Source organism: Salvelinus alpinus, chromosome 4 (assembly GCF_045679555.1).
Source record: "Salvelinus alpinus chromosome 4, SLU_Salpinus.1, whole genome shotgun sequence".
In the NCBI taxonomy this organism is placed as follows: domain Eukaryota; kingdom Metazoa; phylum Chordata; class Actinopteri; order Salmoniformes; family Salmonidae; genus Salvelinus; species Salvelinus alpinus.
In genome coordinates this window covers 84,232,688-84,376,155 of record NC_092089.1, presented here as the reverse complement: position 1 = coordinate 84,376,155, position 143,468 = coordinate 84,232,688, and the positions used below count along the sequence as shown (strand labels likewise).

The window sequence follows — 143,468 nt, the reverse complement described above, 5'->3', positions numbered from 1 at the left end:
CAGGAAGACCGACCGAGAGACAGGCAGACCAACAGGCAGGCCGACACACAGAGACAGACATATCGACAGAGAGACAGACAGACAGGTAAGCAGATACTGACAGACACACAGAGAGAAAACCAGACAGAGACAGACAGGCAAGAGAGACAGACAGACAGAGAGACATGCAGAGAGACAGAAAATCGTCCAAACATGTACATAGGTTTGGGAAATGCCATACATATAATGATTAGAAGAGAATCTCTGATAGTGAATTTTGTGCAATGTGTATAGTCAGAGTACATAGTGCTTTACCCTGTGTATGTGTATGTGTGTGTGTGTGTGTGTGTGTGTGTGTATGTGTGTGTGCCTGCGTAGGTAAGTCAGTGAGTGTGTATAGACTTTAAGTACAGAGCACTTGCCTGGTCTCTCAGCTGCTGGTCTTTCAGCATGCTCTGCAGCAGTGTGTTCAGGGCTGCTGTCACCGCCTCCCTGTTGTACCTCAACACATCCTCCAGGTGGAGCTCTAACAGCTCCTCGCTGGCTGCAGGAAGACATGAAACTTTCAGCCAAACCACTGTGATGAGATGAGAGACAATGTAAATTGATATTTCAATGTCACCCTGGAGTGAACCACAATTGCTTCGAATGTCAGAATGCACAATTAAAATAACAATGAGGTCACTGAATTGGTCTTCTAAAGAAAGGGTGCTGACAGGTAAGCATGTGGTTTATGGGTAATCACAAATATGCCACTTCAACGGTTTTGTTCTTTTGATTACTTATAACATCAGAACACTATAATGCAACATTGGGTTTTAAATTTAAACTCCACTCCAATCATTTAAACTAAGAGACAAACAGGAGTTTGACTGTGGTCTGCTTTCTACCTCCTGAGCACAGTGAGCTGTAACTTTAACTGTCTGTTAAATCATATTGAGTTGACACTGAGTGAAACAAGCCTGTGGTAAGACATAAACTAATTTTCTCCTTGAGTGAACCACAGCTTTATCAGTCAGGGTACTTAAAGCAGCGCTTTTGTTTGTTGAGGTTATTTCCTCACCCATGAAGTCAGAGAGCTGGGAGTGGAAGGGGTCACTGTGCTGGAGGAACAGGAACAGAGAGAGGTTCTGATCCACAGCGGGGATCCCTTCTTGCTCAGTTTCCTGACACTGTGCTCTGTCTATAGTGTACACAGTGTCACTGCAGAGTGAATCTGTTGAGAGGTGGTAGCAAAGTAATGTTAATGTAAGACAGTGTTGAAAGAATGGCTGTTTGGAATTAGCAGATGGATTGTTAGCGTCATCACACAGTAAATGAGTTTGTCAGCAAGGCCCTAGTCTGAACATAATAATGCATACATAACAAGCTGTGTTCAGTGGACTGGATGTCATTTCTAAATATTTAGGTCATGCTGATGATAATAATAGGCAACATGCACTGAACACATCTTTGCATAGTCACGCCTATTCAATGCTAAATTATGGAAATGTAGTTCATGCCCCATATAGTCATTGGTGAATACAAATACTGAACAGTATTAGCAAAACAATTGTCCAAACCTGACTCAATCCCTCACTGCAAGGAGTAGGTATTTAACCTGTGTATCAGGACATGTTTTACATTGTTTCTATGTTATAACAATATGCTTAGATAAAATATATATTTATATAAAACACTTTATCATCACTAGATAAACAAATCAAATGTGATATATTATTTAATATTTTGCTCATCGCAGTACCTGAGGTGGTGGAGTGTGTTGGGGTACAGGTAAGCCCAGAGAGACCCAGCCCCTCCAGGGCCAGACAGGCAGGCAGCTGCTGTAGGAAGGCTGAGGGCCCCAGCAGGGGAAGGTTACTGGGGCTGTACAGCAGCACGTACCACTGGGGTTAAAGACTGATGGTTCAGTAGGAATAAGGGTCTACTGTCACTACTCAGACATCTTTCAAACGGCCTTATCTAAACAACTAGCCCCCAAGGCAAGGGGATATGAATATATAACACACAAGACATAACACAGGAATGAGAGTGAAGGTGTGTGTGTGTGTGTGTGATAGATAAAGGATATCTGTATGTGTGTGACTCTGGTTGCCAGGTTAGGGTACTGCAGCACACAGGGGGTGAGAACAGTGACTGGTAGGAGGTGCAGCTCCCCATACAGGCCTCTCTCCATGGCCTCAGGTGGGATAAGTAGAGGTAACCCACCTCCTAATACAGGGTGGACTCGCTGGCACCACAGGCCTGCTCCTACTGACATGGGAGGCCTGCAGGACCAACACACAGACACACACACCACACGCACATAATTACAATATGATGTACTGTGAATAAAAGAGGTCAACTGTTTCTCCAACCTATACGATGACAAGAGACATGGGAGTAATGCTGACTGCGTGATAGAAGAAGCAACGTCCATGATCACAGTCTGGTCCTTCAGGGTGAGTCTCTCTGCCTTCCCACTAAGAAAAACCAGAGTAAAACACATGAATAACATAATATTATTCCACAATACACACACATGAAATATATTCAGTGGCAGTAATAATAGAATGAGAATATACCTAAAAATTCTCTGGTATGTTTCTCCTTCCAATTTCAATTTGAGGTGAATTTTCACCCCTGCGTTAGTCAGGCTCAGTTTGTGCAAGAAGCCCTCTGTGTGTGACCACACCTTACACCTGTCCAGTTTCACCTCACTGATCTGGAGAATAAAGGACACATACCCCACTCAAGTGTTACACCTTTCCATTGAGTTACTTTAGTTTGCCCACTGTGCTCTGTGTGGTGGCTAAAATTAAAATTGTGCAGTACACTATTTTGTGGAGATACTCTCTTGTCTATTCTCAACTGACTTGCTGACCAACAGGGTGTACGTGTGGCTAAGCCTGGTGGGTACTGTAGTTCACCCACCTGGAAGGACAGAAGGAAGTGGAGAGGGCCGTAGATTTCGGTAAAGGCACACAGTTCCTCTGGGTCAGGGGCAGGGCAGGGGGAGGCAGAGGGGCCCAGTCTCTGCCAGAACTCTAACACAATCCATTAGAGAGGAACATAAACACAGGAACTCAGTTGGGAAAAAGACAGAAAGCCAAGACACATTAAAGGGCATGACTTCGCACATATACTAAAGAGCCTATGCACAAAGCTGTGGGCACAGTTGTGAGTTGATTGTGTGTGTGTGTGTGTGTGTGTGTGTGTGTGTGTGTGTGTGTGTGTGTGTGTGTGTGTGTGTGTGTGTGTGTGTGTGTGACCCTAAGTCAACACAAAACAGGACCAACTTACCTCAACCTTCTGTGTACTACAAGTACTACCATGTGTCTAAATTATTCCTACCCTTCGTAGTTCAGAACCCACCTTGTTGGATTTCTTCCACTGTGACTCCTGAGCACCAGGGTCCTGCAACTGCAACTGTACAAATAACACATTAGCTAGACCCACGGCTAGTCTAACCTCATGTTTTTTTCATGATTTATAAAAGTTTCTAGGTAATTCAGACCTGTCCATACCTGTGCAGTTGACCACCTGGCCGCTGGGTGGCAGGCCGGGCGCGGCCCACAACAGGACCAGTAGTCCCCCTCCATCTACGACTAAGGACTTTTCTAGCCGTTCTCTCCCCCAACGGGCAAGTAACATCAGTGATCGTAAAACCTAACACAAAACAAACTATTATTTGGGATAAGTAAACTCAAAAACACATTGTGATAGCTGAAGAAAATAACACATCTTCCCGTACTAGAGGTTGGTTGTGTGGCGGTAGCTAGCTAGCTAGCCGCATGGAAGTGAAAACTGTGGCTAGCTAGCTAGACAAGAGAAAGCTGTCAATTTCGGTTTATCTTTATATTTAAAAAAATTCACCTGTTGTATATGTTTCATCATCTTCACTGAGAGTTCCCGTCCCTAGCAGAGATGAGACAGGTGTGGTCAAATGTGTCAAAGAGGTTCGGTGAATGCGGCTTGACAGACTTCAAAACATTTGCACCGCGCCTTTGATCCTTTCGGATTGAAATCTCGCGCCACAAATGGATGCGCTTCGGTTTGAGGCACGTGCAAGGCACATCTTGCTGTCCCGCAGCCGGTTATCTCATACTGCAATATTTTCAAATGACAAATCCCGAGTTTATTTAAAACAAGAATAGTTTAATTCAGTATATGACACATTGTGTTCAGGGGTGGTTTCATCCATTTTAAAAATCAGCCCTATCATTTGTGTGGGTCATCAAAGGGTCAAGGGACAATAACATGCTTTTAAATTAGTATATGAAAATGCACGCTTACTCCGTGACAACCATGGACACCTACATGACTCACTGCCAGACATTTGGGTAAAACTTAATATACTACCGAAGGGTGATTTGCTTTCAATATAGGCCAACTCTTGCAACTATGGTCTGTCCATGTGTATTGTGTAGTCTAATTACTCCTCTCTCTTTTCCATCCTTAACTGCTTCTCTCCTTTACTCCCTGCAGAATACCTCTGTGGGTGGCACCACTGCTCCGTGCTGCTTCACGCCCTAGGAGTGACCACGCACGGCGAAAAAAGGCCTACAAATGTATTCAGCGGAAACTGGTGAGGGAGATGCTGATCGTATCAGCATTAATTGTGTGTATTTGTATTTATTATGGAGTGTGCCCTCAGGCCACTACTCTACTACCACACATCTATAACCCAAAATCTATGTGTACATGTGTGACCACGCACAACGAATTGCTACCACTGTATAATTAAAGGTATTATCTAAGTGAATTTCAGTAAAGTTTTCTGAGATTCTTGATTGTTTTTGTTGTTTTACTTGGAAGTTTATAAGACGTAGACATGCCAGTGATATTGATGTTTGAGCTGATAGCACAGGGTGAGCTGCACACAGTGGACTTCCTACAAGGGCAAACCACCTCAGTGCTAACAGTATGACTCAAGTTCAGGTTCACTGGCACATGATTACTGCATACAATAGCTGTAGCCTACAGCGTCATTGTATAAAATGGTATGCAGCATCATCTGGATATGTGTGCAACAAAAGTTCAACATTCACCTTCTGCTACCATTTCTGTCAAGCTGTCTACACATACAGTTTGACGCATACGTTCGATAAATCAAACCTATGTACCACACAGAACGCACTGTAACTGCCTCTGCAACGCAATGCTGCAAGGCAAACGCAGCATTCCATTGAACATGAATGTGTTTCTGGTGTACCAAAATGTAATGACACTGTCGGTGTGATCGAGGTGTCAGGCTCTACAGGACTGGGTGTCTCAGGCACTGCACACTCTTGGATTGCATCATACCTGGCAGGCTGCTCCTACTAGGTGACATGGAAAGGATCTGTGTCTGCACCACGTACTCACACTATTGGTGTCCACCAGGGCTCGGTTCTAGGCCCTCTCCTCTTCTCTCTATATGTAACAGTTGTTAAAGTACTATGTGAATTTCACCAGGTTCATATATTAATATGTCATGTTGATTTGTTATTATGCATGCCTGCATCCTGGGAGTAGGGGAGTGTGTACTTACGTTTTGCCCTGCGTGTATCCTGGGAGTAGGGGAGTGTGTACTTACATTTTGCCCTGCATGCATCCTGGGAGTAGGGGAGTGTGTACTTACGTTTTGCCCTGCGTGCATCCTGGGAGTAGGGGAGTGTGTACTTACGTTTTGCCCTGCGTGCTCGTGCTCAAATCATTTTGATGCACTATGAGAGGTAGGCACGCTTTTTCTGCCGTCTTCAGAAAAGTTTCATTATTTTAAGCACAAAGTCATACACACAGTGTTTTGTTCATGAATGTATATTTAGAGGTTACTCATAAGTGGATGGTATTGTTAAGATGCACTTGTAATTGTACTTTGTAGGATGATATCAACATTCTGAATTCAACATGTGGTTAATAGCTAGCTAAGGTATTAGCAGACTATTGTATGTGTGAACGATGGCTAGCTCCTCGAATGATACCAGTCCCTTGTATTGTGCATCTGTTGTAGAAAGAGGCGACGATTCGCAGAACATATGTGCTCTACAAATGTTTGATTTTCTTTTGGTTGCAGGCATGTGGTTTTATCTATGTCAAATATGATATGTGTTGATGCATAATAAGAAGAGGCTGTACTCATTTTTGTATTCGAAAATCATTTTGATGCACTATGAGAGAAAGAGGCGACGATTCGCAGAACATATGTGCTCTACAAATGTTTTATTTTCTTTTGGATGCAGATGCAGGATGCAGAGAGTGAATTCTGCTTAATTAAAACTACCTGATCTCCAAACTCCTCGTCTATAGTCTCAATCAACCACACACAACGCAGAGTTACAGCGGTGCAGTACAGCACCGGTTACATATACACCAAGTCACTCGGCTTGATTATAAATTGAATGGTCTCTCCTATCATTGCTACAGTGCATTTGGAAAGTATTCAGACCCCTTGACGTTTTCCACATTTTGTTACGTTACAGTCTTATTCTAAAATGGATTAAATTGTTATTTTTCCTCGTCAATCTACACACAATACCCCATAATGACAAAGTAAAAATAAGTTTGTCGAAATTTGTGCAAATTTATAATAAAAAAGGAAATAACATTTATTACTTAAAACCCCCAGAAATATGACATTTACATAAGTATTCAGACCCTTTACTCAGTATTTTGTTGAAGCACCTTTGGCAGCGATTACAGGCTCAAGTCTTCTTGGGTATGACGCTACAAGCTTGGCACAGCTGTATTTGGGGAGTTTCTCCCATTATTTCTCTGCATTGCTATTTTCAAGTCTCCAGAGATGTTCGATCGGGTTCAAGTCCGGGCTCTGGCTAGGCCACTCAAGGATATTCAGATACTTGTCCAGAAGCCACACCTGCATTGTCTTGGCTGTGTGCTTAGGGTCATTGTCCTGTTGGAAGGTGAACCTTCTCCCCAGTCTGAGGTCCTAAGCGCTCTGGAGCAGGTTTTCATCAAGGATCTTTTCCTCTATCCTGGCTAGTCTCCCAGTCCCTGCCGCTGAAAAACATCCCCACAGCATGATGGTGCCACCACCATGCTTCACCGTAGGGATTGTGCCAGGTTTCCTCCAGACGTGACGCTTGGCATTCAGGCCAAAATTCCATCTTGGTTTCATCAGACCATAGAATCTTGTTTCTCATGGTCTGAGAGTCCTTTTGGCAAACTCCAAGCGGGCTGTCTTGTGCCTTTTACTGAGGAGTGGCTTCCGTCAGGCCACTCTACCATAAAGACCTGATTGGTGGAGTGCTGCAGAGATGGTTGTTCTTTTGGAATGTTCTTCTATCTCCACAGAGGGACTCTGGAGGTCTGTCAGAGTGACCATCAGGTTCTTGGTGACCTCCCTGACCAAGGCCCTTCTCCCCCGATTGCTCAGTTTGTCCGGGCGGCTAGCTCTAGGAAAAGTCTTGGTGGTGCCAAACTTCTTCCATTTAAGATTAATGGAGGCTACTCTGTTCTTGAGGACATTCAATGCTGCAGAAATGTTTTGGTACCCTTCCCCAGATCTGTGCCTCAAAACAATCCTGTCTCGGAGCTCTATGGACAACTGTGGGACCTCTGTCAACTGTGGGACCTTATATAGACAGGTGTGTGCCTTTCCAAATCATGTCCAATCAATTGAATTTACCACAGGTGGACTCCAATCAAGTTGTAGAAACCTCTCAGGATGATCAATGGAAACAGGCTGCACCTGAGCTCAATTACGAGTCTCATAGACGCTTCTACTAGCCCCGGGCTACTAACTTGAAACGCTGTGTCGCCCGCATGCTAGCGTATTAGCGACTACTCTGCGGCTTCCCTGTTACATCTATTGCTGCCCCCTGGTCCCTATGATCACTTGGCTACATAGCTGATGCCTGCTGGACTGTCCATTAATCACGGTACTCCATTCTGTTTATCTTTTGTTTATCTGTCGGCCCCAGCCGCGAACTCAGGCTCTGTGTGTAGTTAACCGACCCTCTCTGCCCATTCATCGCCATTTTACCTGTTGTTGTTGTTTTAGCTGATTAGCTGTTGTTGTCTTACCCGTTGTTGTCTTAGCTAGCTCTCCCAATCAACACCTGTGATTACTTTATGCCTCGCTGTATGTCTCTCTCAAATGTCAATATGCCTTGTATAATGTTGTTTAGGTTAGTTATCATTGGTTTAGTTTACAATGGAGCCCCTAGTTCCACTCATCATACCTCTGATACCTCCTTTGTCCCACCTCCCACACACGCGGTGACCTCACCCATTATAACCAGCATGTAAACACAGGCCCTGCGTGTCCCCAGGCACCCTCATTTGTTGACTTCTGTGATCGAAAAAGCCTTGGCTTCATGCATGTTAACATCAGAAGCCTCCTCCCTCAGTTTGTTTTACTCACTGCTTTAGCACACTCCGCCAACCCTGATGTCCTTGCCGTGTCTGAATCCTGGCTTAGGAAGGCCACCAAAAATTCGGAGATTTCCATACCCAACTACAACATTTTCCGTCAAGATAGAACTGCCAAAGGGGGAGGAGTTGTAATCTACTGCAGAGATAGCCGGCAAAGTTCTGTCATACTTTCCAGGTCAATACCCAAACAGTTCGAACTTCTAATTTTAAAGATTAATCTCTCCAGAAATAAGTCTCTCACTGTTGCCGCCGGCAAACGACCCCCCTCCGTTCCCAGCTGTGCCCTGGACACCATTTGTGAATTGATGGCCCCCCATCTAGCTTCAGAGTTCGTTCTGTTAGGTGACCTAAACTGGGATATGCTTAACACCCCGGCAGTCCTACAATCGAAGCTAGATGCCCTCAATCTCACACAAATCATCAAGGAACCCACCAGGTACAACCCTAAATCCGTAAACATGGGCACCCTCATAGATATCATCCTGACCAACTTGCCCTCCAAATACACTTCCACTGTTTTCAATCAGGATCTCAGCGATCACTGCCTCATTGCCTGCATCCGCTATGGGTCCGCGGTCAAACGACCACCCCTCATCACTGTCAAATGCTCCCTAAAACACTTCTGCGAGCAGGCCTTTCTAATCAACCTGGCCCGGGTATCCTGGAAGGATATTGACCTCATCCCGTCAGTCGAGGATGCCTGGTCATTCTTTAAAAGTAATTTCCTCACCATCTTAAATAAGCATGCCCCGTTCAAAAAATGCAGAACTAAGAACAGATATAGCCCTTGGTTCACTCTAGACCTGACTGCCCTTGACCAGCACAAAAACATCCTGTGGCGGACTGCAATAGCATCGAATAGTTCCCGCGATATGCAACTGTTCAGAGAAGTCAGGAACCAATACACGCAGTCAGTCAGGAACGCAAAGGCTAGCTTTTTCAAGCAGAAATTTGCATCCTGTAGCTCTAACTCCAAAAAGTTTTGGGACACTGTAAAGTCCATGGAGAACAAGAGCACCTCCTCCTAGCTGCCCACTGCACTGAGGCTAGGTTACACGGTCACCACCGATAAATCCATGATAATCAAACATTTCAATAAGCATTTCTCAACGGCTGGCCATGTCTTCCTCTTGGCTACTCCAACCCCGGCCAACAGCTCCGCCCCCCCCCGCAGCTACTCGCCCAAGCCTCCCCAGCTTCTCCTTCACCCAAATCCAGATAGCAGATGTTCTGAAAGAGCTGCAAAACCTGGACCCGTACAAATCAGCTGGGCTAGACAATCTGGACCCTCTCTTTCTAAAACTATCCGCCGCCATTGTTGCAACCTCTATTACCAGCCTGTTCAACCTTTCTTTCGTATCGCCCGAGATCCCTAAAGATTGGAAAGCTGCCGTGGTCATCCCCCTCTTCAAAGGGGGTGACACCCTAGATCCAAACTGTTACAGACCTATATCCATCCTGCCCTGCCTATCTAAAGTCTTCGAAAGCCAAGTTAATAAACAGATCACTGACCATTTCGAATCCCACCGTACCTTCTCCGCTGTGCAATCCGGTTTCCGAGCCGGTCACGGGTGCACCTCAGCCACGCTCAAGGTACTAAACGATATCATAACCACCATAGATAAAAGACAGTACTGTGCAGCCGTCTTCATCGACCTGGCCAAGGCTTTCGACTCTGTCAATCACCGTATTCTTATCGGCAGACTCAATAGCCTTGGTTTTTATAATGACTGCCTCGCCTGGTTCACCAACTACTTTGCAGACAGAGTTCAGTGTGTCAAATCGGAGGGCATGTTGTCCGGACCTCTGGCAGTCTCTATGGGGGTACCACAGGGTTCAATTCCCGGGCCAACTCTTTTCTCTGTATATATCAATGATGTCGCTCTTGCTGCGGGCGATTCCCTGATCCACCTCTACGCAGACGACACCATTCTGTATACTTCTGGCCCTTCCTTGGACACTATGCTAACTAACCTCCAAACGAGCTTCAATGCCATACAACACTCCTTCTGTGGCCTCCAACTGCTCTTAAACGCTAGTAAAACCAAATGCATGCTTTTCAACCGTTCGCTGCCCGCACCCGCCCGCCCGACTAGCATCACCACCCTGGACGGTTCCGACTTAGAATATGTGGACAACTATAAATACCTAGGTGTCTGGTTAGACTGTAAACTCTCCTTCCAGACTCATATTAAACATCTCCAATCCAAAATCAAATCTAGAATCGGCTTTCTATTTCGCAACAAAGCCTCCTTCACTCACGCCGCCAAACTTACCCTCGTAAAACTGACTATCCTACCGATCCTCGACTTTGGCGATGTCATCTACAAAATAGCCTCCAATACTCTACTCAGCAAACTGGATGCAGTCTATCACAGTGCCATCCATTTTGTTCCCAAATCACCTTATACCACCCACCACTGCGACCTGTATGCTCTAGTCGGCTGGCCCTCGCTACATACTCGTCGCCAGACCCACTGGCTCCAGGTCATCTATAAGTCTATGCTAGGTAAAGCTCTGCCTTATCTTAGTTCACTGGTCACGATAACAACACCCACCCGTAGCACACGTTCCAGCATGTATATCTCACTGATCATCCCCAAAGCCAACACCTCATTTGGCCGCCTTTCCTTCCAGTTCTCTGCTGCCAGTGACTGGAACGAATTGCAAAAATCGCTGAAGTTGGAGACTTTTATTTCCCTCACCAACTTTAAACATCAGCTATCTGAGCAGCTAACCGATCGCTGCAGCTGTACATAGTCCATCTGTAAATAGCCCACCCAATCTACCTACCTCATCCCATACTGTTTTTATTTACTTTTCTGCTCTTTTGCACACCAGTATCTTTACTTGCACATCATCATCTGCTCATTTATCACTCGTGTTAATCTGCTAAATTGTAATTATTCGCTCCTATGGCCTATTTATTGCCTACCTCCTCATGCCTTTTGCACACACTGTATATAGACTTTCTTTCTTTTCTACTGTGTCATTGACTTGTTTATTGTGTTATTGGCTTGTTTATTGTTTATTCCATGTGTAACTCTGTGTTGTTGTCTGTGTCACACTGCTTTGCTTTATCTTGGCCTGGTCGTAGTTGTAAATGAGAACTTGTTCTCAACTAGGCTACCTGGTTAAATAAAGGTGAAATAAAAAAATAAAAAATTGTATCTCTCCCATACATCTCCCCTTTATCCCATACAGTATCACCATGGGGTGGGCTGCCAGAAGGGTGACGGTGGCCATCCCACTTATGTCTACCCATCAGAGCTGAAACAGTTGATGCGCGCTGTGTTCCCAGAGGACGTCTGTGACTACCCTGACCCATGCCACGCACAGGTCAGACACAGAGGTTGAAGGTCAAATATGTATTTGAAGCAAACACCTTTGCTATGGGTTCTGCTCTTGACTTGGGTTGATATTCACACAAGGTCTATAATGGGTTGTATCAGTATTGATTGCCTTTACTATTTAAATGTTATTATACATTATAGAATTCGGCTTCTGGCTTCTAAAAGTGCTCTGTTGTGTTCTGAGTATAAACACTCTTCTTCATGACCTATGTGTGTAGGTGGTGCAGGTGACTATGGAGGACCTTCAGGGAATTGAGTCCTCTTGACTGAAGAGGGCACTTACATAGTGACAGCATAGCTGCATAGCGACAGGCCTTGGTTTGTTTGTTAAGGGCCTTTAAAGTTGTTACCACAAGCACTGTTATTGAAGCATTTTATCCCTCATTTTCAGACATCCATGTACTATGTGTGTTTTCACTTTTGATGCATTTGATTCCAACAAAATAAAAAAATAGGAAGTACTGTGGTTTTTAAGCAAATATTTACATATTACACATTGATCCAACTAAATAAACCAGTTTTAATGACATTTAACAAGATGAATACGTTTTTGTCAGGTCAAACAGAGAGATTTGATCCATCCTGTGAGTGATAATGATGTTAGTAGAGGACAACACTGAACTGGAGAAATATGTATTCAGTTACAGCTTGATGTCATGTTGGGTCCTCCTTGCCTGTCACACAGAGAGCATACTACTGTTTCAACGTAGTGAAATCATGTTTAAATACAACATGCAAACACAACTAACCACACAGGCATTATTACTTTATCTTTGGATAAGTTTTATATTTACCAATAGAGCAGTCAGCATTAGGGACATAGTAGTAATGTTCAGAAGTCTGTAAACAACTTGGGAGATAAAAATGTAAAATCAAGATGTGTTCTTTCAATTTCTCTATTCTTTCAATTACATAAAATGCTTTTTGATAAAAAATAGTGACGATAGATAGCAGGCTTTTATGTTGGGATATACTTGACTTCCTGTCTTGAGCACATATGTTAGCGTCTGTGTGCAAATCAAAACCAAACCTCCATCACTGTATATAAGACAAGTATGAGGAACTTGCTGTGTGTTTGAGGCTATTCCTCTAGCTACAAAATCTAATGTACGTTAGTCAACATCATACTGACATTTCATATTTTTCAATTTCCAAGCCAATAGATGCAACGATCACTAAATTCCACTATGTTTACCAATCAGTCTCAGACGAGGATCTTTTACGGTGCCCCTTTACGCTAAATAATTGGAGAGGTTAATAATGGAGAATACCCACTCAGGGATTTGATAAAAGGCATTTCACCATCATGCAAAAACACACACTACATGATTTGGAAAGGCACACACCCGTCTACGGTACACAATATGTACGATAACGGACTCATTTCAACCATCAGGCAAACCCGGGGGTTTCCCCTCTATGTCTATGGGATGTAGATGTGTATCACCTGGATAAGCCCTATGTGCCACAGTACAGCGGTACGGGTTTGAGGAAACTCTTACTGAAGGTAATAAGCAGTGCAAGCCTACACGGTAGAGGTAGAAGATGAGAAAAGTGGAGCTCTATGGGGAAACACTGTTAAAAATTTTTTTTTAACACAAAACAAATTGTACAATCTTTATTTTAAAACATAGAACACATCTGTAATAACAAATAAAAGTTGCAATAAGGCAAGTGATGAAAAATGTAATAAAAAATACACTAGCAATTTCATGTTTCAGCAGAATGTGAGCATCATTAGTACATTTTTATGCTCTGCTTTCATAATGCAGGTTAATCGTGCGACTTATCTCCCCTCTTTCTCAGACCACTCCTGGTATCCTCCGGCATAGTTGACGGCCCTGAAACGAGATTAGGAAGATGTCATCATTTACACAAATTTCCCAAGGCATCAAACACAGTATACAGAGAAATATTGTCAAAATGTACACTCATACTTTTGGAATCCAAGGCCTCGTGCCTTGTCTGTGGCCACGCCTCCTCGCCGGCCCATCTGACAGTGAAACACCAGCTCAGAGGTATCCAGGGAGGGTTTGGGCACCCCGTATTTGGCCTGGAACTCAGCAGGGTCCAGCGCTAGGGCACTCTCCACTGTGTCAACTGGGAGAGAAGACACAGGAAGTTTGCAATTCGACTCCATTTAGAACGCAATAAATATACCAAAATAGCTGGCGCAATGACAACAGTAAATCAAACCTTTCTTGCTTATATTTGGCTGAATTACACCCATATAAAATTGGGGTTCATTATGCTTCCAAAGGTTTGGACTCTGGAGAGCAAATTCCAATTGAACCTGAGAGTGTAATTTTACTACAGGACTCCAACTGAAGCTCACCTGGAATATGGATTGATCCTGGAATGTGCCCTCTGTCTACCTCCTCTTTTGTCCGTACATCAACCACCAGAAGACCCTTGTTGCTCTTGGTCAGGAGGACCTTAAAGTCAGAGTAGGAGATATCCTTATCTGTGGAGAGGTGATTCACAGCTAACTTCATGTTGCTTCCTGGCACTGACCATAACCTCTCTTTGAGGAAACAAACTTGTAAGAAAATAACATTTATTCTACTACAGAGTCAGACAGTGAGAATGCAGAAGTTGCCCAAAACAATTACTAGAAAAGTGCTGAGTCACTGTACCATGCCCAGCCACTTTCAAACCCCACATAGCCTATCAAATCAGCCTGGCGTTACACTGACAAAAATCAATGATTGAAATTTGATCCAATGTATTGTCGTATTATGGTTCACAAAGACAGATGATCAGTAACGATCTAGCAGCACTGCGACCTACACAAAGAAGGTAAATGCAGAACACAATCGTGGCATTCGCACTTACCTGAGTTTGCCATCTTGTTTACTGGTGCGCATTTGAATGGAATAATGATTGTCATGTACCAGATTATTTCCTCATTCGTTCCAAGTTGATTGTTTGAGCGGTAACCATTGGACGAACTTCTTAAAAAGGAGGGACTTATGACAGTATTGTAGCTATAGCCAATCAAACCGATTCTTTATCTTCAACGGTTCATCTTACTCAAGTTTCAAAATAAAAGTTGTATTACTGTTATAGGACATCACTTTTATTGCTTCCAGCAATATTCATTAAGTTTCATCAACCAATTATGTTCCTTCCATTAAAAACAATTAGTAACACAAACTCAGGCAACATTATGTAAACACTTTTATTCTAAAAACAATTGCTTTTGTTATTCATAAGTCAGTTTAATTTATTCTACACATGAATCCGACTGCCATAACTCTTCCCTGTCATGATCGAATGGTACACAAGCAGTGGCTACCCGTCATTCAGGGCAGGAGCTCCACCTGTTTTGAACCCCACATTTTTAGCAAAATAATTGACTTTCCTGTTTTGCATGTTATTTTAATTAATTAATACGTGTCACATATCAGTCTGCAAACAAGGTAAAAAAAAAAGATCTAGGATTGAGTTAATAAACTTGCATACAAACATGGTCTCTTTTTTGTTTTCTTGAGTAAGGCAGCTCCAAAATGCAGGTGTTTCAGTCTAGCTCAGTGCTTTCTGTGGTGGTGGGGCAAGCCAGCAGAAAATACGGAGCGTTGAGCCGTGATTGGCTCAGTGTTCTGTCACTCATGGGGAAACTACGTCACTGCCAAGTCTAAAGGTAGAGCTAGAAAATTCTAGCTCCTTGGGTGCTGCCATAGAGCTACATTAGAAGTGCCCATCCAAGAAGGCTCAAGGTCATTGGCCACAGTCATTGGCCAAAGTCATCCCCTTAAAATTAAGTCAAATCACGTTATATGTACAGTAGCTTTGATTGGACTGATCATGTCAACATCATACTTTCAAAATCTTAGGTAGCAGTCATCATCATGAATCAAGTTGATAATCTACTCAACGGCCATTGACAATTGGACATAAACATTACACAACAAGTTGGAAATCACAAATTCAACTATGAGTGGTTTGGAAGGAATCAGTGACAGTGGCTAACTACAAGCATTACAAAGCAATCACTAGCCTGCTATTCAGTAGTGTGGCTGTGATAAAATGATAAACATTCAACATTGGCCATGCTGTCAATGAAATCTGGGATTAAGGGGCTCTTTTCCAAGTTTAAAATGATAAACATTCAACATTGGCCATGCTGTCAATGAAGCATAATTTGTGCCACGCTCAAAACGTCTGTTAACTCGGATCTGCGAAAACTTGACTTCAGTGAAATCAAGACAACTGGGAAATCGGGAATAAACAAGCATCCGACTGGGAAAATACGTTTTGAACGGTCATCCAACTCAGAATTGTAAATCCGTCATCTTTCATGAACTTGAAAATCAATGACGTCATCATGATTCAACCTTATTTTTTTCAGAGTTGCCAGTAGTTTTGAAAGCATCATAAATCCAGAGAATGCCAGACTTTGATAGCAAAATTTGCCCACGAAGGACCGCCGCACCACCTTCCTGTTCAATTGGGCACAGTATACAAAAATGTATTGTATGCTGCTGGATAAATTATGTAATATGCCAGGGAGATATGTATACTGTAGCTAAGAAGGTAATACTAAGTGTATGTTTTGTAGTAAGTTGTTAGTAGCCCATGTGCCTCACCCTAATAATTTGGTCCATTTACACCTCTTAATTTCGCCTACTGTTCTGGTGATGCACATGTAGCCTATAACCTATTTTAGAGAAATGTAATCATTGAATATTGTAAGAGCTTTCACTGTCTGCTTATACGCCCCCTATATTTATACTATGGTTCTGACTTGGTGTACAGGGAGAACACTGTCAGAACAGCCTATGTTCTGAATTCTGTCGCTGTACATTTCAAAAGTGCTAAACAAAGAGTTATATTAACTACGTCTGTCCCTAGCTCGCTCATTAATGTCTTAATCGAAATTACGGATTGCCTCTTATCCTCTTGTCATCCCCTTATGCCATAGTTTGTACATCTCAATTGTCATTAGAAACCACATTTGTTTAAGCAAGTCAGCCATATCAGCTATGTTTTTTTTAAGTCAGTAAATGAGGCTGAATTAACTGTTTTGCTGCCAGACAAGGCTTCGCTGATAGCCAGGTGTAGCAGTGATGAGATGTTGGGACAGATTTATGTAGGCCCTAACAGTTTGTGGCACCGTTTGTCACCGTTATAGTGCAATTAATGTATTGTTCAGTGTTGTGTAGTGTAATGGCTTTGCTGGCATGCACATCCCATTTTTTTGCCCCACCAAGATTTACATGTTAAAATCACCACTGTACACAAGTTAATTTGCCAGCAAACAACCTGCAGTCTCTTTAGTCACAAAGCTTCTTAAGCTTTTGTTAGGGTTATTTAGTTCACAAAAGTCAAAAGTTATTATTTAATTTCCATATTCCTAAGTGCAGGATTCTGAACAACCTGAGCACTGTGCTGGTGAGTCACTGGTGAGGGAAGCCATTTTGTCGCTGTCCCATCCCAGTTACTTTACTCTTACATTCTCTGCTACACAGAATTGCATCACAGCGTTCCCTCCGTGCTGTAGGAGGGGTTCCCCAGCCCCTCTGCAGAGTTTTCCCCTGTTTTACACGTCTGTCGCCTCCAGAGGACCAGGGCGACCAAGGAGAGGAGCAGGAGAAATCCCAGACCCCCTCCGATGACCCCCGCCCTTAGGGCCAGGTTGGTGGCCTCAGGGGGGTCGTAGCGCAGGCAGGAGAGCTCAGAGGGGGCGCTGGTTCCCGCTATGTTCACTGCCTCCACACACACCTTGACACCTGCCTCTAGTTCCCCCAGCACCCCGCTCCGAGAATCACCCCGGAACTGGAGAGGCGCTCCCTTTCGATCTTCGATCACGACCCGGTATCCAGATACCACAGAGGCTGGAGCGCACCACCGTACCTCTGCCCCTCCATCAGTGCCTGGCACTAGCTTCTGGAGGTGTGGAGCGTGAGGGGGCTCGTCTACCCCGCTTAGCCCAGGGCAGAGGCACCCGGTCTGGGCAGAGAGCTGGGAGCAGGGCATCTGGTTGTCCTGGCAGGGGTGGTAGTCACAGGGCTTGGGCTGCATCGGAACCAGAGTAGAAGCTGATGAGGTTTTGCTGTAATTGGGAGGGGAATGGGAAGCTTTCTCTTCAGTGTAGTCATCTTCGTCGTAGTCAAAGCCCACGCCGGTAACATATTGGATCTTGGGGTGTGTGACCGTCCGGGAGGTGGGGATGGCCTGTGTGAGGAGGGGTCGGGTGTTGATGAGGTGGGTGGGAAGCAGGTCAGAGGTCAGTACTAGTAGAAGGAGCAGAGCTGCCCAATTCCAGCAGAATGACATCATCTCTGTGGGACAAAAATGGAAAGATTATAACCACAAGTAGGAATTAACTACCACATTATTACTGTGTGAACCCGTACAGGAGGAGACAACAGACAGAAAGATACAGAACAATAGTTTACTGTAGGACAACTGGTTCACAGAGAGATAATGTACTGTAGGAGAACCGGTTTACAGAGAGATAATGTACTGTGAAGACAACTGGTTCACGGAGAGTTAATGTACTGTAGGAAAATCGGTTCACAGAGAGATAATGTACTGTGAAGACAACTGGTTCACAGAGAGATAATATACTATGAAGACAACTGGTTCACAGAGATAAACTAATAAGGCTGATTCTCAAGGAGTAAAAAAAAAGTATCCACCAGCTAGTGCTCTCTTCTCAGTTGGCAGGGTGCCAGACAAATCTGTTGGAACCCAAGCTGAACTCTCAACACATGCTAGTCCTCCTTTTAGCTTCCACATACTTTCATCCATAGAATAACACATCATCAATCTAAATTATTAAAGTTGTGTATGGCTTTATCTGAGTTGATGTTGACTATGTTAATCAATCATTCATCATATTGTCTCATTGTTGTGAGAAAGTGAGAAAGATTAGAACAGTCATGCTCTCAAATTGATCACCATAGCAACCAATTGAAAGAAAACTAAAACAAACCAATGCGAGTAGTGATCTTCTACTATACCTGAATGGAAGAATAATAGGATATCTAATGTCTCTTTCCACTCTTCACTCTTCTTTGTTCTTCTCTTAACTCACATTCTCTCTCTCTTTCTCTCCACATCAGCGTCTTCTTTTATTCTCACCAAACTTTCCCCTCCTTTTTAACACACCCTCATTTTCTCCCCTCTGTGCCCCTTTCTCTCTCTCTCTCTCTCTCTCTCTCTCTTTAGGTCTCCTTGGCTCTTTCAGGAGGGGGGAGGGTGTACTGTTCGTTTGTGTCCCTCCTTTCATACCAATTTACTCATCAGTAGCAGTAGGTAAGCTTGAGCTGGCTTGTTTGTGTGTATGTTTTTGTAGGTATATTGTGTGTTGGCTGTTCATGACATCATTGTATGACAAAGTGCCCATGTATTTCTATGTGTAATGTATGTGAATAGAACACGAGTTTGGCATCAGATCATATTAAAGCATGTGACCCACATACTCACATTCAGGTGTGTATGAGAGTGTCAGCGTGTGTGAGGGTGAATGCTTGTGTGTGTGTGTGTGTGTGTGTGTGTGAGAGAGAGAGAGAGAGAGAGAGAGAGAGAGAGAGAGAGAGAGGGAGTGAATGTTTGAGCATGCGTGTTTATTTTCACAATCCCCATGGTGTGCATTGTTGCAGACCTGAAGGAGAGGAGGAGGAGGACAGAGATTTGACTCCAGTCCTTATACGGAGGAGAGCTGGCAAGGTGGACAAGCTGGGACATGATAGAAGTAATAGCATCTGATTGAGTAAGACAGAGAGCGAGACAGGAAACCAGAATCAGAGCAGGAATCACCTAGCTTCCCCTTTGTCTCGTCCTACACCCCAAAACACAATACTTCCCCTTTGTCTCGTCCTACACCCCAAAACACAATACTTCCCCTTTGTCTTGTCCTACACCCCAAAACACAATACTTCCCCTTTGTCTCGTCCTACACCCCAAAACACAATACTTCCCCTTTGTCTCGTCCTACACCCCAAAACACAATACTTCCCCTTTGTCTTGTCCTACACCTCAAAACACAATACTTCCCCTTTGTCTTGTACTACACCCCAAATACTACTGCCACACAACACTTCACCATACCCTGAAGTGCTATTGTTATCTAGTACTACTACAATCCACAACATGACACTTCATCTTGACTATAAGTTGTCGTTACCTAATACTACCCCCAACATGTTACCTTAAGCCCAAAATATTACAAGTTGTAACTTTATTAGTGGGCGTTATGCAGGGGCTTATCTGAAGTTCAAGTAAATAATTGATGTATGAAGAAATGGAATGTATCAGTGGAGGCTCCTCAGAGGAGGAAAGGGAGGACCACCCTCCTCAGTTAATTTCATAAAAATGTACATCTTAAAGCATTTAAAAAGTTATACTTTTTTGATAAAACTATACTAAATATAATCACATGTCACCAAAGAAGGTCTACAGTAGCCTGTACAGCACTCTGTAGGGTAGCACCATGGTGTAGCCGAAGGACTGCTAGCTTCGGTCCTCCTCTGGGTACATTGACTTCAATACAAAACCTAGGAGGCTCATGGTTCTCACCCCCTTCCAAAGACATACAAAGTAATTATGACAACTTCCAGAGGACGTCCTCCATCAGAGCTCTTGCAGCATGAAATTACATGTTGTCCACCCAATCAAAGGATCAGAGAATGAATTTAGTACTGAAAGCATAAGCTACAGCTAGCTAGCACTGCAGTGTATAAAATGTGGTGAGTTGTTGACTCAAAGAGATAGAAAGACAATAGTTGAACAGTTTTGAACAAATTATTTTCTTCCAAAATGAAGGAGAAGCAAGAGAGAAAGAGAGAGATTTAGTCTTTTTTTTTCACTTTCAGTTTCACTTGCTTAGCTAGCAAATGCAGCTATCTAGTTTAGCCTACTGAAACACCCTGCTCAAACAGAGGGATGCTATGTTAGCTAGCTGGCTTTGATTTTCCAAAACAGCACTGGAACTCTTCCAAGTCAAGGTAAGCTTTTGGTATTACTCACTTATTGCCACCGGGGCCCACCAGTGTAACTGCTTACTGACTCTACACTTATGTTACTGCATGATTATAGCGAGTTTATCTAACGCGTTAGTTCTATTAGCTATGCTGACTATGACGTTAAGCTAATATGGTGACAACGATGTAGGCTGTGTGTAGCGGTTTGGCTTGGAAAGTTTTTTTCACCTGTTCACATACAGCTGATGTGTTGTGCATTGAAGTCCACAAGTGAAGGGAAGAGAAGGAATACAACGTGGCTGTTATGAGAGTGAACTGTTTTTACGGTGATCAGGGCTATATTCATTCCCTGATTCTGTTGAAAAACGTTTCTTAAACGAAAGCAAATGGAACAAAATGGTGATAAACATACCTGAATTTGTTCAATAGAAACTCTTGTTTGCAACTGTTGAACTAATGATTACACCCCTTATCAGCTAGATGCAGGCAAGAGTGACGGTATTGAATGTCACTGTCTGTCACCTCAAATTTGTTTCTCAACCTGTATGCACCTATTTTGTAAACTTTCATTCATAGGCTAGGTTGTAGCAATCTCATGATGGGTATAGGAAAATTTGAGTATCATGTAGTAGCCTAAACCTATCGATGTTACATTGAACTGGGAGAATGGAATATGAATGAGTCATCCAATATGCTGTAATAGGAATAAGGTCATACTCATGAAAAAAAAATCTTAAACAGCACTGATCGCCAATGGAATGTATGTATCATGAAGTGACACTATAGGTACTAACATGACATCACATAAATCATACTAACATGACATCACATAAATAGATAGATATAGCAGGCCTTGAACACTTCCTTAAAAACATAAACACTTATTCAGTCCATTTGTTTTCACATTGATAAATAGCCAACAAGTACTTTTAAGTGGATAATTTATCATGTACATTTCAATGAGTCTAGACTGTCAGGGACAATCATTGCTAGATGCTGTCTGGTCACGTACCCTGAGATGAAACCATGCATGTCCCTTCAGGAGACTGTCTAGCACAGTGTGTCACACAAAATATTGTTTTGTCTGAAAGTATTTTCCCCACTGCGTCACCGTGTGCCAATGACTACAGGTATGAGGGTGAGGGTGTCACCTTTCGATAGAAGAAGTTTGCTTCCAATGCAAACCACACCAGGATCACAGACATCAGCTATGGAATACAGACAGGGATTATTGATTTGTTTTTGATCCACTGACAGGCATAAACCAGTGAATTGAATTACATAGAACAAACTGTAACTTTCAGAACCCTGAGGGAAAAGAATGGGATGTGAGTCACAGCAGTATGATAATGGTTCTGCCAGCGCCACCCCACCCCCCACTGTCTGCTGCATGTTCAGGCATGCTGAACACTACTTACATTACCTCTCTCATCCTCTCTCTCTCTCACACTCACTCAACCTCTCCTTCTTACCCTCCCTCTCTCCCACTCACTCTCTATCCCACTCACCCTCTTTCTCTTTCCCACTCACCCCCTCTCTCTGCCACTTACCCCCTCTGTCACCCACTCACCCTCTCCCACCCTTTCTCAATCAGTTCCAGTCTGATCCAGACAGCATGCATCATTTAGCCCTGCTGACGTCTCAGTCTTTTCTCTGCTGGGAGACCACCCGACCCCAGTCCCTCAGTTCCTCTGTGTTCTTGAGCCTGGATCCCCTGCCTCCACCTCTCAGGGAAATTAAAGAATCCCAGAATCAACAGGAAATCATTGATCATCTTTCTCCTGGGCCCCCTGACCTTTGACCCCTTACATGTGTGAACTGCCGGAAAGTTCTAGAAACAGAACTCCTCAATCATCTATTTATAGGCCTCATTAAGGAGTGGGATGATGCTCCCACAGAGATACATCCTATAATATAGGGATCTATGATTATAAAACAAAGCCATCAGTGCATTGAGCCAGAGGGACTGTAAGATCAGGAGAGACAAAGGACGCTTATCTATAGCCATACACTGAGATAGGTCAACTGTTGCATGTTGGCCCCATCCAATGGTGAAAGTTAGCTATTGCGTCACAGCTGTGGCCTATGATTAGGGCTAGTTGTTTTTTTTGTTTTTTACTGTTATTTTCAGCATTGTCCACTAGGATTGCTGCAGGTAGAAAATCCTAGGAAATCCTTTGTAATTGACACCAGCTGTCTTCAATCAATCAATGTCTGGTTGTGTGAGTATTTGGTGGGGAGGTGTAGCTCTAATAATTTTAATTGGACAAAGCCTATTATTTGGTAGGGAATACCATTTGTAGATCACTGATTCTACACCTCACTTTGCTCAAGCTGATCCACTCCAATGGACTTGGAAGTTGTAGCAAAAAATGTGTCAAATAGGGGAAGTTTAGAGCCACAATGAGCAGTAGAAACAATAACAAAGCGTACTCCCCGTACCTATTTCAGTAAAAAGCTGAGGGATAGGGCTGGAGAAATGTAACCACTCTCAAATTCATAGATAGCTATGGATGCAAGGACGGACCATCCATGATTTCAAAATTATAGTTTACTTTTAACCATGTTTTGAGGCTGTATAATGTTTGTTTACATTTACTTTGAAAAACAAGCTTATTTTGGGTTCTGATGGTGTATGACCGTTGAACTAAGCTCATGAGACATTTCTAAGTTATATTCTTGAAGAATATGGGGTACTTATCATTAATTTATTAGTCCAAAAATGGATATAGCAACTGCTAATTGCCCACTTCAAGGGAAGAGTCAATGAAACCAACTATGGAAGTATGTTGTAGCGAAATCGAGGCCTCGAGCCCAGATCTATTGACTGTCAAGCCAACACATTAACCATTACGCCAAGAGGTTTGACAGGGGCTACCTCTTTAAATGCAGTCATAGAAGAAGCCTGCTTTACAAGTCTCAATTTCCGTCACTAGATCTAAATCGCACGTTTTAACAGCATTTTATTCTGGTCTAAAGTGCAGATGTATGGGATGTGATGGATACTGTGCATATTTTCCCTTAACACAGAGGCCGCACAGGGTTGTGTGCTTAATCCCCTCCTGTACTCCCTGTTCACCCACGACTGTGTGACCACGCACGACTCCAACATCATTATCAAGTTCGCTGACGACACGACGGTGATAGGCCTGATCATCACTCATCGGCGACGATGAGTCAGCCTACAGGGAGGAGGTCAGTGACCTGACAGTGTGATGCCGGAGCATCAACCTCTCCCTCAACGTCAGCAAGACCAAGGAGCTGATCATGGACTACAGGACACAGGGGGGCGAGCACGCCCCCATCTATATTGACGGGGCGGCAGTGGAGCAGGTAGACAGCTTCAAGTTCCTCAGTGTCCAAATCACTAAAGACTTAAAATGGTTAAAACACACACGCACAGTCGTGAAGAAGGCGCGACAGTGCCTCTTCCCCCTCAGGAGATTGAAAAGGTCTGTCATGGGCCCGCAAATTTTGTTGTGATGGCGCCGGAGGGGAAGGCTGCTGTCTTATCGGCTCTTAACCAACCATGCTATTTGTTAGTTTTTTAGCTTTGTTCGTAACTTGTTTTGTACATAATGTTGCTGCTACCATCTCTTTTGACTGAAAAGAGCTTCTGGACATCAGAACTGCGATTTCTCAATTCAAACTGGACGAAGAGTTCTTCTTCAGTGAGTCGGACGGGAGGGATATACTACAGACACCTGACCAGGCCCAGATCCCCGTTATTCGCTGGTGAAGGAAACGCAGATTTCGCGGAAAGAGATCAGGGTGCCTTGTGAGGATTACGCGATGAGTGGCTAATCTGCCCATGCCTTCTGTCCTGCTAGCTAACGTTCAATCGCTGGAAAATAAATGGAACGAACTGAATGTTGTTTATCATACCAACTGGACATTAAAAACTGTAATATCTTATGTTTCACCGAGTCGTGGCTGAACGACGACATGAAGAACATACAGCTGGCGGGTTATACACTCTATCGGCAAGACAGAACAGCAGCCTCTGGTAAGACACGGGGCGGGGGCCTATGCATTTATGTAAACAACAGCTGGTGCACAATATCTAAGGAAGTTTTGAGGTTTTGCTCGCCTGAGGTAGAGTATCTCATGATAAACTGTAGACCACACTATCTACCTAGAGAGTTTTCATTTGTATTTTTCATAGCTGTACTACCACAGACCGATGCTGGCACTAAAACCGCACTCAATGAGCTGTATACCGCCATAAGCAAACAGGAAAACGCTCATCCAGAGGCGGCGCTCCTAGTGTCTGGGAACTTTAATGCAGGGAAACTTAAATCAGTTTTACCTAATTTCTATCAGCATGTTAGAGGAAAAGAATTCTAGACCACCTTTACTCCACACGCAGAAATGCGTACAAAGCTTTCCCTCGCCCTCCATTTGGCAAATCTGACCATAAATCTATCCTCCTGATTACTGCTTACAAGCTAAAATTAAAGCAGGAAGCACCAGTGACTCGGTCTATAAAAACGTGGTTAGATGAAGCAGATGCTGAACTAAAGGACTGTTTTGCGAGCACAGACTGGAATATGTTCCGTGATTCTTCCGATCTCATTGAGGAGTACACCACATCAGTCACTGGCTTTATCAATAAGTGCATCGAGGACGTCGTCCCCACAGTGACTGTACGTACATATCCCAACCAGAAGCCATGGATGACAGGGAACATTCGCACTGAGCTAAATGTTAGAGCTGCCACTTTCAAGGAGCAGGACTCTAACCCGGAAGCCTATAAGAAATCCCGCTATGCCCTCCAATGAACCATCAAACAGGCAAAGCATCAATACAGGACTAAGATCAAATCGTACTACCCCGGCTCCGATGCTCGTCGGATGTGGCTGGGCCTGCAAACTATTACAGACTACAAAGGGAAGCATACCCGAGAGCTGCCCAGTGACACGAGCCTACCAGATGAGCTAAATAACTTCTATGCTCGCTTCGAGGCAAGTAACACTGAAACATGCATGAGAGCATCAGCTGTTCCGGATGACTGTGTGATCACGCTCTCCGCAGCCGATGTAAGACGTTTAAACAGGTCAACATTCACAAGGCCGCAGAGCCAGATGGATTACCAGGACGTGTACTCCGAGCATGCGCTGACCAACTGGCAAGTGTCTTCACTGACATTTTCAACCTCTCCCTGTCTGAGTCTGTAATTCCAACATGTTTCAAGCAGACCACCATAGTCCCTGTGCCCAAGAACACTAAGGTAACCTGCCTAAAGGACTACCGACCCGTAGCACTCATGTCTGTAGCCATGAAATGCTTTGAAAGGCAGGTCATGGCTCACATTAACATCATTATCCCAGAAACCCTAGACCCACTCCAATTTGCATACCGCACAAACAGATCCACAGATGATGCAATCTCTATTGCACTCCACACTGCCCTTTCACACCTGGACAAAAGGAACACCTATGTGAGAATGCTATTCATTGACTACAGCTCAGTGTTCAACACCAATAGTACCCTCAAAGCTCATCACTAAGCTAAGGACACTGGGACTAAACACCTCCCTCTGCACCTTGATCCTGGACTTCCTGACTTGCCGCCCCCAGGTGGTAAGAGTAGGTAACAACACATCCGCCACGCTGATCCTCAACACAGGGGCCCCTCCAGGGTTGCGTGCTCAGTCCCCTCCTGTACTCCCTGTTAACTCATGACTGCACGGCCAGGCACGACTCCAACACCATCATTAAGTTTGCTGATGACACAACAGTGGTAGGCCCGATCACCGACAACGATGAGACAGATGAGACTACAGGAAAAGGAGGACCAAGCACGCCCCTATTCTCATCGACTGGGCTGCAGTAGAGCAGGTTGAGAGCTTCAAGTTCCTTGGCGTCCACATCACCAACAAACTAACATGGTCCAAGCACACCAAGACAGTCGTGAAGAGGGCACGACAAAACCTATTCCCCCTCAGGAGACTGAAAAGATTTGGCATGAGTCCTCAGATCCTCAAAAGGTTTTACAGCTGCACCATCGAGAGCATCCTGACTGTTTGCATCACTGCCTGGTATGGCAACTGCTCAGCCTCCAACCGCAAGACACTACAGAGGGTAGTGCGTACGGCCCAGTACATCACCGGGGCCAAGCTTCCTGCCATCCAGGACCTCTATACCAGGTGGTGTCAGAGGAAGGCCCTAAAAATTGTCAAAGACTCCAGGCACCCTAGTCATTGACTGGTCTCTCTCTGCTACCGCACGGCAAGCGGTACCGGAGCGCCAAGTCTAAGTCCAAGAGGCTTCTAAATAGCTTCTACCCCCAAACCATAAGACTCCTGAACAGCTAATCAAATGGCTACCCAGACTATTTGCATTGCCCCCCCCCCCCCTCCCCCGAACGCTGCTGCTCCTCTCTGTTATTATCTATGCATAGTCCCTTCTATAGCTCTACCTACCTGTACATATTACCTCGACACCGGTACCCTCGCACATTGACTCTGTACCGGTACCCCCTGTATATAGCCCCGCTATTGTTATTTACTGCTGCTCTTTAATCATTTGTTATTCTTATCTCTTACTCTTTTTTTAGGTGTTTTCTTAAAACTGCATTGTTGGTTAAGGTCTTGTAAGTAAGCATTTTACTGTTGTATGTGGCCAATAAAATTTGATTTGATTCGAAATCCTGAAAAGGTCACACAGCTGTAACATTGAGAGCATTTAGACTGTTTGCATCACTGCTTGGTATGGCAATAGCACCGCCCTCGATTGCATGGCGCTACAGAGGGTTGTGCGGACAGCTCAGTACATTACTGGGGCCGAGCTCCCTGCATCCAGGACCTCTATATCAGGCTGTGTGAAAAGAAGAGCCGGAAAATCGTCAAAGACCCCAACCACCCAAGCCATAGACTATTCTCTCTGCTGCCGCATGGCAAGAGGTACCGGTGCGTCAAGTCTGACACCAACAGGCTCTTGTACAGCTTCTATCCCCAAGCAATACGACTGAAAAATAGCTAACAAAATAGCTACATGGACCGAGTTACCTTGTATCTTTATTGACCTTTTATTTCAGTATTTGCACTGTCTCTATGTGTAGGCCCTATGCACACTCATAGGGCCCTACACACTCACACACATTGTCACTCCAACACACACAAACACTCCATCATTTGCTCACTCATACATAATATGCACATACATTTATACTGACTCTACACACCTGCACTTATATCCTGTGGCCTAGTCTCCTTACCCCTATACATATCTACCTCCATCACTCCAGTATCCCTGCCATGTAAATATGGTATTGGAACTGACTTTTTAAATATTTCCTGTATATAGAATGCTTACTTACTTATAGTTTATTGTGAATTTCATATTTCTTATTCTTATTTTCTAGTAATACAATGCTATTGTTTATTGCATTTTGGGGCTTTGCGTTTGCAAGAAAGGCATTTCATTGTACTTGTGCGTGTGACATTAAAACTTGAAACTTGATAAAATAGGCTGCATCATGGCTGAGTGAAGTTAAATCAGTTGCGATTTACCCGATCCAAAATTGCGCGAGAAATTGTTACATTGACACTTTTTCGCGGGAAACTGTAGCCTTCGACAATTGCAACAATAGACCAACCTTGCTATATTTTGATGGAGAATGCTGGCCCATTCCATCAACATCATTCATTCAGTTGCGGCTGCGCCTTCCAATATAGTTCGAGTAGTGTATGGCAGAGACAGCAGAAGGGGTGGGGCGACATTCGAGTCTTTCCGTAATCTCGTACTGCAGGAATCTTTAATACATCCCTGAGCTCGGTCATTGGTGACGGAGGTCGTGGAGGCGGGGGCAGTTGTTGAATGAAGGTTATTTTCTGTGTTGACACCGTGGTCCTGAAAACCCCGGTTCGAGAGATTCACATATTCCAATGTAACATTAAACCAATGAAAGAGGAGGAGCCGACACTCATTTGTTTACAGATTAGGCTACACGATGTGGACAGCGGTGACTCTGTGCAGCGCGAGGACGAGATTGAGTTGAGGTTGGCGAGCAGCAGACGTTTTCACAGGTTGATTTACATTTTTTACGGAGCAGGAAAGCAAAAGTGAAATATTTTCTGGCGTCATCATTTCCCCTGTAAATAGGCTTCGTGGACACCTGCTTTATACCATGATAAATAAATAAGACGTGCCTGTCCTTTCACTATACAACCGATTTTATAGCAGCACTTCGGATACTGAATTTGGTGCTGTGACTTGACTTTGCCTACAATTACTGGAAGAGCAGAGCAGAAAGAATCCTACTTTTTATTTTCTATAGACAGTCTTTGTCAATCAATAGGCTACTGTCGCTGTCTGATGCATGAGCGATGCACCCAGAACACAACAGTAACCCCTCTACTGGACAGGATAAAATGGGGGTCAACGGGAAAGGAGAAAATCGGACCGAGGAGGAAGTATCGAGCGGCGAGCCGCCGACCGAAAACTGTGATGAGGCTACAGCTGACTCTGAAATTGAGCAGAACGGTGGTTCTCCCCAAGACCAAGAGAACCAGCAAGCACAGAATAACCAGGGACAGGACCTGGGAGATAGCGAATGCAAGATCCCACATGAGGACAGTACTATCCAGCTCATCGAGGCTGGATGTCTCGATTGTAAACCCGGTGTGTCCCCGGATTCTCAGTCCCCGGCACCGATGCCAGGGCAGAGCCCCGGGTTCGTCCCACCCGAAGGCGGGTTCGGCTGGTTAGTTGTTTTCGCTGCTACCTGGTGTAATGGATCCATCTTCGGGATACAGAACTCCTTCGGTATCCTCCACATGATGCTGGTGAAAGACCACGCAGACCCCAATGACAAAACGTCGCAGTTTAAAGTAGGTGAGTCTGTCCTGTAACTGTTGCACCTGTTAAAGTTAGTCTACTGATGGTGACTTACTGTCGAAGGTAAGCGAGAAGGGTCAAATTAACCCAGTCATACTGAACGAAAATATAAATGCAAAAATGTCATCAATTTTGGCCAATTGCATGCTCGCTCAAAATTTTAGACATCTGTGGCATTGTGTGTGTGACAAAACTGCACATTTTAGAGTGGCGTTTTATTGTCCCCAGCACAGCACAGCTTCTTGATATGCCACACCTGTCAGGTGGATGGATTATTTTAGCGAAGGAGAAATGCTCACTAACAGGGATGTAAACAAATTTGTGCGCAAAATTTGAGATACATTTTGTGCATATGGAACATTTCTTGAATCTTTTATTTCAGCTCATGGAACATGAGACCAACACTTTAACATGTTGTGTTTATATTTTTGTTCAGTATAGAAGAATGCCCAGCATTGTCTCAAGAAGATATTGAAGTAAAACATGAACGACATTTTTGATTATTGATCATATCCGTCTTTGCTCTTCAGATGTGTCAGAGAATTTAGGCTACTACTTCAGTCTCAGCATCATGTGTCTGAAGACTCTTCAGCCTTCTACAGTCTACTTTAGCCTACTTCAAGTTAATGTATAGACTATACCCAGGCCATATAGCACCAGAGTTGCCTTACATTAACTTTTTGGTCACGGCTCTAATTCTTTCATACTGCTGGATAACATGCGTCCTTATGTTCTCCGCTCATGTTGTTAATTTATTTTCCATGTGACAAAGGCACTAGTGTGTGCCACTATATTGTGGCCTCAATCTTCACCCCCAATCTGTTTAGGATTACTATCAGGCTTTTCTTTTATAACACACACACACACACACACACACACACACACACACACACACACACACACACACACACACACACACACACACACACACACACACAGCTCTTTGCCTCACTACATCAAGGCCGTCACAAAGCGTGTCAGAGTAAGAGTGCTGATCTAGGATCAGGTCCCATCCTGTTCATGAGATCTAATTCATTATGATCTTTAAGGGAAAACTAAGGCTATTAGTGTATACAGGCCCTGATGCAGGCCAGGGATGATCTACAGTATAAGGGGTAACTCTTTAGTGTATACAGGCCCTGATGCAGGCCAGGGATGATCTACAGTATAAGGGGTAACTCTTTAGTGTATACAGGCCCTGATGCAGGCCAGGGATGATCTACAGTATAAGGGGTAACTCTTTAGTGTATACAGGCCCTGATGCAGGCCAGGGATGATCTACAGTATAAGGGGTAACTCTTTAGTGTATACAGGCCCTGATGCAGGCCAGGGATGATCTACAGTATAAGGGGTAACTCTTTAGTGTATACAGGCCCTGATGCAGGCCAGGGATGATCTACAGTATAAGGGGTAACTCTTTAGTGTATACAGGCCCTGATGCAGGCCAGGTACGTGCGGTTAGTTTGCACTTCTATAAATGTTTCACAGTGGGTGAGGAGGGATGAGGGACAGGCATTGTGGTATAGGTGAGGCTATAGTCTGTCCACGGCTCAGTTATCATTGAGCTGCAGCTCAGTTAGTGTTTCAATGTTTAACTGCTTAGGTGCCACCACAGACACTCACCGTGAGACCTTGAGTTGTCTCAACCACTTATATTGTTAGGATTTAACGTTTGTGGCTTTAGGGTGAAACATGTTTGTGGCTTTAGGGTGAAACATGTTTGTGGCTTTAGGGTGAAACATGTTTGTGGCTTTAGGATGAAACATGTTTGTGGCTTTAGGGTGAAACATGTTTGTGGCTAAAAAGAAAGCCAATTGTCTTTTCTCTAACGCTCTCTCATTTCTCAGAAAGGGTCTGACGATGGCCTAGGTTCATTTTTAGGACCGAGATATGTTTACCTCTGTATACATTCTTGCTATGGAAGTGTACATGTTCTCAGGATTTCAACTGAAACTTTTAGGCCATCATCCAGGGGAGAGGTCTTTCCTCTCTCCCAAAACAACGACCCCAGTTTAATCGGATGACGAGTGTCAAGACATCTCCCTCTCTTATTTTACTTTCGTTAAGACTTTAAATGTTTGGGTCCAGTCAGGAACCTGATTTCTAATCTTGGAAAAAGGCGTCCACTGTTCTCATATCAAAAGGAATTAGACTAGTGAGCTGTAGTCAGATCCCCCAGCTCCACTAGCTCGCCCCGGGAAACAGTACGGTGCAGAAGGGGCTTCTGAGGGGAGGACGGCTCATAATAATGTCTGGAACGGAGCAAATGGAATGGCATCAAACACAAAGAAACCATGTGTTTGATGTTGTTGATACCATTCCACCTATTCCACTCCAGCCATTACCACATGCCCATCCTCCCCAATTAAGGTGCCACCAACCTCCTGTGGGGCTTATTGATTGCCTGGCACAGAATCACATCTCTCAGCTGAGCCCACCCTGAGTGCAGTGCCCAGGCCAGTACCTACTCCAAATACCTCTCTAGAGTGAGACATGAAGGATAATTTACATTGATGTGAACTCTGTGAAATCAGTGCCCAGTTAGATCCCAGGCCCAGTTAAAAAAATATCCACACTAAGACACACTAGTTCTCCTCATAAGAGCTATGAGGAGGGAAATGAGGTACCAATCACTTCCCAGTGGTGCTTGTTTTGATCAATGATTCCGGATCTCTACAAAACAGACATGTCATGTTTAGATTATTACTATGTAATTACACAGGTACAAATAATGGCCTGAGATTATCTGGGGGTATCAACAACAGTGGGTTAAGTGTGTAGAAGGATCCACATGTCAAGATGGAAGAAATCCTTTCATCAAAACAATAGTTTCATGATCTGAACCAGGTGGGTGAGAGGGGAATCAACAAAGGAGTGCCTGAGGCGGTGAGTTATGAAGGTATCACGGTGAAGCGAAGGAAGGAAGGGAGTGAGGGAGGGACATGTAAGAAAAGAGAATGAGGGGTGGAAGGAGTGAGGGAACATCCAGTTCCATGAAGTTAACACCGTTTGCGTCCCAAATGCAGGTTGGCATTTATTGTCATGAATCTTGCCCTGGAGGCAGCTCTGAAGAGTGTTCACTAGCTGGCACAGCCACAAAGTCATAAAATCTGATTTTAAACCTAACCCTAACCACACAGCTAACCCTAACCTCAGGCACATTTTTGGTTTCATAAATGTTTACCATATAGCACATTTTGAATTTGCAGCTGGACCATCTAGCAGAAATAGCTAATTTCTGCCTCCAGGGCAAGATTAATGCCAATTTATATCAATATGTGTCCCAAATGGCACCATATTACCTTTGTGATACAATACTTTAGACCAGGGCTAATAGGGCTCAAGTCAAAGGTAGGGCACTGAATAGGGAATAGTGTTTCATTTGGGACGTACCCACTGTAAATCTGAGAGCATTGTCTTGGTGAATGCAGAATGGTGGAAACTTTGCTTTCACTTATCAAATCGCAAACTGACCAGTGATTAATTACCTGAAGGAGAGAAGGACGGGTTAGGAGAGAAGGAAGGAAAGGGGAGTGAGGGGAGGAAAGAGATTGAGAGGGTGATGGACATACAGTATGGGGTGAGTGATCCCAGGTCAGGGAGTTGCTAAAAGAGATACAGACTTAGGCCTTGTGACTCACAAGGCTTGGAATGGCTATGGGTTCCAGTGAAATAGAGAGTCAGGGATTTATTGAGGGGGTGTGTGTCCTGTTATTGTAGCTTTCTGGATTCTAAAAGAACTGTTATGGCCATGCTCATAAGGGTTATTTACTGTTAGCACCTTATGTCTTTATTCAACCACCAGAAATACATTTTATGTTGGGTGTATTTGGGGAGTTGATGCCCTTGAGATGTCCTACGGCCTGAAACATGAATAGAGAGCAAACATGACAGTCTGGCGCCATTCATTTACAGAAAAACAAACAAGAATCCTCTTACTGCATCTGTCTGGACCTGCTGGCTCAGCGCATTTTACTACATTTTATTTGCCATGAAAAAGAAATGGCTCATCTGGCTTACAGACTGAGGGAAACGTTTAAAATGCCTCAGATATCTGGCGCATGTTGACCAAGATTTAAACACTTAATGCTTAAAATATCGACACTAGTTTGTACATAACATTCCTGCGTACAGTACACTACAGCAGTGGTTCCCAACCAGGGGTACTAGGACCCCTGGGGGTACTTGGCCTATCCACAGGGGGTACTTGAAAAGACTCCTGAGTCCATAGGGTTAGTGGTAAAATGCACATGAGGGGGTACTTCAGGGGTACTCTGGACAGAGCAAAATTCAGTTGGTGGTCCAGTAACCAAAAAAGGTTGTGAACCACTGCACTACAGCACAGTATTATGGTCAGTTAAATAGGAATAGAATACAGTTGTATGCAGTAGTGGAACTATCCCTAAAATTGGCAGTTGGTCCATCATTTCAAAAATAAATCTATTCAACAGCCATCTGTATGCGGTCTCCAATCCTTCTAGGCCGTAGAAATATTCCCCTCGATGCTCCTTTTGAACCCGATTGAAGGTTCTGTTTATGATTTATATGTTAATTGGGACCTGACAAACATATTCCACTTAAAGGAAATTAGATTTCAGATTTCATCTCCATTTTTTATGTATAGTTATCATTTGTTTCCATTATTGAACAAGATACTGTTGTTAAAGTACTGTTCGATAGACTAGCGTCCTGTCCAGAGGGTTTAGCTATACATCAAGCTGCCTCATGCGAGCAAAATAAAAAATAACAGGCTCCTGAGCCTTATGGCCCGTTCTGGCTTGGTCAAGACTTTTCACTTTGTAAGACAATACATTATCATTACCATGCCTGATCATTTACCCATGAGTAATTAGCTTGTTCCGATACTTCACCCTCTCTGTAGTCTCTCTAGACTAGAGCAGCGACCAGCTACATTATAAATCCTAACAACTTGCAGCTTAAGGAATAATGTAGTGTGTTTGGCATTCCAGAAGGCTGTGGAATAGAATAGATCTCAATTGGATCAGGGCCCTTTGTCCAGTCCACTCCCTCCACATTTTAGACCCAATCAAATACTTGTTTGTACTTTAGGCCTCTTAATTGTGCACAGAAGCTGCAAGGTAGTTTCACTCCTCATAGTGTATTTAGGCCCATTGAACAACCTGTTTCTGAGTTTACTATACTGTAACTGTGCTTATACTCCAGGCCTAGGACTGCTTTTTGTGTGTTGAAGCTAAGCTAAGCAACAGATTAGACCCATTGAGCAATTTGTTTAAAAAGCACACTTTAGTGTGCAGCTGTGCATATAGCCTACTCATGCATACAGAAAATAGTGTGTATACCCAGCAAACCAAAATTGGTTCTGTGAACATTCCCAGAACATTCATTAGGTTGTCCAAAAAGTTATAAAACACAAAAGCTGTCCAGTTGTGCTGAAGATTATACAATTTTTGTATAAAGCATTTGTCTGATGTTGCAAGAATATTCCCAGAACACATTCTGTTATTACATTACCTGGAAATCTAATAAGAACCTTAGGAGAATGTTCTATGGTGGTTGTGCACAACATTTTAGTAAATGTTAGGAGAACATTCCAATGATATTTCATAAAAAAACAAAAATGTTTTTGGGATGTTATCCAGGGGTTAGAACCAGTTCAGGGTACAGAACTGGTTCCAGAAACAGAACTGAAAACTGGAAAATAACGTACATTTTCAAGGAACAGAAATGGAACCAGGAACGAAAGTGATCCATACTGTTCCAGAACATAACCATTATTTTAAAAGCATGGCAACAGGTTAATAACATAATCTTATATTCCAGGCATATTTTTCTAGTCCCACAAAATAAGACAACAAAGCACCTAGAAACGTATTCCAGTGTCTGCCTGCAAGCTGAAAATCTTTGCCTGTGTGTTTATGCTTCTCCCCCTTCCGAAGCATACAGTAGGCTACTGTACTGACGTTACAAGGTTGATTCAGAAGATGGGAAGAGAGATTTTTAATTAGCTAGAGAAGAATGGATAAACTTTTTTAATGCTAGTTAAGGGTACTATAGGCCTAGTGATCACGTTTCACGTTGGATTTATTAACTACAAAAAGGTTTGACATGTTTTTAATTCTCTGCCTGCTCTATCCACACTGATTGGTGAAGTAATTTATTGAGCTTAATGTAAAAAAACGAAAGAAAAAAAAACTTGATTTCAAAGGTTAAAAATGGAACAGAAGTTAACAACAATATAAACATATGTTTTTTTGTTTCGAACTGGCTCAGACCTTTCTTTAGCTGGTCGGAACAGTGGAATGGAATGTAAAAAATAGGGGTTCTGTTAAGAACAAACAATTGGAAAATACACTACATGACCAAAAGTATGTGGACACATGCTCATTGAACATCTCATTCCAAAATCATGGGCTTTAATATGGAGTTGGTCCCCCTTTTGCTGCTATAACAGCCTCCTTTCTTCTGGGATGGCTTTCCACTAGATGTTGGAACATTGCTGCGGGGACTTGCTTCCATTGAGCCACAAGAGCATTAGTGAGGTTGGGCACTGATGTTGGGCGATTAGGCCTGGCTTGCAGTCGTTGTTTCAATTCATCTCAACGGTGTTCGATGGGGTTGAGGTCAGGGCTCTGTGCAAGCCAGTCAAGTTCTTCCACACCGATCTCTACAAACCTTTTCTGTATGGACCTCGCTTTGTGCACGTGGGCATTGTCATGCTGGTACAGGAATGGGCCTTCCCCAAACTGTTACCACAGTTGGAAGCACAGAATCGTCTAAAATGACAATGTTTTTGATTTAGAGTTAAGATTTCCCTTCATTGGAACTAAGGGACCTAGCTCAGACCATGAAAAACAGCAACAGACCATTATTCCTCCTCCACAAAACTTTACAGTTGGCACTATACATTGGGGCAGGTAGCGTTCTCCTGGCATCCGCCAAACTCAGATTTAGTCCGTCGGACTGCCAGATGGTGAAGTGTGATTCACCACTCCTGAGAACGCGTTTCCACTGCTCCAGAGTCCAATGGTGGCAAGCTTTACACCACTCCAGCCGATTCTTGGCATTGCGCATGGTGATCTTAGGCTTGTGTGCAGCTGCTCGGCCATGGAAACCCATTTCATAAAGCTCCCGACGAACAGTTATTGTGCTGTCTTTGCTTCCAGAGGCAGTTTGTAACTCGGTAGTGAGTGTTGCAACTGAGAACAGATTTTTACGTGCTACGCGCTTCAGCACTCGGCAGTCCTGTTCTGTGAGCTGGTGTGGCCTACCACTTTGCGGCTAAGCCGTTGTTGCTCCTAGACATTTCCACTTCACAATAAAAGCACATACAGTAGACCAGGTCAGCTCTAGCAGGGCAGAAATTTGACAAACTGACTTGTTGGAAAGGTGGCATCCTATGATGGTGCCACGCTGAAAGCCACGGAGCACTTCAGTAAGGCCATTCTACTGCTAATGTTTATCTATGGAGATTGCATGGCTGTGTGCTTGATTTTATACACCTTCAGCAACGGGTGTGGCTGAAAACCGAATCCACTAAATTGAAGGGGTGTCCACATACTTTTGATGATGTAGTGTAATTTTGGTTCCAACCCTTGATGTTATCATCCTAATGTTGGAATAAACCCTAACTAGAACTTAATGGGAATGTTAGCTAATGTCCTGGGAATGTTCCCGGTTTGCTGGGACCAGTTAATGCCTTGAGCAGAAGCTGCAAGGTAGCTTACGTCCTCACATTGCATTAAGGCCAATTGAACAACACATTGAACAACCTGTTTACACTATACTGCAACTATGCTAAGCCTAGTAGGACTGCTTTTTCAACGAGGGGGAGAGAACAGTGTTGCACAAAGGATAATAAGAAAGTGGACTCTTTGTTTTCAGTTTAGCCGAGCAGCAATACTCTGATCATTTAAATTCAACAATTGCAAATGCTATTATTTACATCACAGTTGTAATAATGAATATGATATCATGAGATGTTAATTATTTAGTAGTTAGTTATAGGATTCTAATAGAATAACAATATATTGCTGTTTGCTGCTCCACTTTCATTCCTTTCATCATTGTTTTCTCTTTTGTGAGTGTGTTCAGATACCCATAATGCATACCAAAAGTAGTGCACTAAATAGGGAATACAGTGTCATTTGGAACGCACCCGCTGTGATTCTCTTAATGAGGCCTCGTAAACAATGTTGTCATCACCGGCTTATCTCACACAATTAGTGTCTTCCGTGGGGTCACTGTCTCTTTAAATAGCTAACAGCCTCCCCCCTGGCATCTGAGGAACAATCATGCAGTCAGGGGCCTGAGAGGAGGGAAGGGGGGAGAGAAGGAGAGCCTGTCACTATACGTCTGTCACTGCTACTGGATCATGCTACTAGAAAGTGTTTCTCTCTCCCTCTGTGTGTTTCCTCCCCCTCTCTCTCTCTCTTTCTTTCTTGTTTTGAAGCGTTCATACCTAATTCTTTATGAGTGCACTCTGGCTGTTTTATTATTAAGACCCTGGGCTGCTGTGAGAGAGGGAGAGAAGTGGGGGATGAGGGGAGAGAGGTGGAGGGATGGGGTGATGAGATGGAGGGGTGGAAGGTGGGCGAGTGAAGATGTTGAGAAGATTATAGGGCTCGGGCTGGATGGAATGAAGGGCTGTGGAGTTGGTCAAGCAACAAGGGTTTCTACTATATGCTTTCTGTACCTGCCTCTGAAATGGCACCCTATTCCCTATATAGTGCACTACTTTTGACCAGGGCCTTGGTCAAAAGTAGCACTCTATATAGTGATTAGGGTGCATCTTCAGATTCGGTCTGTCTTTATTCCTCCACTGGTCCGTTCTGCATGGTTTGCTTCCTTTTGGCTGATGTGAGTTACAGTTAGCCATTTGTCTTAAAACAAACACCAGCTAACTGGACGTTTTATTGTAAAACAGCATGTTGTATGAATAATAGTCTTTCTTCTCATGTTCTATCATCAGTAACCCCAGAGAGGTCTAACATTTATATTTTTATCAACTGTACATTCTCCAAGTCTCCTACATTGTAACAAGTTAACTGATCTATATTTTACTTTAACCTGGGTCGCGGTCCAGTGTCACCTGTCATATCGACAAATATCCAGCTGTCATGTTTGCTTACTGCTTTGGCCGGGGAAGAAGAAACATTGAATGGCTGCCAAGGGCAATATGGGGTCTGCTCAGATTTCACATCATCCCGACTGTCCGTTCTAATGTGCAACCAGTGGGCATGTTCAGTGACCCAGGACACGTTCCAAATAGCACCCTATTCCCGATATGGTGGACTACTTCTGACCAGAGTCCTATGGGCCCTGGTCAAAAGTAGTGTACTATATAGGGAATAGGGTGCCTTTTGGGATGCAGTCCCTTTCTGTTGGACCCAGAACAGACTGGAGACATTAAAGCTACCTTTGGCCCTTAAGACCCAGGGATGGTTTGCCCTGGAGGGTAAAGCATGTCTCTGCACAGTAGTCTGAACACATTAACCCCACTGGGCACAGTAGCACCGCATGTTATTATCATTGACCAATTGTTATTTTCTAAGTTAAATAAGGAGGGTGGTGTACAGCATGTTTCTATTCAGGTCAGGTTAACCCTGCTGGGTACAGTAGTACAGCATGGACCTGGATCTCTATTCATGGCTGAGTTTGCTGTCTTAGCTAATAATAATAATGGATTCTATTTTATGTAGTGCTTTTCATTACAAACAGAATCTCAAAGGTGATTTAAAAAAACATGGTTATTATTAGAGCTGGGACGATAAACCGAAAATTATCGACACCGATCACTTATTGCAGGCATTTTGGTGATATTGTTCATTTAAGATAAGTAGCCTATACTAGAGAAATATCTAGTTTGAATTGAAATAAGTTTGCTAATATGGGGGATTGTCAGTGGTGGAAAAAGTAACCAAATGTCATACTTGAGTAAAAGTAAAGATACTTTAATAGAGACTCAAGCAAAAGTGAAAGTCACCCGGTAAAATACTACATGAGTAAGTCTAAAGGTATTTCACTTGAAATATGCTCAAGTATCAAAAGTAAATGTAATTGCTAAAATATACTTAAGTATCAAAAGAAAGTATAAATCATAAAAAATTCCTTAGATAAAGCAAACCAGACGGCACCATTTTCTTGTTTATTTATTTATTTACTGATAGCCAGGGGCACACTCCAACACCCCGATATAATTTACAAATGAAGCATGTGTGTTGAGTGAGTGCGCCAGATCAGAGGCAGTAGGGATGACCAGGGATGTTCTCTTGATAAGTCTGTGAATTGGACCATTTTCCTGTCCTGCTTAGCATTCAGAATACTTTTGCGTGTCAGGGAAAATGTATGGAGTAAAAAGTACATTATGTTCTTAAGGAATGTAGTGAAGTAAAATTTGTACAAAATATAAATAGTAAAGTAAACTACAGATACACAAACTACTTAAGTAATATTTTAAAGTAACATTTTTAATAGGACAATTGATGGCCACAACAATTCAAACTAATAGTAGTTGTTTAAAGGAGAATTTAAAAAAAAACTGTGGTGCACTTTGTTATACATTTATCGTTCTATTTATCCTTATTGCATCAATTCAGGCAATTTATCACAATATGGATTTTTGTCAATATCGCTCAGCTCTAGTTGGTATACAGTACAGGTTACATAAGGTTGGATACAACATGTTTATATTCAGGTCAGGTTAACCATACTGGCAAAGTTTGAGTTGTATTCATTTTTACAGGGACAGTGCACATTAATCAACGTTTCAGTAAAAGTGCCGGTTTTAGCCAGCCGGCTAATTTTCAACCGCAGTCCCTGGGCAGGTTATTAAAAACAATTACAATACAGACAATCAATGAGCAGTGAGGACATGCAGAGCAACATAGGACAAGCAAGACGTAGCATACAGACAGAGCAACATAGGACAAGCAAGACGTAGCATACAGACAGAGCAACATAGGACAAGCAAGACGTAGCATACAGACAGAGCAACATGGCACAAAAAGCAACAAGACAAAATCCATAAAAGCAACAAAGTGTTTCCACACCTCACAAGCTACAGACAACAGACAACATGGAAAGCGGCAATACACAGCTAGGGATTATGTTCACAAATCTGATTGACCTTTAGCCATGTCTTCATGTTTTTTGTGAAAGTGTGATAGGTGGTGCAGTTATGTGTGTCTGATGGCAGTGTATTCCAGACATGGGAAGCTCTCACAGAGAAAGCGGATTTACTAAAGGTGCTTTTCCTTAAGGGAACTATACATTCACCTCTCATGGCAGACCTTGTGGATCTGCTGCCATATGTTTGGGTTTTCTGTTTAACAAAAATACTGAGTGGAGGGGGAACCAGGCCATTTAGGATCTTGAATACAAGACATGCGTCGGTGTATTGCACAAGATTTTCCCAACTCAGGAGCTCATGCTTTCTGAGGATGTAACAGTAATGATGGCTATTGGGCTTCCTATCAATCCCTTTGAGAGCCTGTTTGTAGACAGACTGAATGGGTTTTAATGTTGTACAGCAAGCCTGGTTCTAACTAGTCAAGCAGTATGTTAAGTGGGGGAGTATCATAGATTTGAAGTACAGTTTTGCTACCTCTGTAGTCAAACAATTTTGTATAAATCGGAAATTAGCTAGGTTGAATTTGGTTATTTGAATTACCTTTTTCACCTGCTTTTTAAAAGAGAGGTTGGAATCAAGTATGATGCCAATGTACTTAAAATCAGATACCACCTGGAGCTTCTCCCCTGACATATAGACATCTGGCTCCGTAGCATCTGTTTCCCTCTTTGTGAAAAACATGCAGACAGTTTTTTTCACATTGAGATGCAAACACGAGTCACTGAGCCACTTTGTAACCTGGACCATTACAGTAGTGAGTTCTTGTGCAGCTTGTTGTTTGCTCTTTGCATGCACATATATCACTGTATCATCTGCATACATTTGAACTTCAGACCCAGTACAGACAGAAGGCAGATCATTAATGTACAGGCTGAACAGGAGGGGCCCCAGTATTGACCCTTGGGGCACGCCCACATCATAGCTAAGAGTGGTCAACAGCTCATTGCTCACTCTGACACACTGAGTTCTGCCTTCAAGGTATGATTTCATCCATCTCAAGGCATCGGGGGAAAAGTTGAACTTGGACAATTTTGTGATGAGAATCTCATGGTTAACAGTATCAAAAGCCTTCCTTCGGTCCACAAACACAGCCCCAACAACGCCCCCTTTGTCCATCTTGGACTTCACATTTTACAGAAGAAAGCAGTTGGCCGTTTCTGTGGAGTGTTTCGTTCTGAAGCCAAACTGCATGGAGTGTAATGTTTTTTTATATTTTTTATTTTATTTAACCTTTATTTAACCAGGTAGGCAAATTGAGAACACGTTCTCATTTACAATTGCGACCTGGCCAAGATAAAGCAAAGCAGTTCGACACATACAACAACACATAGTTACACATGGAGTAAGACAAACATATAGTCAATAATACAGTGAAAAAAATAAGTCTATATACAATGAGAGCAAGTGAGGTGAGATAAGGGAGGTGAAGGCAAACAAATATATGTATAAATAAATAAAAATATAAAAAGGCCATGGAGGCGAAGTGAATACAACACAGCAAGTAAAATAAAAACTAAAAAACACTGGAATGGTTGGTTTGCAGTGGAAGAAAGTGCAAAGTAGAGACAGAGATGATGGGGTGCAAAGGAGCAAAATAAATTAATAAATAAATACAGTAGGTAAAGAGGTAGTTGTTTGGGCTAAATTGTAGATGGGTTATGTACAGGTGCAGTAATCTATGAGCTGCTCTGACAGCTGGTGCTTAAAGCTAGTGAGGGAGATAAGTGTTTCCAGTTTCAGAGATTTTTGTAGTTCGTTCCAGTCATTGGCAGCAGAGAACTGGAAGGAGAGGCGTCCAAAGGAAGAATTGGTTTTGGGGGTGACTAGAGAGATATACCTGCTGGAGCGCGTGCTACAGGTAGGTGCTGCTATGGTGACCAGCGAGCTGAGATAAGGGGGGACTTTACCTAGCAGGGTCTTGTAGATGACCTGGAACCAGTGGGTTTGGCGACGAGTATGAAGCGAGGGCCAGCCAACGAGAGTGTACAGGTCGCAGTGGTGGGTAGTATATGGGGCTTTGGTGACAAAACGGATGGCACTGTGATAGACTGCATCCAATTTATTGAGTAGGGTTTTGGAGGCTATTTTGTAAATGACATCACCGAAGTCGAGGATTGGTAGGATGGTCAGTTTTACAAGGGTATGTTTGGCAGCATGAGTAAAGGATGCTTTGTTGCGGAATAGGAAGCCAATTCTAGATTTGACTTTGGATTGGAGATGTTTGATGTGAGTCTGGAAGGAGAGTTTACAGTCTAACCAGACACCTAGGTATTTGTAGTTGTCCACATATTCTAAGTCAGAGCCGTCCAAAGTAGTGATGTTGGACAGGCGGGCAGGAGCAGGCAGCGATCGGTTGAAGAGCATGCATTTAGTTTTACTTGTATTTAAGAGCAGTTGGAGGCCACGGAAGGAGAGTTGTATGGCATTGAAGCTCGCCTGGAGGGTTGTTAACACAGTGTCAAAAGAAGGGCCAGAAGTATACAGAATAGTGTCGTCTGCGTAGAGGTGGATCAGAGAATCACCAGCAGCAAGAGCGACATCATTGATGTATACAGAGAAGAGAGTCGGTCCAAGAATTGAACCCTGTGGCACCCCCATAGAGACTGCCAGAGGCCCGGACAACAGACCCTCCGATTTGACACACTGAACTCGATCAGAGAAGTAGTTGGTGAACCAGGCGAGGCAATCATTAGAGAAACCAAGGCTGTCGAGTCTGCCGATGAGGATGTGGTGATTGACAGAGTCAAAAGCCTTGGCCAGGTCAATGAATACGGCTGCACAGTATTGTTTCCTATCGATGGCGGTTACGATATCGTTTATGACCTTGAGCGTGGCTGAGGTGCACCCATGACCAGCTCTGAAACCAGATTGCATAGCGGAGAAGGTGTGGTGGGATTCGAAATGGTCGGTAATCTGTTTGTTGACTTGGCTTTCGAAGACCTTAGAAAGGCAGGGTAGGATAGATATAGGTCTGTAGCAGTTAGGGTCAAGAGTGTCCCCCCCTTTGAAGAGGGGGATAACCGCAGCTGCTTTCCAATCTTTGGGGATCTCAGACGACACGAAAGAGAGGTTGAAGAGGCTAGTAATAGGGGTGGCAACAATTTCAGCAGATAGTTTTAGAAAGAAAGGGTCCAGATTATCTAGCCCGGCTGATTTGTAAGGGTCCAGATTTTGCAGCTCATTTAGAACATCAGCTGACTGTATTTGGGAGAAAGAGAAATGGGGAAGGCTTGGGCGAGTAGCAGAGGGGAGGGCAGTGCTGTTGTCCGGGGTAGGGGTAGCCAGGTGGAAAGCATGGCCAGCCGTAGAAAAATGCTTATTGAAATTCTCAATTATAGTGGATTTGTCGGTGGTGACAGTGTTTCCTATCTTCAGAGCGGTTGGAAGCTGGGAGGAGGTGTTCTTATTCTCCATGGACTTTACGGTGTCCCAGAACTTTTTTGAATTTGTGTTGCAGGAAGCAAATTTCTGCTTGAAAAAGCTAGCCTTGGCTGTTCTAACTGCCTGTGTATAATGGTTTCTGGCTTCCCTGAAAAGTTGCATATCACGGGGGCTGTTCGATGCTAATGCAGAACGCCATAGGATGTTTTTCTGTTGGTTAAGGGCAGTCAGGTCAGGAGAGAACCAAGGGCTATATCTGTTCCTGGTTCTAAATTTCTTGAATGGGGCATGCTTATTCAAGATGGTGAGGAAGGCATTTAAAAAAAATGACCAGGCATCCTCTACTGACGGGATGAGATCAATATCCTTCCAGGATACCCCGGCCAGGTCGATTAGAAAGGCCTGCTCGCTGAAGTGTTTCAGGGAGCGTTTGACAGTGATGAGTGGAGGTCGTTTGACCGCTGACCCATTACGGATGCAGGCAATGAGGCAGTGATCGCTGAGATCTTGGTTGAAAACAGCAGAGGTGTATTTGGAGGGCAAGTTTGTTAGGATGATATCTATGAGGGTACCCGTGTTTACGGAATTGGGGTGGTACCTGGTAGGTTCATTGATAATTTGTGTGAGATTGAGGGCATCAAGCTTAGATTGTAGGGTGGCTGGGGTGTTGAGCATGTTCAAATTTAGGTCGCCTAGCAGCACGAGCTCTGAAGATAGATGGGGGGGCAATCAGTTCACATATAGTGTCCAGAGCACAGCTGGGGGCAGAGGGTGGTCTATAGCAGGCGGCAACGGTGAGAGACTTGTTTTTAGAGAGGTGGATTTTTAAAAGTAGAAGTTCAAATTGTTTGGGAACAGACCTGGATAGTAAAACAGAACTCTGCAGGCAGTCTTTGCAGTAGATTGCAACACCGCCCCCTTTGGCCGTTCTATCTTGTCTGAAAATCTTGTAATTGGGGATGAAAATGTCTGAATTTTTGGTGGTCTTTCTAAGCCAGGATTCAGACACGGCTAAAACATCCGGGTTGGCAGAGTGTGCTAAAGCAGTGAACAAAACAAACTTAGGGAGGAGGCTTCTAATGTTAACATGCATGAAGCCAAGGCTATTACGGTTACAGAAGTCATCAAAAGAGAGCGCCTGGGGAATAGGAGTGGAGCTAGGTACTGCAGGGCCTGGATTCACCTCTACATCACCAGAGGAACAGAGGAGGAGTAGGATAAGGGTACGGCTAAAAGCTATGAGAATTGGTCGCCTAGAGCTACTAGAGCAGAGAGTAAAAGGAAGTGTCTGGGGGCGATAAAATAGTTTAAAGGAATAATGTACAGACAAAGGTATGGTAGGATGTGAATACAGTGGAGGTAAACCTAGGTATTGAGTGATGATGAGAGAGATATTGTCTCTAGAAACATCATTGAAACCAGGTGATGTCATCGCATATGTGGGTGGTGGAACTGAGAGGTTGGATATGGTATAGTGAGCAGGGCTAGAATCTCTACAGTGAAATAAGCCAATAAACACTAACCAGAACAGCAATGGACAAGGCATATTTACATTAAGGAGAGGCATGCTTAATCGAGTGATCAATAAGGGTCCAGTGAGTAGAGGTTGGTTGGGGTCGTGGCGATCCAGACAGCTGGCCGGGTATATGGCTATCGGTAGCAGCATAGGATGGAGGTCTGTTTGTAGATACCTCGTGCGTTTCCGTCGGTAGGTTAGTGGGGTTCCGTGTGGTAGAGGGGATCAATCCAAATTGGCAAAATAGATATAGTGACCCAAGGAAAAAAATAAAATAAATAAATAATAATAATAATAATAGTTGTCCGATATACTTATTCAGATAGCAGCCGTTAAGACAGCTAACGATTAGCGGGCCCCAGATGAGCGTTCAGGTAACGTCGGGACGGAGGTGCCAGTTGGATAAATCCCTCGGGCAGATAACGTCGGCAGTCAGTCGCGGCAGTCAGTCGTGAAGGCCCGGAGGGGCTCCGTATCTGCAGCAACAACAAAAGAAACGGGTCCGGATAGGTGACTGTACCCAGGAATGGCTGATGGAACTCCTCAGCTGGCTAGCTCCAGAATGATTTGAGTTTGCTCCGGGGTCGACGTAAGCCAATAGTCACACGGTTTGCAGCTAGCTAGCTGCGAGATCAAGGTGCAAGTGTCCAGAGCCTGCGGCTGGAATCCGGGGAAACTGAGAGAAAAAAAAAGTCCCGGAATGCTCCGGTCCGAGTCGCGTTGCACAAAAGTGCCGGTAGATTATCGAGCTAAAGGAATAGCTGATGACCACAAAACGTGGGCAGCTGAAACACCAACGCTAGCCAGCAAACCGGCTAATTTCGGGGCAGCTACAGATTAGCTTCTGGCTAGCTATCGGAGTAGCTTCTGGTTAGCTTTCAGGCTAGCTTCTGAATTAGCCCCTGGCTAGCTTCCACGATGGATTTTCAGATTGAGGTAAATAATACTTTTTTGTAATTGGTGGAGCGGGTTGCAGGAAAGCTTTTGCAGGAAAGCTTTTGTAGTTGAGTTCTTGGATAATAAAATAAATAAAAGATATGCGAAGAAAGGTGTAAATATATATATATACAGGACACGACAATACGGAACAGAAAAAGACGTCTGAACTGCTAAGCCACCTTGGGAGTTATGTGAAGGGGCTGTTGTTGAGGTGGGCAATCAGCTGTTCTGCTACACACTTTTCAACAACCTTCGACACCACAGGTAGTATACTAATGGGCCTGTAGTTACTAGTTACTTACATCAGCAGGGTCACCCGATTTAAAGATGGCCGTTATTATGTCGGACTTCCATACCCTTGGAAACACCCCCAGACCAATAGATGTGTTGGTAGTACAGCATGTAGTACAGCATGTTATTTTATTATTATCCCAGATCAGTGGTTATTAAACAGGTTACATAAGGTGGGGTACAGCATGTTCTGTTATTATTATCCCAGATCAGTGGTTATTAAACAGGTTACACAAGGTGGGGTGCAGCATGTTTCTACATGCAGATAAGCCATATTGAGAAGCCTACTGCATGTTTTATACAGGTCAACTAAGGATTCTGCATGTTTCTATGCAGTGCAGGTTAACCCTACTGTGCACAGATGTACAGCATGCTATTATTATAGATCAATGGTTATTCTACAGGTTATATAATGAGGGTACAACATATTATTATAGATCAATGGTTATTCTACAGGTTATATAATGAGGGTACATCATGATATTATTATAGATCAATGGTTATTCTATAGGTTGTATAATGAGGGTACAGCATTTTTCTACATGCAGATGAGCCCTATTGAGAAGCCTACTGCATGTTTTATACAGGATATCAGTTACAGCATGTGTATAAATAGGTGAACCTTACTGCTGTGGTCATGAGCACCATGTCGAAATTAACAGGTTAGATCGCGCTGACGTGTTCTTCTGCAGTACACACACGTGGGCTTCTGGAGGTTGTCAACGGGTTCGTTGTGAAAGTTTGAGGTTGTACACGGGTTGTAAATATGTTGCGGACAGGGCATAGACAGGTAGCAGACATGTTGTACTTTAGATAGACATCACAGACCTTCAGAAAGTATTCAGACCCCTTGACTTTTCCCACATTTTGTTATGTTACAGCCTTATTCTAAAATAGATTAAATGTTTTTTTCCCCCTCATCAATCTACACACAATACCCCATAATGACAAAGCAAAAACCGTTTTTTATTCATTTTTGAAAAAAAAAAAAAAAAACTGTATTCAGACCCTTTACTGAGGACTTTGTTGAAGCACCTTTGGCAGTGATTACAGCCTTGAGTCTTCTTGGGTAGGACGCTACAAACTTGGCACACCTGTGTTTGGGGAGTTTCTCCCATTCTTCTCTACAGATCCTCTTAAGCTCTGTCAGGTTGGATGGGGAGCGTTGCTGCACAGCTATTTTCAGGTCTCTCCAGAGATGTTCGATCAGGTTCAAGTCCGGGCTCTGGCTGGGTCACTCAAGGACATTCAGAGACTTATCCCGAAGCCACTCCTACGTTGTCTTGGCTGTGTGCTTAGGGTCGTTGTCCTGTTGGAAGCTGAACCTTCACCCCAGTCTGAGGTCCTGAGTGCTCTGGAGCAGGTTTTCATCAAGGATCTCTCTGTACTTTGCTCTGTTAGTCTTTCCCTCGATCCTGATTAGTCTCCCAATCCCTGCCACTGAAAAACATCCCCACAGCATGATGCTGCCACCACCATTTATTTTTTTATTTCACCTTTATTTAACCAGGTAGGCCAGTTGAGAACAAGTTCTCCTTTACAACTGCGACCTGGCCAAGATAAAGCAAAGCAGTGCGACACAAACAACAACACAGAGTTACACATGGGATAAACAAAAGTACAGTCAATAACACAATAGAAACATCTATATGCAGTGTGTGCAAATGGCGTGAGGTGGTAAGGCAATAAATAGGGCATAGTAGCAAAGTAATTACAATTTAGCAAATTAACACTGGAGTGATAGATGTGCAGATGATGATGTGCAAGTAGAAATATTGGTGTGCAAAAAAGTAAATAAAAACAATATGGGGATGAGGTAGGTAGTTGGATTGGCTATTTACAGGTGGGCTGTGTCCAGCTGCAGCGATCGGTAAGCTGGTCAGATAGCTGATGCTTAAAGTTACTGAGGCAGATATAAGTCTCCAACTTCAGCGATTTTTGCAATTCGTTCCAGTCATTGGCAGCAAAGAACTGGAAGGAAAGGCGGCCAAAGGAGGTGTTGGCTTTGGGGATGACCAGTGAGATATACCTGCTGGAGCACATGCTATGGGTGGGTGTTGTTATGGTGACCAGTGAGCTGAGATAAGGCAGAGCTTTACCTAGCAAAGACTTATAGATGACCTGGAGCCAGTGGGTCTGGCGACGAATATGTAGCGAGGGCCAGCCGACGAGAGCATACAGGTCGCAGTGGTGGGTAGTATATGGGGCTTTGGTGACAAAACAGATGGCACTGTGATAGACTGCATCCAGTTTGCTGAGTAGAGTGTTGGAGGCTATTTTGTAGATGACATCGCCGAAGTCGAGGATTGGTTGGATAGTCAGTTTTACGAGTGTATGTTTGGCAGCGTGAGTGAAGGAGGCTTTGTTGCGAAATAGGAAGCTGATTCTAGATTTAATTTTGGATTGGAGATGCTTAATATGAGTCTGGAAGGAGAGTTTACAGTCTAACCAGACACCTAGGTATTTGTAATTGTCCACATATTCTAAGTCAGAACCGTCCAGTAGTAGTGATGCTAGTCGGGCGGGCGGGTGAGGGCAGCGATCGGTTGAAGAGCATGCATTTAGTTTTACTCACATTTAAGAGCAGTTGGAGGCCACAGATGGAGTGTTGTATGGCATTGAATCTCGTTTGGAGGTTAGTTAACACAGTGTCCAAAGAAGGGCCAGATGTATACAGAATGGTGTTGTCTGCGTAGAGGTGGATCAAGGAATCACCCTCAGCAAGAGCGACATCATTGATATATATACAGAGAAAAGAGTCGGCCCGAGGTTTTGAACCCTGTGGTACCGTACCCCCATCGAGACTACCAGAGGTGTGGACAAGAGGCCCTCCGATTTGACACACTGAACTCTATCTGAGAAGTAGTTGGTGAACCAGGCGAGGCAGTCATTTGAGAAACAAAGGCTGTTGAGTCTGCTGATAAGAATGCGGTGATTGACAGAGTCGAAAGCCTTGGCCAGGTCGATGAAAACGGCTGCACAGTACTGTCTTTTATCAATGGCGGTTATGATATCGTTTAGTACCTTGAGCGTGGCTGAGGTGCACCCGTGACCGGCTCGGAAACCGGATTGCACAGCGGAGAAGGTACGGTGGGATTCGAAATGGTCAGTGATCTGTTTGTTAACTTCTCTGGGATATGTGGGACGCTAACGTCCCACTTGGCCAAAAGCCAGAGAAAATGCAGAGCGCCAAATTCAAATAAATTACTATAAAAATCAAACTTTCATTAAATCACACATGAAAGATACCAAATTAAAGCTACACTTGTTGTGAATCCAGCCAACATGTCAGAATTCAAAAATAGTATTTTCAGCGTAAGCAAACGATGCTATTATCTGAGGATAGCAACAGAGTAAACAAAGAGAGAGAAACATATTTCAACCCTGCAGGCGCGACACAAAACGCAGAAATAAAAATATAATTCATGCCTTACCTTTGACGAGCTTCTGTTGTTGGCACTCCAATATGCCCCATAAACATCACAAATGGTCCTTTTGTTCGATTAATTCCGTCGATATATATCCAAAATGTCCATTTATTTGGCGTGTTTGATCCAGAAAAACACTGGTTCCAACTTGTGCAACGTGACTACAAAATATCTCAAAAGTTACCTGTAAACTTTGCCAAAACATTTCAAACTACTTTTGTAATACAACTTTAGGTATTTTTTTACGTAAATAATCGATAAAATTGAAGACTGGATGATCTGTGTTCAATACAGGATTAAAACAAACTGTAGCTAGCTTTCTGGTCACGCGCCTCTATCTAACAGTACACTTCAAGTGACCCTCGTTCAAGATGGCCGTACTTCAACCAATTTCTAAAGACTGTTGACATCCAGTGGAAGCAGTAGGAACTGCAAGAAGGTCAATTAGAAATCTGGATTCCCAATGAAAACCCATTGAAAAGAGAGTGACCTCAAAATATTTTTATCTGAATGGTTTGTCCTCGGGGTTTCGCCTGCTAAATAAGTTTTGTTATACTCACAGACATGATTCAAACAGTTTTAGAAACTTCAGAGTGTTTTCTATCCAAATCTACTACTAATATGCATATCTTATCTTCTGGGGATGAGTAGCTGGCAGTTGAATTTGGGTATGCTTTTCATCAAATGCTGCCCCCTATCCTAGAGAAGTTAACTTGGCTTTCAAAGACTTTAGAAAGGCAGGGCAGGATGGATATAGGGCTGTAACAGTTTGGGTCTAGAGTGTCACCCCTTTGAAGAGGGGCTTGAATACTTTCCGAATGCACCTTACCTTTTGAGTGTGTCAATATTGAAAATAACCATGTGTTCATGTGTGGATTATATTAACCATTTTCTGTCCCCCATCCCCTCTCCACATGCCCTCCTTTTTTCTTACCTGTCCCATCTCCCACAACCTTCAATCTCCCTCCTTCCTTCCTTCCCACCCTCCCTCCACCCCTACCTCTTCCCGACCTGTCTCTACCTCCCTCCCTCCAGCCTGGGTGGGGGCCCTGGCGATGGGCATGATCTTCTTCTGTTCCCCGGTGGTCTCCATGTTCACGGATCACTTCGGCTGCAGGAAGACAGCTGTGGGCGGGGCCACCGTGGCCTTCATCGGACTCCTCAGCACTGCCTTTGCAACGTAAGAGAACCTTCTGTTCTAGAGCCCTTCTGGAACCCTCCAAACATTCTAGAATCATTAGAACACTCCTCACCTTCTATAACTATTATAACCCATCTACTCTAAAGCCCTTCTAGAACCCTTCACAATCTTTAGAACTCTCCTTGAATGTTTTGCCAATCCTTTTGCCTATCATATCATTTACACGTCCTGCCCTCAGTGACCTGATAATTACACATTCATGCTAAGGTGTCACAGGCTCTGTTCCATATTGACACAAACTTACTACTTATAAGGAAGTCATTTATTTGATATATATTCTAGGTGCTATGTTATGCTAGTGTGGGTAGTGTGGAACATCGCACAGTACTGAGAATGCTACCTCTTCACCCATTATAATTAAAACTAGTTTTGCATTGTTTACTTGCAGTTCAAGTCGGAAGTTTACATACACTTGGGTTGGAGTCATTAAAACTCTTTTTTCAACCACACCACAAATTTCTTGTTTTAACAAACTATAGTTTTGGCAAGTCGGTTAGGACATCTACTTTGTGCATGACACAAGTCATTTTTCCAACAATTGTTTACAGACAGATTATTTCACTTATAATTGACTGTATCACAATTCCAGTGGGGCAGAAGTTTACATACACTAAGTTGACTGTGCCTCAAAACAGCTTGGAAAATTCCAGAAAATGATGTCATGGCTTTAGAAGCTTCTGATAGGCTAATTGACATCATTTGAGTCAATTGGAGGTGTACCTGTGGATGTATTTCAAGGCCTACCTTCAAACGCAGTGCCTCTTTGCTTGACATCATGGGAAAATCAAAAGAAATCAGCCAAGACCCCAGAAAAAAAATTGTAGACCTCCACAAGTCTGTTTCGTCCTTGGGAGCAATTTCCAAATGCCTGAAGGTACCACGTCCATCTGTACAAACAATAGTATGCAAGTATAAACACCATGGGACCAGGCAGCTGTCATACCGCTCAGGAAGGAGACGCGTTCTGTCTCCTAGAGATGAACATACTTTAGTGTGAAAAGTGCAAATCAATCCCACAACAACAGCAAAGGACCTTGTGAAGATGCTGGAGGAAACAGGTACAGAAGTATCTATTACCACAGTAAAACAAGTCCTATATCGACATAACCTAAAAGGCCGCTCAGCAAGGAAGAAGCCACTGCTCCAAAACCGCCATAAAAAAGCCAGACTACAGTTTGCAACTGCACATGGGGACAAATATCATACTTTTTGGAGAAATGTCCTCTGGTCTGATGAAACAAAAATAGAACTGTTTGGCCATAATGACCATCGTTATGTTTGGAGGAAAAAGGGGGAGGTTTGCAAGCCGAAGAACACCATCCCAACTGTGAAGCACGGAGGTGGCAGCATCATGTTGTGGGGGTGCTTTGCTGCAGGAGGGACTGGTGCACTTCACAAAATAGATGGCATCATGAGGATGGAAAATTATGTGGATATATTGAAGCAACATTTCAAGACTTGAGTCAGGAAGTTAAAGCTTGGTCACAAATGGGTCTTCCAAATGGATAATGACACCAAGCATTCTTCTAAAGTTGTGGCAAAATGGCTGAAGGACAACAAAGTCAAGGTGTTGGAGTGGCCATCACAAGGCCCTGACCTCAATCCCATAGAATATCTGTTGGCAGAACTGAAAAAGCGTGTGCGAGCAAGGAGGCTCACAAACCTGACTCAGTTACACCAGCTCTGTCAGGAGGAATGGGCCAAAATTCACCCAACTTATTGTGGGAAGCTTGTGGAAGGCTACCCGAAACGTTTGACCCAAGTTAAACAATTTAAAGGCAATGCTACCAAATACTAATTGAGTGTTTGGAAACTTCTGACCCACTGGGACCCACTGGGAATGTGATGAAATAAATAAAAGCTGAAATAAATCTCTACTATTATTCTGACATTTCACATTCTCAAAATAAAGTGGTGATCCTAACTGACCTAAGATGGAATTTGGAGGATTAAATGTCAGGAATTGTGAAAAACTGAGTTCAAATGTATTTGGCTAAGGCGTATGTAAACTTCAGACTTCAACTGTACCTCTATCCCTGCCCGCCCAGGTCCCTCAGCCTGCGGTATTTCACCTATGGGATCCTGTTTGGCTGTGGCTCGTCCTTTGCCTTCCAGCCCTCCCTGGTGATTCTGGGCCACTACTTCCGGCGGCGGCTGGGCCTGGCCAACGGCGTGGTGACGGCTGGCAGCAGCCTGTTCTCCATGGGCCTCCCAGTGCTGCTCACCAAGGTGGTGGAGCCGCTGGGCCTCAGCAGAACCTTCCAGATCCTCAGCCTCTTCATGCTGGTACTGTTGTGATGTGTTCAGTGATCATCCATGACACTGCCTTTTTGTTTACATCTTACAGATTTCTTTTGAATGATGTGACTCGTTGAAGTAAACGTTAAATTCGACTTTGAACAAGTGTTTTTTTTTGTTCTCATCAACAAAACAGGTCCAGGCCCTGCTGGCCCTGACCTTCAGACCCCTGCTGCCCCAGAGAGCTCCAATGGGACCACCTGGACCAGGGGGCCCCGTCGGGTCAACACCTCAGCAAGGAGCCACTGCCCGGGGCAGCCACTGGAGCAGGGCCCTGACCCAGGTCAGGAAGGCCTTTAACCTGAAGGTGTTCCACATCGTCACCTACCGGGTGTGGGCTTTCGGGGTTGCTACGGCCGTGCTGGGTTACTTTGTGCCCTACATCCACTTGGTAAGGGCTCAGGGACCATCAATATAATTTCTTGAAGATTTTACCATGTTCTTGATATTGTGTTGTATTTAGGGCACCGTTTTCAGAGACACCTGTGCTGTGAGTGGAATTATAATAATCTGCAGCACAATCTATGATGTGTAACCTTGCCATTTCCATTTAGAATGTTGCTGTTTTTGCGAGGGGAAATAATGCTGCCCTTACTGCTTTTAGTGTCACCTTGATTGGCATGTTACTGTATGTTGGAAAACTAAACTTTCCAACCAAAAGTTCACCAAGTCAACTTCAGAGGAAATCTGTAATATTGTTGTGTGTGTTGGGTTAGGTTGTCATATTGTGTCAGACAGACCCACTTATCTAAAATAAGTAGCTAGTGACATTGTTGCATGGTGATGTGAAGAGTATCAAGGAGACACCTTGTCACAGCAGTATGTTTATGAAAACTCCCAGAGGGATGAGGAAGGAGGACAGAAGGACAAAAGGAGGGAGGGAAGGAGTAGAAAGAAGGGAAAGAGATGGGGAGGTAGGGAGGGAAGAGAAGGGGGGCGGTAGATGTGTAGTGTGACGTTCTGCTACATCTTAGATGTTTAGGCAGCCTCCCCACTGCCTGTCCTGTTTTCTCAGGCCCCAGAGCCAGTCCCAGATGTAAACAAAGCCACCGGCTTTTGTTGTGTGAGCGCCCATGCTGCTAAACTGACTCAGGAAGCTCTTTGCTTTAGGTCAGCCCTAAACATGGGTATCCTATGGCCCTTGATGTTATTCTGGTGCCATGTAGTGCAGTATCAAAGCAGAGGAAACATTTCACATGAACTTGATAGGGGAGAGAAGCTTCTGGTCAGGAAAGGACTTCAGAGGGTTTTGTGTTTTGGATCAGATTCAGGTGTTGGGTGGAGAAGAGAGGAGAGAAGGGAAATTATTCACCTATAGCTCCGCCCCTTCCTGCTTCACTGTTTACGGGTCTTCTGAGAGGAGGACGTGGATGAAAACATTTGTTATTCCAAAGAATGGTTATGGAAGTTTGGAATGTTATAAGGAGAACAAATTCCAGTTTCTAACACGACATGAGACCCAAATGCAGACACAGGAGGCAGACCGTTTGAATTTCAGATGTTTATTACAAAACAGGGGGCAGACAAACGGAAGGTCCAGGGCAGGCAGAGGTCAGTAATCCAAGGCAGCATCAATCAGAGACAGAACGGCAGGCAGGCTCAGGGTCGGGGCAGGCAGAATGGTCAGAAACGGGAGGACTAGAAAACAGAAACTAGAGATACGGGAAAGCACGCTGGTAAGATTTGACAAGACAAGATGAACTGGCAACAGACCAACAGAAAAAGCAGGTATAAGTACACAGGATAATGGGGGTAAATGGGAGACACCTGATGGGGGGTGGAGACAAGCACACGACGGGTGTGACAGTTTCTCCATTGAAATCCCATCACCAAGATTAAAATCAATGTCCTCTATGTAAGGTGAATTCAACATGGGAATAACACACATGAAAGAATCCATGATCACATGCAAGAAATTACTACGCCTTTGAGGCGTAATTCAGTGTTTTTTTTGTTTTGTTGCTGTTTTGTTTGGCTGCTTCCAACCCCACAGTGTTTGTATGTTTCCAGGGGGCTTGGTTTGAAAGCAACAAGACACCTTTCCGTCATCTTCAATTTAAGCCTACTAGAAAGTGTGTGCCCTCTGGCCTGGAGGGAAGCAAAAGTAATTCACCTACCTAAGAATAGTAAAGCCCCCTTAACTGGCTCAAATAGCCAACCAATCAGCCTGTTACCAACCCTTAGTAAACTTTTGTTGAAAAAAATGTGTTTAACCAGATACAATGCTTTTTAACAGTAAACAAATTGTCAACAGACTTTCAGCACGCGTATTGGGAAGGACATTCAACAAGCACAGCACTTACACAAATGACTGATGATTGGCTGAGAGAAATTTATGGTAAAAAGATTGTGGGCGCTGTTTTGTTAGACTTCAGTGTGGCTTTTGACATCATCAATCATAGTCTGTTGCTGTAAAAACGTATGTGTTAGGGCTTTACACACGCTTCTATATTGTGGATAAAGTGTTACCTGTCTAATTGAATGGAAGCCTCTCCAACAAAATCCAGGTAGAATCAGGAATTCCCCAGGGCAGCTGTCTAGGCCCCTTTACTTTTTTCAATCTTTACTAACGACATGCCACTGGCTATGAGTAAAGCCAGTGTGTCTATGTATGCGGATGACTCAACACTATACACGTCAGCTACCATAGTGACTGAAATGACAGCAACACTTAACAAAGAGCTGCAGTTAGTTTCAGAATGGGTGGCAAGGAATAAGTTAGTCCTAAATATAAAAATAAAAAATTAAAGTATTGTATTTGGGACAAATCATTCATTAAACCTTAAACCTCAGCTTAATCTTGTAATGAATAATGTGGAAATTGAGCAAGTTGAGGAGTTTTAACTACCTGTAACCCTGGATTGTAAACTGTCATGGTCAGAACATATTGATACAACAGTCTGTCGATAATAAAGCGCTGCTCTACCTTAACAGCACTATCAACAAGGCAGGTCCTACAGGCCCTAGTTTTGTCGCACCTGGACTACTTTTCAGTCTTGTGGTCAGGTGCCACATAGAGGGACTTAGGAAAATTGCAATTGACTCAGAACAGGGCAGCACGGCTGGCCCTTGAATGTACACATAGATCTAACATTAATAATATGCATGTCAATCTCTCCTGGCTCAAAGTGGAGGAGTGATCGACTTCATCACTACTTGTATTTATGGGAGATATTGACATGTTGAATGCACTGAGCTGTCCGTTTGAACTACTGGCACAGCTCAGACACCCATGCATACCCCACAAGACAGGCCACCGGAGATCTCTTCACAGTCTCCAAATCCAGAACAGACTGGGAGGCACACAGTACTACATAGAGCCATGACTACATGGAACTCTATTCCACATCAAGTAACTGATGCAAGAAGTAGAATCAGATTTTAAAAACAGCTAAAAATACACCTTATGGAACAGTGGGGACTGTGATGCAACACAAACACAGACACATGCATACACACACACGATAACATACGCACTATACACACATGTACACATGTATGTTGTCTTATAGATATGTGGTAGTAGAGTAGAGGCCTGAGGGCACACACTTAGTGGTATTGTGAAATCTGTTATGAATGTATTGTAATGTTTTTTAAATGTATAACTGCTTTAATTTTGCTGGACCGCAGGAAGAGTAGCTGCTGCCTTGGTATCAGCTATTGGGGATCCATAATAAATACAAATACAAATCTGAAAAGAAAATGGACGTGAAAGTATTCCGCTTGTTCTTTTCCACCAGATGAACTTTGTGAAAGAGCAGTTCAAGGAGACCCAGAAAGAGTGGATCTTGTTGGTGTGTATAGGAGCCTCATCTGGCGTGGGACGCCTCCTCTTCGGGAAAGTAGGAGACCTCATTCCCGGAGCCAAGAAGATCTGGATGCAGGTGAGGTAACCCTCTTCAGCATCTCATTGTCAGCTTATTTTTAACAAATTCAGATTTTAAATATGGGTTAGCACATCAGCCACATCCCCTTAGTTTTTTCCATGAATGGTGATGGCTACTAAAAGCTTCAAATCTAATCTATTTCTGGTCAAATCCATTGGTCAAATACTTGTTGCGCTTCATTTAGTTTACCCGGTAAAATGGAACCAATAGAATTGGTTGAAAGTTTTTGACATGGATTTGACCCGTTGGTTGCCATCTTGGTCGGTTACTTTGTAGTTTCTGTATGAAGTGGAAGAGTGTATAAGGGACAAGGTATTAGTCAGGAGAGATGTATTGGACAACATTAACCTATGACTCCTAAGACTCTCTGACACGTTACACAATGACAGTTACTTTGGATAAAATCGTCTGCTAAATGGCATTCATTATTATGTGTTTACTATATTGTCTCTGCTCTTCTCTCCCCCAGTCGGTGTCGTTCATGGTGCTGGGGCTGATGTCCATGATGATCCCCCAGTGCACTGTGTTCGAGGGGCTGATTGTGGTGTGTGTGTTCCTGGGGCTGTGTGACGGCTGCTTCATCACCATCATGGCTCCTATAGCCTTCGAGCTGGTGGGCCCCATGCAGGCCTCCCAGGCTATAGGATACCTACTGGGACTCATGGCCCTGCCCATGACCGCAGGACCCCCCATCGCTGGTGACTACTATCGGTTCCTCAGTTTACTTAACACTGACCTCAAAGATTTTAAATGGCAGGTGATAAAGAGATGGTTGACTGCTATCTGACAGGCAATCGCTACTGAGTATCACCTCAACTTTGGAGTGGAAGCCAAGGTGATAAAAAGATGGTTGCTTTCTCTTCAACAGGAACCTATTCCTTCCAATCGAGAAAAGTCAATTCTGTAGCTAGCATAGTGTTACCATATAAGTCCTTTGAGGATACCCACATTCCATAGGGAATTCTAAACAGGGTAGGATTAGGATAATGTATTTTGTGTTTATCATGCCGTTGAGCTGACATGTCTCAGCCATATACATACGTATATTCACTGTGTTTATGTACATCATTGGTCTTGGCTATGAATGTAGCTGGTCTACAGAGTAAATAGAATGAGGTTGCATCCCAAATGGAACCCTATTTCCTATTTAGTGCACTCTTTTTCATAAGGGCCCATAGAGGTCTGGTCAAAAGTAGTGCACTATGTAGGGAATAGGGTTAAATTTGAGATGCACACTGAGTAAAGTGGCAGAGTTCCAGGGCTGGTGATTTGTTACAGAGGGAATAAGATACAGAGGGAGTAGTAGCCTCAGATAGCGGAGAGTTTAGCGATGGGTTGATGACACGATGGCTGCATTTTCTGGGGCTCTGCCACTCTCCACTGCCACCCTTCAGGCTCCAACGCCACTCCCCACATTCCTGTTCAGACCACCAGGGGGCTGTTCAGAGTGATGCAAGGATTCTGATAGAAATGTATTACGTAGAACAAATATCATCAGTCATGTTGAATAGGAGTCATTTCATACATTATATTTCTATGTGCAACATTGAGAATAGTTTCCTCTGGCTGAATACACTCCAGAGGTCACAGTGAGGAGGAGGAGGAATCCTGCCCCATCAGCCTACAGCAGGAGCACCCAGACTGGACATAAGTCTGTCTGCTCGCCTCCCTGCAGACCTGAGTTCGAATAGTATTCGATTTAAAAAAATTATACTTTGAGCTTTGCTTGAGTCTGCCCTGAGTGCCAGATGTGTGGAGTTTGCATGCTGCACTTTAGTGGACTATTCCGTTGGTTACATCACGCCAAGCAAGCTCAATCAAGCACGGATATAGTATTTGAAAGATTCTTAATAATATTTGAACCCAGGTCTGTCTCCCGGCTTGTCCTCCTTCTCAGAGCCTCAGTGTTCTGTATTGACATTGTGTCCTGTGAGGCCTGGCTGAATCTCTCTCTGCTTAGTGCCAGATGTTGGATGAGTTATCTATCTCGTTTCCTGCTCTTGTTTATGGCAGTGCCACTTAGTTAGCTAGCTCCTTACTGAATATTTTGGCCAGTGTTCCCCATCACCCTGGACACACATTAGATACACTTTACTGAGGATTTTCTTTTATAAAATGTTCCCCAATCTAGTGGTACTCATGGTTTCTATGGTTACCCTATAATAATAAAGCGTCTGACTGGAACCTCTTAGTCCACATTCACTCTTCACAGATACAGAGCAGCATTTAGGACTGTTTCTTGGAAGACCAGGCAAACCACTAAACCGACTTGAACAACCTCTCACAGTTATTAGAGATGCTGATGCTGTACCACCTGACAGCCCATCGAGACTAATAAACTATGACTTATCTTCTTAGAGATGTTTATGACCGCTAATTATTAGTTCTGAGCTAGTTCCTGGAAGAAGAACAGACAAACAGGTAAAACAACTTGAATCACCAAGATAGTGGGTGAATCTCAAAGCACATTGGAGCAAAAGATCTAAAGCTCCTCCACTCAGATCTTCTCCACCAATGAATTTTGAGAAAGATGCGTTGAGAGTGGACACAAGGAATCAAGGAAATACAATTGATTCGCTCAGTGATTCTCTCTTGAATAGCGAGTAGTGGTTCCATACACTACATCTGAAACCTCTCCCTCCCTTGTCCCCCAGGACTCCTGCATGGCTACTGTGGTGATTACAACATGGCCTTCTACCTGGCAGGGGGCCCTCCCATCGTGGGGGGCATGGTGCTGTTCTTTGTGCCCCTGATACACCGACGGCAGCAGAGAGCCCTTGAGGGCCAGGGTGGGGGGCCGGAGGACCCCAGCACAGATCACATGCTGCCTCCGGCAGGAGGCCCCAAGTGCTGCTCTAACGGAGAAATGCTGCCTGGATACACCGACGTGGAGACACACATCTGAGTAGCACTACACTAAGGTATGAGAAGGGAGGTGTGTGTGTGTGTGTGTACACACATAGGCATGCATGCATGCACACACACACACACACACAAACACACACAAAGATCCTAGATTGAAATTACGGTCATCTTCTCATGTTTTCCTTCTTCCTTCTCTCAGGGATTCTATTCACCAGCACCTGAGATCTGACCGTCCCTACACCTCCTCCCTTCCCCCGGCCCCTGACCCCCGGCCCCTAATCACGGACTACCTCCTGATGTACCTCTCAACCTCTGACACAGTTTCTATAGGAACCCTCCTCCTGTCTATAGGAAGCCCCCTCCTCTCTGAATGCCATTAGTTCCTTATAGTGATCCCTGTGGTCTAAGGAGAGAGGGGGAGAAGGTTTTTTTGCCCTCTGAAGCAAAGGAGGAACACATCGCTGACCAACCTCCTTGAACGAAGAGACAATTGGCATTATCATAGGATCTGGGCGTCACACAATCCAAAACAGTGTTCTCTTTCCCTGTGGCTTTAAGCTCATCTAAAACGGGAATGCACACAATAGGTGTGTACCATTTAGAGCCGGCCGCTTCGAAGAAATCCTTTTTTAAATCCTATAGCGTCTGGAATCAGAGTATGTAAATTATTTAATATGCTTCATTTGGTTTTTAAATGACAGATTATTCAGAAAGATAAATAGTAGTAGAGTAATTGAATGGAGTACTTTGTTCTACTCTGTCTAGACCACAAGCATCTCACACTTTATTTCATATGTTCCTTCTTTCTCTAGGTGTTTCATTACATAGGTCTAGGGCATAATATAGGACATTGGAAAGATTTCAGTTATTATGACAACTTATTGCAGTTACATTTTACAAGTCTCAGTTTATTTTGTTTATGATAGACCAAGGAAGAACACATATCTGTTTCAGTTGTGTATTATACTATAGGTCTCCATGGTGATTCCCCCTTGGAAAAGCCACTAAAACAGTCACCTCAACCACATACGTACTTATGCAGTTTTTCCATATGTAACCCGTGCCATGATGGAGCTACAGATAGAGAGCCAGACCAGACTGAACAGATTATTTACCGGCTTCAGACTTTGTAGTCTTAAATCTATTTTTTTAACAGTTATATTTCTAAGACTTTAAGTCAATCAAATTTTAATTGAAACTAAATACACCTCTCTGAGATGTTTTGCCAAATTTTTATTTACTCTGCAGATTTGTTTTTATTGTTTTAAGTTTCTAATGTTTTTTATTTGTTTTTACCGTCTGTTTCTTCCAATGGCATTGTGATCTTGTTATTCCCATGGGGGTGAATCCTGACTTCCAATGTGAGACTCCCATTGACATCAATGTATGACTATGTGAAAATTCTACTTAAGTGAAAGTTTTACTTAATAAATGGAAGTTAGGATTCTCCCCATTGTCAGTCAAGAATTGAGCCATAGATCTCGATGGTCCGTGGTCTGAAATCTAGCAGTGCTAATAATGATAATGAATTATCCACTGATATACAGTTGTTGAGAAATAAGACTGGCAGTTTATTAGAAAGAAAAATAACCTTTAGTCTGCCAGAATTTTTGCGAACAATCAAAATCTATATTAAGGGCATTGAGCTTAATTTTGAATGGAAAGGCCATCGTTTTTGCTGTGTGTGTGTGTTTGTGTGTTAGTTAGGGCATTGGGCCACAGACCACAGAATGATTGCTATTACATACATGCACTCATTGGCTATATCCTTTTTTCAGCCTGATCCCCATCGGTCCACATCAAACATCTTTGTTGATGAGTTTGCTGCTTCTTATCTTCAGATGACAACATACTGTTTGTTGGGTTCATACGTCGTCACGGTAATAACCAGATACTGCCTCATGGAGATTCTCACTCTAGTAGAGAAATTCAGTAAATTGCAGTTGCTGTTACGTTTCGTAAATGTTAAACGGACCACTTACCTCCTTGAGATTACATTTTCCGCACGACAGAATGGTTGAATAAGAGTGTCCCAAATGGCACCCTTTTCTCTATATAGTGCTCTATGGTCACTGGTCAAGTACTGCACTATTAAGGGAATAGTATGCCATTTGGGACACAGTCTAGGCCTAATAGAGGACAGAGAGGGAAACAGAGAGAGGACAAAGACGTTAATACCTCAGTAATCTAGTTAAATATGTTGGTATTCTTCAAATCATGACATCATACTTCCAAGTGAAATTAAATGGTTGCTATTTTTTTTTCTACAGCTGTTAGCTTCAGCGCCACTGAGCTGAACATACTGCCAAAAACTTCCAAAAACCCTATTCTCAAACTACAATGCTTCACTCCAGTTATTAATATTTGTTAGTACTTGTGTGTGTGTGTGTGTCTGTCTGTGCGTTCACTGTGTGTGTGTCTATGTGTGTGTGTGCACTCAGATTTATGAGATTTACCTTCCCTCTCCCCCATCTGGCTGTGATCCATACTTTTAAACTCTTTATTTTTCCTTCCTGCTGCTCTAAATGTCATTCTCTCTGACAGTTCAGTCCCTGCCATATAATATAGATATGATCATTATGGTCCTTGCCTCCATTAAGGCTGCAGACTGAGTGGACTACTCTGACTGTTACCTCATTAAGTTCCTCCATCTCTTCTGTTGATCTCACCGCCATGCTGCTCCTATATCTCCTACAGCTGGTCTGAGAGCCCGCAAGCTCACCATGCATTATCATCCTTAGGCTATAGATCGAAAGAGGAAACCTTGTTTGATCAAGCAAGCTGTAATGCAAAATGTACTTTTTGATAATTCATTTTGATCGTTCTCCTACAGTTGGTCAGAGAGCTTGCTGGCTCTAGCCTGGTTAAACCAGATTGAACCATTGTGAGTGCAGCATTGTCTGGTCTACCAGGCTATGCTCCTGTCTCACCAAGCATCCTTATACTGTAGAGATGCAGAGTAAACTGTTCTGTTTGCTCGAGGAAGCAAACACTACACAATGTACTTTTTATCATTCTCTTTAGTTTGGCACGTGTCATTGTTCTGTTTGTGTTTTGATGAGATGGGCTATTGAGATATTTGATTTTTAACTACTGAGATAGAAACATATTTGGACAGGAGTGGTTAATGACTGATAGTGAAACATGCAGCCTTCATGGTGGTGTTTGCTTAACCAATGTTTGGCTAGTCAAAGTCCTGTTGTCTTTGCAGCCTTGGTGGCCCAGCGGGGACAGTGGTTTCTGAGTGGGCACTAGTGCAGATTGCACCCTAAATGTCTAGGCCCAGTACCAGTTCAAGGAACAGTCACAGATAGGGTCACATGTTACATAGGCTTACATGTACACTATGAGAGTAGAATCTCATCATAAATCTACATATTTACACAGCTTAATAACTACATTTTTTATTTTATTTTTCCTAATATTGTTGATATTTTAATTGTATCTCACCCTATAGCAGCCATAGCATTTTGAACCCCAGTGATCTTTTGGGAGTTTTCACCCATTTTCTTTTGTCAAGATGTAATTTTTTTGTCCAATCCAGCCCAGTGTGTGTTAGACAGGGCTGTCAGATAAGGTCAGATGCAGTCCTCTTTTTATTACATCCTTGGGCTGGTGTACACCATGTCTCTGTCCCAAATGGAACCCTATTCCCTATATAGCGGGCTACATTTGACCAGAGCCCTATGGACCCTGGTATTTTTTTTAATACACTATATAGGGAATAGGGTGCCATTTTGGATGTATCCCTTGTCTTTATACTTCTGACCCCACTTATCTACCCTACCTACAGTCTCTTCTTCTATAGCTTTTACTGTATCACCCATAGACTGTATACCACCCTGACTGTATCGCTCGTAGACTGGTCATCACCCTGACTGTATCGCTCGTAGACTGGTCATCACCCTGACTGTATCACCCGTAGAATGTACACCATCCTTGCTGTATCTCCCGTAGAATGTACATCATCCTTGCTGTATCTCCCATAGACTGTACATCACTCTGACTTTATCACCTGTAGACTGCATCACCCGTAGACTGCATCACCCTGACTGCTGCTCTTGTTTAATCTTTTAACTCATCTCTCCCTCTGTTATATTTTGCACATGTTTCTGCCTAAATTTTCATCACAACTCTCACCTCAGATTGTCTACCAACTGTCAGCAATCTGTTCCTGTACCTGAACTTTTCAGATATATATTTTTAGTTGTATTTTTTCAAGAAATGTTATAACAATAGGAATAGGATCACAAGATTTGAAATTAAGACTTATGCTGCTAGATAAACTTAATTTTTTGGGGTGAAGTTATTTTGGATCTGTAGTAAAACACAATTTGTTATTGTTTTCTATTAAACCAACAATAAATGTTTAATATGATGAGAACTGCATGAGTTTTCTTTGGCCAGCTGAGTAAAGCCATCCACTGTATTATACTGTATGTCTCTGGATATAACATACTGCCTGTAACACGTGTGTATGTGTGTGTGACTCATTGCGAAATTCACTGAGGCTGAGCATCATGGTGTATGTTAGCCGCCCCCTGACTAACTGCCGAGTTTGCATATGGTCTAGTTTAAAGGATGTGAAATTACGTTCGCTCTGACTAATTGGGAAACAGTGTATATGTTAGCCCTGTGACTAACTGCCATATTCTCATATGAACATGGTTTAGTTAGGTACGACAGTAGTTAATACCATAAATGTGTTATGTGATGTTGTTTTAGCTCGGTCTCAGTATGACTCGGGGAAATTAAATTATGCCTATGTTATCCGACCCCTGACTGCCATATATTTCCATATGAACACGGCTCAGTGCAGCCAGGCGTCAAGCTGTTGTCTGTGGCCCAAATGGCACCCTATTCCTTTATAGTGCACTACTTTTGACCAGGGCCCATAGTGTGACATTGGATTGCACATGTTCTCTCCTTCTGCTCCCCGCTCTCCCATTTGACCCACTTTACTCACTCAGCAGCCAATCGTCCAATCAAACATGAGTTAGCGAGCACGCTCCATTGAATGCCCCAGAAAAGAACCTACAGAATTCTGTTCAGTTCTTAGAACTACCGGCAGCCAGGCATGTTGTACTACCCTGCTGCACCCCTCTCTGGTGGCTTACAATCAGGCAAAGCAGGTCTGAGTCTGGCCTGTACTGGGATGGATGGATGGATGAATAGCTTGAGTGAATGGGTTTTAAGTAGAACAGTGGTGGGGAGCAGGGGACTGTGTGAATAGACACAACGGGGTTGTTGCCAAAATGCTGCACAAATGTTTTTTTATTACTTTCTGTTGCTTTCTCCTGTGTGTGTGAATGGGGTTTTATATATATATATACAGAACAAAAATATAAACGCAACAATTTCAATTAATGTACTGAGTTACAGTTCATATAAGGAAATCAGTCAATTTAAATAAATTCATTAGGCCCTAATCTATGGATTTCACATGCCTGGGCAGGGGCGCAGCCATGGGTGGGCCTGGGAGGGCATAGGCCCACCCACTGGGGAGCCAATCAGAATGAGTTTTTCCCCACAAAAGGGCTTTATTACAGACAGAAATACTCCTCAGTTTTATCAGCTTTCTGGGTGGCTGGTCTCTGACGATCCCACAGGTGAAGAAGCATGATATGGAGTTCCTGCTACTTTGGAGGCGGTTTATGGTAGATAATTTAACATTAAATTCTCTGGCAACAGCACTGGTGGACATTCTTGCAGCCATCATGCCAATTGCACTCTGGCTCAAAACTTGACATCTGTGGCATTGTGTTGTGTGACAAAACTGCACATTTTAGTGGCCTTTTATTGTCCACAGCACAAGGTGCACCTGTGTAATGATCATGCTGTTTAATCCGCTTCTTGATATGCCACACCTGTCAGGTGGATGGATTATCTTGGCAAAGGAGAAATGCTCACTAACGGACGTAAAACAAAATTGTGCACAAAATTTGAAAGAAATAAGCTTTTTGTGAGTAAGGAACATTTCTAGGATCTTTTATTTCAGCTCATAAAACATGGGACCAACACTTTTTACATGTTGCGTTTTATATTTTTGTTCAGTATAGATGGCTCTTGTAGGAAGAATAGGTTGGTTGGCCAGTAGGGACCCAGCAGTAGCTAACTGATGCACCAGCACAGCGTCTCCAGAAGAGGGAGCTGTCTCCGCTTCAGAACACGGTGAGTCATACAGTAGTCCTACTGAACACAACTAAACCCTATTGTTTCTAGGGAGAACCCAAAAACGGCTAAACTTGACACGTCATGTTCACTATGTAATGGAGCATGGAGAAATAAAATATAACCCCACTATGCCTTAGTACAGTATTACCACACACAGATCAACTGAACCACCTCATTGCATAACCATACATTTTTTTGCCACATTGTGAAATCTACCTTCAGGGATTTGGCTAATTTTACGTACTTTGGAAACTACTACCAGACTACGCAGAATAATCAGTCACATGGAAATCCCATTACTTCCTTTACCATAAAGACCATCTGTAAATACTTAAATTACCGAAAGTAGAAACTTGTGTGTGCGCTTCAGGGTCCTTGTTGTTGTGTGGACATGGGGTCTGTGGTTCCAGGAGGAAGAGATGTAAGAGAAATGATAACAGTGTTGCCATAGTAGTCCCCAGTGGTACGAGTCACACCTAGTAACTTCCTTCCTATTCTGAAACTTCTCTCACACCAATCTGACACTAGAGGACCCGGAGCTCCTTTGATGGTGTCACATGATCTATATTGATGTTACAAACTAACTTACACACCCATAGGAAGGAGGGTTTGCCAAGTAATAACAGAGAGTCCAGTCATCATTACTTACATGACTAAGTAAAGTAAGTAAGCCTTGTCCGAACCACAAAGGCCCATAGGGGCAAGTTAGGGCCTATGTCTTGTTTCTGTAGCGTGAGGAAGCTTGATGTACAAGTACACCCCCTGGACAGGACGTTAGTATGATTAAGACCTATTAAGGTTTTATTGGAGCAAAAACCAGGTGAATATACATGATCCTGTTCCCATTGTGATAGGGATTGTGTTCTGTTATTGTTTGGTCAGGGATAAAGTGTGACATGTTGTGCTACTGTCTGTCTGTCATCCCACCAGGCACAGACGTCAGCTCAACGTCTAGTTTTGATTTATATTTGGTTGAGTTGTCAAGAAACAATAATTCGCTGCGAAATCAACAAAACATGTTACCATGTCATTGGATTTCGGTTAAAAGTTAGGTGAAAAAAAATTGGAAATGCCGTTACTTTCAAATCCAATCAGTTTTCCACATTGATTCAACGTCCTCATATTAGATTTTTGCAGTTGAAAGGACGTGGAAACAACGTTAATTCAACCAGTTTGTGGCCAGTGGGATGTTTTTGCCAACATTTGTCCAGCAGAGTTGTCTGTTTGTTCTCCCCATCCAAACCAAACAACATGGCTTTGTGGTCAACTTCCTCAGTGAGGGGCTGATAACGAGAAGATTTATGTGCCCAGTGTCCACAAACACACTGCTCACTGTACTCCCTTTCTCACACACACTGCGGTCTCTCTCTCTCTTCCTCTCTCTTTCTCTACATCTTTCTCTCTCACACTGCTGTATTTCTCTCTCTCTGTTTTTCTACTACACTGAACAAAAATATAAACGCAACAATTTCAAAGATTTTACTGAGTTACAGTTCATTAAGCCCTGATCTATGGATTTCACATGACTTGGAATACAGATATGCTGATGGTCACAGACACCTTAAAAAGAAGGTAGGGGCGTGGTTCAGAAAACCAGTCAGTATCTGGGGTGACCACCATTTGTCTCATGCAGCGTGACACATCTCCTTCTCATAGAGTTGATCAGGCTGTTGATTGTGGCCTGTGGAATGTTGTCCCACTCCTCTTCAATTGCTGTGCGAAGTCGCTGGATATTGGCGGGAACTGGAACATGCTGTCATACATCAATCCAGAGCATTCCAAACATGCTCAATGGATGACATGTCTGGTGAGTATGCAGGCCATGGAAGAACTGGGACATTTTCAGCTTCCAGGAATTGTGTACAGATCCTTGCGACATATTGAAACGTGGTGATGGCAGCGGATGAATGGCATGACAATGGATCTCGTCATGGTATCTATGTGCATTCAAATTGCCATCGATAAAATGCAATTGTGTTTGTTGTCGGTAGCTTATGCCTGCCCATACCCTTACCGCCCACCACCTTGGGGCACTGTTCACAACGTTGACATCCACAAACAGCTCGCCCACACGACGCCATACACGCTGCCATCTGCCCGGTACCGTTGAAACCGGGATTAATCCGTGAAGAGCACACTACTCCAGGATGCCAGTGGCCATCGAATGTGAGCATTATGATGCCGAACTGCAGTCACGTCAAGACCCTGGGGACGACGACGAGCACACAGATGAGCTTCCCTGAGACGGTTTCTGACAGTTTGTGCAGAAATCCTTCGGTTGTGCAAACCCACAGTTTCATCAGCTGTCTGGGTGGCTGGTCTCAGACGATCCCGCAGGTGAAGAAGCTAGATGCGGAGGTCCTAGGCTGGCGTGGTTACACGTGGTCTGCGGTTGTGAAGCCGGTTGGACATACTGTCAAATTCTCTAAAATTACATTGGAGGCAGTTTATGGTAGAGAAATGATCATTCAATTCTCTGACAACAGCTCTGGTGGACATTCCTGCAGTCAGCATGTCAATTGCACGCTCCCTAAAAACCTAAGATATCTGTGGCATTGTGTTGGGTGACAAAACTGCACATTTTAGAGTGGCCTTTTATTGTCCCCAGCACAAAGTGCTCCTGTGTAATGATCATGCTTCTTGACATGCCATACCTGTCAGGTGGATGGATTATCTTGGAAAAGGAGAAATACTCACTAACAGGGATGTAAACTAATTTGAGTACAACATTTGAAAGAAAGAAACTTTTTGTGCATATGGAACATTTCTAGGATTTTATTTCAGCTCATGGATTATGGGACCAACACTTTCCATGTTGCGTTTATATTTTTGTTCAGTATAGATTAGAGATTTCTGAAGAACCGTATTGTCATCTTTATATCGTTACTCTTCATTTTCTTTACGAGTGGAACAATGGCCATATCAATCACACTTGCCAAATAGCTTGAGAGACTGTGACAAGTGGATAAGACTGAATAACAGTCTGGAGAGACGGGAATGAAGTAAAGGAAGGTGAAACCACCCTCCCTAATCATAGAGAAACACAGAGCCACTGCCAGTATCCCCCTGGGCTGGAACAAAACAAAAACAAAGAGAGAACTGTTTGCTGTCATGGAGATGGTGAACAGGACAGGAAGAAAAAGAATGGGAGAATGGATGTGTGTGTGTGTGTGCGTGTGTGTGCGTGTGCGTGTCGCAACACTGACCTCTGAAACCAGGCAACAGTGACCTCTGTTTATTTAACAATATAAACTAAATCCCTCTCCCCTCAGTGCATATGATATATTGCATGTACAGTACTGTATAGTATACTGTGCATACATCCATCCAGACAGAAAATAAGAATTCAATTGTACTATTTACATGTGGTTGATCACAGCTGGAATGTCAGAAGTCATAGTGTTAGTAGCAGTATACATTGTAAATGAGACGAACAAACTGTCCGTGAGTGTCAATCTTCATAAACTGACGTAATGTGTTGATAGTGGAGTGACCAGACCTAAGAGTCATTCTCATCTGAAGCTCATCAATAGACAGTTACAACAGTATATCATATATGACCGTGAACCTAGCTAAACAAACCTTTTACCTAGATTCACTTACTCTGTTCATCCATCAAAGACATGACTATTTCATGATCATCACATCACTGATATGCTCATTAAATATTCTCTAGGGAAGAGATGATGATGAGATGGGCTTGAGTGTGGAGCTGCACAGTGGGGCCCCCTGCCCTGTCTCTGTTTCTCAGAGACGCTGCTGGGTGTCACAGCCCATGAACTCCAGGCGCAGGGCTATATCGTTGACCCAGCCTCTGGGGTGGATCCGTATGAAGCGGGCGAATAGAGGAGGATCAAAGAGGTTCAGCATCTCCTCATCTGGCTCACTGTTCCCCAAGAAGATCTGGGAGGAAGGAGGAGGCAGAGTCAAACAGAGCTGGCTCACATAAATCACAGTTTGTAAACTCAAAGTTAAACATGTTACTATTTGCACTCTTTTCAACATCAGGCTTTGTAAATCTGCCTGGTAACATTTTGCCTTTAATAATCTTAACTTCTCTGAGGTTTCAAATCACATTTGACCCTGCATGCTAAGGAAGGTGTGTGTGTACTGAAACGTAGCCTGTGATAAATCTGAAGATAATGAGTGATGTGTGTGTGATACCTTCTCTCTTTGCGATTCCTCGTCAACCACGTTGGACCAGGAGTGACCTTCATCGCTAATGGTTACGGAGAACTCTGTCACCATCATTTGAGTCAGAATAGACCACGCCCCCTGAGTCACAACCCCTGTGATGCGTTTTATAACCAGGAAGTCCACCTGCAGCCACTCATGGGGGTTATTGACCTGGAGGAGAGAGGGAGGTAGGGGGGTGGGTTATAACAGGTGCAAAACGTTAAGAGATACTGTGCACAGCAGTGAGTCTAGGTCCAGATGCTGGTTTTGGCAGGAACAAGTATTAAAAACAAGATTTAAAACAGTTGAAACAAAGGACGGAAGAAAATAGAGACTGACACAGAAGAAAAAACTAATTTACAACACTTCTACCACAGCATGTGACCATTACAAGCAATTGTATCTCTTGATTGATTCCTAGAGTGTCTTCTAGGGAAAGAACATCAAGCTCAAAAAAGGTCACTCTTGCAATAGATATTGGTCACTGATTCTACATTATTTCTCCACCTATCCTTGACTATTCAGTTTCAGAGAACACTTGGCACAGTTGACCTCTATCTACCAATTACAAGTGTTGCTCACATACCAACCCTTAAAAGTAACACCAGTCTGATAAGTTGGAAAATCACCATTGTCCAGTGTTTTTAGAGGAAGCCAGTAAATGTGATTAGTTAAAGAAGGAGAGAGAGAGAGCTAAAGAAGGAGAGAGAGAGACAATACATTTTTTCAATGACGGCCTAGTCCAACGCGGGTTAACTGCCTTGTTCAGGGGCAGAATGACAGATTCTTACCTTGTCAGCTCGGGGATCCGACCTTGCAACCTTTCGGTTACTAGTCCACTAGGCTAACCTGCCGCCCCAACAATGGAGAGGGGCCACGAGAAAGACAGAGTGAGAGACAGAACACCTACCTGGAGGTGACCGCATTCCCTCCCCAATATGCCCCCCTAGACACAACTATGACAAAACAACCTACAGAAATCGGTCGCAACTCTTGCAGCTCCGTCGCACGCTGGGTCTGTACATAGTCGATGGTTGGCTTCAAGAGGACTCCTACGGTAGGTACGCCTACAACTCATCCCTTAGTTTATCACAGACCTCAACCCAGAGTCTCTCAAAGCATTCACAGTCATCTCACTGACATCCCTATCAGATCACAGCAAAATCACACTTTACTTGAAGAGAGAAATACTCAATCATGAGACATCAAAGCCGAGGAAACTGCATACTATAAAGAAACACTATAGATGGAAGGAATGTAGTGTAGAAACCTACCAAAAAACAGTTGGGCAACAACAAATTCAATCCCTTTCAGACAACTTCCTGGATGTAATGTTTCACTGTAATAGTGAAGGTGTAAACTTGTCAGTAGAAAACCTAAACAGTATATTTGACCTTTCAGCTTCTCTATCAAATCAAAAAGTGTCAAGCAGAGAAGCTAAGAAAATGAACAACAATCACAAATAGTTTGATTAAGAATACAAAACCCCGAGAAAGGAATTAAGGAACCTATCCAACCAAAAACACAGAGACCCAGAAAACCTGAGCCTACGCCTTCACTATGGTGAATCACTAAAACAATACAGAAATACCCTAAGAAATCAGCTCAATGTAATTGAAGAATCCATAGAATCGAACCGGATGTATGGATAAAGCACATATTTTCGGCTCTATAACAAAGAGCAAACAGAAAAAACATATACAGTGGCAAGAAAAAGTATGTTGAACCCTTTGGAATTACCTGTATTTCTGCATATATTAGTCATACAATTTGATCTCATTTTCCTCTAAGTCACAACAATAGACAAACATAGTGTGCTTAAACTAATAACACACAAATTATTGTATTTTTCTTGTCTATATTGAATACATCATTGAAACATTCCCAGTGTAGGTTAGAAAAGTACAGTATGTGAACCCCACGGCTAATGACTTCTCCAAAAGATAATTGGAGTCAGGAGTCCGCTAACCTGGAGTCCAATCAATGAGACGAGATTGGAGATGTTGGTTAGAGCTGCCTTGCCCTATATGAAACACTCATAAAATTTGAGTTTGCTATTCTCAAGAAGCATTGCCTGATGTGAACCATGCCTCAAACAAAAGAGATCTCAGAAGACCTAAGATTAAGAATTGTTGACTTGCATAAAGCTAGAAAGGGTTACAAAGGTGTCTCTAAAAGCTGTCGCATGCTGTTGCTACTCTCCCTAGGTGTGGCTGTCCTGCAAGATGACTGCAAGAGCACAGTGCAGAATGCTCAATGAGGTTAAGAAGAATCCTAGAGTGTCAGCTAAATATTTACATAAATCTCTGGAACATGCTAACATCTCTATTACGTAAAACACTAAACAAGAATGGTGTTCATGGGAGGACACCACGGAAGAAGCCACTGCTGTCCCAAAAAAACATTGCTGCACGTCTGCAGTTCGCAAAAGTGCACCTGGATGTTCCACAGCGGTACTGGCAAAATATTCTGTGGACAGAGGAAACTACAGTTGAGTTGTTTGGAAGGAACACACAACATTATGTGTGGAGAAAAAAAGGACCAGCACACCAACATCAAAACCTCATCCCAACTGTAAAGTATGGTGGAGGGAGCATCATGGTTTGGGGCTGCATTGCTGCCTCAGGGCCTGGACAACTTGCTATCATCGACGGAAAATGAATTCCCAAGTTTATCAAAGCATTTTGCAGGAGAATGTAAGGCTATCTGTCCCCCAATTGAAGCTCAACAGAAGTTGGGTGATGCAACAGGACAACGACCCAAAACACAGAAGTAAATCAACAACAGAATGGCTTCAACGGAAGAAAATACGCCTTCTGGCAGTCAGAGTCCTGACCTCAACCCAATTGAGATGCTGTGGCATGACCTCAAGATAGCAGAACTGAAACAGTTTTGTAAAGAGGAATGGTCCAAAATTCCTCCTGACCATTGTGCAGGTCTGATCCGCAACTACAGAAAACGTTTGGTTGTTATTGCTGCCAAAGGAGGGTCAACCAGTTATTAAATCCAAGGGTTCACATACTTTCCCCATCCTGCACTGTGAATGTTTACACGGTGTGTTCAATAAACACATGAACAGGTTTAATTGTTTGTGTGTTATTAGTTTAAGCAGACTGTGTTTGTCTTTTGTTGTGACCTAGATGAAGATCAGATCAAATTTTATGACCAATTTATGCAGAAATCCAGGTATTTCCAAAGGGTTCACATACTTTTTCTTGCCACTGTACATTATCAACTACAAACCTTAGAATCAGCTATTAAAGATGACCAGAACCCACTGGCTTCTCAAAGTACATTGAATGAACTACAGAACAAAATACAAACCCTCCAACCCAAAAAGTCATGTGGTGTTGATGGTATCCTAAATGAAATGATAAAACATACAGACCACGAATATATTATATTTAAACTCTTTAACATCATCCTCAGCTCTGGCATTTCCCCCAATATTTGGAACCAAGGACTGATTACCCCAATCCACAAAAGTGGAGACAAATATGACCCTATTAGTTAGAGAGGAATATGCGTCAACAGCAATCTCAGAAAAATAGTCTGCTGCAGACTCCAACATTTCCTCAGTCAGTGAAAACAATGTCCTGAGAAAATGTCAAATTGTCTTCTTACCAAAATACCATATGACAGACCACGTATACACCCTGCAAACCCTTATTGACAAGTATTCTCATGCTTTGTTGATTTCAAAAAAGCTTTTGACTCAATTTCACATGAGTGTCTGCTATACAAATTGATGGAAAGCGGTGTTCGGGCAAAAACATATGACATTATAAAATCCATGTACACAAACAAAAGTGTGCATTTAAAATTGGCAATAAACACACAGATTTATTTCCAAAGGGCTATGGGGTGAGATAGGGATGCAGCTTGTAAATACAACCAATATTTATGTTTATTTATCTTCCCATGCTATTCGTCTACAACTATTTGCACATTGCTAAAACATTGTTATGATATGGACTTTCTACTAGTCTTTTGAAGAAAGTAATATAGCTAATATAACTTATATCTGGTATATAACTAATAATATAATACAGTAACAGAGGGAGGGGATGGCAGGAAAGTGTGTGTGGTTTGACTTTGTGTGTGTGTGTGTGTGTTGTGTGTTGTGAATGTGTGTACCTTGGGGCGCCATGCGTTGGCGCTGCCGTCCTGGCGGAGGCGTGCAAGGGCGGGGCTCCAAGAGAGCCTCCAGGTCTGCAGGAAGGAGGAGGCTCTGAAGCTGCTGTCTGGGACCGACCTCCTCTGGAGACCCAGGGGGAAGGAGCAGCCTGACACACACACACACACACACACACACACACACACACACACACACACACACACACACACACACACACACACACACACACACACACACACACACACACACACACACACACACACACACACACACACACACACACACACACACACAAAGATCCTAGATTGAAATTGCAGGCATCTTCTCATGTTTTCCTTCTTCCTTCTCTCATGGATTCTATTCACCAGCACCTGAGATCTGACCGTCCCTACACCTCCTCCCTTCCCCCGGTCCCAGACCCCTGGCCCCTAACCACGGACTACCTGCTGATATACCTCTCAACATACACCACCACTAAACGTAATCTGAGCTGTTACAAGCTGTTACAAAGGTGTTCCTAACTGCCACAGGGACTCACTGTTGAGGTCACAGCCCAGCAGCTCCATGCGAAGAGCAGGGTTCCTCTGGATGGTGACAGGATGCAGTCTGATGTAGCGCCCCAGGATTGGGGGAAACAGATGGTTCTCCTTCACCTTTGAGCCATCCAGGTTACCGTTAAATATCTGAAATAAACAGAAGTCAATAGTAAGTACAAGAGGTAGCATTGTAGTATTTGTGTTCATGTTAAATTAGTGTGTGCCCCCTTTAAGAGCGCTAACAGGAGGGAGAAACAGAACATACAATTTAAGAGTACAGGACAAAATGTAAATAAACAAGCCCAGGGTTCACATATTCCTCACACTGGATTCCCCTCTTATTAATAAGCCATCAGAGTCTAAGCCCCATCCAAGCCTACTTAAGCAATAAGGCACGGGGGGGTGTGGTATATGGCCAATATACCACGGCTAAGGGCTGTTCTTACGCATGACGCATCGCGGAGTGCCTGGACACAGCCCTTAGCCGTGGTATATTGGCCATATACCACAAACCCCCGAGGTGCCTTTTTGTAATTATAAACTGGTTACCAATGTAATTAGAGCAGTAAAAATACATGTTTTGACATACACGTGGTATATGGAATGATATACCACGTCTGTCAGCCAATCAGCATTCAGGGCTCGAACCACCCAGTTTATAATAATCTATATGGAATTGTTTTAAGAAGGTCATACCAAGGATCGTTTAGCTATTTGATTTGGAATTTTAAGACCCCTTGAACTAGCCCATTCAAATGCATAGAATAACAGATTCACTACATTGAACAACAGATAGTCCCCCCCAACAAATATCTAAATGAAGTTTGTTCTGAAGAGTCTGTCCTACATCTGAGAGATATAAGAAATATCAGGAAACTTTTTTGGGGGGTATTTAATATATTTTTGGCATTAAACAGTCTCCATATATTTCCAATCTTTTTAAAAAACTGGTACCTGGGGACATTCAGACGAGTCTTGTGAGGCCTGTGGGCATCCTAGTGCAGAACAACCAACATGTACATGTTCGTGAGAGTCTCATCTTTCCACAGAGGGGCATCACCTTTGCACACATATTAGTGTGTAGCACAAACAGTTCGGACGCTACAGACAGAAGTTGGTAAATCGACTGTACCAACTTAAGACGAGTGGAGTTCGTAGAGCAAAACAGAGAATAAATTTGTGTTCGTGAGAGTCTCATCTTTCCATATAGGGGTCATAATAGTTTGCAGGCCAAACCGTTCGGATGCTACAGATGATTTTGTGAGAAGACCGATTTCCGGGATGTCTCATGGTCTGACAAACACCGCTCTAGCTCTGTCACCTTTCACCGCAGATGCGGAAGTGACGGCATTTTATTTTTTTCACCTTTATTTAAGCAGGAAGGCCAGTTGAGAACAAGTTCTCATTTACAACTGCGACCTGGCCAAAATAAAGCAAAGCAGTGCGACACAAACAACAACACAGAGTTACACATGGAATAAACCAACATACAGTCAATAACACAATAGAAAAGTCTATATACAGTGTGTGCGAATGAAGTAAGATTAGGGAGGTAAATAGGTAGGGAGATAAATTGGCCATATTGGCAAAATAATTACAATTTAACAATTAAACACTGGAGTGATATATGTGCAGAAGATGAGTGTGCAAGTAGAGATACTGTGGTGCAAAGGAGCAAAGAAATAAATAAATAACAATATGGGGATGAGGTAGTTGGGTGGGCTATTTACAGATGGGCTATGTACAGGTGCAATGATCTGTAAGCTGCTCTAAAAGATGATGCTTAAAGTTAGTGAGGGAGATATGAGTCTCCAGCTTCAGTGACCTTTGCAGTTCATTCCAGTCATTGGCAGCAGAGAACTGGAAGGAAAGCGGCCAAAGGAGTAATTGGCTTTGGGGGTGACCAGTGAGATATACCTGCTGGTGCGCGTGCTACGGGTGGGTGCTACGATCGGTTGAAGAGCATGCATTTAGTTTTACTTGCATTTAAGAGTAGTTGGTGTAACGGTCCTGACCTGTTTTATGTTTTTTTTTTTTTTTTTGTGGTTGCCTGGCACTAGTCCCTCAGCCAGGACCTGCCAGAGTCCCTCAGCCAGGACCTGCCAGAGTCCCTCAGCCAGGACCTGCCAGAGTCCCTCAGCCAGGACCTGCCAGAGTCCCTCAGCCAGGACCTGCCAGAGTCCCTCAGCCAGGACCTGCCAGAGTCCCTCAGCCAGGATCTGCCAGAGTCCCTCAGCCAGGATCTGCCAGAGTCCCTCAGCCAGGATCTGCCAGAGTCCCTCAGCCAGGATCTGCCAGAGTCCCTCAGCCAGGATCTGCCAGAGTCCCTCAGCCAGGATCTGCCAGAGTCCCTCAGCCGGGATCTGCCTGAGTCCCTCAGCCGGGACCTGCTCCTTGTCCCGGTGCTGCCCCTTGTTCCGGTGCTGCCCCTTGTTCCGGTGCTGCCCCTTGTTCCGGTGCTGCCCCTTATCCCGGTGCTGCCCCTTATCCCTTATCCCGGGGAGTGACTATGGTGGTGTGGGGACAGCGTCCAGAGCCGGAGCCACCACCGTGGTCAACTGCCCACCCAGACCCTCCCCTGGACTTTGTGCTGGTGCGCCCGGCGTTCGCACCTTGAGGGGGGGGTTCTGTAACGGTCCTGACCTGTTTTATGTTGTTTTTGTATGTGTTTAGGTCAGGGCATGTGTTTTGGGTGGGCAGTCTATGTTATCTGTTTCTATGTTGGTTGTGGTTGCCTGGTATGGCTCTTAATTAGAGGCAGGTGTTTTGCGTTCTCCTCTAATTAAGAGTCATATTTAGGTAGGGTGTTCTCACTGTTTGTGTGTGGGTGATTGTCTCCTGTTTCGTCCATGTCTGTACCATACGGGACTGTTTGGCTGTTCGTTCGTTTTGATGTAGTCTGTTCCTGTCCGTGAGTTCTACGTTTAGTTATGTAAGTTCATGTTCAGGTTTCGTCTACGTCGTTTTCTTGTTTTGTAATTTTGTAAGTGTTTTGTTTTCGTGTTGCCGTCGTATTCAAATAAAGAGATGGCTTATTTCCCTACTGCTGCGTATTGGTCCACTGATCCGTCTCTCCTCTCCTCATCTGAGGAAGAGGAGGACAACAGCCCTTACAGTTGGGGGCCACGGAAGGAGTGTTGTATGGCATTGAAGCTCGTCTGGAGGTTAGTTAACACAGTGTCCAAAGAAGGGCCAGAAGTATACAGAATGGTGTTGTCTGCGTAGAGGTGGATCAGAGAATCACCAGCAGCAAGAGCGACATAATTGATGTATACAGAGAAAAGAGTCGGCCTGAGAATTGAACCATATGGCACCCCCATAGAGACTGCCAGAGGCCCGGACAACAGGCCCTCCGATTTGACACACTGAACTCTGTCTGAGAAGTAACTGGTGAACCAGGCGAGGCAGTCCTTTGAGAAACCAAGGCTGTTGAGTCTGCCGATAAGAAAGCGATGATTGACAGTCGAAAGCCTTGGCCAGGTCGATGAATACGGCTGCACAGTATTGTCTTTTATCGATGGCGGTTATAATGTCGTTTAGGACCTTGAGCGTGGCTGAGGTGCACCCATGACCAGCTCGGAAACCATATTGCATAGGTACAGTGGGATTGGAAATGATCGATGATCTGTTTGTTAACTTGGCTGCCTTAGAAAGGCAGGGTAGGATAGATATAGGTATGTAACAGTTTGGGTCTAGAGTGTCTCCCCCTTTGAAGAGGGGGATGACTGCGGCAGCTTTCCAATCTTTGGGGATCTCAGACGATACAAACGAGAGGTTGAACAGGCTAGTAATAGGAGTTGCAACAATTGTGGCAGATAATTTTAGAAAGAGAGGGTCTCGATTGTCTTGCCCAGCTGATTTGTAGGGGTCCAGATTTTGCAGCTCTTTCCGAACATCATCTATCTGGATTTGGGTGAAGGAGAAATGGGGGAGGCTTGGGCAAGTTGCTGTGGGGGGTGCAGAACTGTTGACCGGGGTAGGGGTAGCCAGGTGGAAAGCATGGCCAGCCATAGAAAAATGCTTATTGAAATTCTTGATTATGGTAGATTCATCGGTGGTGACAGTGTTTCCTGGCCTCAGTGCAGTGGTCAGCTGGGAGGAGGTGCTCTTATTCTCCGTGGACTTTAACTTTTTGGAGTTTGTGCTACAGGATGCAAATTTCAGTTTGAAAAAGTTAGCCTTTGCTTTCCTATCTGGCTGTGTATATTGGTTCCTAACTTCCCTGAAATGTTGCATATCGCGGGGGCTATTCGATGCTAATGCAGTACGCCACAGGATGTTTTTGTGCTGGTCAAGGGCAGTCAGGTCTGGAGTGAACCAAGGGCTATATCTGTTCCTGGTTCTACATTTTTTGAATGGGGCATGCTTATTTAAGATGGTGAGGAAAGCACATTTAAAGAATAACCAGGCATCCTCTACTGACGGAATGAGGTCAATATCTTTCCAGGATACCTGGGCCAGGTTGATTAGAAGGCCTGCTCGCTGAAGTGTTTTAGGGAGCGTTTGACAGTGATGAGGGGTGGTCGTTTGACCGCGGACCCATTACGGACGCAGGCAATGAGGCAGTGATCGCTGAGATCCTGGTTGAAGACAGCAGAGGTGTATTCCGAGACATAGGCGGATGTGATGTATTGAGACGCATCCATTGCAAAAAAAACATATCTCTTTTTATGGGAATTTTTGTATTATGCTAATTGAATATTTGCACGGGGGCAGACATCAACCTTAGGGGGCTAAGAACAGCTACACCACAGTAATGCATAGAATTACTCAGAAATATTTTAAGCATTGATGACATTTACAGTAATGCATAGAATTACTCAGAAATATTTTAAGCATTGATGACATTTACAGTAACAAAAGGATACATGCACCTGCTCTCACTATCTGCTCTCACCACCTGCTCTCACTATCTGCTCTCACTACCTGCTCTCACTACCTGCTCTCACTATCTGCTCTCACTACCTGCTCTCACTATCTGCTCTCACTACCTGCTCTCACTACCTGCTCTCACTATCTGCTCTCACTACCTGCTCTCACTATCTGCTCTCACTATCTGCTCTCACTATCTGCTCTCACTATCTGCTCTCACTATCTGCTCTCACTACCTGCTCTCACTACCTGCTCTCACTATCTGCTCTCACTACCTGCTCTCACTATCTGCTCTCACTACCTGCTCTCACTATCTGCTCTCACTATCTGCTCTCACTATCTGCTCTCACTATCTGCTCTCACTATCTGCTCTCACTACCTGCTCTCACTACCTGCTCTCACTATCTGCTCTCACTACCTGCTCTCACTACCTGCTCTCACTACCTGCTCTCACTATCTGCTCTCACTACCTGCTCTCACTACCTGCTCTCACTATCTGCTCTCACTACCTGCTCTCACTACCTGCTCTCACTACCTGCTCTCACTACCTGCTCTCACTATCTGCTCTCACTACCTGCTCTCACTATCTGCTCTCACTACCTGCTCTCACTACCTGCTCTCACTATCTGCTCTCACTACCTGCTCTCACTACCTGCTCTCACTACCTGCTCTCACTACCTGCTCTCACTACCTGCTCTCACTATCTGCTCTCACTACCTGCTCTCACTATCTGCTCTCACTACCTGCTCTCACTACCTGCTCTCACTACCTGCTCTCACTACCTGCTCTCACTACCTGCTCTCACTATCTGCTCTCACTATCTGCTCTCACTACCTGCTCTCACTATCTGCTCTCACTATCTGCTCTCACTACCTGCTCTCACTACCTGCTCTCACTACCTGCTCTCACTATCTGCTCTCACTATCTGCTCTCACTATCTGCTCTCACTATCTGCTCTCACTACCTGCTCTCACTACCTGCTCTCACTACCTGCTCTCACTATCTGCTCTCACTACCTGCTCTCACTATCTGCTCTCACTACCTGCTCTCACTACCTGCTCTCACTATCTGCTCTCACTGACTGCTGGTTTGTATGGTACACAATTAAGCTCATGCTTTGTGGGTACAGTACTAGCCAGTAGGTACTGGTACAGATGGTTAAGGTACATGTAAGATACTGACGTAGGATGGCGTGGTACTGTTCCCCCTGTAGTTAGTCCAGGTCTCCTGGTCTAGGCTGTAGGAGAGGGTGAAGTGCACGATGAAGTAGTCCTTCAGGCCCAGAGAGGCTCTGGCACCTTGGGTCTGAATCCCATGGAGCAGAGTGGGTCTCTGGAGGTCCACCTACATAGGAGACACAACAGGAGACCAGAGTTGGGGCCAGGTCCATTTCAATTCAGTCAATTCAGGAAGTGAACTGAGGAAAACATAAATCTACTGAATTGAAATGGAATGGACCCCAACCATGCAAAAGACAGGGGCAGCTAAACCAGATGGCCTTTCAATCTACAAAGATCTTTCATAGAAGAACAGGAAGTTTAGTGTTGAACCTGGATCCATGATTTCTGATTCGTGCCCATCCAGGCGTTGACAGAACCAGATAGCTCCAGCCTCGCCAGCCTGGCCTCCCAGTTACCTGGCAACACATATATGCATTCAATCCCACTGGCTAACTCTATGCAGGCCTAACACAGAGTAGAGTATACTGTGTTTTCATAAACAGTATGTCACCGATTCATCATGGTAACATTTCTCCATTCTAGAGGCTTACTTATGCGTATACTGTGTATGAGCCAACTTCCTGACTTCAAATAAATTAATAATAATAATTTATTGGATTTTTATAATGCTTTTCAAGCGTTTAAAGTGCTTTTACATAGCAAGGGGCAACTCACCTCTTCCACCACCAATGTGAAGCAACCTTTTTTCTGTCAAAACGCTTGCCACACATCAGCTATCATGATGGAGAGGTGTGTAGTAACATTCTTGTGTTAACATTCTTGCATTGCTGAAACTTGCTTACCTATGTGGTCTGATGCCGTGATCTGGGAATCGTCTATTCTTCCCGACCTCAACCCCAGAGGCTGGATGCATCCTGCCAGGTAATCTCAGAAAATTACATTCTATTTTTTTAATGTCCACATTTCACAAAAAATAACCAACAATGTCATTCTAAGACATTCCCAATAACATATTTCACACTTCTGTCTCAGTCTACTAAGTAAAGCTGTTGTGAGGTAACTATGCGTGGTACCTACATGGATTGTGAGGTGTGGTACCTACATGGGTTGGGAGGTGTGGTACCTACATGGGTTGTGAGGTGTGGTACCTACATGGGTTGGGAGGTGTGGTACCTACATGGGTTGTGAGGTGTGGTACCTACATGGGTTGGGAGGTGTGGTACCTACATGGGTTGGGAGGTGTGGTACCTACATGGGTTGTGAGGTGTGGTACCTACATGGGTTGTGAGGTGTGGTACCTACATGGGTTGTGAGGTGTGGTACCTACATGGGTTGTATGGTGTGGTACCTACATGGGTTGTGAGGTGTGGTACCTACATGGGTTGTGAGGTGTGGTACCTACATGGGTTGTGAGGTGTGGTACCTACATGGGTTGTGAGGTGTGGTACCTACATGGGTTGTGAGGTGTGGTACCTACATGGGTTGTGAGGTGTGGTACCTACATGGGTTGTGAGGTGTGGTACCTACATGGGTTGTATGGTGTGGTACCTACATGGGTTGTGAGGTGTGGTACCTACATGGGTTGTGAGGTGTGGTACCTACATGGGTTGTATGGTGTGGTACCTACATGGGTTGTGAGGTGTGGTACCTACATGGGTTGTGAGGTGTGGTACCTACATGGGTTGTGAGGTGTGGTACCTACATGGGTTGTGAGGTGTGGTACCTACATGGGTTGTGAGGTGTGGTACCTACATGGGTTGTGAGGTGTGGTACCTACATGGGTTGTGAGGTGTGGTACCTACATGGGTTGTGAGGTGTGGTACCTACATGGGTTGTGAGGTGTGGTATCTACATGGGTTATATGGTGTGGTACCTACATGGGTTGTGAGGTGTGGTACCTACATGGGTTGTATGGTGTGGTACCTACATGGGTTGGGAGGTGTGGTCCCTACATGGGTTGTGAGGTGTGGTACCTACATGGGTTGTGAGGTGTGGTACCTACATGGGTTGTATGGTGTGGTACCTACATGGGTTGTGAGGTGTGGTACCTACATGGGTTGTGAGGTGTGGTACCTACATGGGTTGTGAGGTGTGGTACCTACATGGGTTGTAGGGTGTGGTACCTACATGGGTTGTGAGGTGTGGTACCTACATGGGTTGTGAGGTGTAGTACCTACATGGGTTGTATGGTGTGGTACCTACATGGGTTGTGAGGTGTGGTACCTACATGGGTTGTATGGTGTGGTACCTACATGGGTTGTGAGGTGTGGTACCTACATGGGTTGTGAGGTGTAGTACCTACATGGGTTGTGAGGTGTGGTACCTACATGGGTTGTGAGGTGTGGTACCTACATGGGTTGTGAGGTGTGGTACCTACATGGGTTGTGAGGTGTGGTACCTACATGGGTTGTGAGGTGTGGTACCTACATGGGTTGTGAGGTGTGGTACCTACATGGGTTGTATGGTGTGGTACCTACATGGGTTGTGAGGTGTGGTACCTACATGGGTTGTGAGGTGTGGTACCTACATGGGTTGTGAGGTGTGGTATCTACATGGGTTATATGGTGTGGTACCTACATGGGTTGTGAGGTGTGGTACCTACATGGGTTGTATGGTGTGGTACCTACATGGGTTGGGAGGTGTGGTCCCTACATGGGTTGTGAGGTGTGGTACCTACATGGGTTGTGAGGTGTGGTACCTACATGGGTTGTATGGTGTGGTACCTACATGGGTTGTGAGGTGTGGTACCTACATGGGTTGTGAGGTGTGGTACCTACATGGGTTGTGAGGTGTGGTACCTACATGGGTTGTATGGTGTGGTACCTACATGGGTTGTGAGGTGTGGTACCTACATGGGTTGTGAGGTGTAGTACCTACATGGGTTGTGAGGTGTGGTACCTACATGGGTTGTGAGGTGTGGTACCTACATGGGTTGTGAGGTGTGGTACCTACATGGGTTGTGAGGTGTGGTACCTACATGGGTTGTGAGGTGTGGTACCTACATGGGTTATGAGGTGTGGTACCTACATGGGTTGTGAGGTGTGGTACCTACATGGGTTGTGAGGTGTGGTATCTACATGGGTTATATGGTGTGGTACCTACATGGGTTGTGAGGTGTGGTACCTACATGGGTTGTATGGTGTGGTACCTACATGGGTTGTGAGGTGTGGTACCTACATGGGTTGTGAGGTGTGGTACCTACATGGGTTGTGAGGTGTGGTACCTACATGGGTTGTAAGGTGTGGTACCTACATGGGTTGTATGGTGTGGTACCTACATGGGTTGTGAGGTGTGGTACCTACATGGGTTGTGAGGTGTGGTACCTACATGGGTTGTGAGGTGTGGTACCTACATGGGTTGTGAGGTGTGGTACCTACATGGGTTATATGGTGTGGTACCTACATGGGTTGTGAGGTGTGGTACCTACATGGGTTGTGAGGTGTGGTACCTACATGGGTTGTGAGGTGTGGTACCTACATGGGTTGTGAGGTGTGGTACCTACATGGGTTGTGAGGTGTGGTACCTGCATGGGTTGTATGGTGTGGTACCTACATGGGTTGTGAGGTGTGGTACCTACATGGGTTGTGAGGTGTGGTACCTGCATGGGTTGTATGGTGTGGTACCTACATGGGTTGTGAGGTGTGGTACCTACATGGGTTGGGAGGTGTGGTACCTACATGGGTTGGGAGGTGTGGTACCTACATGGGTTGTGAGGTGTGGTACCTACATGGGTTGTGAGGTGTGGTACCTACATGGGTTGTGAGGTGTGGTACCTACATGGGTTGGGAGGTGTGGTACCTACATGGGTTGGGAGGTGTGGTACCTACATGGGTTGTGAGGTGTGGTACCTACATGGGTTGTGAGGTGTGGTACCTACATGGGTTGTGAGGTGTGGTACCTACATGGGTTGTGAGGTGTGGTACCTACATGGGTTGTGAGGTGTGGTACCTACATGGGTTGTGAGGTGTGGTACCTACATGGGTTGTATGGTGTGGTACCTACATGGGTTGTGAGGTGTGGTACCTACATGGGTTGTGAGGTGTGGTACCTACATGGGTTGGGAGGTGTGGTACCTACATGGGTTGGGAGGTGTGGTACCTACATGGGTTGGGAGGTGTGGTAGGCTACTTACGTGGGTTGTAGACCAGTAGTTTAGCCCTCATGCCGGCCAGCTGGTGCTCTCCAACTGTACACTCCACCATCCAGGTCCCCACCGTGGCCGGCCTCATCTCCACTGTGCCAAACACACCTGGAGAGGGGGACAGAGACCAAGGTGGGACAGGTGACATTCTTGATTGATTCATTATGATTGACTATTATTTTATTGTGTGGGCATGTGTATGTGTGTGTGTGTACAGTATGTGTGTGTGTGTGTGTGTGTGTGTGCATTTGTGTGTGTGTGTGTGTGTGTGTGTGTGTGTGTGTGTGTGTGTGTGTGTGTGTGTGTGTGTGTGTGGTAACTGTGGTTGTGTATGTGTTTGCGTGTGTTTTTTAGTGTGTGGATTTACCAGGATAGAGGTTGTACACCCCCATGCGATGCTCCTGCTCCTTGTGAATGCTGAAGGGCAGACCGTGGAAGTGGGCGGCGTGATACTCTCCGTTGCCCCCGACATTCAGCAGGTGCCACCTGACTTGCTGGTGCTGGGCAACCATCAGACCAGGAAGTGTCTCTGCCACGTAGCCGTTTATCGCTACGGTAACAAGGAAAGATTTTCCAGAGAAATGAATCTCAAACACAAACAATCGATCAGATATGAGTATGAACCTAAACAAACAGAGAAATTCACTAGAAATCTATTTTAATGTATTTATTATGAAACTAATATTGATATTAGGAGGGAGTCTGAGTAACTTTACCTGCAAACTTGTTGCTGAGCTGAAACCAGGGGTCATCTCTCCGGGCCTGGCAGGGCGGGATGCAGTACTGACGGATGTTCTCGTCCAGGTACCAGCTCTTGGTCTCGTCGAAGGTGTGGAAGAGGAGGGCGTACTCCTGTAGGTTGGGCTGTAGGTTCAGTTGGGGGTGGAGGGTGCCTGGTTTACAGATTACTAAGGGGCCAATCAGACCGGAGTGGAGGTCCTTCACCTGTTGAGGGGTGAGAACAGAACACAAAGCCACACAGTCAAATACACATGCCAGAACAACAAAGTGCATGCAGGGAAAATCATGTCAAAACATTGATAAGCTGTCTAACGAAAATAAAAGACAGTTATGAGGCCTAACTATGAGCTAGCTTTTTAATATACAGGTAGAGGAAATGTTGACAGTGCCACCTGCCTTATTCTGTGTAGAGTAGTAGGCCCCGGCCTTACAGTCAAACTCTGCAGCGGTGGGCCCCTGCTTCCTGGTGATCCTCCAGGTGTAGACCCTGACCTCCCCAGGCTGGACCGCCTCCCCAGGGACCCCCGCCACCCCAGCCCTGGAGGACCCCCACTGGGTCTGGGTCCATCCATCACCCTGGGTCTTATCATACACTCCATGGAGGTGCAGGGAGTACGGCCTGGACGCCATGTTCTTGAAGGTCACCTGTCGAGGTCAAGATCAAGATCAGCATCAAGACAAAGAAAACGGGTCAAGGTTAAGATCAAGTAAATGTTTAACAGCATTATATACAGAATCTGATATCTGAGAATATGCCATGAAAATAATATTGCAGTGAATTCAGGGGGTAATGCAACCTGGATTCAAACCATGGTTCCTGAAACTGTCCAACACCTTAGCCATAACACCAAGAACTCCGAAACACCTTGACGAGGTTACTAGTAGTTGAGCTAAGGCCACCAAAATATGAATTGATTTGAAACATCAGTGAATTAATAAGATGATCATTGATCTCCACTCACGGTAAGGAGGTCGTTGATCTCAGCTTTAATGATAGGGCCCATGAGTCCCAGATGTTCCTGCAGCTCTCCTCTGGTGACGGGGATCTGGAAGTCTCTCTCACTGTAGGCCCTGAACACCACCTTCTTATATTCCGCCAGGAACTTCCTCATTCCCCTACGCCTCTCTCTGGGGAGGGAACAGTTGGGAGTTGATGAGCTAATCAATAGCCTGATAAAAGACAGCTTGCCGTTGATCAATAGCCTGATAAAAGACAGCTTGCCGTTGATCAATAGCCTGATAAAAGACAGCTTGCCGTTGATCAATAGCCTGATAAAAGACAGCTTGCCGTTGATCAATAGCCTGATAAAAGACAGCTTGCCATTGATCAATAGCCTGATAAAAGACAGCTTGCCATTGATCAATAGCCTGATAAAAGACAGCTTGCCATTGATCAATAGCCTGATAAAAGACAGCTTGCCATTGATCAATAGCCTGATAAAAGACAGCTTGCCATTGATCAATAGCCTGATAAAAGACAGCTTGCCATTGATCAATAGCCTGATAAAAGACAGCTTGCCATTGATCAATAGCCTGATAAAAGACAGCTTGCCATTGATCAATAGCCTGATAAAAGACAGCTTGCCATTGATCAATAGCCTGATAAAAGACAGCTTGCCGTTGATCAATAGCCTGATAAAAGACAGCCTGTCGTTGGAACGTTGGTAAATAAAGTATTGCATCGGAGCTACTAGAGAGCAGCTTTTCCTTTTAGATTGAGCTGATCAATCAGAAACAGGATTTCTTTAATGAACAGATAGGGCCAGACACAGACTAGGCCTAGTTCTAGACTAAGAGGCATATTCAATTGAAATTCTCCATTGAAAGTGCTGCTCAAAGACTAAACATAAGTGTCCAAGAAACCAGATACTTACAAAAACCAAACACTACCTTGTTTTTATGAGCTGATGTGGTTTCCTGATCCCATAGTCCCATGTGATCTCCTGCGCAGCGATGTAGTAGCTGCGGTAATGTCCATCTGTGGTCCTCAGGTCCAGGTTGTCCTCTGTCCCCTTGTAGGGTGCCACAGTGTCCTTCTCACTATAGTCATCATACTCCAGAGACACTGCGTTCCTGGGAGCCGTCTCGTTGTCATTGGAGACATTGGAGAAGTCTAGATCCAACAAATCCAGTAAAGGTGTGTCCGGATCTGTGTGAGGGTTGTTGTTGAGGGGATGCACCTCCCCAGCTTTCTGCTCCTCCCTCTGCTGCTGCACCTTCAGCTGATCCGGGAGCGCTTTCAAAGTGTTTTTCAGGGGGTCTAGATCCCTCCATCCATCTAACTCCAACAGTAGAGGGTCCTTATCTGCGTGATATGTGCTTAGAGGATGTGAATCTCGATCCAACTCCCCCTTTTGTCCCTGCTCCTCCTGCTGATCCAACACCTCCACCTTCTGCTCTTCTCTCTGCTCCTGCTCCAGCGCCTCCCCATATACCCGGCCCTTCCACTCCTTCAGCACCTCCTCCTCACAGTTCTCCGCTAGCTTGTTGCTCTCTCTACCCTCCAAACTGGCCTGGCGTCTCTGTCTTCCATTCCCCCCCTGCTCCCTGCCCAGACCACCCTCCTCTACCTCCTCCCCATCCTCTCCTCCTTCTACCCTGGCCTGGCGTCTTTGTCTCTTCCCCCCCTGCTTCCTGCCCAGACCACCCTCCTCTACCTCCTCCCCATCCTCTCCTCCTTCTACCCTGGCCTGGCGTCTTTGTCTCTTCCCCCCCTGCTTCCTGCCCAGACCACCCTCCTCTACCTTCTCCCCATCCTCTCCTCCTTCTACCCTGGCCTGGCGTCTTTGTCTCTTCCCCCCCTGCTCCCCACCCAGGCCCCCTCCCTCCTGGGTCTCTGAAGCCTTCCACTCTCCATCCTTCTCCAGTTGCTTCAGAACGTCTGTGGGGATCCCTCCCTGGGAGAGCAGGTTGCCCTCCTCGTCAGCAGACAACACCGTCACATACCTGACCTCACAGATTGACCTCTGGTCCCCTGCCTTAAATGTGACATTGTTATCAGACCCGTGGTCCCCAGATTCTCCGATGGCGACTTCGTTATCTGTGTAATTTCCTGTTTTCGGTGTTGTTGTGTTCTGGTTTAAGCTGGGTTGATTCCTGCAGACTCTGACGGCTACGGTCCTGTTCTGTAGCCGGGGGCGGAGGGATCTCGGTTTGAAGAACTGGTCTACGTAATCAGGCAGGACGTCCTCCAGGCCGTACTCTAGGTCCTCGTTGTCCACAAGCAGTTCAATGTTACAAGACAGGACGGAGTAGCGGGCGCTCATGCCACGGCTTTTCAGGCTACTGTCGAAAGCACTGATCTCCCACTCACCTGAGGATTAAATAAACATCAGCTCACAACACTTCAGAAAAAAATCTCTCAGGTCAGGGTTAGGTTTTAGTAGGGCGCACCGTAGTGAAACCTGTGTTCTTAATGGACCTGTAGCACCTCTCTGTTTCAAAAATGTTCTTCCAATTTATGCCTACTGAACACAACTGCAGCAGCATCAAAAACAGCAATGGCTGAGAAACAAACATTGTCATTTGACCTTACCAATTAGCTCGGTCTCCATGGTAACAGTCTCCCCAGACATTGGGAAGAGTGTGAGAACGGACTCATACACGTTGTCCCTCATGAAGGGGTTTCCTGTGAAGTAGACGGACAGGAAGTCGCTCTGTGTCCCCACGTTGGCCAGGTGCCAGAAGGTCACGTCATCCTTACACAGCTGGATCATCTGCCCGTTGAACATGATCCCGTTCACATCTGTAAACAAAAATGAGATCAAGATCCAGTTCAAAATCTAAAACATAGGAGGGGTGACAGAGCAGACATGAAGGAGGTGTCACCACCTTCATCAAGAAATACAAGATAACCAGGCAGGAAAACCCCACTTACTGTAGATGACATTGGAGTTGTAGAAGTCAGGGTCTGTAGGGTTGACCATGGAGGGGTCTCTGCTGTACTTCTGAATGTTGTCATTGATGTTCCAACTCTTGTTTTCATCAAACACAGCGAACATCAACTGCTTCACTTTATCTGGGCCCACCTGCAAGTTGGACATCTTAGATTAGGATAACCACAACATCTCACATACTCTCACACTGCTACAAACAGCAAAATCAAAGTTATCAGTGTATGACTTGAGCAAGCTGCAGGAGAGATAATGCATTGATATGTCATATTGGGCCAGTTTCCCGGACACATCTCTATTCTCCATTGAACGTTATTCTTATTTCAAGACTTAATCTGTGTCTGAAAAACCAACCCGTGTGTCATTATGGACATATGAAGTGTCGATTCTCACCAGCCGCCCCCTGGTGTCCATGGAGTCCTTCTTGCAGATGAGGAGGGGTCCTACGAGGCCAGTGGCCAGGTCTCTCTCAGGGTTGATGGTACTCTGGTACAGACGGGTCAGACACTGTGGGTCTCTCTCCAGGGGCCCGTCCTCTGCTGTTAGTTTCCACACGTACCCATATGTCCCGTTGGGGGGTACAGCCAGTGAGCGAAGGTCTTTTTCACCCTCTACACACACATACATAGACACCACGGGGGGAACAGGAATGACTAAGAGACTAAGAGATTTTATTAGTGTAATAGAATGACTATTAGACTAATAAAATTACTATAAAATCACTTTTTATGAGATTCTCCAGACCTCAACATATAAACACACCACATATGATGACTATATTCCACGAAGGACTTAGTTATGATTCTAAACCTAAATGCATAGCCAGCAATATTATCTTATCATAATGCCACCTTTTTGTTTATCTTACCATTCCCTGTTTTACGCAGTGGAGAAATCGTGGTGAGGCCGTTTGGATATATGTTGAAAGGACGACTTGCTAGGTTCTTGAACACTATCTGAAGAAACAATGAGAGTGATCTTTACTTTCTTTACTATCTATTCAGATACATCTTTTTTGTTTGTTTGTTTTGTTGATTGTGGTACACACACCTGGAAGTGTTCGTCCACCTGTCCTCTGAGCAGTGGTCCCAGCAGTCTTTTAACAGGTGATTTCCTCTTGGTGAAGGTCTGGTCAGTGTATTCTACATACACCACCTTCTTATATTCATGACCCAGCTGATGAGGCCCCCTGGGGAAGTATTCCGAAAACAGTTGACTGGAACACAGAGACAATGGAGGGAGGGTAGTATCAGCATCGTTAGTATCATGAACTCTGAGCAATGCTATCTCTCCCTTTCCTGTCCTAGTCTTTATCTGACCCTCTCCCTTTCTCGGTCCTCCCTCCCATCTGAACTCTTACTATACACAGTCTCTCTGACCCTCTCCCTTTCTCGGTCCTCCCTCCCATCTGAACTCTTACTTACACAGTCTCTCTGACCCTCTCCCTTTCTCGGTCCTCCCTCCCATCTGAACTCTTACTACACAGTCTCTCTGACCCTCTCCCTTTCTCGGTCCTCCCTCCCATCTGAACTCTTACTATACAGTCTCTCTGACCCTCTCCCTTTCTCGGTCCTCCCTCCCTCCCTCCCTCTTCCTTTCCATTTCCATTTCACTCCCATTCTCCCACCTTTGCCACCTATTCCTTCACGTATTCCTTCTTTCCTCCCTGTATCGCTCTCCCTCTCTATCTCTCCCCCTCTCTCTTACCCCCCCCCCCTCCCTCCCTGTCGGCCCTTCACCCTCTCTCCTACCTGTCTCCCTCACTGAGGTGGGGTTTCCTACCTGTCTCCCTCACAGAGGTGGGGTTTTCTACCTGTCTCCCTCACTGAGATGGGGTTTTCTACCTGTCTCCCTCACTGAGGTGGGGTTTCCTACCTGTCTCCCTCACAGAGGTGGGGTTTTCTACCTGTCTCCCTCACTGAGGTGGGGTTTTGTACCTGTCTCCCTCACTGAGGTGGGGTTTTGTACCTGTCTCCCTGGCTGAGGTGGGGTTTCCTACCTGTCTCCCTCACTGAGGTGGGGTTTCCTACCTGTCTCCCTGGCTGAGGTGGGGTTTTCTACCTGTCTCCCTCACTGAGGTGGGGTTTTCTACCTGTCTCCCTCACTGAGGTGGGGTTTCCTCTCTTCTCCCTCACTGAGGTGGGGTTTTGTACCTGTCTCCCTGGCTGAGGTGGGGTTTCCTAACTGTCTCCCTCACTGAGGTGGGGTTTCCTACCTGTCTCCCTCACTGAGGTGGGGTTTCCTACCTGTCTCCCTCACAGAGGTGGGGTTTTGTACCTGTCTCCCTCACTGAGGTGGGGTTTCGTACCTGTCTCCCTCACAGAGGTGGGGTTTCCTACCTGTCTCCCTCACTGAGGTGGGGTTTCCTACCTGTTTCCCTCACTGAGGTGGGGTTTCCTACCTGGCTCCCTCACAGAGGTGTGGTTTCCTACCTGTCTCCCTCACTGAGGTGGGGTTTCCTACCTGTTTCCCTCACTGAGGTGGGGTTTCCTACCTGTCTCCCTCACAGAGGTGGGGTTTCCTACCTGTCTCCCTCACTGAGGTGGGGTTTCCTACCTGTCTCCCTCACAGAGGTGGGGTTTCCTACCTGTCTCCCTCACAGAGGTGGGGTTTCCTACCTGTCTCCCTCACAGAGGTGGGGTTTCCTACCTGTCTCCCTCACTGAGGTGCGGTTTCTTACCTGCCTCCCTCACTGAGGTGCGGTTTCTTACCTGTCTCCCTCACAGAGTTGTGGTTTCGTACCTATTTCCCTCACTGAGGTGGGGTTTTCTACCTGTCTCCCTCACATAGGTGGGGTTTTCTACCTGTCTCCCTCACTGAGGTGGGGTTTCCTACCTGTCTCCCTCACTGAGGTGGGGTTTCCTACCTGTCTCCCTGGCTGAGGTGGGGTTTCCTACCTGTCTCCCTCACAGAGGTGGGGTTTTGTACCTGACTCCCTCACTGAGGTGGGGTTTCGTACCTGTCTCCCTCACAGAGGTGGGGTTTCCTACCTGTCTCCCTCACTGAGGTGGGGTTTCCTACATGTCTCCCTCACTGAGGTGGGGTTTCCTACCTGTTTCCCTCACTGAGGTGGGGTTTCCTACCTGTCTCCCTCACAGAGGTGTGGTTTCGTACCTGTTTCCCTCACAGAGGTGGGGTTTCCTACCTGTCTCCCTCACTGAGGTGGGGTTTTCCTACCTGCCTCCCTCACTGAGGTGCGGTTTCTTACCTGTCTCCCTCACAGAGTTGTGGTTTCGTACCTATTTCCCTCACAGAGGTGGGGTTTTATACCTGCCTCCCTCACTGAGGTGGGGTTTCCTACATGTCTCCCTCGCTGATGTGAGGTTTCCTACCTGTCTCCCTGGCTGAGGTGGGGTTTCCTACCTGTCTCCCTGGCTGAGGTGGGGTTTCCTACCTGTCTCCCTGGCTGAGGTGGGGTTTCCTACCTGTCTCCCTGGCTGAGGTGGGGTTTCCTACCTGTCTCCCTGGCTGAGGTGGGGTTTCCTACCTGTCTCCCTGGCTGAGGTGGGGTTTCCTACCTGTCTCCCTGGCTGAGGTGGGGTTTCCTACCTGTCTCCCTGGCTGAGGTGGGGTTTCCTACCTGTCTCCCTGGCTGAGGTGGGGTTTCCTACCTGTCTCCCTGGCTGAGGTGGGGTTTCCTACCTGTCTCCCTGGCTGAGGTGGGGTTTCCTACCTGTCTCCCTGGCTGAGGTGGGGTTTCCTACCTGTCTCCCTGGCTGAGGTGGGGTTTCCTACCTGTCTCCCTGGCTGAGGTGGGGTTTCCTACCTGTCTCCCTGGCTGAGGTGGGGTTTCCTACCTGTCTCCCTGGCTGAGGTGGGGTGCGTAATCCCAGATGATCTCCTCAGCAGCGATGTAATGGACCCAGATTTTGTTCTTCCCCCCTCGGGAGCGCCCCACAGCCTGACCTTTCCCAGGCTTAAACACAAAGGTCTCAAACATGTCATCTCCATATTCATAGTCCTCCTCATTCTCAGACTGCTGAACCCGACGCACGTCAGGACCGGGCACCGTCACAGGCTCTGGGCAGTCCTCCACCTTAAAGACTGCACTCATACCCGCTGGAACAAAAACATACAGAGACACCTTATAGCAACTCACAAGACACCTTATAGATGCAATATAAACACCTTATACCACATTCTCAACCACATAATAATTCATGCTACTCTGGCTCAAATGTACAAATGTACTCTGTTACCTCACACAGGAGTGTCAAATCAAATTGCGAACTTTGAAATTGATCAAAACTTTATTTCACAACTTTGAGAGAACATACTCTTACCGTGGCGGTGTTCTTGAATCTGACAGCTGATGAGGAACTTCCCCTGAGTGCTGGGCTTCATCTCCGCTGTGGTGAACGTCATAGGGGTCATCTCCACGGTAACCTTACGGTGGGCCATCACCTGGAATGACAAGGGTAGAGTTAGGCTCACACTGAAATGCTGCTGAACTGGTTACACATTCTCACAAACTACTTCTTTTTTATTTCACCGGGCAAGTCAGTTAAGAACAAATTCTTATTTTACAATAACGGCCTACAGGGGAACAGTGAGTTAACTGCCTTGTTCAGGGGCAGAAGGACAGATTTTTACCTTGTCAGCTCGGGGATTCAAACTAGCAACCTTTCAGTTACTGGCCCAACACTCTAACCACTAACCTACCTGCCACCCCTACCTGCCGACTTATAACAACTGAACTGGCAAAATTATCAAATGAAAATCTTGGTTGATTGTCACATATGACCATTAGTTATGATTTGTTGACAACTTTAAGTAAACCCTGATTTGAACTTGAATTATCTGATGTACCTGCAGAGTGTGATCCTGGAGCTGTATGGAGTGGATCCCTGGAGACGTTTCCATTCCAATGAGATGCCAGAACACATGATCTCGTCCCTGGCACATCGTCAGACCTACACACATACCAAACATCCAACCCACACAAAAACATCTTTTGGAGTCTTCTACTACAACATACTTGACAACAGGACTCTGAACTGTTGACTCTATACAGTAACATGCTAAACTAGCTCCTGACCTGGTAAAGTTGAGTTGACGTATCCATTGATAGTATGATACTGTTTTCTTGCACTGGCCTTCTTAAATCTTTCCCGGAAACTCCCCACCTCTCCGTACCAGCTCTTACTCTCATCGAAAACAGCAAAGAGCAGAATAAACTCTCTGCTTTTCCGAACTCCATTATCTGTAAATGCAGCTGGGAGAACCCAAGGGAAGCAGATAATACAGGTAACACATTAGTCGATTTCTCTGAATATCACAAGGTACATTCGGTGAACTTACGCATTTAGTGAATTGAGGCATTTGGTGAAATTACTCATGTGGTGAAATTACTTGTTTGGTCCATTGCTCATTTGTTTAATAATCAGGCGATGTGGCAGTCTGGGTATTAAGCTTCATCATGTGCAGTAAACTATTGACAATCCCTACTTAGTAAGGTGATTATGTGATTCAGACCTCCTTCTATTCACAAAACCTTTCCATTAGGTAGGACATGATCACTGTATGACTGAGAGCGGAGCACATTATAAGTCCCAGTCAGCTATGAGTCCAGCAGCCATTTTCATGTCCTCCTTTACCAAGCAAATATGTGTCACAGTGGGTCTGACTGTACTGTAAGGGGAGTGTGATACGTAGAGAGAAAGTTGTGGAGGGTGTGTGGGAGTAACATAGCAGGAATAAAGTTCTGGAGTATCTGACTGTAAGGTATGTGGGAGTAACATAGCAGGAATAAAGTTCTGGAGTATCTGACTGTAAGGTATGTGGGAGTAACATAGCAAGAATAAAGTTCTGGAGTATCTGACTGTAAGGTATGTGGGAGTAACATAGCAGGAATAAAGTTCTGGAGTATCTGACTGTAAGGTGAGTGGGAGTAACATAGCAGGAATAAAGTTCTGGAGTATCTGACTGTAAGGTAAGTGGGAGTAACATAGCAGGAATAAAGTTCTGGAGTATCTGACTGTAAGGTGCGTGGGAGTAACATAGCAGGAATAAAGTTCTGGAGTATCTGACTGTAAGTGGGAGTAACATAGCGGGAATAAAGTTCTGGAGTATCTGACTGTAAGGTAAGTGGGAGTAACATAGCGGGAATAAAGTTCTGGAGTATCTGACTGTAAGGTATGTGGGAGTAACATAGCAGGAATAAAGTTCTGGAGTATCTGACTGTAAGGTAAGTGGGAGTAACATAGCAGGAATAAAGTTCTAGAGTATCTGACTGTAAGGTGAGTGGGAGTAACATAGCAGGAATAAAGTTCTGGAGTATCTGACTGTAAGGTATGTGGGAGTAACATAGCAGGAATAAAGTTCTGGAGTATCTGACTGTAAGGTGAGTGGGAGTAACATAGCAGGAATAAAGTTCTGGAGTATCTGACTGTAAGGTATGTGGGAGTAACATAGCAGGAATAACGTTCTGGAGTATCTGACTATAAGGTGAGTGGGAGTAACATAGCAGGAATAAAGTTCTGGAGTATCTGACTGTAAGGTATGTGGGAGTAACATAGCAGGAATAAAGTTCTGGAGTATCTGACTGTAAGGTGAGTGGGAGTAACATAGCAGGAATAAAGTTCTGGAGTATCTGACTGTAAGGTGAGTGGGAGTAACATAGCAGGAATAAAGTTCTGGAGTATCTGACTGTAAGGTATGTGGGAGTAACATAGCAGGAATAAAGTTCTGGAGTATCTGACTGTAAGGTGAGTGGGAGTAACATAGCAGGAATAAAGTTCTGGAGTATCTGACTGTAAGGTATGTGGGAGTAACATAGCAGGAATAAAGTTCTGGAGTATCTGACTGTAAGGTAAGTGGGAGTAACATAGCAGGAATAAAGTTCTGGAGTATCTGACTGTAAGGTGAGTGGGAGTAACATAGCAGGAATAAAGTTCTGGAGTATCTGACTGTAAGGTGAGTGGGAGTAACATAGCAGGAATAAAGTTGTGTCTCTAACTTGATTTGCAGATGAGCAGAGCCCCGATGAGCCCAGAGTTGAAGTCCTGTACAGTGTCCACCTGGGAGGAGTAGGAGTAGGTGAGGCATTCTGGGTCTCCCACAGTCGGACCGTCTTTAGGGTTGATGTCCCAGACGTACTTGTAGTATCCTCCTGGAGCAACCGCATCATCCTCCTTCTCCTGGCTAGACGTGGCGTCATCGTATCCGGCCCCTAGAGAGAAAGAGATATATTGCTAGGAATATACGCATGTACACTAAGAGACTGACATAGCAGACACACACACACACACACACACACACACACACACACACACACACACACACACACACACACACACACACACACACACACACACACACACACACACACACACACACACACACACACTTGTTCACGTAATTCAAGACAGTAAATAGTGGGTAAGCCCTTTATTGGATTCAGTCTACTTTATAACACCAGTGCTAGGATGTGACAGTGGCTTACAGTTTACGGTAAGTTAGTAGGTAGACATGCAGATTTAGTGTTTACGGTAAGTTGCTAAGTTCGTAGGTAGAGATAAAGACATTACCCTCAGACTGTTTCCAGTAGTAAGTTCGTAGGTAGAGATAAAGACATTACCCTCAGACTGTTTCCAGTAGTAAGTTTGTTGGTAAACATAAAGACATTACCCTCAGACTGTTTCCAGTAGTAAGTTCGTAGGTAGACATAAAGACATTACCCTCAGACTGTTTCCAGTAGTAAGTTCGTAGGTAGACATAAAGACATTACCCTCAGACTGTTTCCAGTAGTAAGTTCGTAGGTAGACATAAAGACATTACCCTCAGACTGTTTCCAGTAGTAAGTTAGTAGGTAGACATAAAGACATTACCCTCAGACTGTTTCCAGTAGTAAGTTAGTAGGTAGACATAAAGACATTACCCTCAGACTGTTTCCAGTAGTAAGTTCGTAGGTAGACATAAAGACATTACCCTCAGACTGTTTCCAGTAGTAAGTTAGTAGGTAGACATATAGACATTACCCTCAGACTGTTTCCAGTAGTAAGTTCGTAGGTAGACATAAAGACATTACCCTCAGACTGTTTCCAGTAGTAAGTTAGTAGGTAGACATAAAGACATTACCCTCAGACTGTTTCCAGTAGTAAGTTAGTAGGTAGACATATAGACATTACCCCCAGACTGTTTCCAGTAGTAAGTTTGTTTGTAAACATAAAGACATTACCCTCAGACTGTTTCCAGTAGTAAGTTAGTAGGTAGACATATAGACATTACCCCCAGACTGTTTCCAGTAGTAAGTTTGTTGGTAAACATAAAGACATTACCCTCAGACTGTTTCCAGTAGTAAGTTCGTAGGTAGACATAAAGACATTACCCTCAGACTGTTTAGTAAGTTTGTTGGTAAACATAAAGACATTACCCTCAGACTGTTTCCAGTAGTAAGTTAGTAGGTAGACATAAAGACATTACCCTCAGACTGTTTCCAGTAGTAAGTTTGTTGGTAAACATAAAGACATTACCCTCAGACTGTTTCCAGTAGGAAGTTAGTAGGTAGACATAAAGACATTACCCTCAGACTGTTTCCAGTAGTAAGTTCGTAGGTAGACATATATTGACATTACCCTCAGACTGTTTCCAGTAGCTGACCCCCACAGGGCTGATACTGTAGGGCTGGGACGCCAGGTTCTTAAAGTGCACCACCACCCTGTCACTGACCTGGGCATGGATCACCGGACCCTGGATACCTGCAACACAAAACACTCTGTTTAGCTCTCTCTCTGTGTGAGCGTGTGTGTGGTAGCGTATAATTCCAAAGATGTACTTAAAGTAATTAATAATTAATGAATGAAGTTAGTACAAATACCTGCCCATGTTGGTGTAGGCTTGGGGACTGAATATGTGGAATCAGTGTATTCTCTATAAACAGCTTTTATGTATTTCTGAGGGGGATCCTTGGTCCTCCTCCTACAAATTCATAATCAACATGGATATTTAAAAAAAGGCTTAAAAATCAATGATTAAAACATGAAAACAATTAAAATGGGCTACATGGTGATATACATTTGAAACTTTTAGTTGAATAGAAAAGCCTACAACAAAATTGACGCAAAAATTAAAAAAATAAATAATTGGGATAGATATTAGGTTATGACTTGAGAGAACTTCACCTTTGTTCTGATGCGGGGTCAGCGCTGCCCCAGTAGAGATAGTCCCAACCGATCTCAACCGCGGCGATATAGAACTCTCTCGTGGCAGGTACGGCCAGGGTCTCCTCCACCCCGCTGAGGACGCAGAGGAGTGATATCAACAGTGTTCTCATCGCAAGGCACGCGCACCTGTCTGACTGAACGTCAATTCACTGGTGGTCGAGAAGTCAGATACCCTGACCGGACCGTAGCAGGCAACTTACTACCGTTATTTTCCGATAGGGGGGGTATTTAAAGGGAAAGTTCCAAACCAGAGAGATAGTCACAGGTAGAGAAAGACAGAGTGTGTATAAATGTGAGGGGGAGTGAGAGAGATAAAGGGAGAGAGTGTGTGTATGTGTGGGATCTGTACAGTGGCGACCAGTCATTCAGGGCAGGTGGGGCAGAGCCCCACATTTTTTGCAAAAATAAAAAATACAAATAATGAAACTTTTTTTTGGGGGGTTGCCTGTTTTTGCATGTTATTTTGGCATTAATACGTGTCACATATCAGTTTGCAAACAATGTAATATATATATATATATATATATCATTGAGTTAATAAAGCCGCATACAAACATAGTCTCTTTTTTGTTTTCTTGAGTAAGGCAGCTCCAAAATTCAGGTGTTTCAGCCTAGCTCAGTGCTTTCTGTGGTGGTGGGGCAAGCCAGCAGAAAATATGGAGCATTGCGCCTTGATTGGCTCAGTGTTCTGTCACTCATGGGGACACTACGTCACCGCCAAGTCTAAGGGTAGATCTAGAAAATTCAAGCCTGTTGGGTGCTGCCATATAGGTCATTGGCCACAGATAAAATTATGTCAAATCATGTTATATCTTGGACATCATACTTTCAAAATATTAGCTAGCAGACATCATCATGAATCAAGTCGACAATCGATTGGCAAATCCTTTTTAATCCTTATCGTATGAAGAGAAATTATAGATAAAACGTATCAATGCTCATCGGCCAATGGACATAAACATTACACAAGTTGGAAATCGCAAATTCAGTGGTTTGGAAGGAATCAGTGGCTAACTGCAAGCATTCCAAAGCAATCATTATCATGCTATTCATTGGAGTGGCTGTGTGGTCTCAAGTCTAAGATTAAGGGTCTCTTTTCCAAGTTCCAAATTCAAGTGAGCACAGCACAACAAGGCGAGTCCAAAAATGTAATGTATGCTGCTGCATAAAGGATGTAATATGGCAGGGAGATATGTATACTGTAGCTAAGAAAGTAATACTAAGTGTATGTTGTGCAGTGAACTGTTAGTAGCCCATGTGCCTCACTCTAATAATTTGGTCTAGCCTCACCTCTTAATTTCACCTACTGTTCTGACTTGGTGGTGCACATGTAGCCTTTAACCTGTTTTTGAGAAATGTAATCATCGAATATTGTAACAGTTTCATTGTCTGCTTATATGCCCCCTTTATTTATCCTACGGTTCTGACTTGGTGTACAGGGAGAACACTGTAAGAACGGCCCATGTTCTGAATTCTGCCGCTGTACATATCAAAAGTGCTGAACAAATAGTTATGACTACGTCCGTACTAGCTCGCTCATTAATGTTTTAATCTAAATTATGGATTGCCTCTTATCCGCGTGTCGTCCCCTTATGCCATAGCTTGTACATCTCAATTGTCAGTAGAAACCATATTTGTTTAAGCAAGTAAGCCATATCAGCTGTTTTTTTAAAAGGCAGTAAATAACTTAAGGCCAAAAATATGACCCACCTCAACATAAGTGTGATCACACATTCAAGCCACACCTAATTCCACAAGTTTTCAACACAACATATTTTATTCCCCAGGTCGTTGCTGCAAATGAGAACGTGTTCTCAGTCAACTTACCTGGTAAAATAACGGATAAATAAAAAAATAAATAAAATGAGGCTGAATGAACTGCTTCGTTTGCCAGACAAGACAGTGGTAAGGTGTTGGGACTGCTGTTGGGATTCTGCTGTTAGGGCCTACATAAAGATGTCCTAACAGTTTGTGGGCCTCATCTATCACCGTTATAGTACAATTAATGTATTGTTTAGTGGCATTCCTGGCATGCATCCCACTTTGTTTACTTTGCCCCAACAAGATTTACATTCTAAAATCGCCACTGGTGAGTTGGAAATGGAGAAGTTAAACATGTCTATTTCAGAGCTCCTCACAGTAAAAGAGTAAAAATGATGGCCACTCTGCCTCCCTGTGGTCAATATTGTCTACTGCAGAATTTGATGAACTTTTGTTAGCTACTTTTCATTGGTTGAATTCAAACACACTTGACAACTTGCTTCAGACAAGAGGGGTAAGGTGTTTAGAACAAAAATGTTGCATGTTCCACTCAAGTCAGACAAAAGCACAAAATTCTGATATCTGGTTGATTTTCTTTAAAAAGATATACAAGCAAACAAACGGTAAAACATTGTAACGACAGGGTTGGTTAAGTTCAGGCTTACAGTATTTTGAATTTCTCATGGCACATTTTCAGATATTAAAATGACAAAACAATTTCACATATTAAAAACAATAGCAATGATGAAAAACAAACAGTAATATGCTTCTCAGCTTCTCTCACACAAGCCATGGTCTCTGAATGACACAAGGATAATTGAAGCAGAGACGGCTGGTTACCAATATGGATCCTTCCCATATGGTGAAGGTAAAACTTACAGCACAGCAAGCTGATCGGAGTACAGTATTACAACTTTTCAAAAACATCTCACACTCAGTGAGTACAGTATAACACATCTGAACTGTGGCAGAGTCAATTGGAGATAAAGTATTTACAATGTGACAGTCAGTCGTGATAATGCAATGGGAGAGTCAGTAGGGCTATTGGAGGGTCATCCGTTACAATGTAAAACAGTGTGTGGATAATGTGTTGTGGACATTGCACTAGAGACAGGGGTTCCAGGTTGGTATGAGCAAAGAAACATGTTACCTACAGTACAGTCGTGTCCAAAAGTTTTGAGAATGACAAATATTAATTCACAAAGTCTGCTGCCTCTGTGTCTTTAGATATTTTTGTCAGATGTTACTATGGAATACTGAAGTATAATTACAAGCATTTCATAAGTGTCAAAGGCTTTTATTGACAATTACATGAATTTGATGCAAAGAGTCAATATTTGCAGTGTTGACCCTTCTTTTTCAAGACCTCTGCAATCTACCTTGGCATGCTGTCAATTAACTTCTGGGCCACATCCTGACTGATGGCAGTCCATTCTTGCATAATCAATGCTTGGAGTTTGTCAGAATTTGTGGGTTTTTGTTTGTCCACCCACCTCTTGAGGATTGACCACAAGTTCTCAATGGGATTAAGGTCTGGGGAGTTTCCTGGCCATGGACCCAAAATATCGATGTTTTGTTCCCCGAGCCACTTAGTTATCACTTTTGCCTTATGGCAAGGTGCTCCATCATGCTGGAAAAGGCATTGTTCGGCACCAAACTGTTCCTGGATGGTTGGGAGAAGTTGCTCTCGGAGGATGTGTTGGTACCATTCTTTATTCATGGCTGTGTTCTTAGGCAAAATTGTGAGTGAGCCCACTCCCTTGGCTGAGAAGCAACCCGACACATGAATGGTCTCAGGATGCTTTACTGTTGGCATGACACAGGACTGATGGTAGCGCTCACCTCGTCTTCTCTGGACAAGCTTTTTTCTGGATACCCCAAACAATCGGAAAGGGGATTCATCAGAGAAAATGACTTTACCCCAGTCCTCAGTAGTCCGATCCCTGTACCTTTTGCAGAAAATCAGTCTGTCTCTGATGTTTTTCCTGGAAAGAAGTGGCTTCTTTGCTGCCCTTCTTGACACCAGGCCATCCTCCAAAAGTCTTTGCCTCACTGTGCGTGCAGATGCACTCACACCTGCCTGCTGCCATTCCTGAACAAGCTCTGTACTGGTGGTGCCCCGATCCCGCAGCTGAATCAACTTTAGGAGACGGTCCTGACGCTTGCTGGACTTTCTTGGGTGCCCTGAAGCCTTCTTCACAACAATTGAACCGTTCTCCTTGAAGTTTTTGATGATCAGATAAATGGTTGATTTAGATGCAATCTTACTGGCAGCAATATCCTTGCCTGTGAAGCCCTATTTGTGCAAAGAAATGATGACGGCACGTGTTTCCTTGCAGGTAACCATGGTTGGCAGAGGAAGAACAATGATTCCAAGCACCCCCCTCCTTTTGAAGCTTCCAGTCTGTTATTCGAACTCAATCAGCATGACAGAGTGATCTCCAGCCTTGTCCTCGTCAACACTCACACCTGTGTTAACGAGAGAATCACTGACATGATGTCAGCTGGACCTTTTGTGGCAGGGCTGAAATGCAGTGGAAATGTTTTTGGGGGATTCAGTTCATTTGCATGTCAAAGAGGGACTTTGCAATTAATTGCAATTCATCTGATCAATCTTCATAACATTCTGGAGTATATGCAAATTGCCATCATACAAACTGAGGCAGCAGACTTTGTGAAAATAAATATTTGTGTCATTCTCAAAACTTTTGGCCACGACTGTAGACTGGTGAGAGTGAGTTCTAGAGTGCAGAGTGTGAGTTTCTAGCGGTCAGAGTGAGTTTCTGGAGCGGTCAGAGTGAGTTTCTGGAGCGGTCAGAGTGAGTTTCTGGAGCGGTCAGAGTGAGTTTCTGGAGCGGTCAGAGAGTGAGTTTCTGGAGCGGTCAGAGAGTGAGTTTCTGGAGCGGTCAGAGAGTGAGTTTCTCTAGTGGTCAGAGAGTGAGTTTCTCTAGCGGTCAGAGAGTGAGTTTCTGGAGCGGTCAGAGAGTGAGTTTCTGGAGCGGTCAGAGAGTGAGTTTCTGGAGCGGTCAGAGAGTGAGTTTCTGGAGCGGTCAGAGAGTGAGTTTCTCTAGCGGTCAGAGAGTGAGTTTCTAGCGGTCAGAGATTGGGTTCTAGAGCACTGAGAGTGGGTTCTAGAGTGGAGACAGTGAGTTGGCGTCTATGATCTGCTGCAGGATGCTGTCTACGTCTGGTGTGTCCATGCTGATGCCCTGCAGGTCCAGGTGGGGCAGGATGGCTGACAGCAGAGCCACCACGTTCCCTCGGATTTTGTGGAGATTCTCCAGCACAATGCTGGGGAATACAGAGAGTAGAAAGTTAAAGAGAATGCAAAGCTAGAGAGCCGATGGATTGTGTGTGTATTTCTGTCTTTCTGTGTGTGTTTCTGTCTCTGTGTGGGTAAACACACCGGGAGCTCTGGTCCCTGGTCACTGGGCTGTCAGTCTGTCTCAGCCTGCTCTGGGGGTCAGCCTTCTCCCTCCTCAGTCTGCCCAGCTCAGGCTGTTCTTTCTGGGGCTGGACGCCATCCACAACCAGCCCTGGAACCCCTGGGCCACCGGGGGACGCGGAGCTCTCACACTGTAGAGAAACGAGAGGGAATGGGATAGAGTTCTCTATAAAAGTTTAAATTCAGAACAATTTACAGCTAGAATACAAGTTTAAACCAATAAGAAGGCTTGGAAATAACCATTTTATAATGTTCTTCATGTATCCTAACGGGGAGAGTACGTCTTTTGATTTCCCTAATCTTGTAAAACAATCAGACCTTTAGGAAATTCACAGTTAAACCTACTTACCTCCATTTGGTCCAGTTTGGTTACCATGGCCACCGGTGTCTCCAACCCCATCCCACCAGCTGCCTTATCCCCAGAGGGAGCCTCTGTCATCACCACGTTGTCTGGCGTCGCTGGGAGTGCAGTGGACCCCAGTATCCTCCTCAGCCTCTGAGCCTCCTTCTCCAGTCCAGCCAGTCTCTGGACCAGGGCTCCCCTGTCTGACCCAGCCCCCTCAAGGGTCAGAGCCCGGGGCCAGGGGCCCTCCGGACGACTCAGGGGGGACACCACCACCGTCTGGGCTGAGGGGAGGGAGGGAGGCCAGGCAAGGCTGGAGCTGGGCTGGGAAGGGCCTACTCTGGTGGCCCCCAGTAGTGCCTTCTCCCCCTTGGTCTTGTCTGTCAGTCCAGTCAGTGTCTGTGGTTTGTTGACGTCTTTCCCAGGTTGTTGCACCTCTTGGACCTCATCAGCGAACGGGTGTGGCTCCGCCCATGGTTGTGGTCTCTTGTCCATGTCCCTGGGAGGCCATATTGACTTACGCTTGTTTCTGCTGAGAGAAAGAGAGACTGAGTGTGTTTGTATCTATCTATATTTGTTTTGTTTTGTGTGTGTGTGTGTGTGTGTGCATATGTACAGGTGACATAAAAAATAAAGGAGACACTTGAATAAATGAGTGATACAAATTATATTGAAAGCAGGTGCTTCCACAAATGTATGTTTCCTGTGTTAATTATGCAATTAACATCCCATCATGCTTAGGGTTATGTATAAAAATGCCCAGTTGCCCATTATGTTGGCTACCATGGCTAGAAGAGATCTCAGTGACTTTGAAAGAGGAGTCTCAAAGGAGCATAGGCCGTTTAAAGGGTGTGTCTGTGTTTTTCAGTCACCAGATCTCAACACAAAGGAACACATATGAAAGATTCTGAGACGTTTTTCACCACCATCAACCAAACACCAAATAATGGAACTTCTTGTGGAAGAATGACGTCACATCCCTCCAATAGAGTTCCAGATACTCGTAGAATCTATGCAATAGTGCATTGACGTGTTCTGGCTCGTGGTGCCCAACACTCTATTAAGACACTTTATGTTGGTGTTTCCTTTATTTTGGCAGTTACCTGTATGTGCGTTTGCATGCGCGTGTGGGTGCGCATGTGTCTGACCCAGACTTGGACTGTGCCATGTTGTCCTCCTCATCCTCCAAAGTGGCCACCAGTGTAGCCACTGTCTTATTCAGCTCACTGTCCTCAGTCTCCTCTGTGAGCAGAGAAAGGGGGGCATCAGGGGGTAGGGGGCGAAGGAGGACCGGCTCAGATAGAGGGAGGGGTGTATCAGGGGGTAGGGGGCGGAGGAGGACCGGTTCAGACAGGCCTTGGGGGAGGACATGGTGCTTCCGCGGACGGCCTCGTTTTCTGACCAGGCCTTGGTCCCTTTTTAGACACAGAGTGGAAACAGAAGTGAATGGAACAACCGAGCTACAGGGCTGAGTACAGTATAGATAAGCATAGTAGAGTAGGTCTGTCTGTTATAAATATAAGGAAAAAATTCAACTGAAGGAGGAAGTCAGGTCTGCTCTGACACTGTGGTTTTGACCACACCGGATCTCTCACACTTATGCCGAGAATAACAATGTAAAACTCAGACGGCAAACCACAAACTGACACATGCACACAGAGTGCAAATACATGGCATTGAATGCACACATGCGTAGCCACTAGCCACACACACGAGCACACCCATGCACACAGACATCAAACAAAGTGCCAGTGCAGACGTTAACTGGCTGTGCATCTGGAGTTGAGGGATGGAGTGAGAATAGGGTGGAGGAGAGAATAGGGTGGAGGAGAGTAGGGTGGAAAAGAGAGCAGGGTGGAAAAGAGAGCAGGGTGGAAAAGAGAGTAGGGTGGAGGAGAGAGTAGGGTGGAGGAGAGAGTAGGGTGGAAAAGAGAGTAGGGTGGAGGAGAGCAGGGTGGAGGAGAGCAGGGTGGAGGAGAGAGTAGGGTGGAGGAGAGAGTAGGGTGGAGGAGAGAGTAGGGTGGAGGAGAGAGTAGGGTGGAGGAGAGAGTAGGGTGGAGGAGAGAGTAGGGTGGAGGAGAGAGTAGGGTGGAGGAGAGAGTAGGGTGGAGGAGAGAGCAGGGTGGAGGAGAGAGCAGGGTGGAGGAGAGAGTAGGGTGTAGGGTGGAGGAGAGAGTAGGGTGGAGGAGAGAGGAGAGAGTAGGGTGGAAAAGAGAGTAGGGTGTAGGGTGGAGGAGAGAGTAGGGTGTAGGGTGGAGGAGAGAGTAGGGTGGAGGAGAGAGTAGGGTGGAAAAGAGAGTAGGGTGGAAAAGAGAGTAGGGTGGAAAAGAGAGTAGGGTGTAGGGTGGAGGAGAGTAGGGTGGAGGAGAGAGTAGGGTGGAAAAGAGAGTAGGGTGGAGGAGAGAGTAGGGTGGAGGAAAGAGTAGGGTGGAGGAAAGAGTAGGGTGGAGGAAAGAGTAGGGTGGAGGAAAGAGTAGGGTGGAAAAGAGAGTAGGGTGTAGGGTGGAGGAGAGAGTAGGGTGGAGGAGAGAGTAGGGTGGAAAAGCGAGTAGGGTGGAAAAGAGAGTAGGGTGGGGCTGGGCAATAATGGCCAAAATTTGACGGTATTTTATGTTTTGATTAATAAAAGTTCTACATTTGCTTTATGAGTAGGGTGGCAACACATATATTCTAAATGATTTCAATGGGTCTTTCTCCATTCTGATTGTTTTATACTGTTCAATTCAATTTCAACCTAAAATGATTTCCTGCACTCATTTGAGATCATTTCTACACTGCCACGATATGGGCAAAAATACTAGGCCTTATTTTTAACCAAATGTTGCAATTGCAATTTAGATGAAAACACTTGGGTGAACTTTTGGAATCATGGAAATATAATGATTGTTATAATTCTATAGTTAGAATATAAATAGTGGGCACTTTGAGTCCAGTGTAGTTTGACATGACTACGAATGAAAATGGCATGGACCTAGTTATTGTGACAGGGTAGGAACCAAAGTGATGTTCAGTGTTTCCTAGGGGACCCTATAATCTTTGGCTACATTAAATCTTTATTCATATAGCCAACATATTCATGCTTCGCCTATTCCTCTTTGATTTAGAAGATAGTGTTACACAAACAACATGCTGAGTTAAGCCTCCACCAGTACTGGTATCAGGCTGTATTAGCTAGCTACGTTTGCTCTGACTCAGTACTTTTATTAGCTAGTTAGCTAGCCAGCTAACTAGAAGATTAGCATTAGTGGCTAACACAATTCAGCTTAACTTGTTAAGAAAATACAAACTACCTGTTTGCAGATGTAAGAAACACAAAACTAATATTGTAATTATAGAACGCTTGTGGATTTATATTAAGATCAAAGTGGAAACAACATCGTTGTATGTGCTGCATTGACCATGCAGACTGAACGAAAATGTCTCGTGGTCAAGCAACAACAAATGCGCTCCTTGAGTGACAGGGGGCGGGACTAGGTCTGTGTGGAAAGTGGTATGGAGAGAGAGAGCTGAGAGGGATGACTCAAGTAGCGGAGTGAACTATAAAAATGGACGTTACACACGGCGTATCACATTTAACAAACCAAACATTAAAATAAGAGTAGAGAAAAGAGTATAGGTAGGGTAGAGGAGAGCGTAGGGTAGGGTGGACATGAGAGTAGGGTGAAGGAGAGAGTAGGGGCAGGTGGTGGAATATTTACTTCTTGTAGGTCTTCTTCGGGTAGCTTGGAGTTAACTTTGCTTCACTCTGCTCGGCTTCCTCTGGCAAAGAGCAGCTCCTGAAATACACACCACAGGTCAGGTGAGGAAGTTCTGAAATACACACCACAGGTCAGGTGAGGAAGTTCTGAAATACACACCACAGGTCAGGTAACGAAGTACAGTTGATGAGAACAAAGACCACCTCACATGCAAACACACATGAAAACTTGAACGCATGCACACTCATTGACTCCATTTCTCTGTCTCCGTCTGTGTCAATTCAATTAAATTGTGTGTTTTTTGGCATGGGAAACATTCAGTGCATTTGGAAAGTATTCAGACCCCTTGACTTTTTCCACATTTTGTTACATTACAGCCTTATTCTAAAATGGATTTAAAAAATGTAATCCCTCAGCAATCTACAGACAATACCTCATAATGACCTGTTGTATTTGGCGCATGTGACAAATACATATTATTATTTTCTCTTTTTAAAACAGGTTTTTAGAGATGTTTGCAATTTTTAAAAATTGAATTCCTTATTTCCATAAGTATTCAGACCATTTGCTATGAGAGTTGAAATTGAGCTCCGGTGCATCCTGTTTCCATTGTTCATCCTTGAGATGTTTTTATAACTTGATTGGAGTCCACCTGTGGTAAATTCAATTGATTGGACATGATTTGGAAAGGCATACACGTCTATGTAAGGTCCCACAGTTGACAGTGCATGTCAGAGCAAAAAACCAAGCCATGAGGTCGAATAAATTGTCCGTAGAGCCCCGAGACAGGATTGTGTCGAAGGACAGATCTGGGGAAGGGTACCAAAAAATGTCTGCGGCATTGAAGGTTCCCAAGAACACAGTGGACTCCATCATTCTTAAATGGAAGAAGTTTGGAACCACCAAGACACTTCCTAGAGCTCACCGCCCGGCCAAACTGAGCAAACAGGGGAGAAGGACCTTGGTCAGGGAGGTGACCAAGAATCCGATGGTCACTGACAGAGCTCTAGAGTTACTCTGTGGAGATGGGAGAACCTTCTAGAAGGACAACAGACAGGTCGTACCTGAGCATGGTGTTGGGGTTCTGGCTGCAGTTCCAGTGTTCAGGGGTAGAGCTGTAGTGGCCTTCTGGGACACGCCTCCACTTCAGACAGTCCTCACACTGCAGCCACACTGGACTCCTACACACATGTACAAACACATGCGGCACATTTTGTTATAGGCACACGAGTTAAAACACACACTTTTAATTTCCTCTTTCTTAACCACAAGCCATCCATGTTAGCCCTGTACTTGCACTGTGATGTCCAACACACGTCAACCTAAAGACAAACATATAAACTCACTCCTCCCCTTCCTCCTCCTCATCTGAATCTTCCTCTTCGTTCTTCTTCTCCGCTGCCAGGAACTCTCGTTCTCTCGCCCTTTTCTCCATCATCTCATTCCAGTAGTCGTTGAGCTTCAGCCCCAGGGAAGACAGGGTCAGCCTGTTTCAAACCACACAAATACAGTGAGGAGGTTCCCATCCAGAACTTAAAATAGCATGTCAATCTGACAATCAGCTCATCTGATTCATGATAATACTGACTCATTTATGTGTATGAGTGTGTGTGTTTTACCTGTACTCTTTGGTGTATTCAAAGTCTTGCTTGTTGTGAGCCGGCTTCAGGAAGTTGCACTCAATGACCCCAATAACCCCGACCCCTACCCTCTGACCTGATGACTGAAGCAGAGAGGGAGGGAAAAAAGAAGAGCGAAATATAGGTCAAGGAAAAGTAGAGGGAGAGGTGGGGAGAAAGTGCGGTAAATATAGACGGAGTGAGATGTAGAAAGAGGGAGATTTAGAGGGAGAGAGGGAAGATAGGAGCACAGTATTGTCTATAACTATTAAATCAAACCCTCATGCAATATCTCATATATCTTGTTTGTTATTGACAGATAAAAACAACATTACAGTCTTTAATTCATCTGTACCTTGATCTGGTAGCCAACCTTCTCATAGGACTTGATGAGGCGGTTCTTGTGGTACATCATGATGCCATAGTGGTCTTTGTTTTTACGATTGAACCCAAAGGTGACCTTAACCCTGTCTTTCTGATAGAAACGGTTAAGGTTAATGGGCGTACGACAAGACTGAAGCCAAGACTGAAGCCTGTACAAGTGACCACAGTACTTTGCATCGTCAATATTTAAGCTAATTAAGTTATATTACTTACAGAGGACTGATAAACACAATAATTGTTTTTGGATAGAATTGAACAAACTAACAGATTCTAGTTCTACAGAAGGATACATTGAATTGGGGTTTATAAACGTCATTCTCGATCTGTGACAGGCTCTTGGCAACCAGCTTGGTCTGAACCTTCTTCTGTCGCAGGATGATCTGAGTCCGAGGCTTCAGGTACAAGATGCTGAGGTAGGCCTGTGAGAGTGATAGAGGCACTGCATCTCAGTGCTCGAGGCGTCACTACAGACCCTGGTTTGATTCCAGGCTGTATCACAACCGGCCATGATTGGGAGTCCCATAGGGCGACGCACAATTGGCCCAGAGTCGTTCGGGTTAGGGTTTGGCCGGATTAGGCCGTCATTGTAAATAGCAATTTGTTCTTAACTGACTTGCCAAGTTAAATAAAAGGTAAAAAAAAAAAAAAAATTTTGAGGAGGGGACTTCCTGTTCAGAATCCTATTCAAATCATCAAACGTTCTCACCTTCCTTTATCACTCTGTATGGCTATGCTGCATTCAAGGTCACAATCCTCTGGTGAATAGAGTTGCAAAGTGACTGAAAAGTTGACAGTGAACTTTCTCTTAACCATCCTAACCGGTCTCTCATCACTTATTCTCATTGTAACACATCACTTCATCAATTCATCTTTTCTTAGTTAACACTCACCCTCAGGGAGTAGTCCATCTCTGGGATGGTGTGGTCAGTCCTCTGCGGTCCAGGAAAGCTCTTCTTCCTGCCTCTAGTCTTGGTCTCCTCTGAGTGGATCTCTGGCATCCGGATGTCAAACTCATCGGTCTCGAAATCCAGCTCCGGCTTACCATCTTTGTTCCTGTACGTGATATTGTAGAACTCATTACTCGTGTCAGCTTCCTTCTTCATAGAATTATCAAATACTTATCTGTAATTAATCTTTAATGGGCCACTGATCCCTTCTGCTTTCGGAGATGATACCCAATACTGTTTCATTACTAACAAATGTGTGTGTGTAACCGTTTCGCTTCCATCCCTCTCCTCACCCCAACCTGGGCTTGAAGCAGGGACTCTCTGAATACATCGACAGCAGTCACCCTCGAAGAATCATTACCCATCGCACCACAAAAGCGGCAAGGGAAACAACTACTTCAAGGTCTCACAGCAAGTGACGTCACAGATGGAAACGCTACTAGGGTGCACCGTTAACTAGCTAGCCATTTCACACTGGTTACATATGTGTGTGCATCTTGACCTGCGTATGTTCCAGATGAGGATCTTGGTGCCCTTCTTGGAGAGGATGGCGTCAAAGTGCTGCAGCAGCTCCTGCTGGGTGTGGATCAGAGAGTGGGTCAGGATGGCATTCAGACTGGCCTCAGAGTCCTCAGTCACTACCAGCATCTGTAAGACATAGTTAAGGAGAGCAAGCAGGATACACACACACACACACACACACACACACACACACACACACACACACACACACACACACACACACACACACACACACACACACACACACACACACACACACACACACACACACACACACACACAAACACTTTTTCTTTCACTCCTTATAATTCACACACATGCATGTACTCTCTCTTCCTCTCTGTCTGTCTCTCTTCCTCTCTGTCTCTCATCCTCGCTCTCAACTTCAATTGCTTTATTGGCATGACAAACATTTAGGAAACATTTCCAAAGCATCAATGATACTGCATTGGGTCCCCTCTCCCCCTCTCTCTGTGTAAGGATATTGGTCTGTTGGTTGAAGGGCACTATGGGGACGATGACAGCCTGTGCCTTTACAGCCTGTAGGTAGCTCTGAGACAGCATGCCGACGGTCAGACAGCCTCCGTTCTTAGTGAAGATCAGAGCGTCACGACCCAGACGCATGGAGCCAGACTTAAAGCCGTTTCCATAGACACCGATGGCCTGGTGGCTTCCCTTACCAGAACCTTTCTCTGTGAAACCAAAACTGAACAGACAAAGAGAAGGGGTGGGGTGAGATTGCATCGTTAGTTGGAGAGGTGTGTCTGTATTGGTGTGAAGAGAAAAAGTGTGTGTGATATAGAATGAGGGGGAGAAAGAGAACGATTGTGTGTGTGTTTACGTTGTGTGTGTGTTTACGTGTTTAGGTGAGAGAGAGGGAGAGTGGGCGTGAGTGAGAGAAAAGAATGGTGTGAATGAAAGAAAAGGGACCGCTATGTGTTAGTAACTCATATGTCGTTTATGTATGGTTAACTACAGTATAACAGTTCACATAGCAGTGTGTGTAGAGGCTGCATCATGGACGATCAAACAGCAGTGTGTGTGTGTGTGTGTGTGTGTATAGACAACTGTACGTATGTGTTTCTCACCTGAGCATTTTGTGCAGTTTGCTGGGGGTCATGCCGCTGCCGTTGTCAGTGAAGGCCAGACAGAGCTGCTGTTGCTCCTCCACCACATCTATCCAGATCTGCCTGGCTGTCACTCCCGGGTCTGATGCATTATCTACACAGCACAAATTCAGTCAATCAATCATTAAATGCATCTATAAAGCCATTTCTACACGAAAAACTGTTGTAGAACAAGTTGTAAACATCACACAGTGCTTCACAGGGGTGTACTGTAATTATTAAAATCAGTTGACCAAGTTATCCTGAAGCAGGGGTGTACTGTAATTATTTCCCAGTTTGGGAAATCCTGCTATAGCCTAACCAGAAGGTGTGAAGTAGGTGAACTGCTATCTATTATAGCAAAGGCCTTGTGTAGTCCAAATGACATTTTCCTGTGTTTTATATCATATTGTGCAACAGCTGATGAAACTAACACTGTAAAAGTGTTAACAAATTTGATCAGTGTTATTTCCTGATAGTTACGGGTTGAAAATACAATTTACACAGGACCTTCTTGTCAGCAAGGGCAGGAGTTTTGGCTTTCCATGGTGACATATAGGAATAAGCTGTGATCATATTAGAAGCATATTACAGCATGCGGCAGGGGCTACAGTCCATTACGGATTACAAAGGAAGACCCAACCGTGATCTGCCCGACGCTGCCTCTGTACCAGATGAACTCAATGCATTTTATGCACGCTTTGACAACAACATCGTATGAGGGCCGTCAACAACCCAGAAGATTGGGCGATCTCGCTCTCGGAGGCCGACATGAGAAAGGTTTTTAAATCAGGTCAACACCCACAAGGCCCGACAATATTCCAGGGCGCGTTGTCAGAGCATGCACAGAACAGCTGGCAGGCATATTCATGGTCATTTTCAACCTCTCCTGGTTCCAGTCTGTAATCCCCACATGTTTTAAGATGACCACCATCATTCCTGTCCCCAAGAACTCTAAGGCTTCATGCCACAATGACTACCTCCCTGTAGCACTCAGTTCTGTAATCATGAAGTGCTTTGAGAGGCTGGTTATGGCACACATTAACTCCACCATCCCAGACACCCTAGACCCACAACAATTTGCATACCGCTCCAACAGATCCATAGATGACGCAATCTCAATTGCTCTCCACACTGCCCTCGTCCACCTAGATAAGAGGAATACCTACAGTATTTGAGAATGCTGTTCATAGACTACAGCTCAGCGTTCAACACCATTGTCCCCTCCAAACTTCTTGACGGGCCGACCCCAGGTGGTGAGGGTAGGCAACATCACCTCCGCCACGCTGACCCTCAACACAGGGGCCCCACAGGGGTGTGTGCTTAGTTCCTTCCTGTATTTGCGGTTACCCACGACTGCGTGGCCACGCACAACTCCAACACCTCATCAAGTTTTGCTGACGACATGATGAGTCAGCCTACAGGGAGGACAGTGTGGTGCCAGAACAATAACCTCTCCCTCAACGTCAGTAAGACCAAGGAGCTGATCGTGGACTACAGGAAACGGCATGTCGAGAGCTTCAAAGTCCTCGGTGTCCAAATCATTAAAGACTTAAAAGTATGCAAACACACGTGCAGTCGTGAAGAAGGTGCGACAGCGCCTCTTCCCCCTAAAGAGGTTGAAAAAGTTTGGCATGGGCCCTCAAATCCTCAAAAAGTTCTACAGCTGTACCATTGGGAACATCTTGACTGGCTGCATCACTGCCTGGTATGGCAATTGCACTGCCTTTGATCACATGGAGCTACAGAGGGTGGTGGTGTGGATAGCCCAGTACATCACTGGGGCTGAGCTCCCTGCCATCCAAGACATCTATATCAGGCGGTGTGGTAGGAAACCCAGGGAAATCGTTAAAGACACCAACTATCCGAGCCATAGACTATTCTCTCTGCTTCTGCACGGCAAGAGGTACCGGTGCATCAAGTCTGGCACCAACAGGCTCTTCAACAGCTTCTATCCCCAAGCAATAAGATTGATAAATAGCTACACAGACTGAGTTAACCTTGCATCTTTATTGATCTTTTGTTTTTTGCACACTCACAGGGCCCTACACAATCACACACACACTCATAATTTGCACATACATTTATACTGACTCTACACAAAACGCACACACATACAAGCTGCTGCTACTCTGTTTACAGTTGAAGATGGAAGTTTACATACACTTAGGTTGGAGTCATTAAAACTAGTTTTTCAACCACTCCACAAATGTCTTGTTAACAAACTATAGTTTTGGCAAGTCAATTAGGACATCTACTTTGTGCATGACAAGTAATTTTTCCAACAATTGTTTACAGACATATTATTTCACTTATAATTCATTGTATCACAATTCCAGTGGGTCACAAGTTTACATACACTAAGTTGACTGTGCCTTTAAACAGCTTGGAAAATTCCAGAAAATGATGTCATGGCTTTAGAAGCTTCTGATAGGCTAATTGACATCATTTGAGTCAATTGGAGGCGTACCTGTGGATGTATTTCAAGGCCTACCTTCAAACTCAGTGCCTCTTTGCTTGACATCATGGGAAAATCAAAAGAAATCAGCCAAGACCTCAGAAAAACAATTGTAGACCTCCACAAGTCTGATTCATCCTTGGGAGTAATTTTCAAACGCCTGAAGGTACCACGTTCATCTATACAAACAATAGTACACAAGTATAAACACCATGGGACCGCGCAGCTGTCATACCGCTCAGGAAGGAGAAGCGTTCTGTCTCCTAGAGATGAACATACTTTAGTGTGAAAAGTGCAAATCAACCCCACAACAACAGCAAAGGACCTTGTGAAGATGCTGGAGGAAACAGGTACAAAAGTATCTATTACCACTGTAAAACGTGTCTTATATCGACATAATCTGTAAGCCCTCTCAGCAAGGAAGAAGCCACTGCTCCAAAACCGCCATAAAAAGACAGACTACGGTTTGCAACTGCACATGGGGACAAAGATCATACTTTTTGGAGAAAATTCCTCTGGTCTGATTAAACTAAAATATAACTGTTTGGCCATAATGACCATCGTTATGTTTGGAGGAAAAAGGGGAGGCTTGCAAGCCGAAGAACACCAACCCAACTGTGAAGCACGGGGGTGGCAGCATCATGTTGTGGGGGTGCTTTGCTGCAGGAGGGACTGGTGCACTTTACAAAATAGATGGCATCATGAGGTTGGAAAATTATGTGGATATATTGAAGCAACATCAAGACATCAGTCAGGAAGTTAAAGCTTGGTCGCAAATGGGTCTTTCAAATGGACAATGACCCCAAGCATACTCCAAAGATGTGGCAAAATGGCTTAAGGACAACAAAGTCAAGGTATTGGAGTGGCAATAACAAAACCCTGACCTTGTGGGCAGAACTGAAAAAGCGTAAGCGAGCAAGGAGGCCTACAAACCTGACTCAGTTACACCAGCTCTGTCAGGAGGAATGGGCCAAATTGCACCCAACTTATTATGGGATGCTTGTGGAAGGCTACCCGAAACGTTTGATCCAAGTTAAACAATTTAAAGGCAATGCTACCAAATACTAATTGAGTGTATGTAAACTTCTGACCCACTGGGAATGTGATGAAATAAATAAAAGCTGAAATAAATAATTATTCTATTATTCTGACATTTCACTTTCTTAAAATAAAGTGGTGATCCTAACTGACCTAAGACATTGAATCCTAGTAAAAATTCCCTTTCAAGAATTGTGAAAAACTGAGTTTAAATGTACTTGGCTAAGGTGTATGTAAACTTCCTTCTTCAACTGTATCTTATATCCTATTGCCTTGTCACGTTTAGCGACTTACAGGAGCGATTAGGGTTAAGTGCATTGCTCAAGGGCACAGACAGATTTTTCACATAGTCGGCTCGGGGATTCAAACCAGCAACCTTTCTGTTACTGGCCCAATGCTCTTAACCACTAGGATACTTGTCACATAGTCACCTTACCCCTAGACATATCTACCTCCATCACTCCAGTATCCATGCACATTGTAAATATGGTATTGGAACTGACCCTGTATATAGTTACTTGTGATCTTCATATTTCTTATTTCTCATGTTTGTTTTCCTATTATTACATTGTTATTGAATTGCTGGGTTTTGAGTTTGTAAGAAATGCATTTCACTGTATTTGTGTGTGACAAAACTTGAAACATTCCAGGCGGTAAATTGGTTAATAGACCAATAACATTCCAAACCTCTCTGCCAATAACAACTAGTTTTCAGTTTTCCCTCTCCACTCAGACCACTCCGACAGTCCTAACAAAATTCTTGCTTGAGAAATAGTTTAAACTATTTTTGCCTATTTTAATGGAAATCTATTACAGTAAGGTACTTAAGTGCTACCCAGAAATGATTTCATATTGATATAAAAACGGCTGCATTGGGCCTTTAATCAAAGTCACAACACAATGGGCTTGTTTGAGTTGAGAAGTGAAGTTGGGGAGGTGCATCTGCGACAGCCGAAAGTCGGACACAGATGTGGTTTTGCAACAGGAAGGCTCAGTGCAACATGTCAGTGTTGCCATGGTTTCTAAAAGGTTATATGTAATGTCAAAATAAATACGTCACCAATCCCCATATCACACACTCAAAAACTGTAAATATAGGTGTGTACATTGTACTATCAATTGGTGAAAGAGAGACTCAAATATCATGTTCAACTATACATGAATCGCAGCAAAGTTAGTTCTTGTTTAGTTACTTCTTTGGTCACGTTTGTGTGGGTCAAACAAAAACATCCTAATGATTAGTTGACAATTGCCTTCCACAATTCAGGTGATGGCTGCAGGATGAAGTTGAAGAGCAACTGTGGAAATTTGCAGGCGACGGCAGACAAAACTTCATGACCATTGATGACGTGGTTTTTGTAAAGTATATGCAATCATCATGTAGGCGGACAATTTTTATCCCCATAACGCAACACACTTTAGAAGGTGGTGACCAACGACTTAACAAAAGTGATCTGCTCCAAACACGCCCAGTATGTATCTTCAGTGCTTGACTAAAGTAGGTGCCGGTACTGTTTATATTCAGGTGCAGGAGCTCCACAATACTGTTGAGCTAATATTCTAAGAGGAACAGGAGCTCAAGCAGTAGCAAATTTGAGGTGCTGGTACTCAGCTACGTGAGCTCCTGCCCAAGTCAAGCACTGCTTATTTTAACCAAATGCAAGTCTTCAGTATACACCTCACTTGGAGTTATACCAAGCATGCAAATCGTAGGCGTTTACAAACCAACAGACAATGCACACGGCACCAACCAACTTGCCAATTCCAACCAATGATCATGCACAGAGTGGTTTCTCAGCGCTGACTGGTTGAAACACATCTACAGATAAAAACGAACATGAATATAAAACATTCTACTCGCATTACAAGTGGTGTTACTGTGTTGATACTGCGTCGAGAAAAATATATTCTGCATGCCTGGCAAGCGACGTCATGACATATTAAAGTTACTGTAGGCAGAACTTTTTCCTCCAAGTTATGGCACTTCATTTATTATACTTACATTTTATAACTAAAGTTAAGTATATGCGACACATATTGCGATGAGAAAATAACAGGTGGATGATAGACTGTCGATGAAGAGCGCGCACCACAGACATGGCGTCTATAGTATTTCTTTACGCGGAAGCCATGTCACCAGTAAGTTTTTACGCACACACATTTGCAACGTTCCTACCTCCAGCAGAAGGGGAAATGAAAACACAGAAAGTATCAAAATTAAAGTTGTCTGTTACCTATTAGTTCTGCAACTGCGCTGAAAGGCCACGTATGACTTGTTGAATTACTATTCAGGAAGGACGGACTCATCTGCAAAAAACCAACAACTTCGATATTTAGTAATTTTCTTTATAATAAAAACAAACGTCAACAACCAATATAGACTATATGAACGAATACAAATGCAATAGCTCATAACCCGTTTTTGTACAATAAATAACTTATTTTAAAAATACATACGGAACTGAGACGAATCCCATGCTCGCTAAGCCTCGCCATGTTTTTACAGTGAAAGCCAGTTGCAGGCAAACGACACATACGTCAAAGACAGTAGAGTTTAAACTCTGTGCCTACGTAGTGAGTAGCGACAGGCCACACGCGCAGGTCTGTCTTGCCGCGTTCACGCTCTAGTCGGAACTTGGAAACTCTGAAATGTACGACTTTCTAGCCTACTTTTACCAGGGTCCTGTTCAACCACATAGCAAGTCGGAAATGTCAGAGTTTCCTAGTTCCGACTAGTACATACACGCGGCATCTGTTCAGCCCGAAGGGGGAGGCCGTCACTAGCTTCTACCACATAGTCATAAACCACGCCCATTTCGACAATTTGTATAATTTTTTTTAAAATAACCCTAACCGTAACCACACGGCTAATCCCCCGGGAAGTTGCAAGGTGGTGCACCTGCTTTTTCCCCGGTGTTTTAGACGTATGGTTTCAAAGTTCAGAAAAGCCTTCGCAGAATAGAATAACAACTTCTATAGACAAAGAGAGTGCCGAAGTAGGAAGTGTTGATGTGGTCTAAAACTAATAGTGTAGGAACGGAAACGCCACAATACGCCCCTAGTACGCACAGAAGTAGTTTTTTTTATCTGCCTTTTTAAAATAGAGGTGAGTTTGGTTTGGACAAACAAAAGCAGGGCTGTGTGTTATAGTCTAGTGGACATTGAACCTTGACCTTACAGGCTTATGTCCTGGGTATTGAAACAGACCACAGAATGCTGCACCATTCAGCCATACAAACAACTTCCTTTAGTCCAGCGATTCACACAACAAATGTGCGTATAGGACCCCCAGGGTCTCCAGGGTCTCTGGATAAAATGATCACATTGAAAATAATAGCCGCAATGCCAAAATATCTCACATTTTAATGGAATAATTGTTTTACAGACATTAAAACATTGGCCAATTTCATATACAGTGCATTCAAAAAGTATTCAGACCACTTCCCTTTTTCCACATTTTGTTACATTACAGCCTTATTCTAAAATAAAACATTTTCCTAATCAATCTACACACAATACCCCATAATGACAAAGCAAAAACAGTTTTTTAGATTTTTTTTCAAATGTATAAAAAATAAAAAACAGAAATACCTTATTTACATAAGTATTCAGACCCTTTGCTATGAGACTCGAAATTGAGCTCAGGTGCATCCTATTTACATTGATCATCCTTGAGATGTTTCTACAACTTCCACCTGTGGTAAATTCAATTGATTGGACATGATTTGGAAAGGCAAACACCTGTCTATATAAGGTTCCACAGTTGACAGTGTATGTCACAGCAAAAAACCAAGCCATGAGGTTGAAGGAATTGTCTGTAGGGCGCCGAGATTTGATCGTGTCGAGGCACAGATCTGGGGAAGGGTACCAAAAAAATGTGTGCGGCATTGAAGGTACCCAAAAACACAGTGGCCTCCATCATTCTTAAATGGAAGAAGTTTGGAACCACCAAGACTCTTCCAAGAGCTGGCCGCCCGGCCAAACTGAGCAATCAGGGGAGAAGGGCCTAGGTCAGGGAGGTGACCAAGAACCCAATGGTCACTCTGACAGAACTCCAGAGTTCGTCCTTGGAGATGGGAGAACCTTTCAGAAGGACAACCATCTCTGCAGCACTCCACCAATCAGGCCTTTATGGTAGAATGGCACCTAAAGACTCTCAGACCATGAGAAACAAGATTCTCTGGTCTGATGAAACCAAGATTGAACTCTTTGGCCTGAATGCCAAGCGTCACGTCTGGAGGAAACCTGGCACCATCCCTACAGTGAAGCATGGTGGTGGCAGCATCATGCTTTGGGGATGTTTTTCAGCGGCAGGGACTGGGAGACTAGTCAGGATTGAGGGAAAGATGAACCAAGCAAAGTACAGAGAAATCCTTGATGAAAACCTGCTCCAGAGCGCTCAGGACCTCAGACTGAGGTGAAAGTTCACCTTCCAACAGGACAACGACCCTAAGCACATGGCCAAGACAACGCAGGAGTTGCTTCGGGACAAGTCTCTGAATGTCCTTGAGTGGCCCAGCCAGAGCCCGGGCTTGAACTCGATCGAACATCTCTGGAGAGACCTGAAAATAGCTGTGCAGCGACACTCACCGTCCAACCTGACAGAGCTTGAGAGGATCTGCAGAGAAGAATGGGATAATCCTCCAAATACAGGTGTGCCAAGCTTGTAACTTTATACCCAAGAAGACTCGAGACTGTAATCACTGCCAAAGGTGCTTCAACACAGTACTGAGTAAAGGGTCTGAACACTTATGTAAATGTAATATTTTTGTTAGTTTTTTTTCTTAAAAAATATCAAAAAACCTGTTTTTGCTTTCATTATGGGGTATTGTGTGTAGATTGATGTGGAACAAATACAATTTACTCCATTTTAGAATAAGGCTGTAACGTAACAAAATGTGGAAAAAGTCAAACGGCGTGAATACTTTCCGAATGCTCTGTATGAGGTGTTCCATGTCATTTCAGCAAGCCATGACACCCACCATCAGATTGTTCTGAAATTGTTTCTGTAGTTAAAAAGGCAAGATTGGCATTCCTGAAACATTATTTGGTTGAAATGTTATTAAATCTCCAAGAAATTTGATTGCACCGAAATTGGCTATTTAAAATGTATAGGATTCAGATAATATTAAATAAATATAGTACCAACGTCCAATTTGGAACAAACTTCTTCCTACAAATGAGTATGACGAATCCCCCCAAAGCAGTCTAAAGCAACCCACGGACCCCGACACCCCATGCCAATCCAACCCCAACAAACAGTATACAGTATCAGTTCTTTATGTTTGACAAAGAGTATGAAGCTGCGGCTTGGAGTATTTCTTCTCCATACTATGTAATGTATTCCCTGTGAATCTGGTAATGTGTTTTTCAATAACTAATTGAAGTCACTTGCTTTATTTACCATAAAGTAGTGTGATATTACCAGTTGTTGACCAGTAGATGCCGCTGTTCCTGCTATATCCTGCTATATATTGTGTTATTGACTGTACGTTTGTTTATCCCATGTGTAACTCTGTGTTGTTTGTGTCGCACTGCTTTGCTTTATCTTGGCCAGGTCGCAGTTGTAAATGAGAACTTGTTCTCAACTGGCCTACCTGGTTAAATAAAGGTGAAATAAAAAAAATAAAAAATAAAATATCACCACACTTTTATCCATTTTGCTGGGCCTGGTTTCCTTAAAGCATCTTAAGGTTAAGGCTAAATTAATCTTAGAACAATGGGATCATATGGTTCAACAATGCATTTAGCCTTAAAATTATGCTTTTGGGAAACCGGCCCTAGTTTTATGTGTTTATTAAATACATCACAACATTTCCTTTGCAACTTTGGGTAGAACATCAAATCGTCCTCACAATTCAAGCTAGTCCTCCATGAAAGCAATTCAATTTGTCCCCCCCCCCTCTTTGTGTGTGGTTAGTCCCCTCAAAAAAGTCTGGATTAGGTACTGTTAGATTATTCTCGGTGAAGAAGTTAACCACACATTCTTCCCAGTCAAAACAGTTTGAGCAAATATTATGACGCTTTTGTTAGTTTTGGTGTTCCACGGGGCTTTTCCCGCTGTTCGTGTACATACATTTTTTTTCCTGGGGCAAGTCGAAGTTCGGTACCTGAAGTGTACTACCCTAAGTGTTTGCTGTCATTCAATGAGAGACGACTAGTTTTCATGCACAGTTTTTCACTTGAGAAATACTGCACCAAACATCTTAGTTAGATGTAAAATTACGTGACTAAAAGATTTCTTGATTATGAGGCAGTGTACTGTATACTGGCTTTGTTGTTGCATCTCAATAGGAACAAACAGTAATGTTGCTGTTTTTTTTCTCATTTTTCAAGCGAAGGTCTTTTAAAGGAGTATGCGAGGCACAGACATTTGCTTTGCCTAGCCGAGTTCTGCTAGGAGCAAACAGAACCTAGTATGCCGGCAGCTTTAATCTACAGTACGTCTAATGGTTTCAATGTTATGGCGTCTAAGGGTCTTCAATGGTAAAATTCCCAAACACACACTGTATAGTGTTTTGTGCATGGTAAGGGTGTTGGGTTCTATTAGGGTTGTCACAATATTTTAGTCCCTAGCCCATTTTTCCATCAAAGGTTTGGGCTTGTAGGAAAAGTCTTTATGAGAATTGCACCATAGGGATTGCATCAGAGAGTGGCCACTTGTTGGACTATTCAAGCAGAGTTGGTTTGAAGAATTAGGTTGCTAAGAGATGGACAAACTGAATTCCTTTCATGGAGGACTGGCATGAACTGTGAGGATGACCACACAATCAGTAGCGGGTACAATCACTAGGGAAGACAGAAAAAAAGCCATTTTACAACCTATTTGTTGTGATAATTACATTGTTTGCTCTATAACCGGTTAGTTCATATGCCTTGCGACTGTGATATATAGACCAAGACAATAAGATGACACTGTGGCAGAATAAATACAACCACACCTTTGTTTCATCACAAAACCGGAGAGCAACCTCTTTCCGGTGAAGTCCACAAAGCATCTCGCATGTAACTAACATTTACAGAGCATTCGGAAAGTATTCAGTTCCCTTCACTTTTTCCAAATGTTGTTACATTACAGCCTTATTCTAAAATTGATTCAATTCGTTTTTTTCTTCATCAATTTACACACGATACCCCATAATGACAAAGCAAAAACATTTTTTTATAAATGTTTGTCATTTATTCAAAGTAAAACAGGGGCCTCCCAAGTGGTGCAGCGGTCTAAGACACTACAACAGACCCGGGTTCCATCCCAGGTCTGTGTCGCAGCCGGCCGTGACCGGGAGACCCATGAGGCGGTGCACAATTGTCCCAGCATCGTCCGGGTTAGGGGAGGATTTGGCCGGCATGTCCTTGTCCAATCGCACTTTAGCGACTACTTGTGGCGGGCCGGGGGCATGCACGCTGACTTCGGTCGACGCATTGGTGTGGCTGGTTTCCGGGTTTAGCGAGCTGTGTGTCAAGAAGCAATGCGGCTTGGCGGGATCGTGTGTCGGAGGACGCATGGCTCTCGACCTTCGCCTCTTCCGAGTCTGTACGGGAGTTGCAGCGATGGGACAAGACTATAACAACCAATTGCATATTACGAAATTGGGTTTAAAAGGGGTAAAAAAAAGTATTCAGATCCTTTACTCAGTACTGTGTTGAAGCACCTTTGGCAGCGATTACAGCCTCGAGTCTTCTTGGGTATAACATTACAAGCTTGGCACATCTGTATTTGGGGAGTTTCTCCTATTCTTCTCTGCAGATCCTCTCTGTCAGGTTGGATGGGGAGCGTCGCTGCACAGCAATTTTCACGTCTCTCCAGAGATGTTTGATAGGGTTCAAGTCTGGGCTCTGGCTGGACCACTCAGGGACATTCCGAGCCACTCCTGCGTTGTCATGGCTGTGTGCTTAGGCTCGTTGTCCTGTTGGAAGGTGAACCTTCACCCCAGTCTGAGGTCCTGAGCGCTTTCATCAAGGATCTCTCTGTACTTTGCTCCGTTCATCTTTCCCTCGATCCTGACTAGTCTCCCAGTTCTTGCCGCTGATAAACATTCCCACAGCATGATGCTTCCACCACCATGCTTCACCGTAGGGATGGTGCCAGGTTTTCTCCAGACGTGACGCTTGGCATTCACGCCAAATAGTTCAATCTTGGTTTTATTAGACCAGAGAATCTTGTTTCTCATGGTCTGAGAGTCTTTTAGGTGCCTTTTGGCAAACTCCAAGCGGGCTGTCATGTGCCTTCTCCTGAGGAGTGGCTTTCGTCTGCTGCAGAGATGGTTTTCCTTCTGGAAGGTTCTCCCATCTCCACAGAGGAACTCTGGAGCTCTGTCATTGTGACCATCAGGTTCTTCGTCACCTCCCTGACCAAGGCCCTTCTCCCCCGATTGCTCTGACATGCACTGTCAACTGTGGGACCTTATATAGACAGGTGTGTGCCTTTCCAAATCATGTCCAATCAATTTAATTTACCACAGGTGGACATCAATCAAGTTGTTGAAACATTTTAAGGATGATCAATGGAAACAGGATGCACCTGAGCACAATTTCAAGTCTCACAGCAAAGGGTCTCAATACTTACGTAAATAAGGTATTTCTGTATTTTTGTAAATAAATTTGAGCTAATTTCTAGAAACCTGTTTTCGCTTTGTTATTATTAGAATAAAGCTGTAACGTAACAAAATGTGGTAAAAGGGAAGGGGTCTCAATACATTCCGAATGCACTGTATATAAGAAAGTATGTGGACATCCCTTCAAATTAGTGGATTCAGCTATTTCAGCCTCACCCGTTGCTGACAGGTGTATAAAATCGAGCACACAGTCATGCAATCTCCATAGACAAACACTGGCAGTAGAATGGCCGGCCTTAGTTAAGAGTTCAGTGACTTTCAACGTGGGACCGTCAAAGCCCTTATCCGTGGTATACTGGCCATATACCACAAACCCCCAAGGTACCTTGTTGCTATTATAAACTGGTTACCAACCTAATTAGAGCAGTAAAAATAAATGTTTTGGCATACCCGTGGTATACGGACTGATATACCACGGCTGTCAGCCAATCAGCATTCAGGGCTCGAACCACCCAGTTTAAAATTACAAATAGTTTGTAGACTGCATATTGACTGCAAGAAGCTCAAACAGATATGTTTGACTAAAACATAATCATTTCAAACCTTATTTACATTTGTATACAATCACTTGTCTCTCTTTTATGTGTGGGAATACGTGGCAACAGATTTCTTAAATTAAAATCATTTGGAGCTCATTTCCTGGAGTTTTTACAGTCTTTTAATTAATGTCCAACAATGAAAATGTAGAAAAATTTAATTAAACAATTTAGCCTGCGGGCCACCAGTTGGGGAATCCTGATCTAGTGGAAAGCCTTCCCAGAAGAGTAGAAGCTGTTATAGCAGCAAAGGGGGTACCAACTCCATATTCATGCCCATGATTTTGGAATGAGGTGTTCGACGAGCAGGCGTCCACTTACTTTTGGTCATGTAGTTTATTTTCACAATGAGACAAATCTATCGGTTTTATACCCTAAGTTGCAAAGGATCAGTGTCATCTAGTGGTCAAAACCTTGTATTTTCACCCTACTTTATGGTAAATAATGCATTCAACTTCAATTACTAATTTCTCTGAACAGGGGAAAAAAATACATCTCCAGATTTACAGGGGCATACATTACATAGTATGGAGAAGCAATACTACAAGCCACAGCTTCATACTACTTGTCAAACATAGAGAGCCAACCGATTCTGAATACTGGTTGCTGGGGTGGGATTGGTGTGAGGGTCCATGGGTGGCTTTTTATATTTTGGGGGATTCCTTCGTGTCTTTCTCATTGGTAGGAAGATGTTTGGTCCAAATCAGACGTATATATACTATATCTTAATTTCTCATTGAATATTATCTGAATCCTATAAATTAAAATGGTAAATTTGAGTGCAATCAATTAGCTTAATTTCTCAGAGATCAAATTATATTTAAACAAAATCATGTTTCAGGAATGCTAATCGTATCTGTTACTAACTACAGAAATTATTTCTGAACAATCTGAGATTGCCGGGGTCGAAATCCTCTTTTTTGTGCTTTTTGAGGTGGAACAACCCATATATTATTGAATATGAGGAATTTTTGTTTTGCGATCCACTTTCAAATGCTTATCAATTAATGGCCATTGGCTCCAGCACATGACAGGCTGGGTTCGATTTGTCTCTGGGAAATTCCATGGTAACAGAATTATGCTGAGACTCATTTATCACTTTAAATTGTATACCAAACAAAAACCATTGATTTGAAAGTTTAACAAACCACATAACTATGCACAAGGACTACTTTTAACAATTTCCACAGAATAAAATTCGAGGGAGATTTTATAGCAGATCTGTTACCAAAGTTTTCATATCTGCAGTTTTTCCAGTAAAATATGTTTTTACTATGTAAATTGTTCGAAGTAATAATTTATTTATTGGCATGACGATCCGCAAATTTGTTCCTCAGTGCGCGCGCAACCTTTGCTAACAAACAACCAAGACAAAAGGAAGAGACTCCTAGCTAGAGCATTGTAAGTATTTTTTCTTTAAATATTCATAACTAAGAAGATGCTTATTTTATTAAGGTACTCGAAATTGTGTTATTTAAACCAAACTTGATACAAGCTCACAGACTGCTTAATTTGTTTGGATACATTTTAGCAACGGTTTGCAGTCAGCTAGCTAACGTTAGCTAGTTAATTTAGCTAGCTAACGACATGAACCTGTCAATCAAATGTCGCCAAAATAAAACGGTTTTGAAAACGTATAAACTAGTTTATCATGACCATACCTTATACTTATTTACCGTATACGCATTTATCCCAATCATTTTGGGACGTTCATGAATCATTTACAGTGTGGTTGCTTTTGTTTGCAACAATTACAGTAAAGTTGTTAAGTGTTTCGAATTTTAATGAGAATATATGGGGTTTGTAGATGGCCGCTTCTCCTTCATCCTGCGACCATCAAGAGGACTGGGGCGAAGAGATGATGGAGATGAACAAGGATTTAGAGAGAATGATTGAAGACGTGGAAAATATATCAGGTATGGTAACTAGCTTTATTAAGCATCTGTATGATGTACCTATTGTTATTCTGAGATAACTCTCCACCACCATTCAATTTACTACCAACCCTTTTTTTATTACATTTAGAAAAGGGAATTACACACATCCATTATATAAATTCTGCCTTGTGTTTTAAATCATACTCTGTATGACCCAATACTGACACCAACTGCCCCATCCCTCATCTCCCCTGTGGTTTCCCAGTACAGCTGACGTGGATGGCCTATGACATGGTGGTGCAGCGAACCAGTCCTGATCTGGGGGACTCCATTCGTCGGCTGGAGGAAGAGTTTCTTCGCTGCAGGGCTGTCATCTGTGGCTCCCCTGGGGAACAGGAGCCGAACCAGGGAAAGGACCAGGGGATGGGATAGGAACTGGGACAGGGGCTGAACCAAGTTATGGGGATGGAGTGTCCTAGACCTGTACATACCACCGCCATCCCACTGACAGATGTGATTGGCCGTGATTCACCAGGAATATTTGATTTTCTGAAATGGACCTTAATCCACAGATAGCCTGTGTCCTGTATACTTGTCTACAATGTTGTTGCAGTTATATGTAGACTAGTCTCATCTCTGCAGCAGCAACCACTGCCCCACACTGCATGCTGTCTAAGCTGAGCAGCAGGCTGTTGTATGGTGCTGTTGTATGTAGGTTATTGTTGTGTGTTATTTACCTTTGGACAGGGTGTTCAATTAGCTTTAGTGTTGTGTTCTGAATTTGTGGTTTGGTCAAGTAATAAGATAAACTTGAATAGCGAATATTGACTGTCAGCTTGTTTATTGGGATGCCAAAAGGAGTTGGTAAAATGTGCATACACGTGTTGACATTCTACATATTGATAGTCACATCCTAGTCGTACCCCCAGCAGTCATGGTACTGTAGAGTTGTACTTAAGGCTTACAGTTTCTAAAGCCTTTATCTCATTCTTCAGAGTAGTATGTACACTGAACAAAATTATAAACGCAACAATTTCAAAGAATTTACTAAGTTACAGTTCATATAAGGAGATCAGTCAATTTAAATAAATTCATTAGGCCCTAATCTATGGATTTCACATGACTAGGAATAATAATAATAATATTTTTTTAAGTAGGGCGTGGATTAGAAAACCAGTTTGTATCTGGTGTGACCACCATTTGCCACATGCAGCGCAACACATCTCCTTCACATAGAGTTGATCAGGCTGTTGATTGTGGCCTGTGGCATGTTGTCCCACTCCTCTTCAATGAGTATGTTTACATGTACACTAATAATTCGATATTAAAATGGATTATGGCAGTAGGCAGATTATGAAAAGATTAACAACGGCTGGACTCCACCTTAAATAAATTGAAACGGGTTGCGGGATCCTGGTACATAATCCAAAGACCAGAAATAGCATAGCAGTCCGCTAATTACACTGATATTGACATACAGTATGAGCCCTTTTTCAGCGTGCCAGGCAATGGCAATCAATGTCTCAACAAGACCTCACACAGAGAGGGCTGTGGGAGAAACATGACAATCTTATAAACATACATAGACAATCAATACAATTACATTATGACGTCATTACCAAAGTGTTTGGCTTATTGACAACAGTACAAACAAGAAAAATAATATTTCTCATTAAGTGCAAGAGTGCACAAGCGGTTTATCCAATATCCCTCTCTTTAGAGAAGTAATTTATCCCCATCTCCTCTCCTACCTGGCCTTCACAAATTCAATGCCCATATAACGTAGGCAGATTATGCAATAGTCATGTAAACACCTTACACTGCTTATCTTAATCGGCGTAAGGTCAAAATTGAGGTAAGCATATGCCAATGGTTTTCTGAGCAATCTTTTGAATTATTAGGACATGTACACACCTTAATCAGCGTTCCAGTGGTGTATTTGATCTGCGCATGTGCTAGCACCAGCTGAAAACCTCTCTTTATTGCTAGTGAAGTGATTTCAGAACAACTGAATGTAGCGACATCAAAGTAGTTTTCACATACAAACATTATATGTCCGAACTCAGAATCAAATATGCTTACCAAAAATAACATGTTCGCTGTGGTAGAACGTTTTTTTTGATTGGCGATTTTCTGCATTTATCAGAGTGCCATCAGGTAGCCTGATTTCAGATGTGTCCATGGAAACAGGATTATTAGGGGAATTGTTCTTCTTGCAAAGCATGTAAACTTTTTAATCAAACTATTATAGTAATCTGATTATCCACAATCACATTATTGTGTGGATGTAGCCGTACTCAAAGGCTGTGCGACGTTGCTGGATATTGGTGGATACTGGAAAACGCTGTTGTACACATTGATCCAAAGCATCCCAAACATGCTCTTTTGGGTGACATGTCTGATGAGTATACAGGACATGGAAGAACTGGGACATTTTCAGCTTCCAGGCATTGTGTACAGATCCTTGCGACATGGGGCCGTGCATTATCATGCTGAAACATGAGGTGATGACGGCGGATGAATGGCACAACAATGGATCTCGTCCCGGTATCTGCATTCAAATTGCCATTGATAAAATGCAATTGTGTTTGTTGTCCGTAGCTTATGCCTGCACATACCATAACCCCACTGCCACTATGGGGCACTCTGTTCACTACATTGACATCAGCAAACCGCTCGCCCACACAACGCCATACACTCTGTCGGCCATCTGCCCATTACAGTTGAAACGGGGATTCATCCGTGAAGAGCACACTTCTGCAGCATGCCAGTGCTCATCACAGTTGAGCATTTGCACACTGAAGTCGGTTACGACGCTGAACTGCAGTCAGGTCAAGACCCTGGTGAGGACGTCAAGTACGCAGATGAGCTTCCCTGAGACGGTTTCGGATAGTTTGTGCAGAAATTCTAAGGTTGTGCAAACCCACAGTTTAATCAGCTGTCCGGTGGCTGGTCTCAGACGATCACGCAGGTGAAGAAGCCGAATGTGGAGGTCCTGTGCTGGAGTGGTTACACGTGGTCTGTGGTTGTGAGGCCAGTTGGACTTACTGCCAAAATCTCTAAAACGACATTATGGTAGACAAACATGTAATTATCTGGCAACAGCTCTGGTGGCCATTCCTGCAGTCAGCATGCCAATTGCACGCTCCCTCAACTTGAGACATCAGTGGCATTGTGCACATTTAGAGTGGAATTTATTGTCCTCAGCACAAGGTGCACCTGTGTAATGATCATGCTGTTCAATCAGCTTCTTGAAATACCACATCTGTCAGGTGGATGGATTATCTCGGCAAAGGAGAAATGCTCACTTACAGGGATATAAACAAATTTGTGCACAAAATTTGAGAGAAATAAGCTTTTTGTGCGTGTGGAAATTTCTGGGATCTTTTATTTCAGCTCATGAAAGATGGGACCAACACTTACATGTTGCGTTTATATTTGTGTTCAGTGTATGTTGATGAATGTTTGAATGTAGGCTATTTCTTTCTATGTGAACCAGTGGCCATGCAGGTTGACTTTACACTGACTGAGTGTAATCTAGTTGACTGTCTGTGGTGTTTCAGATGGAGAGAAGAGAGAGGAGCACAGAACAGGGTGACTACTGATCTGGACCACATTCTGAAGGGGCTGGACTCCATGTCTGAGTGTCTGGACAGACTGGCATGTACGTATGTCTGTATCTCTTCTTTACCCCTCTGGGCCCTCTCCTTTATCTACTACAGTGTCTCAACCCTCTCCTTTATCTACTACAGTCTTCCCCAACCCTCTCCGTTATCTACTACATGTTCTCAACCCTCTCCTTTATCTACTACAGTCTTCCCCAACCCTCTCCTTTATCTACTACAGTCTTCCCCAACCCTCTCCTTTATCTACTACAGTCTTCCCCAACCCTCTCCTTTATCTACTACCATCTTCCCCAACCCTCTCCTTTATCTACTACAGTCTTCCCCAACCCTCTCCTTTATCTACTACAGTCTTCCCCAACCCTCTCCTTTATCTACTAGTCTTCCCCAACCCTCTCCTTTATCTACTACATTGTTTCTCCAACCCTCTCCTTTATCTACTACAGTCTTCCCCAACCCTCTCCTTTATCTACTCCAGTCTTCCCCAACCCTCTCCTTTATCTACTACCATCTTCCCCAACCCTCTCCTTTATCTACTACAGTCTTCCCCAACCCTCTCCTTTATCTACTAGTCTTCCCCAACCCTCTCCTTTATCTACTACATTGTTTCTCCAACCCTCTCCTTTATCTACTACAGTGTTTCTCAACACTCTCCTTTATCTACTACAGTCTTCCCCAACCCTCTCCTTTATCTACTACATGTTCTCAACCCTCTCCTACCTAGGGAACTGTCAGACAATCCACACCCTGTCCTACCTAGGGATCTGTCAGACAATCCACACCCTCTCCTACCTAGGGATCTGTCAGACAATCTACACCCTGTCCTACCTAGAGAACTGTCAGACAATCCACACCCTCTCCTACCTAGGGAACTGTCAGACAATCCATGTTGTTCTAGCCCTACAATGCCACTAGTAGTTCAACTAATCAACAAATCAACTGTTCTTAAATAAAAGCCCTACATTTTGGTAGACTCAGTCCTTTTGATTTAAACCTATTTTAAAAAGTGCACAGAGCTAGGCCAGCTTTGTCAAATAGACACGTTTATTTTACAGTGTGTTTTTTTTGTAAATCTTTTCTTCTGTTCAGTGCGGGTACAGCTGAGACGGTGTGACCTGATCGTGTGACTTCAGCCACCCAGACAAGATGGCCTCTCTGAATAGAGCGGAACAGGGGGTGGGTGACCTGGTCAAACATGACCTCAGGCTGAGGAGTGAGGGAGAAGATGAGGAAGACGGAGGAGAATGGAATGGAAATTAAGGTGAAGGAGAGGAAGAGTGTGTGTGTGTGTGTGTGTGTGTGTGTGTGTGTGTGTGTGTGTGTGTGTGTGTGTGTGTGTGTGTGTGTGTGTGTGTGTGTGTGTGTGTGTGTGTGTGTGTGTGTGTGTGTGTGTGTGTGTGTGTGTGTGTGTGTGTGTGGAAAGCATGGAGCCAATAGAACTGGATAGGGACTATCAATTGTCCACATATTCACACTTGTAATAAACCAATTTTCCAGGTGAAGACCCGTATAATATATACAACTTCACTACATTTAACTTACGACACGCAACTTCATAACATTAACCTTATAACATGAAAATAAACCCTCTACTGTGAATTGGCTACTTTACCTAATACAAATCTGGTTCCCTCTCTTCTCTTCTACCTACCAGCTACTTTATACACATGTTTTTCTCTTCCCTTTTATTTAACCAGGTGAGTCATTGAGAACACACACACTGTGTCTCCTGTGCTGCTGGTTATGGTCAGAGTAGTGCAGTAGACACAGTGTGTGTGTGTTCTCAATGCGGCAGGCAGCACTGGCTCTGTGCTCCAGGTCCTCTCTCCATGTCTATGAGCAGCAGAGGGTGTGTGTGTGGTGGTCTATCATCTCCTTCACTCCTGGGAAGGAGCAGCATCATAGAATGGAAAGAGCCACTAGTTCGTTTATGACGTGTTGGCGTTCATTGTCATTAATCTTTCCATGGACGCAGCTCTGCAGAGTGGTCAATAGCTGGCACAGCCATAAAATCTCATTTTAAACCTAACAATAACCACACTACTAACCCTAATGCCTAACCCTAACCTTACATTAAGACCAAAAAGTAAAAACAAATTCTTAGGAATTTTTATGATATAGCCAATTTTGACTTTGCAGCCCGACCATCTAGCTCTAGCGGATATGGCTCAGTTCTGCCTCCAGGGAAAGATTCATGACAATAAATGTCAACCTGCAATATGTTAAAGATTCAAAGCAACCCTTTTTATTGCAATATCAAATCATTTCTGGGTAACAATTAAGTACCTTGCTGTGATTGTTTTCAAATAAAATGGTCAAATTAACAAAAATAGCTTCTTAGCAAAGAGCAATTGACATATTCACACTTGTAATCAAACACATTTTTCTCTCAGTTTAATGATCACAATTGAAAAATTACAGGTATAATATTTTAAATGACCAGTATAATATGTACAGTATAATTGTAGCGGATGCGAGCTTCAACTGGCTTCCAGTTGAAGCTCGCATCCGCTACAAGACCATGGTGCTTGCCTACGGAGCTGTGAGGGGAACGGCACCTCAGTACCTCCAGGCTCTGATCAGGCCCTACACCCAAACAAGGGCACTGCGTTCATCCACCTCTGGCCTGCTCGCCTCCCTACCACTGAGGAAGTACAGTTCCCGCTCAGCCCAGTCAAAACTGTTCGCTGCTCTGGCCCCCCAATGGTGGAACAAACTCCCTCACGACGCCAGGACAGCGGAGTCAATCACCACCTTCCGGAGACACCTGAAACCCCACCTCTTTAAGGAATACCTAGGATAGGATAAAGTAATCCTTCTCACCCCCCCCCCCCCCCCCTTAAAAGATTTAGATGCACTATTGTAAAGTGGCTGTTCCACTGGATGTCATAAGGTGAATGCACCAATTTGTAAGTCGCTCTGGATAAGAGCGTCTGCTAAATGACTTAAATGTAAAATGTAAATGTACAACTTCACTACATTTAACTTACGACATGCAGCTTCATAACATTAATCTTATAACATGAAAATAAACCCCCTAACTACAGAGATGTCATGACCAAACTCTACATACTCCATCTTCGCCCAGCCTTGCTCTTCCCTGCAAGACTAAGAATTACCCCGCCTTCCGGTGAGAAGATTTGGCTCTCCTCGGTTTTGGACGCAGAGAAGTTTATCCGGGAACATACGCCAATCCCCCGTACAGGTTAGAGTGCCTTGTCATTGTGTGTTAGGGTCTGCTCATGGAATAGAATCCATACTATACCATAACGGGTGAAACCGTATTGAACGGTCTCAACAAGGGCTACCGAACATGTAAGATGCTGTGGAGGGCGGTCAGAGCTCTCAGTTAAAATCACTTTCATTCTGGCTGTGTTCAGAGCGATGCCTATTTGGGATGCCTTCCAGGTTTGATCATTGACACTTTCGGATGAATATACTTATATTCCCCCATTTTTTGTTTCGTTATTTATTTTTCAATTCTTACATTTATTGCTATTACAATAGCATTTATTTATTGCTTGCAGGGGACTAGGGGTGATGGTTGGGAAGGGGCAGACACAGACACCTGGATAGCAAGTTGATGTTTTGTGCCGTTCTGCCTTTGTTTTAGCCGAGGGCCGCTCTCCCGATTAGATCCCCACCAGCCCTCTGTAGTGTCTGTGTAGGTGTGCGTACATATAATTAGTATTTGTACTTTATAATTATTTTCTCTTAGCATGTTACTATTATGTATGTGTACATTTTAAATTAGTGTAGATTATTATTCTGGGGCATGAATGTTTGTGTATGTATATGTATGTATGTGTATATATGCATATGTATATATGTATGGGTGTGTGTGTGTATATGTATATATTTTTTAAAATATATACTTTTATATGTATTTTTTGTGTGTGTGTGTGTGTGTGTGTGTGTGTATGTATATGTATATATGTGTGTATGTGTGTATGTATGTATATATATATATATGTATGTATGTGTATATGTATGTATATATATATATATATAACCTATTTATTTATTTTCTGATTGGGGGGTACGTTTAATTTAGAAAAATTCTTGTTTCCGATCATGTTTAGACCGGCATTGCTTAGCAATATAATCTTGTGCTGCTATATCTTGCTTATCTCAGGGATTGACCCAAGATGACGCTTAAGTGCGCAATATGTTTAAGTTGCAACTTATTCTCTTTAGGTTTATTAGATGCTAATTGAACACTTTATTCGCGGGAGCCGCCTCAGTTCATATGTTAGTAGAAGTTCTAGGATAGTGAGAGGTGAACGTATAGTTGGGATTTTATTTTTGTTTTACCTCTTGTTCGAGGTCGCGCCGTGCTTTTTTGGCATCGGCCAGACAATGTGTTTATTTTTTTTATTTTTCTATTTTTTTCTCTCCTATTTGTGTATGCCTGTTAAAGGTGGGTTGATCGTGGGGGTAAATAGTGGGGAAAGTAGGGGAATAGGGTGGGAAGTAAAGGTGCTTGCAGGGGGGGAGGGGCTGGTTGGATACTGCTCGGGTGTAGCTGCTACATATGCTGATTGTGATGGTTTGGTGCGCTTTCTTACCTTTTTATTGAGTTACATGTTATGCAGGCCACCATAGGAACTACAAATGAGAGGGGGGCGGGGCTCACATTCACTTCCTGGAATGTCAAGGGTTTAAACGAACCAATTAAGAGAGGCAAGGTCCTAGCCCACTTGAAAGCACTCTCGTCTGATATTATATTTTTGCAAGAAACCCACCTGAAAAATAATTGTCATAGCAGACTTAAATGTAGGTGGGTGGGGCAAGTGTATCACTCTAACTTCTCTGCCAAAACGAGAGGCACAGCGATTCTGGTACGGAAAGGAATTCCCTTTCTACATAAAACCACTATTGTGGATAAAGAGGGTCGTTATGTGATCGTAATAGGAGAGATCCACTCTACTTCTGTAACTCTACTAAATATCTATGGGCCAAACATTGATAACCCCTCTTTTTTCAAAAGAGTCCTTGCCCTGATTCCAGATATCTCCCATACTAACCTGATCATTGGAGGGGACCTTAACTGTGTGCTAGACCAATATTTGGACAGATCCTCTACCCGGCGAACCCCCACCTCCTATTCAAGTGAATTCTTGAATACCTACATAAAGAATTCTAACTTATTTGATATATGGAGGATCACTAACCCTACGGGTAGGGAATACTCCTTTTACTCTCATGTTCACAATGTTTATACTCGAATTGACTACTTTTTGGTTGATGCTAAACTACTCCCCTATACCTGTAATGTGAGGTATCATGATATTATAATCTCGGACCACAGTCCACTCACCTTCTCCCTGAGATTGGATGACATCGTGCCAAACGAGAGGGTCTGGAGGTTGAATCCTCAGCTCCTCACAGAACCAACATTCTGTGAACATCTTAAAGACCAAATTACATTTTTCTTTGACACCAACGACAACACAGAGACTTCCCCAGCATTATTGTGGGAAACACTTAAGGCTTATTTGAGAGGCTGTATCATCTCCTATCAGACTGCCAGGAGTAGGCAAAACAGGGGAAAATTGGTAGAACTGGAGGGACAAATTCACTTACTGGATAGGGAGAATGCTAGACATCCATCTATGGAGAAACATAAAAATATTACCTCTTTAAAATTGGAATATAATCAGATTCTCTCAGCTAAAATTGCAAAATCTTTTCTCTACGCCAAGCAAAAATATTTTGAGTTTGTGTACAAACCACACAAATTACTCGCCAGACAACTTCGAAAAAATGTGAGTGACCGAATGATTCACAAAGTTAAATCTGCATCTGGGGAATTACTCTCTTCCCCAAAAAAATCAATGACAGATTCCGTCAGTTTTATGAGACTCTATATACATCTAAAGCAGATCCTAACCCCTTAATTATGCAAAACTTTTTAGAGGACTGTAATCTTCCTGCCCTGAACCAGGAAGATTCTAACTTCCTGAATAAGGAAATATTTCTTGAAGAAATTCGAGAAACAATTAAATCTCTAAAGAGTGGCAAGACCCCGGGCACAGATGGATACCCTAGTGAATTCTATAAAACATTCAGCAACATGCTCTCTCCCTACCTGCACAAAATGTTGGTTCAGGCCAAGGAGGATGGAGCTCTCCCATCTACTTTGGATGAAGCATTCATTACAGTTATACATAAGAAGGGTAAAGATCCGGAAGAGGTAGGGTCATACAGACCAATATCCCTCCTTAATACAGACCAAAAGATTTTAGCAAAAACCCTGGCTAGAAGGCTTAGCACTTTAATTGGCAAATTGGTCCATTCGGACCAGACCGGCTTTATCCCGAACAGAAACTCATTCTTCAATCTCAGGCGCCTCTTCAACATTATGTATTCTCAGAGGTTACCAAACGTGGACCTTGCCGTTATATCTCTTGACGCCGAGAAGGCTTTTGACCAAGTTGAGTGGTCCTATCTATTCAAAGTCCTACAGAAATGTAATATTGGAGATGGGTTCATAAATTGGATCCAGCTTTTATATAGGAACCCCTGTGCGAGAATACTCACTAACCAATCATTGTCGCCCCGATTTAACCTTTACAGAGGGACAAGGCAGAGTTGTGCGCTGTCGCCTATGCTCTTCGCCCTAATCATTGAACCTCTCGCTCAGGCGATTAGATCTCATGCAGCAATACATGGCTATAATACTAAAGATACTCTAAATAAGATTTCCCTATACGCAGATGACATTCTCCTCTATGTAACAGAACCCCAAGCTAGTATTCCAGCTATTCTTGATGTGATTAATTTGTTTGGTACCTTCTCGGGATACAGAATAAATTGGAACAAGAGTGAATTAATGCCCATACGGTTACAAAACACCTCCTGGCTAGAACATCTTCCAGTTAAGTTATCTTCAGAAAAATGTACCTATCTAGGAATTGTAGTTACCAAACAATACTCCTTACTATTTAAAGAGAATTTCCCCTCTCTGATGCAAAAACTCAAGACAAACATACAATTTTGGAGAACTCTCCCAATTTCTCTGCTCGGAAGAATTAATGCCATTAAAATGGTCTTCTTCCCACAACTGCTCTACCTATACCAAAACATCCCAGTATTCATACCTAAATCCTTTCATAAACAACTGGACTCAATTATCAATCCTTTCATCTGGGATTATAAAACACACAGGATAGTTAAAAAACACCTCTGCAAATCCAAAATGGAAGGAGGATTGTCTCTCCCAAATGTTATATTTTATTACTGGGCCGCTAACCTCCGCGCTGTTACGTTTTTGCTGGATGACGCACGTCCCTCACCCAGCTGGCTTAGTATGGAGCGGGAGGAGTGTCACCCCTTCTCTATTGGTGCTGTGATTTTGTCGCCTGTCAATCTGGAGAGGTCACTTTATCGTAACAATCCTATTATACATAGCACAGTCCGAATCTGGAAGCAAATTAAAACCCACTTTGAGCTTAGACCAATGTCATTCATGCTCCCTGTTGCCAGGAACCCCTCCTTTGCCCCCTCTAACCTTGATAACACCTTTGAGCAATGGGGAGAGTTGGGGATAAGTACCATAGGGGATTTATATATAGAAGGGACCTTTGCTTCCTTTGAGTTGCTGAGGGAAACTTATAAACTTCCCAGAAGTAACTTTTTCAAAAACACCTCCCAACATTTGGGAATGCTAAGCCTTCCATGTTTGACGGATGCATAAAAACATCCCCCACCTCAGACAAACTGATATCTCATTTATATTATGCTTTTCAATCTGTTAGCACACCTTCTACAGATGCCATTAAGGCAAAATGGGAGGAAGAACTAGGGACTGACATTTCGGTGGCAGACTGGGAAGATAGCTTGGAGTATATCCACACCTGCTCCATTAACTCCAGACATCGTCTCATACAATTCAAGGTATTACACAGATTACACTATTCCAAAACCAAACTGCATAGGATATTTCCTGATACATCCCCTATGTGTGATAAATGTCAGGCTGCAAAGGGTACACTACTCCACTGCTTTGCCCTATGCTCTAGCTTGTATGGTTACTGGTGTGGAATTTTTAGGATCCTCTCTGAAGTTCTGGAGACTTCAATTGACCCACACCCGCTTCTGATAATCCTGGGAGTGTCTGATTCCCTAAACGGATTAACCTGGTCCTGGTCAGTCCCTGGATGGGAGACCAGGTGCTGCTGGAAGTGGTGTTGGAGGGCCAGTAGGAGGCACTCTTTCCTCTGGTCTAAACAAAGATCCCAATGCCCCAGGGCAGTGATTGGGGACACTGCTCTGTGTAGGGTGCCGTCTTTCGGATGGGACGTTAAACGGGTGTCCTGACTCTCTGAGGTCATTAAAGATCCCATGGCACTTATCGTAAGAGTAGGGGTGTTAACCCCGGTGTCCTGGCTAAATTCCCAATCTGGCCCTCAACCATCACGGTCACCTAATAATCCCCAGTTTACAATTGGCTCATTCATCCCCCTCCTCTCCCCTGTAACTATTCCCCAGGTCGTTGCTGCAAATGAGAACGTGTTCTCAGTCAACTTACCTGGTAAAATAACGGTAAAAAAAAAAAAAAAAAAAAAAAACTCAAAAACAACTAATCTCTTACAGTCTCATTTCGGCAAAAAAACGAATCTTGTTGTTTTGGAAAAAGAGGGAAGCGCCCACTACCAAATTCTGGCTCAGCGAATTGGCAAACACTGTACACTTAGAAAGAATTAGATATATTCTGAACAATAAACTATCAACATTTGATCAAATCTGGCAGCCTTTCCTCTCTTACCTGGACCATTCGGCGCTGTGAATTTGTACTTTTTAACGCACTCTCAATTGTAATATTTTAATCCACCTTTGTGCAGCATGTGCTGGCACCGCCACCCGAGCAGTCGGGAGGGGAACAAGGGGAAGGGATAAAGGGGGGGAAGAAGTGGGGGAGGGATAAAGGGGGGGAATAAGTGGGGGGTGACACCTACCCTCTTTCTTTCTACCTGTCCTTGTTCTGTATGTCTTGTTTTGTAATATTTGTTTTGTACCGAGAACTCTGGGTCTTTTAGTTTCTGACTGCTCTTTTATGTTTAGATAAGAATTGTATACCTGTCTTTTATACCTATACACCATTCTTGTGTGTGTTCAATAAAAAATATTTGAACAGAAAATAAACCCTCCATTGTGAATTGGCTTAAGATGGCACCGACAGAGATGCCGCCTTGCTTCTAGTCCTCAGGAAACTTTGCAGTATTTTGTTTTTTTTATGTATTATTTCTTACATTGTTAGCTCAGAAAATCTTAAGTGTTATTACATACAGCCGGGAAGAACTTTTGGATATCAGAGCGACATCCATTTACCAGCACTACGACCAGGAATATGACTTTCCAGAAGTGGATCCTTTGTCCGAAACACCCAGGGCATTTGAACTGATTCCAGAGGCCAACCCAAAACAACGTCACCGCAGAAGAGGAAGAGGAGCGGCCTTCTGGTCAGACATCGGAGGCGCGCACGCCACCCTCCGCTTCTGAGTATATTACTCGCCAATGTCCAGTCTCTAGACAACAAGGTAGACGAAATTAGGGCAAATAGTTGCTTTCCAGAGAGACATCAGGGATTGTAACATACTCTGTTTCGCGGAAACATGGCTCTCTCGGGATATGCTGTCGGAGTCGGTACAGCCATCAGGATTCTTTTTGCGTCACGCCAACAGAAATAAACATCTCTCCAGGAAGAAGAAGGGCGGGGGTGTATGTTTCATGATTGACAACTCATGGTTTAATTGTAACAACATATAGGAACTCAAGTCCTTTTGTTCACCTGACGTAGAATTCCTCACAATCAAATGCGACTGTATTATATCCCAACACACACACACACACACACACACACACACACACACACACACACACACACACACACACACACACACACACACACACACACACTCTCTCTCTCTCTCTCTCTCTCTCTCTCTCTCTCTCTCTCTCTCTCTCTCTCGCTCTCTCTCTCTCTCTCTCTCTCTCTCTCTCTCTCTCTCTCTCTCTCTCTCTCTCTCTCTCTCTCTCTCTCTCTCGCTCGCTCTCTCTCTCTCTCTCTCTCTCTCTCTCTCTCTCTCTCTACTGCACTGCACTGCACTGCACTGCACTGCACTGCACTGCACTGCACTGCGGGTTCTGGTCAGAGTGGTGCAGGGTGTAGCAGGCAGCACTGGCTCTGTGCTCCAGGTCCTCTCTCCATGTTTATGAGTAGCAGAGGTGTGTGTGGTGGTCTTTCATCTCCTTCACTCCTGGGAATCTCTGCATCAGCAACACAGCAGCAGCATAGATTTGAAAGAGCCATTGGTTTGTTTGTGTTAGCAGGTTGGCATTTATTGTCAAGAACTCTGCAGTGTTCACTAGCAGTTCACTGCAGTGTTCACTAAGTTCACTAAATCAGATGTTAAACCTAACCCTAGCCTCAACCCTAACCACACTGCTAACCCTAATGCCTAACCCTAACCTTAAATTAAGACCAAAATGCATATTTTTGTTTTCAGGAATTTAAAAAAATATAGATAATTGTGACTTTGCAGCTGGAAGAGCAATTCCTCAAGCAAGAATTTAGCTAGGACTGTCTGGGAGTGGTCTGAGTGGGGAGGGGAAAACTGAAAAATAGCTGTTATTGGCAAAGAGGTTTGGAACTCCCTTATTGGTCTATTAACTAATTTACCACCTGGTGATGTCACCAGGCAAGCCAAAACTCCATCCCACAACAACAGGCTGAAATTTCAGGTGGCCTTTTCAAACAGCTCGTACACTAAAAGGGCATCATTTTCACAATTTCAATGTATTATTCCAATATCATATTGTGGAAATGTATATGAAACACAGGAAAATCTTGTTTTTGACTGCACTGGGCCATTAAGGCATCAAGTCAACAAGTGGGTGGTGTTTATCTGTGCACAGCCAACAAACCCTACAGCTCGAGTCCCTGATCTGTTGTAAACTGTAAGCTGCTTTAGACAAAAGCGCCTGCTAACTAGATGACCAATGTTTAATTGCCTTTGCATGCTAAGCTGAAAACCCTTGAATTCCCCTGGCTGGTCTAGTGGTAATGACGCCGAGACACAGTGTTGGCAAAGCTTTTAATCCGGCCTAGTCACCTTTGACATGACCTCTATCTTTTCCCACTGTCATTCTCTCTCACTATCTGTTCAATAACATTATTTTCAAAAATAATTGAAAAAAAGAAGTAGAATTCTTGTTTGTGAGGGGATCCCTTGACGGAGTAGAGAGGAGGCTGTTTGTTTACCTCGCTACCCATGAGACCGGTGCCCAGGTGTTATGTGTTGCCTTGGTGACGTATCTGAATGTTGTAGACCTTGCCTTGGTTCATTACCATGAGGGTGTAGGACTGCTCAGAAGAGCCTTGGAACTGTCCCTCACCAGAAACACTCCATCCTGAAACACACACAGCTACATTGATACACACACTGTGTGTGTGTGTGTGTGTGTGTGTGTGTGTGTGTGTGTGTGTGTGTGTGTGTGTGTGTGTGTGTGTGTGTGTGTGTGTGTGTGTGTGTGTGTGTGTGTGTGTTAGTGAGGCCCACCAGGAGTGGGGGATTCCTGACCTTGTTAACCCATCTGAGAGATGCTTCAGCCTGGCCTCTGGTCACTAGTCCTCCATACCACCCAGGGTCCATCGGTGGGGAACAGCAACCGACCAAAATTGTTAGAATGCAAAAAAAAAAGAAAAACCCCCATTGTATCTCGAATCTAGATCCACCAACCCTGGTTTAGAGGTAGATCAAGCTCACCGATGTAAAATTAGGACAGAAAATCAGGACAGATTACATTTGAGTCATTTAGCAGACACTCCTACCCACTGGGACAATCAGTGCATTCTATGAGGTAGCGTTCAACTAAGGTAGGTAAAACCATATAATTAAAATGACTAGAACGGACATGGGCCTAATCTAATTCAATGGTACCTTAGTTAAAACAGCCTATCAGATCATACCTCTGCAACATCTTTAAATGCTTATCCCCCAGCCCCTTCTGTCCCCCTGATTGACCGAAGCAAGAAGCCTGAACAGTCTGCTCCCTCCAAGAAACAACCTCCCCACCATCACCTTAACATCTCCTACAAG

The 143,468-nt window shown here is 44.0% G+C and overlaps 7 protein-coding genes across 10 annotated transcripts in view; 2 read left to right on the top strand and 5 right to left on the bottom strand.

Annotated features, from left to right (window-relative positions):
* top6bl (TOP6B like initiator of meiotic double strand breaks) overlaps window positions 1–4,035 on the bottom strand; it is a 5,173-nt gene extending 1,138 nt beyond the window's left edge. Inside the window, exons 1-10 of the mRNA XM_071395247.1 lie at window positions 3,835–4,035; window positions 3,486–3,627; window positions 3,334–3,387; window positions 2,893–3,005; window positions 2,544–2,683; window positions 2,373–2,441; window positions 2,051–2,246; window positions 1,724–1,859; window positions 1,043–1,195; window positions 402–523 (exon numbers count right to left, since the gene is read on the bottom strand). Of these exons, the coding sequence (XP_071251348.1) occupies window positions 402–523; window positions 1,043–1,195; window positions 1,724–1,859; window positions 2,051–2,246; window positions 2,373–2,441; window positions 2,544–2,683; window positions 2,893–3,005; window positions 3,334–3,387; window positions 3,486–3,627; window positions 3,835–3,855 (1,146 nt within the window). The 5' untranslated portion in view covers window positions 3,856–4,035. The remainder of the gene's footprint in view (window positions 1–401; window positions 524–1,042; window positions 1,196–1,723; window positions 1,860–2,050; window positions 2,247–2,372; window positions 2,442–2,543; window positions 2,684–2,892; window positions 3,006–3,333; window positions 3,388–3,485; window positions 3,628–3,834) is intronic.
* Window positions 4,036–13,293: 9,258 nt separating this feature from the next.
* LOC139574580 (thiosulfate:glutathione sulfurtransferase-like) lies at window positions 13,294–14,740 on the bottom strand. The gene is made up of 4 exons (XM_071399306.1): window positions 14,526–14,740; window positions 14,026–14,154; window positions 13,628–13,790; window positions 13,294–13,531 (listed from the first exon to the last, which is right to left on the bottom strand). Exons 1-4 carry the CDS (start codon window positions 14,578–14,580, stop codon window positions 13,477–13,479), a joined length of 402 nt encoding a protein of 133 aa, XP_071255407.1. The 5' UTR covers window positions 14,581–14,740; the 3' UTR covers window positions 13,294–13,476.
* Window positions 14,741–16,935: 2,195 nt separating this feature from the next.
* Window positions 16,936–18,779, bottom strand: LOC139574579 (LRRN4 C-terminal-like protein). Its single transcript, XM_071399305.1, has 2 exons — window positions 18,659–18,779; window positions 16,936–17,974 (listed from the first exon to the last, which is right to left on the bottom strand). Exon 2 carries the CDS (start codon window positions 17,970–17,972, stop codon window positions 17,169–17,171), a length of 804 nt encoding a protein of 267 aa, XP_071255406.1. The 5' UTR covers window positions 17,973–17,974; window positions 18,659–18,779; the 3' UTR covers window positions 16,936–17,168.
* A 9,631-nt stretch (window positions 18,780–28,410) lies between these two features.
* LOC139574578 (monocarboxylate transporter 8-like) lies at window positions 28,411–64,754 on the top strand. The gene is made up of 8 exons (XM_071399304.1): window positions 28,411–29,457; window positions 51,161–51,305; window positions 53,375–53,612; window positions 53,761–54,015; window positions 57,365–57,508; window positions 57,981–58,209; window positions 60,166–60,432; window positions 60,576–64,754. Exons 1-7 carry the CDS (start codon window positions 28,950–28,952, stop codon window positions 60,414–60,416), a joined length of 1,770 nt encoding a protein of 589 aa, XP_071255405.1. The 5' UTR covers window positions 28,411–28,949; the 3' UTR covers window positions 60,417–60,432; window positions 60,576–64,754.
* A 5,016-nt stretch (window positions 64,755–69,770) lies between these two features.
* On the bottom strand, window positions 69,771–99,681 carry LOC139574577 (coagulation factor VIII-like). 2 transcript variants are annotated; one of them, XM_071399301.1, is made up of 26 exons: window positions 99,351–99,681; window positions 99,047–99,147; window positions 98,805–98,927; window positions 97,187–97,399; window positions 95,267–95,443; window positions 95,038–95,141; window positions 94,512–94,632; window positions 94,026–94,287; window positions 91,279–91,444; window positions 91,097–91,184; window positions 90,622–90,839; window positions 90,213–90,363; window positions 89,871–90,080; window positions 88,226–89,648; window positions 87,298–87,463; window positions 86,732–86,980; window positions 86,311–86,539; window positions 85,962–86,144; window positions 85,586–85,702; window positions 82,296–82,367; window positions 81,823–81,908; window positions 81,455–81,616; window positions 75,403–75,547; window positions 74,864–75,012; window positions 70,715–70,897; window positions 69,771–70,453 (listed from the first exon to the last, which is right to left on the bottom strand). In XM_071399301.1, the coding sequence occupies exons 1-26, from the start codon at window positions 99,500–99,502 to the stop codon at window positions 70,298–70,300; spliced, it is 5,406 nt and encodes a 1,801-aa protein (XP_071255402.1). In that variant the 5' UTR covers window positions 99,503–99,681; the 3' UTR covers window positions 69,771–70,297. The 2 variants fall into 2 exon arrangements, with proteins under 2 accessions (XP_071255402.1, XP_071255403.1); XM_071399302.1 differs by lacking the exons at window positions 98,805–98,927; window positions 99,047–99,147; window positions 99,351–99,681 and adding an exon at window positions 97,758–97,771.
* Window positions 99,682–101,734: 2,053 nt separating this feature from the next.
* Window positions 101,735–119,398, bottom strand: LOC139574570 (MORC family CW-type zinc finger protein 3-like). Of its 2 annotated transcripts, none has more exons than XM_071399288.1 (16): window positions 119,171–119,398; window positions 118,948–119,020; window positions 113,200–113,332; window positions 112,597–112,817; window positions 112,092–112,239; window positions 111,533–111,695; window positions 110,933–111,061; window positions 110,614–110,733; window positions 110,259–110,362; window positions 109,986–110,126; window positions 109,704–109,820; window positions 108,640–108,717; window positions 106,045–106,356; window positions 104,948–105,470; window positions 104,560–104,729; window positions 101,735–104,444 (listed from the first exon to the last, which is right to left on the bottom strand). In XM_071399288.1, exons 1-16 carry the CDS (start codon window positions 119,246–119,248, stop codon window positions 104,285–104,287), a joined length of 2,670 nt encoding a protein of 889 aa, XP_071255389.1. In that variant the 5' UTR covers window positions 119,249–119,398; the 3' UTR covers window positions 101,735–104,284. The 2 variants fall into 2 exon arrangements, with proteins under 2 accessions (XP_071255389.1, XP_071255388.1); XM_071399287.1 differs by having other exon boundaries at window positions 104,948–105,473; window positions 119,171–119,397.
* syce3 (synaptonemal complex central element protein 3) lies at window positions 118,575–128,563 on the top strand. Of its 2 annotated transcripts, none has more exons than XM_071399289.1 (4): window positions 118,575–118,852; window positions 127,202–127,265; window positions 127,672–127,780; window positions 128,007–128,563. In XM_071399289.1, exons 3-4 carry the CDS (start codon window positions 127,672–127,674, stop codon window positions 128,171–128,173), a joined length of 276 nt encoding a protein of 91 aa, XP_071255390.1. In that variant the 5' UTR covers window positions 118,575–118,852; window positions 127,202–127,265; the 3' UTR covers window positions 128,174–128,563. The 2 variants fall into 2 exon arrangements, with proteins under 2 accessions (XP_071255390.1, XP_071255391.1); XM_071399290.1 differs by lacking the exon at window positions 118,575–118,852 and adding an exon at window positions 126,872–126,931.
* The last annotated feature ends 14,905 nt before the right edge of the window (window positions 128,564–143,468 follow it).

Excerpts from the sequence above, each read along its gene's own strand:
- LOC139574579 (XM_071399305.1), bottom strand. The coding sequence starts at position 17,972 with ATGATGTCATTCTGCTGGAATTGGGCAGCTCTGCTCCTTCTACTAGTA.
- LOC139574580 (XM_071399306.1), bottom strand. The coding sequence starts at position 14,580 with ATGACAATCATTATTCCATTCAAATGCGCACCAGTAAACAAGATGGCA. Across the intron at positions 13,791-14,025 it reads AGGATCAATCCATATTCCAG|TTGACACAGTGGAGAGTGCC; the intron begins GTGAGCTTCAGT and ends CTTCTCTCCCAG. Across the intron at positions 13,532-13,627 it reads CGAGGCCTTGGATTCCAAAA|GGCCGTCAACTATGCCGGAG; the intron begins GTATGAGTGTAC and ends ATCTCGTTTCAG.
- syce3 (XM_071399289.1), top strand. The coding sequence starts at position 127,672 with ATGGCCGCTTCTCCTTCATCCTGCGACCATCAAGAGGACTGGGGCGAA. Across the intron at positions 127,781-128,006 it reads AGACGTGGAAAATATATCAG|TACAGCTGACGTGGATGGCC; the intron begins GTATGGTAACTA and ends GTGGTTTCCCAG.
- LOC139574578 (XM_071399304.1), top strand. The coding sequence starts at position 28,950 with ATGCACCCAGAACACAACAGTAACCCCTCTACTGGACAGGATAAAATG. Across the intron at positions 54,016-57,364 it reads TTGTGCCCTACATCCACTTG|ATGAACTTTGTGAAAGAGCA; the intron begins GTAAGGGCTCAG and ends CTTTTCCACCAG. Across the intron at positions 57,509-57,980 it reads CCAAGAAGATCTGGATGCAG|TCGGTGTCGTTCATGGTGCT; the intron begins GTGAGGTAACCC and ends TCTCTCCCCCAG.
- LOC139574570 (XM_071399287.1), bottom strand. The coding sequence starts at position 119,248 with ATGTGTCGTTTGCCTGCAACTGGCTTTCACTGTAAAAACATGGCGAGG. Across the intron at positions 105,474-106,044 it reads GCATGCAAACGCACATACAG|CAGAAACAAGCGTAAGTCAA; the intron begins GTAACTGCCAAA and ends TCTTTCTCTCAG. Across the intron at positions 104,730-104,947 it reads CCAAACTGGACCAAATGGAG|TGTGAGAGCTCCGCGTCCCC; the intron begins GTAAGTAGGTTT and ends GTTTCTCTACAG.
- LOC139574577 (XM_071399301.1), bottom strand. The coding sequence starts at position 99,502 with ATGAGAACACTGTTGATATCACTCCTCTGCGTCCTCAGCGGGGTGGAG. Across the intron at positions 94,633-95,037 it reads TCCAGGATCACACTCTGCAG|GTGATGGCCCACCGTAAGGT; the intron begins GTACATCAGATA and ends TTGTCATTCCAG. Across the intron at positions 70,898-74,863 it reads CCAACGCATGGCGCCCCAAG|GTCAATAACCCCCATGAGTG; the intron begins GTACACACATTC and ends TCTCTCCTCCAG.